Raw genomic sequence first — 121,896 nt, 5'->3', positions numbered from 1 at the left:
ACACGGCATCAAAGTCCAAGCTGTGCGCTCTCCCCTTTACAGGAGAATGCTTGTTTGGTAAAGTTAGTCTGTATTGGAGAGATTGGCAGATAAAAAGAAGAGCTTGCTAAGAAACGGCAAATAAAAAAAATTTCAGACTTCAGCAAAGTAAAGACTTCTCCACCAAGCAGGAACAAAAGTAGGGGTGGCAGTATAAAAAAGGAAGGGAAGATTCTTGTTCAACCCCTCTCGATCCAAGAAAAGCCCCAGTGACTCGGGCTGCCAGGTGGGGAGGACAGGGGGGTGTAACTGGGTTCCTTCCTCTCTGTGTCAGTCTGTAGCCGGAAACAACTTTATCTTGGACCTCCTATTCTCAGGTTACAGGATAGAGTTGGACGGCAGACACCAGGACACATTTTTCACAACTTCTCTTCCAAAAGATACGATCAAAGCATCGGCGATGCTATCACTGAGGTGGTAAGCGGGGTCCCACAAGACTCCTGGGACCAACCTTGTTTAATTTATTCATAAACGGCATTGAGGACGGGATCAGTAGTTCGATATCAGTTTTTGCAGATGACACAAAATTGGGCAGGGTAATACCTGCTTAGCATGAAGCAGATATCCTACAGAATGATCTGGACAAAATAACAGAGTGGGCAACGACATGGCAAATGAGGTTTAATGTGGAGAAGTGTAAGGTTTTGCACTTGGGGACTAAAAATATAAAAGCACAATAAACGTTAGGGGGGATCCCTTGGGGGAATCAAAAATGGAGAAAGATCTGGGAGTCTTGGTAGATGATAGACTAGGCAATAGCATGCAATGTCAAGCGGCAGCTGCCAAAGCCAGCAGAATATTAGCATGCATAAAGAAAGGGATGTATTCCAGAGATAAAACTATAATCTTTCCACTTTATAAAACTCTGGTCCGACCACATCTGGAGTATTCTGTCCAGTTCTGGTCGCCAGTCCTCAGGAGGGATGTGTTGGAGCTGGAGAGAGTCCAGAGAAGGGCAACTAAACTAATTAGGGGATTGGAGGACCTTAATTATAAAGAGCGTCTACAATCGCTTAATTAAGGCTGCTGAAGACATATTGATTACGAAACGCGTACGGCGTGTTGCGTCACTTCCGGTTCCTGTACATCAAGAACGAGGCTTGGACCGCATCGCGCTCCACACTCGTATCCGTGCCTGTTTATTTGCTTCTGATTGTGAGTACCTCTCTGTTACATACTAAATAAACCATCTAGACGTTATTACGCTATGTGCCTTGTCTATCTATCATCCCTTGGTATACGGCTATGAGCTATATCTGGCGGACCTCTCGGACCATCCCCGGCCTATAGGAGAGTAGTAGGACCCACTAGTACCCCAGGGATACCTCCAGTTAGGACCTCCGAGACCACTTCCGGGACCTATCGATCCAGGAGGAGGGGAGACACTGAGACCCTTGATCTTTACACACCCGCCTTATACCCCTGTGTGGGGTGGGTGCTTCTGGTGAGTGAGTTTTTTTACCAGAAAGGATCACGCAGCACCCTACCACACGGCACGGGGTCACTCTTTTGAATTTAAGTGATTGTCACATGGGCCTCAGCTCTTTGGCAGACTATCAGGGCCCGATCCTGTAACAACAGAGGAGATGAAGAGCCCTGCACAGGGAGTGTCAGCCATTGGTGGTTGATTGCTATGCTGACCAGGGGAGGGCTGAGGGAAGGGTTTCTAACCTGCAATTCATGCATGTGTTAAAGAAACATTCTTTATACATACTGGGATGCATAAAAAAGGGGATTCACTCCAGAAATAAAGAGATTATTCTCCCGCTCTACAAGACTCTGGTTTGGCCACATCTGGAGTATGCTGTCCAGTTCTGGGCACCAGTCCTCAGGAAGGATGTGCTGGAACTGGAAAGATTCCAGAGAAGGGCAACAAAAATAATTAGGGGAATGGAGGACATCGGCTATGAGGAAAGACTATAAGCACTGAACTTATTCTCTCTGGAGAAGAGACGATTAAGGGGGATATGATATCAATGTACAAATACTGTACTGGCGACCTTAGCATAAGGAACAAACTATTCAGAGAAAGGGAATACAATAAGACACGTGGCCACTCCCTAAAACTAGAGGAAAGGCGGTTTAACCTTAAAGTACGTAGGGGGTTCTTCACTGTCAGAGCAGTAAGGATGTGGAATTCTCTTCCGCAAACAGTCATATCAGCAGGGAGCATCGATAGTTTAAAAAAAATATTAGATGGGCACCTTAAAGACCACAACGTACAGGGGTATACAATGTACGGTTAACCGCAAACACACACATCGTAGGTTGAACTGGATGGACTGATGTCTTTTTTCAACCTCACTAACTATAACTATATATGAATTTTTGTATATAATAGTCTTGAGGGTGTCTCGTAACCTTAATACCCAGGTAAGTAAAGCTATCCACCCAGCAAAGCGGGAGGTCCCCAGCCGCAGCAAGTTGGGCATCCTTATCCAATGACAAGATTGAAGACTTCCTCCAGTTAACCCGGAGGCCAGAGAACTTGCCAAAATCGTCCAAGATAGACAGGGCCACTCGTAGAGAGGGACCCGGGTCCTCGAGAAACAATAACATGTCGTCTGCGTACAACGCAAAGCATTCTCTAATGGAACCCACTCTGATCGATCCCACGGCTGGGAAGCGGCTCAGTGCTATAGCAATAGGCTCGAGTGTAAGGGCAAGCAGGAATGGAGAAAGGGGGCATCCCTGCCTCGTTCCCTGTCCCACCTGTAAGTAAGGAGACGTGAGGTAGCCGAGCCGGATAGCAGTTCTAGGGCCCGTGTAGAGGAGCCGGATCCAAGTTCTAAAGTTGGGTCCAAAACCCATGAGATCCAATGTCCTGAGCATGAAGGCCCAATCGACCAAATCAAAGGCCTTTTCAATACCTATGGAAACCACCACCCCCCGGGGAGTTGAAGGTGAGTGAACAACCGCCTAATGTTGGTATCAACCGACTTGCCAGGCATAAAGCCCGTCTGATCCAGGTCAATCAAAGAATGAATGACCCCAGCCAGCCTATTAGCTAGGACCTTCGTAAAAATTTTGAGGTCCATATTTAAAAGGGCGATAGGACGATAAGAGGAGCAATCCAGAGGGTCCTTACCAGGCTTCGGCAATAGTACCATATAAGCGTCTAACATGGAAGGGGGAAGTTCCTCGCTCTCGAGACAGTGCTGCAATAGAGAACTTATTCTGGGCGCTAACTGTTCAGAGTATTGTTTATAAAAATCCGCTGGAAAGCCATCCGGGCCAGAAGCTTTGTGTGGTGGGAACGCCGCAATGGCTTTTTCCACCTCCAAAGTCATAATCGAGTCATCTAAGAGGGCGCTATCCCCATCTGTCAGGGTCGGAAGGGTGACACTCCCCGGCAGCCCATCCGTAGCCAAGGAGTCTCCACCCGACAGCGGAGCATACAAATTCTCAAAATAATTGTGAAACGTCTCTAGAATGTCACGAGGGTCAGTCTTTATAGCTCCCTCAACATTTCTGATAAGTGGGATATTAACTGGGGTCCTCTGGTCAGCCACTAACATCGCCAGCAACTTACCATTTTTGTCACCCTGCGCAAACACCGATTCCCGCATGTTTTTGGCCTCAGTGTGGGCAAGATCAGAGACATGCAGGGAGAGAAGGCGTCTCGCCTCCAGCAACGCAACGTAGCTGGTGTCAGACGGTGAATCCGCATCTTCCCTCACCCGCATCCTTTCCGCCTCCTGCAGCGACTGGACCTCACTGTTCTGATCCTTTCTAGCTGTCTTAATGGCTGAAATACCATTCTCCCCTCGTCACGGCCTTGAATGCCTCCAAAACCACTAGCTGTTCCGCAGAATCCACATTCTCCTCCCAATATGACTGGATCGACTCACCCAGGTGAGAGGCGACCTGATCCAGTTGGAGCCAGCCTGCAGCTATGCGCCAACCCCGCACCCCAGCCCCCAATTGGAGGTTCACTGTCAAGAGTAGCGGGTTGCGATCAGACACCCCTCCGCTCAAGTACTCCGAGCCAATCAAGAGGGACTGCAGACGTGTATTTCCAAACGCCAAATCAATCCGGGCAGATGAGTGGTGAGTGGTGGAAAGGTGAGAGTATTCCCTCAACGAAGGATGCTTCCATCTCCAGAGTTGAAACACACCGTGGAAGCCTAGGTCAGTAAATCCACGGAGGCAGGTCAGTTGTGGTTGGAAGTATCCAGGGTACTATCTAATATGGCATTAAAATCACCCATAAACAGCATTGGAAGATGAGCATAGGCAGCTAACTTATCATCCAAATCATATAGTAATTGTATCCCAAAAGGAGGAGGCACCTACACGCTACCAACAGCATTGTAACAGAATAGATATCTAAAAGCACTGCCACATATCTGCCCCCCAGATCAGAGATCACCCTTTGAATAGTACAGGGGATGGATTTACTAATTAGAATGGAGACCCCCCTGGCATATGTGGAATAGGTGGCATGAAATGCCCTCTGGATCCACGGTCTCCTAAGAGCAAGAATCATGTTACCATCCAGGTGAGTCTCCTGCAGGAGGAGGATATGTTGCTTAATTATCTTCAGATACTGAAAGACACTGGCCCGCTTAAACTTATTATTCAAACCCCACACATTCCATGAAAGGAATCTAATATTGTCAGCCATAAGAATTAATAAAAAATTGATGGATGAACCAAGAGAGGGCCTGGAGCAAAACAGAAGTCAGTTTGTACCCAGGAAAAAAATAAAAAATCCTCATGGTAACCTCTAAGCGTCCAGGAGCAAAAGAGTTCAGGTGCTGGTGCAACATTCCCAATGCCATTATACCATAGTTACATAGTTACATAGTAGGTGAGGTTGAATAAAGACAATAGTCCATCTAGTTCAACCTGTGTAGGTATGTGTGGCTGTAATCATCTCCCATACCCCTGAATGTTCTGATCCTTGAGATGTAAGTCTAAAGCCCCGTACACACGTACCGATGGTCGGCTTACAAATGTTCCTCTTTTCTCCCCGGGATGTCGGTGTCTGCTGAAAAGTGCAAAGACAGCACAAGGACAGCACAAGAATTTTGTCCGCCGACTGCAGAAGTGATGTCATGTAATGGTTAACTTTCCCTGTGTTTTCTATTTTCTGAGCATGCCCAGTCTTGCAAATCTGCGGTCTGTCGGCCGAATTGTGTACTGACAGGCGAACAATCGTCCGTTCTGGTGTCGGCATACAAATATTTTCATGTTTGCACGAAAGACTTTTGTCCGCGGATTGTGCGCAGACATCTGTCGGAGGCACCATACTAACACGCGTACAATCGGCAGATCCTTCGTCCACCGACGTTTGTATGCCAACGATCGGTACGTGTGTACGGGCCTTCAGAGTCTTTTGAAAGCCACCATACTACCCGCAGAAACCACCTCTTGTGGTAGAGAATTCCACAATCTTGTTGCCCTAACAGTAAAGAACCCCCCGCGTTGCCTGAGGTTAAAACGCTTCTCCTCTAATCGCATTGTATGCCCTCGAGTCCTCATGCAATCCCTTCGAATGAACAGCTTTTTTTCTAAGCTGGGATCCCCATTAAGATATTTATAGATTGCTATCATGTCCCCCCTCAGACGTCTCTTCTCCAGGGAGAATAAATCGAGCGATTGTAGACGCTCTTCATAGTCAAGGTCCTCCAATCCCCTAATTAGTTTAGTTGCCCTTCTCTGGACTCTCTCCAGCTCCAACACATCCCTCCTGAGGACTGGCGACCAGAACTGGACGGAATACTCCAGATGCGGTCGGACCAGAGTTTTATAAAGTGGAAGGATTATAGTCTTATCTCTGGAATGCATCCCTTTCTTTATGCATGCTAATATTCTGTTGGCTTTGGAAGCTGCCGCTTGACATTGCATGCTGTTTCCTAATCTATCATCAACCAAGACTCCCAGATCCTTCTCCATTTTTGATTCCCCCAAGGGCTACCAGAAACCAAAAAAACAGAAAAAGAAAAAGGAAAAAGAAAAACAACAGAAAAAATAGTCTGGTATGCGGCTTGAATCCCAAACTTCCCAAAAAAATGAAACGTGCGACGGTTCTCCAGCGTGAACAACAGTCCGGCAGGTAAGATGACAGTTACCGTCCCTTATGGAGACTCTGAAACTGCCGGAGTAACAGGTGAGTGTAACAGGCCAAACATACTCTTCGCCCCATAGTTTCCAGGCACAAGGGGGTTCAAAACGTAGGACCCCCTATCCAGGCAACATGGCATAATCCCCAAACAGCAAACATCCGGAAGGAAAACACTCAGGAGCTATACAGCGACATCAGGACGAAGAGGGTCAGGAACAACAGGGTCATAGACACGGACAAAACCAAGGAAGTTAGAACCGCAAAACCAAGCCATGAGCAGTAGAGGGCTCAGCGCAGACCATCCAGCCACTCCGACACCTCCTGCGGGGAATCAAAGAATTTGACTGAGCCACCGTGTTGCACCCTGAGCCTGCTGGGGTACTGCATACTGTAAGTGATTTCTTTGGCGCGCAGGCGCTTTCTGACTTCAGTAAAGGAACACCGTCTTCTCTGTGTTTCCGCAGAGAAATAAGGGAATAACATGATAAGTGCATTTTCAAAGTGAAGCTCAGGGTGTTTCCACGCCTCCGACAAAAGCATATCACAGTCCCTATAATTGAGGAATTTGACCAGGAATGGGCGGGGAGGGGGGCTCCTGGTGGTCTGGCCCCAGCCGGGACCCTATGAGCTTGTTCAACCACATAGGTGGGGGGTAAATCCTCCAGGGAAAGCAGCTGCTTGAAGAACTGCTCTGCAAAGGGAGCAGCCCTCTTCCCCTCCACCCCTTCAGGGAGCACCACCACTCTTACATTATTCCTCCATTGTCGGTCTCCTGCATCGTCAGTGCAGTGTTGCAGCGATTTCACTATGCCCTGTAATTCTGACAGCTGTGCTGTATGGGTGTGAGAGCAGTCCTCCACCTCTGAGATCAGGTCCTCTGCAGCAGTAAGGTGCCCCCGGAACTTATTAAGATCATGGCGGATAAGTGTACACTCTGACGCCAAATGATCTATCTGGACCATGAGCGCCGACTTCCATCCATCAATGCCCTCCAGAATCAGGGTGGTGATCGCCCGCTGGTCAGCGTCCGGGGCCTGGACAGAGTGCTGAGAGGCTCCGGGAAGCCGCAAGTCTACAGGCCTCTGATCCTCCATGCCCGCACATGCGCCGCAGCTCCTCTGTGGAGACGTCGGCGCCAAGATGGCGGAGGCGGAGCCCGGGCCTTTTGTGGAGCAGGTGTGTCGCTGGTCTTGGGGCGGCTTCAGCTGCGATTTAGGGGTCGAGAATGGCATCCCTGGATTGCCAGAAGTTTCCCCCACAGGATGGAGTGAAAGAGCGGCCCACACGTACACCTAAGACGGAGTTAGAAACAGGATATCCAGAGAGCTCCGGGCAGCCACATCTAGCCTCGATCACATCCGGCCACGCCCCAAGGGGTGGTATACTTGATGGCATGTGAGTGCGGTTCATTCCACGTGGGGAAGACCAAACAAGAGCTCCATGCCCATGTCAGTCAACATCTGACAAGCATGAGGATTGGCAAGCTCTATCTGCCTCTTGGCAGACATGTTGCCAGGACCCATGGTTACGTCATGCCGAAAGTCAACTTCACGGTATTGGACCGCATTCACATTCCATCAAGAGGGCACGACTGGAACAAGGTACTGCTCCAGCAGGAGGCCCGCTGGATCAGGGCCCTCAATGCAACCTTCTCTCCAGGCCTCAATGAAATGGAAAGTTTCAGGCCATTTTTACAAGGTTTTATTTCAGGGAAAACTGTTTAACCGTGTATTCACCTATACATACTGTATATCTCCTGTTTCTGTTTCTCCCATATTTTTCGATAGCTCCCTATAATGTATCAACCGGCACCCCGACCGGGTACCTCCGTTGAAGGATGATCCTAGTGCTTCCCGAGGGCTCCAAGCACTCAACCAGACACCATAAACACCTCAGACCCCACGAACTGCCACAGCTTGGTTAGGGTCTCGCCGTCTCCTACCCACCCTGGACCTACGACAAGGCTCCAGGTTCCAGTGGTTGAACCTTTCTTTTCCCAGAGAGTGAAGCAGGAACAAGCTCTTACACAAGCTCTTACAAGAGCTTAGTGATTATCCAAGGGAGTATGAAGGACATAGCAATCCCTTGTAGCATATTCCCCCAATGAGAGACAGGACTCTAGATTGAGGGTGAAGTATATCTCTTTATTGAACAAGAAACAGACTTTTATACAGTTTTCCCCGTTCCTGTTCTGTCACATTAGGAAAGCTATTGGAATGCATGAGCCGTAATCTGTTCTCGTCCGAATGTCACTTCCGGTTGCAGAATCTGATAGGTAGCGGTATTCACCGGTCAGTGGCGGCTGGTGCTCAAAATTTTTTTTGGGGGGGGGGGGGGGGCGCAAACAGAAAAATGTAATAGGCTTTGCTTCGCGGCAAAAACCCGCAGTAAAACCGAGGTCACACAAGTGTGAAAGGGGCCTTCAGTAATCAAGGTACAGTGTGCCCCCATCAATGCAGAGTGACCAGTGCCCCCATCAATGTAGAGTGACCATGGTGTGCCCCCTTCAATGTAGAGTGACCACAGCATGCCCCCATCAATGTAGAGTGACCACAGCGTGCCCCCTTCAATGTAGAGTGACCAAAGCGTGCCCCCTTCAATGTAGAGTGACCAAAGCGTGCCCCCTTCAATGTAGAGTGACCACAGCGTGCCCCCTTCAATGTAGAGTGACCACAGTGTGCCCCCATCAATGTAAAGTGATCACAGCATGCCCTCTTCAATGTAGAGTGACCACGGTGTGCCCCCTTCAATGTAGAGTGACCACAGCATGCCCCCTTCAATGTAGAGTGACCACGGTGTGCCCCCTTCAATGTAGAGTGACCACAGCATGCCCCCTTCAATATAAAGTGACCACGGTATGCCCCCTTCAATGTAGAGTGACCACAGCATGTCCCCATCAATGTAGAATGACCACGGTGTGCCCCCTTCAATGTAGAGTGACCACAGTATGCCCCCTTCAATGTAAAGTGACCACAGCATGCCCCCATCAATGTAGAGTGACCACGGTGTGCCCCCTTCAATGTAAAGTGACCATGGTATGCCCCCTTCAATGTAGAGTGACCACAGCATGCCCCCATCAATGTAGAGTGACCACGGTGTGCCCCCTTCAATGTAAAGTGACCATGGTATGCCCCCTTCAATGTAGAGTGACCACAGCATGCCCCCTTCAATGTAGAGTGGCCACAGCGTGCCCCCATCAATGTAGAGTGACCACGGTGTGCCCCCATCAATGTAGAGTGACCACAGCGTGCCTCCTTCAATGTAGAGTGACCACAGTGTGCCCCCATCAATGTAGAGTGACCACAGCATGCCCCCTTCAATGTAGAGTGACCACGGTGTGCCCCCTTCAATGTAGAGTGACCACGGTGTGCCCCCATCAATGTAGAGTGACCGCAGCATGCCCCCTTCAATGTAGAGTGACCGCAGCATGCCCCCTTCAATGTAGAGTGACCACGGTGTGCCCCCTTCAATGTAGAGTGACCACGGTGTGCCCCCATCAATGTAGAGTGACCGCAGCGTGCCCCCTTCAATGTAGAGTGACCACAGCGTGCCCCCTTCAATGTAGAGTGACCGCAGCGTGCCCCCTTCAATGTAGAGTGACCGCAGCGTGCCCCCTTCAATGTAGAGTGACCACGGTGTGCCCCCTTCAATGTAGAGTGACCACAGCATGCCCCCTTCAATGTAGAGTGACCACGGTGTGCCCCCATCAATGTAGAGTGACCACAGCGTGCCCCCTTCAATAGAGAGTGGCCACGGTGTGCCCCCTTCAATGTAGAGGGACCACAGCGTGCCCCCATCAATGTAGAGTGACCACAGCATACCCCCTTCAATGTAGAGTGACCACGGTGTGCCCCCTTCAATGTAGAGTGACCACAGCATGCCCCCTTCAATGTAGAGTGACCATGGTGTGCCCCCTTCAATGTAGAGTGACCACAGCATGCCCCTTTCAATGTAGAGTGATCACGGTGTGCCCCCCCACCACCGCCGGACTCGAGTCCGCAGTCCCGCACAGTGACAGGAGAGAGAGGAGCGAGGCACTGAGTCTGAGGCAGCGGCTGCTTGAATCGCTTACCTCCTCACGATGACCGGACCAACTTTGCTGCTCTCTGCTGCTGACGGCGGGACTAGGGATACTCAGGACCAGCGGCGGCTCTCGGCTTCAGTTCCAGCGGCTTCTTCTGCTCCCGCAGCGGGCGGCTTCTTCTGAGGTGACCGGCGGCGCGTCTCCTTCCGCTCCTGCCTCCTCCTCGGCCAATGGCAATGGGTTTGCCTTGCGGCCAATCAGGAAGCGCGTATCGGACGCGCTTCCTGAGTGGCCAGGAGGAGGATTGGTGTGACAATAGCGAATTTTCATTCGCTATTGTCACACAATGGGTGGAGTTGGGACGCACTGCTCTGCGCCCCCCGGCTCCACCCTTTGCATCTCCCTATTAGAGCCTCTGGCTCTAATCAGGTGATGAAAAAAAAAAATCCCATTGTACTCCATGCGTCCGGTGCCCCTGCATGTAGATTAGGGCGCCGGACGCATGGATTGGGGGGTGGCGCCCCTGCGCCCTCAACACACCAGCCGCCACTGACTCCGGTGTACTAAAATTTTCCTTGACTCATGAAAATTCTGGACCTCGTCACTTCCGGTACGGCCACGTAATACAACAGCTGATGCCGACCTCCCAGTGCACATGCCCAGATAGGGTCCAGGAAAATTTTAAGAGCGGAGAGCTGACTGAGAGGCGGAGAGCTGACTGAGAGAAGGTGGAACGGTGGTGCGGCAGCCGCGTCATACAACAGCTGATGCCTGCGCATGCCCAGATCGGGTTGAGGAAAATTTTAAGAACGGAGAGCTGAGAGGAGGTGGGATGGAGGTGTGCCCATGTCATTAATGCAGGGCTTCTAGCCATTAAAAGCGGCTCCTCATGATCAAATATATGTATATATTAATATTAAATACTACGTATACTAAATAATAATAAAAAATAATAAACAAATAAATAATAATAAATAAAAATTAAATTAAATACTAAACAGAAATATTAAATATTAGGATTAAAATAAAAAAATAGATAGATAAATAGATAAAACTATATATATATATATATATATATATATATAAAATACTAAATATAAATATTAAATACCAAATATTAAATAATAGGATAAAAAAATGATATATATATATATATATATATATATATATATATATATATGTATGTATATATGTGAGTGTGTAGTATATATATATATATATATATATATATATATATATATGTGAGTGTGTATATATATATATATATATATATATATATATATATATATGTGTGTGTGTGTGTGTGTATATGTATGTATGTATATGAGTGAGTATATATATATATATTTATTAATCTGTGTCATTGATACCGGGCTTCTAGCCATTAAAAGCGGCTCCTTCTAAACAAATATATGTACAGTAAAACCTTGGTTTGAGAGTAACTTGGTTTGAGAGCGCTTTGCAAGACAAGCACATTTTTAAAATAAATTTTGACTTGATATACAAGCGATGTCTTGATATACAAGCAGCGTCATGTATAAAAAAGAAGAGAGGCGCCTCTAAAGTGTAGCAATATGGTTACATTTAATGAAGGTTCAATATTTAGCAACTCACATGGTTGATGATTAAAACAGGCACATCTAAGTATGCAGGCATCTGGGGTAAAGCTGTCCACATAGACCATCCTCTGCACAGCCATCTTCATCATCCCTTCCCCGCTGCACTCCACGAGTGATTCAAAGCCTCACTTTCAGATCACTCTACTACAGGCTATTCTTCCCGGTCACGATTGCAGACTGACAGTGGTGAGAGTCAGTGGTTCAGAAGATGGTCTATGTGGACAGCTTTACCCCGGATGCCTGCATACTTAGATGTGCCTATTTTAATCATCAACCATGTGAGTTGCTAAATGTTGAACCTTCATTAAATGTAACCATATTGCTACACTTAGAGGCGCCTCTCATCTCTCATTCTGTAGCTCTGCTAGATTTTTCTTCTAATCCCCTTGGGAAGGCTGCATATTGTGGATGGACATTTTATGGTTACACAACCTATCACATTGCTATAATCTTTGTATATAGACTATAAACTGAAGGACTTGTGGAACAAATCATCTGAGTTTCCATTATTTCTTATGGGGAAATTCGCTTTGATATAAGAGTGCTTTGGATTACAAGCATGTTTCCGGAACGAATTATGCTCGCAATCCAAGGTTTTACTGTATATATTATTATTAAATACTAAGTATGCTAAATAATAACAATAAATAATAATAAAAAACAATTATAATAATAAATGCCAAATATAATCAAATACTAAATAAAAATATTATATATATATATATTAAATATATATAAATGTAAATATTAAATACCAAATATTAAATATTAGGATTACAATTTTATATATATATATGTGTGTGTGTGTGTGTATATATATATATATATATATAATATTTATTAGTACAAATCTGTGTCATTAATGCAGGGCTTCTAGCCATTAAAAGCGGCTACTTCTAAACAAATATATTGTATATATTATTATTAAATACTAAGTATACTAAATAATAATCTATAATAAAAAATAAATACTAAATATAATTAAATACTAAATATAGATATTAAATACCAAATATGAAATATTAGGATTAAAAAAAACTATATATATATATATATATATATATATATATATATTTATTAATATAAATGGAAGAATTAAGAAAATATATATACATTTATATTTGATCAGGAGAACAGCCCTCCATTGATATAACTGAGTGAGAGGAGTGGCAGCTCTCTCCTGACGTGCCTGCATGATGGGGGACACATGACAGGGACAGGGGATATAGGCTGCGTAGTGGCGGACACAGGCTGCATGATGGCAGGGACAGGGGACACAGGCTGCGTGATGACAGGGACAGGGGACACAGGCTGCACAATGACAGGGGACACAGGCTGCATGATGGGGGACACAGGCTGGGTAATGGCAGGGACAGGGGACACAGGCTGCACGATGGCAGGGACAGGGGACACAGGCTTCATGACGACAGGGGAAATAGACTGCGTGATGGGGGACACAGGCTGCATGAGGGCAGGGACAGGGGACACAGGCTGCGTGATGGGGGACACAGGCTGCATGATGGCAGGGACAGGGGACACAGGTTAATGGCAGGGACAGGGGACACAGGCTGCGTGATGGGGGACACAGGCTGCATGATGGCAGGGATAAGGGCATATAGGGTAATGGCAGGGACAGGGGACACAGGCTGCACAATGGCAGGGACAGGGGACACAGGCTGCGTGACGACAGGGGACACAGGCTGCATGACGGCAGGGACAGGGGACACAGGCTGCATGATGGCAGGGATAAGGGGATACAGTCTGCGTGACGACAGGGGACACAGGCTGCATGATGGGGGACACAGGCTGCATGATGGCAGGGACAGGGGACACAGGCTGTGTCATGAGGGGCACAGGCTGCGTGATGGCAGGGACAGGGGACACAGGCTGCATGATGGGGGACACAGGCTGCATGACGGCAGGAACAGGGGACACGGGCTGCACGACGAAAGGGGACGCAGGCTGGATGATGATGATGGGGGGGGGGGGGGCAGTGGGACACAGGCTTCCCCTACATGACTGACTCCTCTGTGTGCTCTTCTATATGACTGTCAACAACCGTACAATCAGGGGCCTCTCTTGTAGCCACGACTCCCTCGCTTTGTTGTGTCTTCGTAAGTTGTGAACTTGGTGCTTGTCTCCCTGTATCCAGATAGGAGATTGCCAGCATAGCGCACAGGTGGAGCCTGGGATTCACTTCTCTTCATTTTTCATTGCCTCTGACATCCAGTCTCATGTATGTGGAGATGTTCTGATGGATGATCTGCACTTATGTTGCTGCTCTCACTTTACTAATAATGTAGATTGTTAGACACAAGCAGCCAGGCACAGAAATCATCACTTTTATTCACATTCCTCTCCTCTGCCATCGCTGTCTTCCTCCAAGGACCGTGCCACGCACATATACTGCGGCAGGGCTGCCCTTAAGCTTTAAATCACATACCTGTACGTGATTTATTTCTTCAGCTCTGGGAAGTGAGCGCACTGCTGGAGTCCCGCTCCCACAGTGATTGGACACATCAGGAGCCAATAAGCTGGTCCGGCGGACCTGATGTACACTAGTAACCTGGCGATCGTTTCGAGACAGGCAGTGTCCTCTGTCCCTGCCATTACGCAGTCTCTGTCCCCCATCATGCAGCCTGTGTCCCCTGTCCCTGCCATTATGCAGCCTGTGTCCCCCATCATCCAGCCTGTGTCCCCTGCTGTCAGTTGCAGATCCGAAGAGCAACATTTACGCCCGAAATGCGTTGGCTTTAACATGTCCTGCTACCAATAAAACAACGATCTTTTGATCTAAGTGGCATTCTTATTGCTGATTTTGGGCGCTCCTTTAATGGACTACCACTAGAAACTTATAAAATGACCACAAGGCCGTATCTTAAAGTGGAGTTCCACCCTAAAATGTAACTTCTGTCCATCTTCTTGCTCCGGGTCACCTGAAAAACAAATGGATAATCGCAATTTTTTTTTTTTTTACTTACCTTGTTTTAGAAGATAATATACTTACCTTACTTCCTCTTCCTCCCTTGGCAGCCACGGCGAGTCGTCACTTCCTGGCTTGCAATGATTCCTGGGAGCTGAACGTCATCGCTCCCAGGAATCAATGCGCCTGCACCGGCCCCGACGTCATTTCCGGTGCAGGCGCCGTCATACCTTGCTAAACAGCTTCTGGGCATGCCCAGAAGCTGTGCAGGGATGACGCTGCAGCCCCGGAAGTGACGGCGGGGCCGGTGCAGTGCATCGTGGGACCGAAGAGGACTAGCATAAGGAACAAACTATTCAAAGAGAGGAGATACAATAAGACACGTGGCCATTCACTAAAACTAGAGGAAAGGCGGTTTAACCTTAAAATGCGTAAGGGGTTCTTCACTGTAAGAGCGGTAAGGATGTGGAATTCTCTTCCACAAGCAGTCGTATCAGCTGGGAGCATTGATAGTTTCAAAAAACTATTAGATGGGCACCTTGGAGACCACAACATACAGGGGTACACAATGTACGGTTAAAAGCAAACACACACACACATCATAGGTTGAACTGGATGGACTGATGTCTTTTTTCAACCTCACTAACTATGTAACTATGGAGGAGGACGCAGAAGAGGATCGCGCTGGCTTCAAGCTGCCCACACCTGAGATGGCAGCGCTGGAGAATACATTTTCAAGGTAAGTATTTCTTCTTGCAGGTAAGTGCAACCCAGGACAGTTCAGAGGCTATCCATTGTGGAATGCACTAGCCCTGACTGTCCCGGGGGTATTTTTATATATTTTGTTTGGTTTTAGGTGGAACTCCGCTTTAAGGTAGCAGCCCAGACCCCTTAACAAGGGTCCACTGCCTTTTTTCATCCAGTCGGGCCAGATTGATTGGGAGTTAATTTCCCCAAGTGGCCCTCTCTCACCTACCACCCACCCACAGACCCTCTATTGAGCAGGTCAGTCCAGCGCAGCTTTTCAAAAAAACTATTATGCAGCCTGTGTCCCCTGTCCCTGCCATCATACAGCCTGTGTCCCCTGTCCCTGCCATCATACAGCCTGTGTCCCCTGTCCCTGCCATCATACAGCCTGTGTCCCCTGTCCCTGCCATCATGTGTCCTCCATCACGCAGCCTGTATCCCCCGTCGTTCATGCAACCTGTGTCCAGTGGTGGGATTCAGCCGGTTCTCACCGGTTCCACCGAACCTGTTACTAACATTTTACAAGTTCGTGGAACCGGTGGAAGCCAAGAGCAGCGGCAGAGACGGCTCTTTAAATAGGCAGTTGCTAATTAAAGAGCCGTCTCTAAGGGTGGACAGCAAAGCTTCCTGCTCACCTCCGCGCTGGCTGCTCCTTGTCTTGAGTTCCCCCCCTCCCCCTTCCTGCTTCACTAAGCACAGTCTCCTCTCCTCCCCAGCCAGAGTCCCGACCTCACTCCCCCTCTCCCTCCCCCCCAGTCGGCTCCCGCGCAATTCAAGTGAATGAACTGAAGCACACAGCCAGGTGCACTAAGAGAGCCGGAGGACACAGCAGGGATGTCTGCAAGGCTAGCCCCCCTCCTCCCCCCTGTCATACACAGGTCACCCTCGGAGCTGATTGCCCATCCATGCTGCTGCTGGAAGAAGCCCAGGTCGGTGACTGTGGATGAGTGTCCTGCAGCTTTGTAAAGGTGAGTGAGATGACCCCATCCCCCACACACCATCCCATACCCCACACTATCTCCCCTGGGGACAGGGACCCCTTCTCCCCTTGGAGTCAGGGACCCCTTCTCCCCTTGGAGTCAGGGACCCCTTCTCCCCTTGGAGTCAGGGACCCCTTCTCCCCTGGAGACAGGGACCCCTTCTCCCCTTGGAGTCAGGGACCCCTTCTCCCCTGGAGTCAGGGACCCCTTCTCCCCTTGGAGTCAGGGACCCCTTCTCCCCATGTCTACTAACTACGGGAAAGATTTATGTCTTTTTTTTTTTTTTTTACTAGTAATGGCGGCGATCTGCGATTTTTTTTTTTTTTAGCGGGACTGCGACATTTTCGGCGGACAGATCGGACCCCTTTACTGAAAGTCGGAACTGGTTACTAAAATTTTTGAATCCCACCACTGCCTGTGTCCCCCATATTGCAGGCACATCACGAGAGAACTGCCACTCCTCTCATTCAGTTATATCAATGGAGTCCTGTTCTCCTGATAAAATATATATATATATATATATATATTATATCATTTTAATTCTTCCATTCACATTAATATATATATATATATATATATATATATATATATATAAAACATAATATTATTATTGTTATTAATAATATTATATATAATTTTTAATCCTAACACTTTATATTTAGTATTTAATATTATATATATATATATATATATATATTTTTTTTTTTTTTAATAATTTATTATATTTACTATTTATTATTATTATTTAGTATACTTAGTATTTCATATTAATATATACATATATTTGATCAGAAGGAGCCGCTGTTCTAAAATTGCCCTCCTCCAGGCACCTCCTCCTCCTGGAATTAGTTTCAGTTTCGTTTCTTCTATTTAGTCTCTCCAGTTCTGTCACTGTACTCTCCATACCAGCTTCCTCCTGTGGCTGTTACCTGCGTCCAGTCTTCTTACAATGTCACAAACTCCGAAGGAGGTGGATTCTATCAAGAGCAGTCTGAGTTGCAGCATCTGCCTTGAAATATTCACTAGCCCTTTAAGTCTTCCTTGTGGGCACACCTTCTGCCAGGCATGTATCCATGGGCACTGGGACTCTCTGAATCCTGTACCTGATACTTTTAGCTGCCCTGATTGCAGAGGAAACTTTCCCCAGAGGCCAGAACCCCAGAAAAATGTTAGCCTACAAAAGGTGGTGGACGATTGGAAAGTACTGGAGAAGAAGAGGATTCTGGTGGCACCAGCACTCGCAGAAAGTGGACCTAAGGGAGCTAGGACCGTGTGCCAGGACCACAATCAAGAATTGACTTTATATTGCTGCACAGAGAAACGGTGCATATGCTGCAAGTGCATGCTGAAAAGCTGCCGGAATCATAACCTGGAGGATATAGAAGAGCAAAGTGAGAAAGAGAGGGTGAGAGAAAATGATTACTACAAACACTTCAGTTCAACATTTTTTTTGTTTGTTTTCAATAGATGGTGGAAAAGCTGTCTGTACTGAGGAGGGGGGGGGGGGGGTCTGTACTGAGGAGGGGGGGGGGCTGTACTGAGGAGGGGAGAGGGAGCTGTACTGAGGAGGGGGGGGGGGCTGTACTGAGGAGGGGGAGGGCTGTACTGAGGAGGGGGAGAGCTGTACTGAGGAGGGGGGGGGGCTGTACTGAGGAGGGGGGGGTGCTGTACTGAGGAGGGGGGGGGGGGCTGTACTGAGGAGGGGGAGAGCTGTACTGAGGAGGGAGAGAGCTAAACTGAGGAGGGAGAGAGCTGTACTGAGGAGGGGGAGAGATGTACTGAGGAGGGGGGGGGGCTGTACTGAGGAGGGGGAGAGATGTACTGAGGAGGGGAAGAGCTGTACTGAGGAGGGAGAGAGCTGTACTGAGGAGGGGGAGAGATGTACTGAGGAGGGGGGGGCTGTACTGAGGAGGGGGAGAGATGTACTGAGGAGGGGAAGAGCTGTACTGAGGAGGGGGAGAGCTGTACTGAGGAGGGGGGGGTGCTGTACTGAGGAGGGGGGGGGCTGTACTGAGGAGGGGGAGAGCTGTACTGAGGAGGGGGGGGGCTGTACTGAGGAGGGGGAGGGCTGTACTGAGGAGGGGGGGGGGCTGTACTGAGGAGGGGGAGAGATGTACTGAGGAGGGGGAGAACTGTACTGAGGAGGGGGAGAGATGTACTGAGGAGGGGGGGGGGGCTGTACTGAGGAGGGGGAGGGCTGTACTGAGGAGGGGGGGTGCTGTACTGAGGAGGGGGGGGCTGTACTGAGGAGGGGGAGAGCTGTACTGAGGAGGGGGGGGCTGTACTGAGGAGGGGGAGGGCTGTACTGAGGAGGGGGGAGCTGTACTGAGGAGGGGGGGGGGCTGTACTGAGAAGGGGGAGGGCTGTACTGAGGAGGGGGGGGTGCTGTACTGAGGAGGAGGAGAGCTGTACTGAGGAGGGGGAGAGCTGTACTGAGGAGGGGAGAGGGAGCTGTACTGAGGAGGGGGAGAGCTGTACTGAGGAGGGAGAGAGCTGTACTGAGGAGGGAGAGAGCTGTACTGAGGAGAGGGAGAGCTGTACTGAGGAGGGGGGGAGCTGTATTGAGGAGGGGGAGAGCTGTACTGAGGAGGGGGAGAGCTGTACTGAGGAGGGGAAGAGCTGTACTGAGGAGGGGGAGAGCTGTACTTAGGAGGGGAGAGGGAGCTGTACTGAGGAGGGGGAGAGCTGTACTGAGGAGGGAGAGAGCTGTACTGAGGAGGGGGAGAGCTGTACTGAGGAGGGGGAGAGATGTACTGAGGAGGGAGAGAGCTGTACTGAGGAGGGGGAGAGATGTACTGAGGAGGGGGGGGGGCTGTACTGAGGAGGGGGAGAGATGTACTGAGGAGGGGAAGAGCTGTACTGAGGAGGGGGAGAGCTGTACTGAGGAGGGGGAGAGCTGTACTGAGGAGGGGAAGAGCTGTACTGAGGAGGGGGAGAGCTGTACTGAGGAGGGGGAGAGCTGTACTGAGGAGGGGAGAGGGAGCTGTACTGAGGAGGGGGAGAGCTGTACTGAGGAGGGGAGAGGGAGCTGTACTGAGGAGGGGGAGAGCTGTACTGAGGAGGGGGAGAGATGTACTGAGGAGGGAGAGAGCTGTACTGAGGAGGGGGAGAGATGTACTGAGGAGGGGGGGGAGCTGTACTGAGGAGGGGGAGAGATGTACTGAGGAGGGGAAGAGCTGTACTGAGGAGGGGGAGAGCTGTACTGAGGAGGGGGAGAGCTGTACTGAGGAGGGGGAGAGCTGTACTGAGGAGGGGGAGAGCTGTACTTAGGAGGGGAGAGGGAGCTGTACTGAGGAGGGGGAGAGCTGTACTGAGGAGGGAGAGAGCTGTACTTAGGAAGGGGAGAGCTTTACTGAGGAGGGAGAGAGCTGTACTGAGGAGGGGGGAGCTGTACTGAGGAGGGGGGAGCTGTACTGAGGAGGAGGAGAGCTGTACTGAGGAGGGGGAGAGCTGTACTGAGGAGGGGAGAGGGAGCTGTACTGAGGAGGGGGAGAGCTGTACTGAGGAGGGGGAGAGATGTACTGAGGAGGGAGAGAGCTGTACTGAGGAGGGGGAGAGATGTACTGAGGAGGGGGGGCTGTACTGAGGAGGGGGAGAGATGTACTGAGGAGGGGGAGAGCTGTACTGAGGAGGGGGAGAGATGTACTGAGGAGGGAGAGAGCTGTACTGAGGAGGGGGAGAGATGTACTGAGGAGGGGGGGGCTGTACTGAGGAGGGGGAGAGATGTACTGAGGAGGGGGAGAGCTGTACTGAGGAGGGAGAGAGCTGTACTGAGGAGGGGGGAGCTGTACTGAGGAGGGGGGGTTGTACTGGGGGGGGGAGAGCTGTACTGAGGAGGGGGAGAGCTGTACTGTGGAGGGGGAGAGCTGTACTTAGGAAGGGGAGAGCTGTACTTAGGAAGGGGAGAGCTTTACTGAGGAGGGAGAGAGCTGTACTGAGGAGGGGGGAGCTGTACTGAGGAGGAGGAGAGCTGTACTGAGGAGGGGGGAGCTGTACTGAGGAGGAGGAGAGCTGTACTTAGGAAGGGGAGAGCTTTACTGAGGAGGGAGAGAGCTGTACTGAGGGGGAGCTGTACTGAGGAGGGGGGAGCTGTACTGAGGAGGAGGAGAGCTGTACTGAGGAGGGGGGGTTGTACTGAGGGGGGGGAGAGCTGTACTGAGGAGGGGGAGAGCTGTACTGTGGAGGGGGAGAGCTGTACTGTGGAGGGGGAGAGCTGTACTTAGGAAGGGGAGAGCTTTACTGAGGAGGGAGAGAGCTGTACTGAGGAGGGGGGAACTGTACTGAGGAGGAGGAGAGCTGTACTGAGGAGGGGGGTTGTACTGAGGAGGGGGGGAGCTGTACTGAGAAGGGAGAGAGCTGTACTGAGGAGGAGGAGAGCTGTACTGAGGAGGAGGAGAGCTGTACTAAGGAGGGGAGGGGGAGCTGTACTGAGGAGGGGGGGGGGCTGTACTGAGGAGGAGGAGAGCTGTACTGAGGAGGAGGAGAGCTGTACTGAGGAGGGGGAGAGGTGTACTGAGGAGGGGGAGCTGTACTGAGCGGGGGGAGAGCTGTACTGAGCAGGGGGAGAGCTGTACCGAGAAGGGGGAGAGCTGTACCGAGAAGGGGGAGAGCTGTACTGAGGAGGGGGAGCTGTACTGAGGGGGGAGAGCTGTACTGAGGAGGGGGAGCTATACTGATTGGGGGGGGGCTGTACTGAGGAGGGGGAGAGCTGTACTGAGGGGGAGCTGTACTGAGGAGGGGGAGAGCTGAACTGAGGAGGGAGAGCTATACTGATGGGGGGGCTGTACTGAGCAGGGGGAGAGCTCTACTGAGGAGGGGGGGCTGTACTGAGGAGGGGGGAGCTGTACTGAGGAGGGGGGAGCTGTACTGAGGAGGGGGGGAGCTGTACTGAGGAGAGGGGGAGATGTACTGAGGAGGGAAAGAGCTGTACTGAGGAGGGAGAGCTATACTGATTGGGGGGGGGGGAGCTGTATTGAGGGGGGGAGAGCTGTACTGAGGGGGAGCTGTACTGAGGAGGGGGAGCTGTACTGAGCGGGGAAGAGCTGTACTGAGCAGGGGGAGAGCTGTACTGAGGAGGGGGGAGCTGTACTGAGGAGGAGGAGAGCTGTACTGAGGAGGGGGAGAGCTGTACTGAGGAGGGGAGAGGGAGCTGTACTGAGGAGGGGGAGAGCTGTACTGAGGAGGGGGAGAGATGTACTGAGGAGGGAGAGAGCTGTACTGAGGAGGGGGAGAGATGTACTGAGGAGGGGGGGGCTGTACTGAGGAGGGGGAGAGATGTACTGAGGAGGGGGAGAGCTGTACTGAGGAGGGGGAGAGATGTACTGAGGAGGGAGAGAGCTGTACTGAGGAGGGGGAGAGATGTACTGAGGAGGGGGGGCTGTACTGAGGAGGGGGAAAGATGTACTGAGGAGGGGGAGAGCTGTACTGAGGAGGGAGAGAGCTGTACTGAGGAGGGGGGAGCTGTACTGAGGAGGGGGGGTTGTACTGGGGGGGGGAGAGCTGTACTGAGGAGGGGGAGAGCTGTACTGTGGAGGGGGAGAGCTGTACTTAGGAAGGGGAGAGCTGTACTTAGGAAGGGGAGAGCTTTACTGAGGAGGGAGAGAGCTGTACTGAGGAGGGGGGAGCTGTACTGAGGAGGAGGAGAGCTGTACTGAGGAGGGGGGAGCTGTACTGAGGAGGAGGAGAGCTGTACTTAGGAAGGGGAGAGCTTTACTGAGGAGGGAGAGAGCTGTACTGAGGGGGAGCTGTACTGAGGAGGGGGGAGCTGTACTGAGGAGGAGGAGAGCTGTACTGAGGAGGGGGGGTTGTACTGAGGGGGGGGAGAGCTGTACTGAGGAGGGGGAGAGCTGTACTGTGGAGGGGGAGAGCTGTACTGTGGAGGGGGAGAGCTGTACTTAGGAAGGGGAGAGCTTTACTGAGGAGGGAGAGAGCTGTACTGAGGAGGGGGGAACTGTACTGAGGAGGAGGAGAGCTGTACTGAGGAGGGGGGTTGTACTGAGGAGGGGGGGGAGCTGTACTGAGAAGGGAGAGAGCTGTACTGAGGAGGAGGAGAGCTGTACTGAGGAGGAGGAGAGCTGTACTAAGGAGGGGAGGGGGAGCTGTACTGAGGAGGGGGGGGGGGGGCTGTACTGAGGAGGAGGAGAGCTGTACTGAGGAGGAGGAGAGCTGTACTGAGGAGGGGGAGAGGTGTACTGAGGAGGGGGAGCTGTACTGAGCGGGGGGAGAGCTGTACTGAGCAGGGGGAGAGCTGTACCGAGAGAGATGTACTGAGGAGGGGGGGCTGTACTGAGGAGGGGGAGAGATGTACTGAGGAGGGGGAGAGCTGTACTGAGGAGGGAGAGAGCTGTACTGAGGAGGGGGGAGCTGTACTGAGGAGGGGGGGTTGTACTGGGGGGGGGGAGAGCTGTACTGAGGAGGGGGAGAGCTGTACTGTGGAGGGGGAGAGCTGTACTTAGGAAGGGGAGAGCTGTACTTAGGAAGGGGAGAGCTTTACTGAGGAGGGAGAGAGCTGTACTGAGGAGGGGGGAGCTGTACTGAGGAGGAGGAGAGCTGTACTGAGGAGGGGGGAGCTGTACTGAGGAGGAGGAGAGCTGTACTTAGGAAGGGGAGAGCTTTACTGAGGAGGGAGAGAGCTGTACTGAGGGGGAGCTGTACTGAGGAGGGGGGAGCTGTACTGAGGAGGAGGAGAGCTGTACTGAGGAGGGGGGGTTGTACTGAGGGGGGGGAGAGCTGTACTGAGGAGGGGGAGAGCTGTACTGTGGAGGGGGAGAGCTGTACTGTGGAGGGGGAGAGCTGTACTTAGGAAGGGGAGAGCTTTACTGAGGAGGGAGAGAGCTGTACTGAGGAGGGGGGAACTGTACTGAGGAGGAGGAGAGCTGTACTGAGGAGGGGGGTTGTACTGAGGAGGGGGGGGAGCTGTACTGAGAAGGGAGAGAGCTGTACTGAGGAGGAGGAGAGCTGTACTGAGGAGGAGGAGAGCTGTACTAAGGAGGGGAGGGGGAGCTGAACTGAGGAGGGGGGGGGGCTGTACTGAGGAGGAGGAGAGCTGTACTGAGGAGGAGGAGAGCTGTACTGAGGAGGGGGAGAGGTGTACTGAGGAGGGGGAGCTGTACTGAGCGGGGGGAGAGCTGTACTGAGCAGGGGGAGAGCTGTACCGAGAAGGGGGAGAGCTGTACCGAGAAGGGGGAGAGCTGTACTGAGGAGGGGGAGCTGTACTGAGGGGGGAGAGCTGTACTGAGGAGGGGGAGCTATACTGATTGGGGGGGGGCTGTACTGAGGAGGGGGAGAGCTGTACTGAGGGGGAGCTGTACTGAGGAGGGGGAGAGCTGAACTGAGGAGGGAGAGCTATACTGATGGGGGGGGGCTGTACTGAGCAGGGAAAGAGCTCTACTGAGGAGGGGGGGCTGTACTGAGGAGGGGGGAGCTGTACTGAGGAGGGGGGAGCTGTACTGAGGAGAGGGGGAGATGTACTGAGGAGGGAAAGAGCTGTACTGAGGAGGGAGAGCTATACTGATTGGGGGGGGGGGGAGCTGTATTGAGGGGGGGAGAGCTGTACTGAGGGGGAGCTGTACTGAGGAGGGGGAGCTGTACTGAGCGGGGAAGAGCTGTACTGAGCAGGGGGAGAGCTGTACTGAGGAGGGGGAGAGCTGTACTGAGGAAGGGGAGAGCTGTACTGAGGAGGGGGAGAGCTGTACTGAGGGGGAGCTGTACTGAGGAGGGGAGGGGGAGCTATAGTGAGGGGGGAGAGCTGTACTGAGGAGGGGGAGATGTACTGAGGAGGGGGAGAGCTGAACTTTGGAGGGACAGCTATACTGATGGGGGGGAGCTGTACTGAGGAGGGGGAGAGCTGTACTGAGGAGGGGGTGCTGTACTGAGGAGGGGGGAGCTGTACTGAGGAGGGGGGAGCTGTACTGAGGAGGGGGAGCTGTACTGAGGAGGGGGAGCTGTACTGAGGAGGGGGGGAGCTATACTGAGGAGAGGGGGAGATGTACTGAGGAGGGAGAGAGCTGTACTGAGGAGGGAGAGCTATACTGATTGGGGGGGGGGGCTTTACCGAAGAGGGGGAGAGCTGTATTGAGGAGGGGGAGAACTGTATTGAGGAGGGGGAGAGCTGTACTGAGAAGGGGGAGAGCTGTACTAAGGAGGGGGAGCTGTACTGAGGAGGGGGGGAGCTGTACTGAGGAGGGGGAGCTGTACTGAGGTGGGGGAGCTGTATTGAGGAGGGGGAGAGCTGTATTGAGGAGGGGGAGCTGTACTGAGGAGGGGGAGCTGTACTGAGGAGGGGGAGATGTACTGAGGGGGACAGCTGTACTGAGGAGGGGGGGAGGGGGGGCTGTACTGAGGAGGGGGAGAGCTGTACTGAGGAGGGGGAGCTGTACTAAGGAGGGGGAGCTGTATTGAGGAGGGGGAGAGCTGTTCTGAGGAGGGGGAGCTGTACTGAGGAGGGGGAGCTGTACTGAGGGGGACAGCTGTACTGAGGAGGGGGGAGCTGTACTGAGGAGGGGGGAGCTGTACTGAGGAGGGCGGAGCTGTACTGAGGAGGGGGGAGCTGTACTGAGGAGGGGGAGAGCTGTACTGTGGAGGGGGAGCTGTACTGAGCGGGGGAAGAGCTGTACTGAGCAGGGGGAGAGCTGTACTGAGGAGAGGGAGAGCTGTACTGAGGAGGGGAGGGGGAGCTGTAGTGAGGGGGGAGAGCTGTACTGAGGAGGGGGAGATGTACTGAGGAGGGGAGAGCTGTACTGAGGAGGGGAGCTATACTGATTGGGGGGGGGGGCTGTACTGAGGAGGGGGAGACCTGTACTGAGGAGGGGGAGAGCTGTACTGAGGGGGAGCTGTACTGAGGAGGGGAGAGCTGTACTGAGGAGGGAGAGCTATACTGTTTGGGGGGGGGGGGCTTTACCGAAGAGGGGGAGAGCTGTATTGAGGAGGGGGAGAGCTGTATTGAGGAGGGGGAGAACTGTATTGAGGAGGGGAGAGCTGTACTGAGAAGGGGGAGAGCTGTACTGAGGAGGGGGAGAGCTGTACTGAGGAGGGGGAGAGCTGTACTGAGGAGGGGGAGAGCTGTTCTGAGGAGGGAGAGCTGTACTGAGGAGGGGGAGCTGTACTGAGGAGGGGGAGCTGTACTGAGGAGGGGGAGAGCTGTACTGAGGAGGGGGAGCTGTACTGAGGAGGGGGAGAGCTGTATTGAGGAGGGGGAGCTGTACTGAGGGGGACAGCTGTACTGAGGAGGGGGGAGCTGTACTGAGGAGGGGGAGAGCTGTACTGAGGAGGGGGAGATGTACTGTGGAGGGGGAGCTGTACTGAGCGGGGGAAGAGCTGTACTGAGCAGGGGGAGAGCTGTACTGAGGAGAGGGAGAGCTGTACTGAGGAGGGGAGGGGGAGCTGTAGTGAGGGGGGAGAGCTGTACTGAGGAGGGGGAGATGTACTGATTGGGGAGGGGGCTGTACTGAGGAGGGGGAGACCTGTACTGAGGGGGAGCTGTACTGAGGAGGGGAGAGCTGAACTGAGGAGGGAGAGCTATACTGATGGGGGGGGGGGGCTGTACTTAGGAGGGGGAGAGCTGTACTTAGGAGGGGGAGCTGTACTGAGGAGGGAGAGCTGTTTTGAGGAGGGGGAGCTGTACTGAGGGGTAGAGCCGTACTGAGGAGGGAGAGAGCTATACTGATTGGGGGGGGGGGGCTTTACCGAGGAGGGGGAGAACTGTATTGAGAAGGTGGAGAACTGTATTGAAGAGGGGGAGAGCTGTACTGAGGAGGGAGAGCTATACTGAGGAGGGAGAGCTATACTGATGGGGGGGGGGGGGCTGTACTGAGGAGGGAGAGCTATACTGATGGGGGGGGGGCTGTACTGAGGAGGGGGAGAGCTGTACTGAGGAGTGAGAGCTGTTCTGAGGAAGGGGACCTTTTCTGAGGAGGGGAGGGAGAGCTGTACTGGGGAGAGATATCTGTACTGAATAGGGGGAGCTGTACTAGGAGGGGGAACTGTACTGAGGAGGGGTAATTGTACTAAGGAGGGGGAGCTGTACTGAGGAGGGGGAGCTGTACTGAGAAAGGGGAGCTGTACTGAGAAAGGGGAGCGGTGCTGAGGAAGGGGAGCTGTACTGAGGAAGCGGAGCTGTACTGAGGGGGGGGGGGGGAGCTTTACTGATTAGGGGACATGATTGCGATTTACAAATACCTCAACGGTGATTCGAGCATAGAAAAAAAATGATTCAGTTGCAAGGAATGCATGACACGAGGTCATACAATGCGTTTAGAGGAGAAGAGATTTAACCTCAGGCTACGCAGGGTGTTCTTCACTGTAAGGGCTACAAGACTGTGGAATTCCCTGCCACAAATGCTAGTGCTAGTAACTTCGGGAAGTATGGCTACCTTTAAAAGACTCTTGGAAGTACATCACAGGGATCAAAACATTCAGGGGTATGAGAAATGAATACGTCCACACACCTACACAGGTTGAGCTTGATGGACTATTGTCTTTATTCAACCTCACCTACTATGTAACTATGTAGCTGTACTGAGAAGGGGGAAATGTACTGAGGAGGCTTGGAGATGCACTGAGGAGGAGGGATGGGCTTTACTGAGGGAGGGGGGAGCTGTACTTGGGAGGGATATCTGTACTGAATAGGGGGGGCTGTACTGATGGGGGAGAGCTTTACTGAGGAGGGAGAGCTGTTCTGTCGGGGGAGCTATACTGATGTGGAGAGCTGTACTGAGGAGAGAGAGCTGTACTAAGGAGGGGGAGCTGTACTGAGGAGGGGGAGCTGTACTGATGAGCTGTACTGAATAGAGGGGGGGTACTGTACTGAGGAGGGGGGTGCTGTATTGAGGAGGGGGGGCTGTACTGAGGAGGGGGGGGTCTGTACAGATGGGGGAGAGCTGTACTGAATAGGGGGAGTTGTACTGAGGAGGGAGCGCTGTACTGAGAGGGGGAGGTGTAGTGATGGGGAAGAAAGTATTGAGGTGAAGGGGGGGGATAGCTAAACAGAGTGGGGAGAACTATACTGAGGGGGGAGAGATGTACTGAGAAAAAAAATCCTGAACATTAACATGCCCTGGCAGCCCTGTTAGTAACATATTCATAACTATCATAGGTACATGTATCACAGACATGTAATGATGATAATACAATCAGCCTATGACGTTAATACTCTTACATTTCTCTGATACATGTATATTACTACCTATGATAGTTATAATTATGTTATCAACAGGGAATGTTTATCTTCTAGAAAATGACACTACCCACTGCTGCGCCTCTGAAGAAGGACTCTACAGTATAGGTCTGAAATATTTTAGGTGTTCACGCAAAATGTATGGCAGCCAGCCTGATGGCATATCACGGATGGCTGCACTTGTACCATACTTCTGCAGTATAATGGGTATTCCTTTTTAACTGTATTTTTCCTTATGGATATAATGTTTGTATGTTTTTCTATACATTTATATGAATAAATAAAAGGAGTCTGTCTTCATAGTCCAGGAGGGGTTTGGTGCATTTTTTTGCACACAATTTTTGTTTTGGAAAATTATTAATGGCTTTCAAATTTTTTAAAAACAAATATCTAAAAAATGTGGCATGCATTTATATTCAGCCCTCTTTACTGATACCCCTAAAATCTAGTGGCCTTCAGAAGTCACCTAATTGGTAAACAGAGTCATGTTCAATCCTTCACCTGAAAATGTAAAGAGTATGGCAAACCTACCAAGACATGGCCTTCCACTGGCAGGCCGGGCAAGGAGAGCATTTATCAGAGAAGCAGCCATGAGGCCCATAGTAACTCTGGAGGAGCTGCAGAGATCCACAGCTCAGGTGGGAGAATCTGTCCATAAGACAACAATTAGTCGTGCACTCCACAAATCTGGCCTTTATAGAAGAGTGGTAAGAAGAAAGCCATTGTTGAAAGAAAGCCATAAGAAGTCCTGTTTGCAGTTTGTAAAAAAAGCCATGTGGGGGACACCACCTAAAACATATAGCAGAAGGCGCTCTGGTCAGATGAGAGCAAAATTGAACTTTTTGGCCTAAAAGCAAAACACCATGTGTGGTGAAAAACTAACACTGCACATCACCCTGAACACACCATCCAAATTGTGAAACATGGTGGTGGCAGCATCGTGTTGTTGTGCTTTTCTTCAACAGGGACAGGGAAGCTGCTCAGAGTTGATGGGAAAATGGATGAAGCCAAATACAGGGCAAGAAAACCTGTTAGAGTGTGCAAAAGACTTGAGACTGGGGCGGAGGTTCACCTTCCAGCAGGACAACAACCCTAAACATACAGCCAGAGCTATAATAGAATGGTTTAGATCAAAGCATATTCATGTGTTAGAATGGCCCAGTCAAAGTCCAGGTCTAAATCCAATTGAGAATCTTTGACAAGACTTAAAAAATTGCTATTTAGAGATGCTCTCCATCCAATCTGACAGAGCTGGGCAGCAAATTCACTCTCTGTGCGAAGATGGTAGAGACCTACCCAAAAAGATTTGCAGCTTTAGTTGCAGTGAAAGGTGGTTCTACAAATTATTGACTTAGGGGGGCTGAATACAAATGCACGCCACACTTTTCACATATTTATTTGTAAAAAAAATTTGAATTATGATTTTCCTTTCACTTCACAATTATGTGCCACTTTGTGTTGGTCTATCACATAAAATCCAAATAAAATATATTTATGATTTTGGTTGTAACATGACAAAATATGGAACATTTCAAGGGGTATGAATACTTTTTCAAGACATTGTTTGTAAAAGGTAAAATTTTATTTTGTTCAGTTTTAGATAGAATAGGGAAAGAACAGAACCTCTGTCAAGTTGTAATGCTGTCTGCGTCACTCGAGCAGCACAAGGAAGAGACCAGTGCTTTATGCAGCAATTGCAGATTCCTGCTAGTGTGGAAACTAGTTCCAAGCAAACATTGTGTATGAGCATGGCTGTTCACATATAATCGTTCATATCAGCAGTCCCGAAGCGGTCCTGTTTGGGCAGTCTCACATGAGACAGTTGCAGAAAAAGATTCTGACAAAATGGAACAGGGATCCTCCCTGTGAAGGCACATTCTACTAGAGCACTGAGTGCCTCTTGGGCTTTTCGTCATCAGGCCTCTGTGGTACAAGTTTGTAAGGCAGCGACTTGGTGGATTTGTTGACATCTTCGGATGCCTCTTTTGGGCGCAAGGTTTAGCAGGCTGCCATTTCATAAGATAATGTTTTTTTGTTATTCTCTTAGGGGTCTTTTACCTGGGTGAGCTCCTGTTGTTTGGTTGAGCTCCATGTTGCCCGGTTGGCTAGGTTTAGCCCCTTGGAGTTGACGTTGCTGTCTGGTTGCGTTTTTCCCACCCCTCATGTCTATACTGCTTTGGGATGTCCCACTCAGCTCATGGAGATGAAGCTGCGTCTGACGATGGACGATAGAGAAAATAAGATTTTTGTAAGATCTTAACGTAAAATCTTTTTCTCTGATGTCCATCGACAGATGCAGCACCCGCCCCTCTGTATGGGGATGGTTTCTTTGTTTTCACTGCTTGCAACTAAACTGATGTGCTGGCCTGTGGCAGTGGGAGTTATGCCTGGAGGGGCAGCCCCGTGGGCGTGTACATGTTAAAACTTTTGTACTAACGTACTGCCTAGACTACTCTTGCAGGTGGCAGCATAACCCACTCAGATCATGGAGATGAGGATGCATCTGCCAATGGACATTAGAGAAAAAGATTTTACGGTAAGATCTTACAAAAAATCTTATTTTCTCTTACGTCCTCTTAAAGACGCAGCCGATCAGTAAGCCTTCACGAGTGGGTAATGGCGCCCTCAGCAGGAATAAGCTAGGCAGTAAAGGATTAGCAAAAAACTTTTACACTGAGACACACCTCTAGGGGGCCGTCCCTCAGACATTACCCAGACACGCTTAATACTGTTCTCCAAATTTCTTGCTGCCTAGCATCAGGAGTAGGTCTTGGTCTTCCCAGCTGGGACCTATGTCTCAGTTTTTTTTGTCTTTTTCTTTGAAAAAAGTTTTTTTCCTTTTATTTCTTTTGTTACTCACTATCGCTAGTTAGTCAGGGGGATCCCTGGAGGACTACAAGCGACAGCAGAGCTGGGCCTCGCACTGGATAATATAGATCCTTACAGTGTCCCAGGCTGCCAACGAGCGTCGCAGGTCATGGGTACGCCCAGGCCTCGCAACGACAGTGCCCCTGAGGGTGGGGACGAGTCTGCGTAGAGCCACATCTTCACTGGGATGTCTCAACTTCGGAACACCTGTATGTTGCTAGCATCCCTTCCTGGCTGACGACACCCCCACCCAGGGTGAGAGGTGTTCCGTATCGGCGAGGAGCCCACAGTCCATGGTATGGTGAGTTACGCAACCCCCCCCCCCCCCCGTCCCTGGGACTGTTGTCTGTGGGGGTGTTATGTAGGTCCACTCGGAGGGGAAGGCAGAAAAAATGCGGTCTCTGTAGTGTCCCCCTCCCTGGCCGTTTTGGAGGCCCCTACCTCCCTGCCCCCGCTGGGGGCGCTATGCGGTGCATACTGCCTGAATAGGGGGGGTGAGGGGGCTTGTTACATGTCTGGGGGTGCCTCTGAGGTGTCCCCACGGTGGCCAGTTTCCTGGGTTTACGCTGACTTGACGCCGTTCGTTCGGCCACCATTTTGGGTGAGGGCAGGCTTTCTGGCCTCACTGTGTGGGCAGCAGCCATTTTATGACCTTTTGGCGCCAGTTCGGGCGCCATCTTTGTTTTTGGTGGCGGCTATTTTGCGAGTGCTTTCTCCCATTCACTTTTCATAGGCATTCATTATACTGTGGCTCAGGGCATGGATCGGCCTCTAGTGCGTGAGGTCACTTCCTTTTTTTCCTCGCTCCTTCTTTACAGCAGCGTGTGTGAGGTGGTAATGTAACTGTGACACTGTGGGGCTGATTTTTGGGCATTTTCCTATAAACACTGTACTTGTACACTGTACTGTTGTTTAGCAGTTTTAAAGGGATCTCCACCGGTGGTGCAGTTTTGCGGTGTGGACCGCGGGAACCGCCGTTTTAAAGGGCCAGTGTCTCAAACATTTTTTTTATGCTAAAAGGAGTCCCAGGATAACAAGTTCCTCGCAGACTTGGTTGTGGCTTCAGGAACTCCTGAATCCTCCTCCATGGCCTCTTTGTCCGCTGCACTTGCGACCTTGGCGTCCAAGGTTGATCTGCTGATGTCTGAATGCACTGCTCAAAAATGGCCGATGCCCTGTCAGTCTTCTGACTCAGAGCCAGAAATGGTTGCCACGGACAACGTCCCCCCTGAGGGGTCCAAGTCCTCTCATTCGGATAGGGAGCAGGAGATGTCCTCCGCCACTGCGGCGCGGGAACGCGCTGCAGGGGATGCACTTATTAGCTCCGTCAAGGAGACTTTAAATCTTGATGATGAGCCCACCCAGTCAGGTAAGCGGGTGTCCTTCGGGTCCTAAAAAAAAAAAACAGAAGTCGGGTCAGGTTTTCCCCTGCCCCGAGGAGTTTCACAAAATCATGAACGATCAATGGCGTCGCATCAAACATATGCTGGCGGTGCCTAAGCGGTTTCAATGCCGTTATCCCCTTCAGATCCGGTCGACAATCGCTGGACGGTGTATCCAAAGGTGGACCACACTGTTTCTCGGTTGAATAAATCCACGTTAATGCCCGTAGAGGACTCCCTGGTGTTTAGGGTTCCAGCGGATAGGCGCGTGGAGACGCTTTCCTACCACATATATTTGGTGGTGGGCTCCCTGCTCAAACCTGTGTTCGCTTCGGTGATGGTTTCTCAAGCGGTCACGGAATGGTCCAAGATGCTTAGGCGCACCTTAGTGGTGGAGTTGGCCTCTCCGACTGCCCTTGACCTGGTGGATCAGATGGCCCAGACCGCGATGTACCTATGTGATGTGGCTGTAGACGAGGCCCCTTTGGTTGCAAGGTTATTTGCGGTTGGGGTAGCTATCCGCCGCATTATTTGGCTAAAATGCTGGTCAGCTGACCACGCTTCCAAGAAGACTGTGTCTGATGCCCCTTATGTGGGTAATCGTCTTTTTGGGGATACCTTAGATGAGTTGATCAAAGGTCTTACGGGGGGGGTAAGAGTACCCTTTTGCCCAAAGCCTCTAAAGGAAAATCCCCCCGCACTAGGCGGGGTCCTTCTTTCAAAGCTCATCGTGGGTCTTTTTGTGCCACAGGGGCACAGGAAAAAGGTAAACCCCTCAAGGCCTCAGGTGGTCACAAGAAGCCATGGTCCGTGAAGCCCTAAGGCCGGTCAGTCCAGGCGGCGGCCCAGTCTTCCTCCACCTGAAGGGACACCCTCCCCCGTTTCGGGGGTGGGAGGACGTCTGTGTTACTTTCAGGAATTCGGGATAGGTGGGTTCACGAGCTGATTCGTTCAGGGTACAAGATCGAGTTTTGATCTCGCCCCGCAGACAGGTTCTTTCCATCAAATCTTCATCTGACTCCCGATCGTTTAAACAATCTCAAAAGGGTGGTGCAAGATCTTCTCGTCCATGGAGTCATTGTGCCAGTCCCTCAGTGGGACAAGTTTTACAGGTTCTATTCCAACCTGTTCATGGTGCCCAGAAAAGAGGGCAAAGTGCGTCCGATTCTGGACCTAAAGTCACTGAACCGCTTTGTGCGGGTACAGAAGTTCCGGATGGAATCCATTAGGTCGGTGGTGGCATTGTTGAGTCCAGGGGACTTTCTGGCCTCCATCGACTTAAAGGATGCATATCTGCACATCCCTATCTATGAAGATTATCTCCGCTTCGCAGTGGCAGAGGAGCATTTTCAGTTTGTGGCGTTACCCTTTGGTCTTGCTTTGTCTCCCAGGGTATTCACCAAGGTTTTGGCTCCGGTGCTGGCTTTGCTGCGCATGAAGGGGATTGCGGTCCTCGGCTATCTGGACGATCTCCTGTTAAGGGCGAAGTCGTGTGCCACTCTGACGAGCGATCTGACAGTCACGGTTCAGACGCTCCAGGAGTTTGGGTGGACCATCAGAAGTCGGCACTGACCCCGTCAGTTCGCCTCAGTTACCCGGGGATGGTCCTGGACTTCGCTCAAGCAAAGGCTTTTCTCCGGGAGGAGAAGCTTCAGACTCTGCAGGGCGAGGTCAGGTCTCTCAGGGACAACGATCTCCCCTCTCTGCGGGCCTGCATGCGGTCTCTGGGTCTGATGGTTTTGGCCTTCTAAGCCATCCCGTTCGCTTAGTTTCACACGAGAACTCTGCAAGCGAAGATTCTTGCCAGGTGGGACAGACAACCTCAGTCTTTGGACAGGGGAATATCTTTGAGCCACCTTAGAAGGACGGACCTTTCGTGGTGGCTCCTGTCACCAGCTCTGACACATGGAAAATTGTTTCGGCCTCTACTGTGGACAGTGATCACCACGGATGCCAGCTTGTCGGGCTGGGGTTTGAGTTCTGGACACGCTTTGTGCCCAGGGGACGTGGTCGGCAGATTAATCATCCTTGCCAATAAATGTCTTGGAGCTCCGAGCAATCAAGCTCTGCTTGTTCCATGGGACGACTCGGCTACAAGGTCACCCGAAACGTGTTCAAACAGACAGCGCCCGGGCGCCCAAGGAAGTGGCCGAAATACTGTCTTGGGCCGAGACGCACATTCCAGCGATCTCAGCGGTTCACATTCTGGGAGTGGAGAACTGGCAGGCAGACTATCTGAGTCACCAGGCCTTGGACCAGGGGGAATGGTCCCTGCATCTGGAGGTGTTTCGCCTCCTGTGTGCCCGGTGGGGGACGCCAGATGTAGATCTGTTCGTGTCCCATCTCAACAAAAAGGTGGGAAGGTTCGTGGCCAGAACCCGCGATCCTCTGACGGACGCATTGGTGGTGCCCTGGCACCACTATCGGCTGATTTATGCTTTCCCTCTGATTCAACTGCTGTCCAGGTTCCTCCGCAGGTTGGCGTTGGAACGGGTGCAGGTAATTCTGGTGGCCCCAGACTGGCCTCGTCGGTCTTGGTACGCAGTCCTCGTGCAGATGGTCGTCGAGCTTCCCTGGCGGCTTCCGCTGAGAGACGATCTTCTGTCTCAAGGGCCGATCTTCCATCCTGCTTTACAGTCTCTGGCTTTAATGGCATGGCTGTTGAAAGCCAAGTTTTGAGAGACAAGGGTCTCTCGGATGCTGTCATTCCTACCTTACTGAAGGCTCGGAAAGCTACCTCCAGGAAGATTTACTATCGTACCTGGAGGACATATATTGCCTGGTGTGAGTTGCAAGGGTTCCATCCACCCTCCTTTTTAGTGGCGAGGGTTTTGGCCTCCCTACAGGAAGGTGTGGACCACGATCATAGGTCAGTTGTCGGTCTTAGCCGTTTTCTTCCAGCGTCCCTTGGTGACTAATTCCTTGATTCGCACCTTTTATTCAAGGGGTGCGTCATCTGGCTCCCCCGAGGAAGGCTCTTTTGCCTCAGTGGGACCTGAACCTGGTTTTGTCTGTTTTACAATGGCTTCCCTTTGAGAACATCAGAGAAATAGCTCTTCCGCTGTTATCCCAGAAAGTTGTTTTCTGGTGGCTATCGCCTCTGCGCCCCAGAGTGTCTGAATTGGCGGCTCTGTCTTGTTGTTCATCTTATCTGGTTGTTCATAGGGATAAAGTGGTCCTACGACCCATTCTGTCATTTCTCCCCAAGGCGGTATCTGCCTTCCACCTCAACAAAGATATTGTTTTGCCTTCGCTTTGTGCAAAGCCCAAGCATCCCAATGAGTTTGCCTTGCATTCTTTGGATGTGGTCCGGGCGGTCAGGGTTTACCTAGCTGCCACTGATTTTTTTAGGAAGTCTGATTCCCTGTTTGTCCTTCCCGAGGGACCTCGGAAGGGTTTGGCTGCGTCTGCTGCAACCATTTCTAAGTGGATCAGACAGACTATTGTTCAGGCCTATTCAATCAAGGGTCAGGTGCCTCCTTTCCCTGTGAGGGCACATTCTACTAGAGCTGTCAGTGCCTCTTGGGCTTTTCGCCATCAGGCTTCTGTGGCTCAGGTGTGCAAAGTGGCGACCTAGTCGTCTGTGCACACTTTCACAAAATTCTACAAACTTGATGTGATGGCATCCTCGGATGCTTCCTTTGGCCGCAAGTTTTTGAGCGCAGCGGTTGTTTGAAGAGACGTGTTTTTATGTCTCTTTCTGGGGTGTTTTTTTTGTTTTCTGGGTTAGCTCATGTTGAGCTTCTGTTTGCCCTGTTGGCTCAGTTTTTTCTCTGGTCTGGTTGACACGTTGCCTTTTACTGTAGGTTGTGTCTTCCCACCCCTCACACCTGCACTGCTTTGGGACGTCCAACTTGCGAAGGCTTACTGAACGGCTGCGACTGTCAGAGGACGTAATAGAAAATAGAGTTTTTGTAAGAACTTACCGTAAAACTCTTTTCTCTGAGTCCTCTAACATTCGCAGCCCCCGTCCCACTGAATTTCTTTTTGGGGTTGATGCCTTCCGTTACTGCTTGCTACGAAACTGGAGAACAGTACTAAGCATGTCTAGGGAAATATCTGAGGGACGGCCCCCTAGAGGTGTGTCTCAGTGTAAAAGTTTTTTGCTAATCCTTTTACTGCCTAGTTTACTCCTGCAGAGGGCGCCATTACACACTCGTGAAGGCTTACTGAACAGCTTGCGACTGTCAGAGGACTCAGAAAAAAGAGTTTTACGGTAAGTTCTTACAAAAACTCTATTTTTACCACATGTCAGGGCCGGCTTTAACATTGGACCCTGGGCAAACATTTTCTTGGGCCCCCCATGCAATTTCGCTCTCCACCTTCTCTGAGACAACAATAAACAGCAGCTAGACTCAAAATCAGTTTACTTAATCAGATCAGGCAGCAATTGCAATTGGTTTCCAGAGGTTACAGTGTATCATTACTGCTCACTGACTTGACTGCTAGAGGTTAAAGCACACACTTTGGCTCACTGTTTATTTGCTCGAGGTTACAGCACGTGACTACTGCTTGTTGATTGGTTTCTAGAGATTACTGTACAATAACACTGCTCACTGATTGGTTGCTAGAGGTTACTGAACATTCTTACCACTCACAAATTGGTTACTAGAGGTTACTGCATATTATTACTGCTCACTGATAGGTTGCTAGAGGTTACTGCACATCCTTACCGATCAATAATTGGTTGCAAGAGGTTAGTGCACATCATTACTGACCACTGATTGGTTTCTTGGTGCACACCATGGACTGGGGAGGTGAGGGGACCCATCAATAGATAGAAAACTCCTAGGGATAATAGGACTCCTGGGATCAGTGGCATTGCTAGGGAAAGGGGGTGATCAGTGACAATGCTGAGGGGTAGATGGGATCAGTGGCAGTGGTGGAGGGATGGGATTAGTCAGGAGGCAGTACACTGTGGCAAATTCTGAATCATGTAGAGCAAAGCAGGAAATCTTTGGCAAGTATATAGTGGGGGATTCTACACTGACCACCAATGTGAGGGGAGATTCTACATTGACCACCAATGTGAGGGGCAATTTGCAGTGACCACAATGCAATGGGTGATTTTACGCCCCCACATAGGAGCATTTTTACCAACCACCAGTGTAAGGGGGAATATACAATGACCTCCATGTGAGCGGGAGTTTACACTGACAACCACTGTTGAAGAGATTTGTATTGACCACCAATGTAAGGGCAATTCTGCACTTACCACCATGTAAAGGGAAATGTACACTGATCACCAATGTAATGAAGAAGTTACACTGACAACCAAAGTAAGGGGGACATTTACACTGACCACTAGTGTGAATGAAAGGATTTTTCACCAAGCCCAATGTAATGAGAAGATTTACACTGACCACCAATGTAACAATGAGACATTTAGACTGCATTCACATTTCTTGTGTCAGGAAAACATGCAAAATTGCTTTCCTGACACCCCAGAAATGTGCTGCCCTTCATCTGGTACACAGCTGTGGCATTAATTGTTAATGACACCTTCACGCATCTGCTGAGATGTGCGTATTCACATCCACCAAAATTCAGGGTGCTGTGCCAGCCATGATGTTTTGAAAAAAGGTTCCCCCTCCAATTTGCTTACCTTTGCAGAACAGGCTGATGGTAAGCTTAATGACCTCAGTTGTAGGCAGGACTTTCAAGCCTTTATGGTGGATTTGACCTCAGGGTGTCATGATATACATATGAATGCTGCCTCTATTTACATATCAATGCAGCTGGTCCGTGGCTATTTACATATTAATGCCAGACAATTTACATATCATTGCAGGTTAACAAAGGGTCTGCAGGTGAGTCATCTATACATGGCAATAGGGCAGAGCTGGGCAGCTATGGGACTAAAACTTTAAGGGAATTTAAACAGGGATAGTTGGCAAGTATGAGACAGCTGCTTTGGGCCCCACAACAATGATGGGGCCCAGGGCAGCTGCCCCTTTTGTCCTGCCTTAAAGACGGCCCTGCCACATGTCAATGCAAAGTATAAGTCTGAATAGAGCTCTATGGATCTACACAACATGATTTGACATTTATTTTTCTCTCGTGTTACAGAGGAATCTCTTAAATGATTTAATATCCAATGGTCGCCAGAAAGAGAACATAGAAAAAGAGATTGAGGACTGGAATAGTAAAAGTGAGAATGTTAAGGTATGGAATGAGTAAGTAATGTTATCCAGGCTGATGCTTCATTGTTTGAATCTGAATGGATATCTAAACCCAAGAAAATGTAACATATTACAGCCTACCAGTACCTATACATTTTCTGCAAGTACAGAAGAATACCTGTTGATCCTGGCAGAAATCTTGAATCCTGGAAATTCCCTGTGTACAGTGAGACCCTAAACAATGTAATCTGCTTTTCCAGCTAAAGTTCTGTGAACTACAAAGGACAGGGCCATGCTTAATATTGGTTGGACCTTGGGCAAACATTTTCTTGACCACACCCCTGCCCCCCAATCTCACCCACAGTAGGAAGTTTCTAATGGCGCAGTCTGTAGCGGTAGTAAGGAGTAGTAGCCACAAGGCTTTCTCAACTATATAAAAAAATGGCAACCACCCCAACCTATAACTACGCTTTGCAGCAAAGTGCACACAGGGGCAGCACACATCGCAAACAAACAAGATTTTCCAGCACACTTGCCAGCCAGCCTCGAAAACAACCACGTTAACCAACAGTTTACGTTAAAAATAGAGAATTTTTTTTTGCACACCTGAATATATGCTAAAATATATATAAATTTGAATATATATAATAAAGTGACCTTGCTAGATTAGCAAAAATGTTTGTAAATAAAGGGACATGCTAAAAACTTAACAAAATCAAAATCAGTCCATAAAAATCATCCAAAATTAATAGTGAGTCCATAAAGTGACAATTGCCTTTAAGAGTTCCATATCCATTGACAATAAAACTTTATAGAGGTGATTGGTGGTGTCCACTCGTGCTCTCCCTTTTCCACCTCACTCACCAGAGCTTCTTCCCTATTTAGGGGCAAGCCAGCATTCACAGCACTGTGTGGCTGTACACAATCTCCAGAATAATTCCACTCCTCCAGCTAGTTTGTATGCTTCCAGATCCCTCACATGCAGAGACATAAATCAAGCAAGCCCCATAGTGTAAATCCATATGTAAACATTAGATAAAATATGCCAAATTTGCACTTACATTTACAGCAGAAACCATGAGCATTTAAAATCACAAAGTTCCGGGACGCCTATACGTTCCATTGACCCAAAATCGGAAGTGATGCACTCACTCTGCAAGCTCCGCCCTACACATTTCGTTACACTGACGTCATCAGTGTGACGAAATGCGTAGGGCGGAGCTTGCAGCTTCAGTGCGTTACTTCCAGGTCCGTGGAACGCATTGGCGTCCCGGAACTTCCTGGTTTTAAATGCTCATGGTTTCTGTTGTAAATGTAAGAGCAAATTTGGTATATTTTAATTAGGGTTCACATACAGATTTACACTATGGGGCTTGCTTGATTTATGTCTCTGCATGTGAGGGATCTGGAAGCATACAAACTAGCTGGAGGAGTAAAATAAATCTGGAGATGGATATGGAACTCTTAAAGGCACATATCACTTTATGGACTCCCTATTCATTTTGGATGATTTTTATGGACTGATTTTGATTTTGTTAGGTTTCTTAGCATGTCACGTAATTAACGAAAATATTTGATAATATACCGAAGTCACTTTATTATATTTATTCAAATTTATATATATTTTAGCATATATTCACGTATGTATTTGGCAATTAATTTGGGTTACACACAGTCCCCATTAAGGCACACATTCAACAAGCAGCGCCACACCTATTTCTTCACATAACAAACCTTACAGACTCCACCAACCGTGGTAGTTTGTGATAGTGGCAGCAGCTTGAACACATTTTAAGGAATTTTCCCATAGCGCGGGACATTTCTTTCTATTGCTCTTTTTTTTTTTTTGCACACATTTGCAAATATATGCGTAAGCTGCAGTGCTCATATCAAGGGACCTCTGTGTATACTGTGGTTATAACTCTAAATTTCCAGAGTCATGTTTGTTTGGGATGTGCATTGCCCTTCTATGTGCACTTTGCTGCAAAAGCCAGTTATAGGTTGGGGTGGAGTTGGATGCAGGGATGCACTGGATGCCTTCACTGCCATTCTGCTTTTGCTGGGCGTCACGTGTCCCAGTGCCTTTAAGAAGGAGTGGGCTCCCTGCAGGCACACCTGCATAGCACAGCCGGCTGCAAACACAGTAAACTAGCTAAGAGGGCAGGTAGATGAGTCAAGGGGGAAAAAAGGATTGGTTGCCGGGGCTACACTGGGAAAACTATTTGCAGGCTCAAAAGGGCACCTGCTTTGGGCCCCACAACAATGACTGGGCTTGGGGCATCTGCTCCTTTTGCCCTGCATTAAAGATGGCCCTGAAACAGGACAGTGTGTTGCAGGATCATCAGGTGAAAACAAAGGGAAAAAAAGCCTAAAAAGAAAACTAATTCAGACACCATATCTAAGGTCTGCAATATATTACATTTTTAATTTCTAGATTTTAGCTATGCTTCACCAGACCATTCATTTTAACAACAATCTTCCTATAAGATTATACAGTATGTGAATGTAATGCATTTTATGTTATATACAGTACCTGTAAATAGGGTGCAGAGAATAGGTGCAGGTACTCACATCTCCCGTCAACACTTTCCTCTCCCCCGTTCCTCATGGAAAAGAGTAAAGAGGTGCACACAGCTCGCCATGCCAAATGGTGGGTGTGGTCAGGGCTCAGAAGTGCGTATGGCGCAAGGTTCAGGAATGCGTAACGCACAGGGTTCAAGAGTGCATATCTCTCAGGGGTGGATAACACAGGCAAGCGTATAATCAAAAAGTACCCCCCCCCCTCCCTCCCTAGTACAGGTCCCCCACAGTACAGAGCCTCCCTACAGTACAGGATCCCCCACACAGTACAGATTTATAGCTTAAAAGGCCCTATCTGTAAACGCCTACCTCATGTAGCCTACCTCAAAAGGTCTGAGACTGCCACAGTGTGCTGACATCTTTCTTTCATGTGATATCAGCAGACCCTTTCACTTCTTTCTTAGCAGCTACAAAAAAAGTTATATATAGGGGAGGAGCTGTACAAGCACAGACAGTATTTAGACATTTTCAGATTCTCAGAAAAGGAGAGGGCAGGAGGCAGAGGGGACTGTAACTGTTGTTTTGGCTAATTCACTGCTTCACTTTTTCCTAGGATCCTATTTGGGATTATAAATATAATAAGTGATCGACACCTTTTATTTATGTCAAAATCAGACCTTGTTGTATCGCTTTCATTAAAAGAATATTAATAATGAATAACCACTGTGCTAAATAAAATAAAAGTAAAATCCAAATGTATTACAGAAGAGAAGCTAGTCATTAATAACATCAAATAAAATGAACTGCAAAGTGAGTAATACAACAAAAAGAATGATGTTACAATGGAAATACAAACACTGTCAGTATATTAGGACAAATCGCAGGACAGAAAAAGTTACAGAAAACAGAAATAAATGTAGCATCCTCTTAGGTGTGCTAGTGAGAGAGTATAGTTTGAGCTCTGTCTGCTTACCAGTATATAGAAAAGAGAAAATAGCCCTGGTACTTTAAATGAGGTAAACACAAGTGGCCACTAAATGTAAAATCAATGTAGTTTTTTTTTTCTTTTTAAATACATTTTTATTGAAAGAAAAATTTAGCAAAATACAATCCTAAGTACCACAAGACAGTTCCCCAATGAAGGGGGGCATGTAACACAATGTAAAGCGGAGAAGGTAGGCTCTACTTAACTTTTTGGAAGGATGGATGACAATCAACTAGTGCTGATGGGGTGGGGGGAAGGGGCCCTAACTGGACTCGCAATCCCTACACCCAATGGGCAAGAAAAACAAAGTAACACATAGGTAACCAACAGTGGAGACATACCAGATTCTGTATTTAATCCCATCACATTGCAGATGTTACATGAAGAATGAGTAGGGGGGGGACACAAGTTGGAGTAGAGAGAAAAATCAAGAGAGGGACCGAAGAAAAGGAGGTGGGAAAGGTAGGTCATGGTAAAATGAATGTAGTTAACTTTATTGAAAATAAAAAATTTGTCATACATGAATACATATGCCAAATCAGTCAATCATAAAATACATGATAATATACATGCTTGTAAGTAGCAGTTGTAAATATATATAATGAAAATGGAAGCACCTTGTAACTCTACACGTTTCGTGAGAACACTGCTCACTTCTTCAGGAGTGGATGCTCATAGACATGTCTAAATAGTACATATAATATCATTGTCAAATTTAAAGGTATGCATCATAATGCCTAATGAGGTATAAGAACTTATGAAGGACCCTATGCTAGGCATCCATACTTACAAGTAGGTTGAGCCAAGATGGACAAAGCAGCACTATTATCCAGTGGCGGTAGTGGGGGATATGATCTGGGAGCTGGAGGTGTGGGACCAAGAACACCCCAATGGGGAACAGGTGGGGGACAGGTGAAACAAGTGTGTGTTGAGAAATGTCCCTTGATATCCATATACGCTACTGAAACGAATGTATACAAGTATAAATAGTGTGAAGAGTAAAGATAGAAAACTGCATCACATAATAATGATGGCAGAAAAAGGAAGTATCAGTAGAATAACAAACATGGCACAGCAAAGACATAAATATAGGGACAAAGGAAAAAGAAAAAAAGGGGGTGACCAAAAGGTAGAACAAGATACCGAGGGATAAAGGAATGAAAGAAAACAGTGAAACCATGTGAAAAAAATGAGATGAAACAGTAAGAGTGCACGGGGATGGGAACACTTCGATGGAATCAGTAAAGTAATAGTGGAGTGCATAAAAGTATCGCAGAGTGAGTATATACCCACCTTGGTGATGTAAAAAAGAAAAATGTAAAAGAAAAAATCATGTAAGGTGTCCTCCATTTGGATCGAGTGATCTGTGAAATTCTGAACCCTGTCAAATATCCTCCCATATGTAGCCCAAATGGGGTGTAAAATTAGTCCCACCCCTAACGCCATGCCAGGTGGCTCAAGAGAGCGTGCAAACGCGGAACCAGCGTTTGCCACCTCTTGGGGGTGAAAGGCGCTGGAGCGCTGGCATCCACAAGCCATTGATGGATGACGTGCTGCGAAATAGACAGAATGACGTCGCAGGACGTGAACATCATGTGTCAGGAGCAGAAGACATGGCGCCGATGTGTATGTGGCCCCGCCAGTCAGTGGAAAGGAGGGGACAGCAGGGGAGGAGGAACCTCATCCAAAAACACATCGCAGCTCCCGGAGCATACCAAAAAACCACCACCAGAGGAAGTGCCGATCACCAAATGGGCTCCAGCCAATAAGTGGTGAACAAGCTATGTCAAAAGCATGTTGCAATGTAGTAAGGTATTATTTCAATAACCAGCAATAAATGTAGTTGAAGATAAGGCCAAGGCAGTGTCAGGCTATAGTGGGCAAGTAGGTGTCTTCCACCTGGGTTTGATACAAAAATAGAGTAAAAAAAAAAAGGTCCGGTACTGCCAGTAATACACCTCCATCCCTGAATACACATATACAGAAAAAAAGATGGTTCACATGGTTTCACTGTTTTCATTTCTTTATCCTTTGGTATTTTGTTATACCTTTTGGTCACCCCCTTTTTTTCTTTTTCCTTTGTCCCTATATTTAGGTCTCTGCTTTACCATGTTTGTTATTCTACTGATACTTCCTTTTTCTGCCATCATTATTATGTGATGCAGTTTTCTATCTTCACTCTTCACACTATTTATACTATACTTATAATATATTTATATTATACTTTATACATTTGTTTCAGTAGCGTATATGGATATCAAGGGATGTTTCTCAACACACACTTATTTCACCTGTTCCCTATTAGGGTGTTCTTGGTCCCACACCTCCAGCTCCCGGATCATACCTCTCACTACCGCCACCGGACAATAGTGCTGCTTTGTCCACATTGGCTCAAGCTACTTGTAAGTATGGATCCCTAACATAGGGTCCTTCATGAGTTCTTATACCTCATTAGGCATTATGATGCATACCTTTAAATTTGATAATGATATTATATGTACTCTTTAGACATGTCCATGAGCATCCACTCTTAAAGAAGTGAGAAATGTTCTCACGAAACGTTACAAGATGTTTCCATTTTCATTATATATATTATTTACAACTGCTACTTACAAACATGTATAAAGTATTCAAATACATAAAGTATCAAGTATTTTATGATTGACTGATTTGGCATATGTATATGTGTATTCATGTATGACTAGGCTTGTGACGGTATCAGATTTTCATGCTGCGATTAATTGATTAAGGTTTTGCCACGGTATACGGTATTATCACGGTATTCTATTATTAAATTTAAATTATTAAATTTCCACCTCACTTCAATTTCATTGCTGAATTTAGGGGCTTTGGTTCACTTATGCACATTATTATATAGTCAGTCAGTACAGACTCTGTGAACCAGGCCTAAAATAGGTCATCAAGCAGTGTCTGGCCTAACTGGTGATAACTGGTTCTGGCGCTCGGCTCCGATCCGATGGCCTGGTCATTAAGAGGGCAAATCCTTGTGGTCAAGAAGCGGTTAAACCTGAAGGAGGTGTTGTTTATAAATTACTTTACTATTGCTTTAGGCCTGGTTCACATGTATGCGGGTTGGTGGTTCACATTTGCACAGGCATAGCAGCCCATTGATTTGAATGGGCTGCTATGCCCTCATTTTCCGCAGAAAAAAGGTGCATGCAGCATTTTTTTAAAATTCAGTGGCCTTGAAATCCATCCTGCTTTTGCACCATGCGACTAACCTGCAGTTCCTGCTCTGGCAAGCTTTCTGCATTTTTTGTATACGTGGGCACGGCATTTAAAAATAAACAGTTTGCGTGTGCAGCAACGGCAGGTAAGTCGCATGGTGCAAAAGAAGGATGGATTTCATGGCCACTGCATTTTTTTAAATTCTGCATGCACCTTTTTTCAGCTGAAAACGCAGGCATAGCAGCTCAAGCCCATTCACATCAATGGGCTGCTATGCCTGTGCAAATGTGGGCCCCCAACCCGCATACATGTGAACCAGGCCTAAAGCAATAGTAAAGTCATTAATTGGTTAAACCTGCAGGAGGACCGGTGTTTTTATCTATTAATGACTTTACTATTGCTTTAGGCCTGGTTCACATGTATGCGGGTTGGGGGCCCACATTTGCACAGGCATAGCAGCCCATTGATGTGAATGGGCTTGAGCTGCTATGCCTGCGTTTTCAGCTGAAAAAAGGTGCATGCAGAATTTAAAAAAATGCAGTGGCCATGAAATCCATCCTTCTTTTGCACCATGCGACTTACCTGCCGTTGCTGCACACGCAAACTGTTTATTTTTAAATGCCGTGCCCACGTATACAAAAAATGCAGAAAGCTTGCCAGAGCAGGAACTGCAGGTTAGTCGCATGGTGCAAAAGCAGGATGGATTTCAAGGCCACTGAATTTAAAAAAAATGCTGCATGCACCTTTTTTCTGCGGAAAATGAGGGCATAGCAGCCCGTTCAAATCAATGGGCTGCTATGCCTGTGCAAATGTGGGCCGCCAACCCGCATACATGTGAACCGCCAACCCGCATACATGTGAACCACCAACCCGCATACATGTGAACCAGGCCTAAAGCAATAGTAAAGTCATTAATAGATAAAAACACCGGTCCTCCTGCAGGTTTAACCACTTCTGGATCGCAAGGATTTGCCCCTTTAAAGACCAGGCCATCGGATCAGAGCGCCAGGACCAGTCATCACCAGGTAGGCCAGACACTGCTTGATGGCTATATAATAATGTAATGTGGGCTGCTAGGCGTGTGTGTGTGTATATATATATTTATTAGAGCTGCACGATTCTGGCCAAAATGAGAATCACGATTTTTTAGCTTGGAATAAAGATCACGATTCTCTCACGATTCTCTGTGTAACAAAAAAAAAAAAAAATTGGGATAACTTTACTGTTACGTTTTTTTTTTTTTTTTTATTCATTAAAGTCTAATCATTGCGTTTGAAAGACTGCTGCGCAAATACAGTGTGACATAAAATATTACAACAATCGCCATTTTATTCTGTAGGGTCTCTGCTAAAAAAATATATAAAATGTTTGGGGGTTCTAAGTACTTTTCTAGCAAAAAAAAAACTGATTTTAACTTGCAAGCAGCAAGTGTCAGAAAAAGATCCAGTCTTTAAGAGGTTAAACTTCCTTTCTCCCTGGCAGAGGGAAGGAAAAGATACAAATGTAATCATTTTTGTTTATAGTTAGGAGACTTAATGCTGAAAGGTGTTAGCTGAGTGAGTGAATGAGTCATCCAGCTCACTGAAATGTATCAATTCACAAGTCAGGCAGACTTGACAGAGAAACTCGGTATTTTAAAAATGCCACAATAACAATACCGTGGCTATGCAATACCGCGATATATCGAATTACCGAAAACCGGCATATGTCTATGTATGACAATTTTTTTTATTTTCAATAAAATTACCTACATTCATTTTACATTTAGTGGCCACTTGTGTTCACCTCATTTAAAGTCCCAGGGCTATTTTCTCTTTTCTGTATATGTGTATGCAGGGATGGAAGTGTATCACTGGCAGTACCGGCCTTTTTATTCTATTTTTGTCTGCTTACCAGAGGAGCTGCAGGTAAATCTACGTTGCTCTCTGCCTACCAGGGAGCAGGATCTGTTAGTGAGGTCTGCTCGTTGTGCTCAGTATGCGATTCTTGTAGTCTAAAGAGTGTTTCACACTGGTCCAATGGGGAGGCATGTTGGACAGTGGGAGGAAACCTGACGAATGGGTGCATAGGCTTTTGATACAGTCCTGATTGACAGAGGGCAGGTCGCCTTGGTGCATTCTGGGAAAAGCCAGGAGCACGTGCTGCAGGGTTTTTGGCTGAGCAGCGGAGTCCCGGAGGGAGGGGTGGCTGCCTCCTCCTTTGTAGTGGTGCCATGTGGTTGCAGGAGGTCGTCCCGAGGGCCAGAGCAGCGGTTGAGAGGAGCTGAGCCCAGATGTCCAGGGAAGCTGACTAAGGGGGGAGACACTGGAGACCCTGGAACTGCAGTATCGTGAGTACAGGGACATTTGTCAAGGGGCCTGGCCTGAGGGAGGCCACCCCTGCTTGTAAGACAGTCAGTGGACAGGTGTCAGTGGAGGAAGAGAGAGGATACTAGGGAGAGTGTCCTGAAGATAACTAGTTGTTCACCCAGTCATCTTAAAGAAAAGAGACTTAATTCACATTCATCCAAGGTGGCAGAATGAATTAACAGCCTGGCTGTTCCAAACCTAATATACAGCAGAGAAGATAGGAGTCCTCAATCACTGTGAAAAGTTAATGTTGGAGTATCCCACTATTTTCTTCTCCTATCCCCATTCTACAATAAACAACAAAAACAACCAAACACCCCTGGATTGATTATTGGAATGTGAGCCAAGGAGAATTAAGGTCTTATTCCTAATTATTAGCCATGTGCTGGTAACCAGGGAGAACCCACAGAGTGAATAGCAAGCAGTCCTTACGGGGGCAGTGCTACATTTAGAGGCCTAGTCCAGGATGTACCCCTGGGTTACAGCAACAGTTGCAACGGCCGAGTAGTCACACCAAGTAATGACATGTCTTTCCAAGTAACGTGCTGGAATTTCAGTGAAGAAACTAATGCCTGCTTTACAGTGATCAGTGAAAGTGTGTTGATAAGTCATGATTGCAGCAGTGGTTGCTATGGGCAACGAACGGACATCTACTAAAGAAACAGTATGTTTTCCCAAGTAAAGTACTGGAGAGTTAATGGAGAAAACAGTAACCCGGGATGCAGGGATCGGTGCGTCGGGGGTCGTGTCTGTACATGTACTGTGGAGGAAAGTGTTGGCCGTGCAGTTATTGACAGCGGGACAATTTTCACTGGCAGTATGGGAGATCGGTTGGCTTGTGAAGGGAGTAGTGCAACTGAGGCCTAGGTACAGATGGAAGAGGCAGAGGTGTGTGTGTCGGTGAACACAGTCTGCAACGCAGTGCCATTCGTGCTGGCTGAGCAGAGTTATAGCAGCAGCGAAGGGGTTACTGCACTGTGTGGGAAAGCGCGCACAAAAGATCTGCCTTACTGGAGGAGCCACCGCCAGAGAGTCAGCTAGTTTGGAGTCATGGGCGGAGTTTCCATCCGCAAGCTGTCAATCCGAGTGGAGAAAGAGACATCACTTCCGCCGTCGGGTTTAGCTGAGGAGCAGACACGTGTGTGGAGAAGCAAGATGGCGGATGCTGGAGTGCAGGGGCTATCCCACGTGTTGGCAGAGTACCTGGAGAGCAAGTGGAATCACCAGATGCGATCCTGTGGGATACAGGAATGCGATTAGTGCCCATCGGAAGACTGGCGTTGTGCAGCGGAGGGGACAAGGAGCATCTCGGGCTGGTATGTAGCCAATGCTTGAACGTGTCAATGCAGCTGCGGGCATGTAGTCAGTGTGGGCATTGCCGTGACATGCTAATGCAGGCGGTGCGAAGTGATTGTCGGCCCAGAAGATTGAGTGTGAGCTGGTAGACAGGAGTCATGCGGGAGTTGCTGGAGCCTACTATGGGGATCCCTGTGGTCAGAGGAAGAGGAGTGTTGAGAGCACTGCTGGGACCGGGACCAACGGTGAAGACCTACACCACCGTATGCCAGGCCAGAGAGACCAGCATCTCGGAGGTTAGATGCACCAAGATTATGCAGGCCGGGTCACAGCCAGAAGAAGGGCCAGCAATCCCTGCAAAGGCAGAAACCATTACTCTCAAAATGGCAGAGGGGAATCAATGGGCTCCAGAGAGGAAGCCCTCTAGTGTGTCCAGTGAGGAAGAGGCTGGATCCATTGATATAGGGTCCCCCATTTCCAATGTCGGTTTGGATCCTTGGAAGAGGGTATCGATGTGTGGAAATTTGAAGAGGAGACTGAATGGGACTGGGGAACAGAGAAGAGAAGCAGCTCTGCGAGTCCCAGTTCACTTGATGAGACTGAGGGGTCTGTGGTGTGTATGCAATGTGCCAGTAATTTGGGGTTCTGTGAAACCTTTGCCACAAGGGTCCCAGATCTATCCCCACCTCACACCTACACCCGGCTCGGGATCAGAATGAGGCCTACGCCAGTCTTATAAAAAGAGGGGAGACCCTATACGCCTCACCAGGGAGAGGAGACAGACTAAAGCTTCCCAGGTTCTCTAGATGTCAACGCCTAATACAGAAGAAGGTGGCACTGGAATATGGGTATGACTACCCCTACGCTCCTCCGGAGATTATAGAGATCGAGGCCAAGAGAGAGGGATGGTGCGATGAGGCGGTTTGGGATTTCCTGTACACTCCCAAGCCATATCGCAATCGGAAAAAGCCTGAGTTGTGGGATACTCTTATCTGTGAAGGCTAATTGGAACCTAGGGCGGTCCATTCATATTGATCGGGTGGAAGTTCATTGCCCAAATACAACAGGCCAGGCTTGGGCTGTTAAGAGTTCAGGACTCTGCGGGGAAGACTGTGCGGATACCTCATCCTGATTACTACTGTTGAAGATGCAGAGTTCCCACCCCTGCTGGAGAGTCATTGTGTTATAGGGCTGGTTAGCCTGGATGTTCATTGAAAAGGGGCTAGAGAGCCCAAAAAAAAAGTTCACTAGAAGAAAAGTTGTTGTTAGGACCGGAAGCCCTATTTCCAAATCCCCTTCCTCTTCTATCATTGCAAGAAGAATTGGGGATCAGCAGAACAACTATCATTGTACAGTTTCTCATGTGGAGGAGGGCCGACCCTCTAACCCATAAAGACTTCCTGTCCAGAGAACTTAAGTTGGCACTTAGTTTTGTGCCCCAGTTGCTACAAGAAGCCATATCCACTGGATTGTCAGTCAAGATTCTTTGGGCCAATGGGCCAGGATCACTAGTTGCTTAAAAGGACACTTTGTGAAAAGTTTTGGCCAATGGGCCAGGATGGTTGAAGTACAGAAGAAGAGGAAGCTTTACAAAGATACTTTGCTCAAAGGACACTTTGTGAAGATCCTGTCAGGCCAGTGGGCCGGGTGAAAGAACTTTGTGTGAGTTGCTACCTTGGGAAAGGAGGTAGAGGCTCATTGTCTCTTCTGAGGAGGGGGTGTTAGAGTGAAAGACCCATCAAACAGATTTGCAAAACTCACAAGTTGGACAAGTTGCTCAGGCTCCAGCAAAATAGCTTGTCACAGAAGATGTGCTGCCTCGGTGTTACAGAAGGAGAGGACACTGAGAACACCAGTCGTGTGGACTCTGCATTTCTTCATTCTGAACTTACGGGTCTGACTATAATAGGAGAGAGAGTCAGTGCCCTAGGAGATTAGGATATTAGGGAGACTTTTCTCCCTTAATATCAACACTCCCTTCCTCTGCCTTGCTGCACTGTCTTTCTTTTTGTTTCAGTGCTTTACAGAAAGTCTCTCTGTGATTCACTCAGGGTTTTAACTGGGGTGTCAAATTTGGCAGCAAGTTGTGGCTTTCCCTTTTTTATCTGCTAAAAGATGATCATTCATATCAGTTTTTGAGTATTTTTGCTAATAAGGAACGGGCGATTGCATTAGGTCCTAATCCTGACAATTCCTCATCTTTCTCTGTTCGTCACTGTCACCACTCTGGGGATTTGGCTCTAGTAGCTGCTCCTGCTTGTCTCTACTCCTCAGGGTCATTTGTTTTGTTTTTTTTTCCCCTAACTCCCACAGTAGTATTCACATCATCTGCCCTATTCATGGATTCTACCATCCATGCACTCCAAGCATCTCTTTCATTTGAGCGTATCAGCTTTCTGTGGTGACTTTACCACAGGGCCTCCCAGGCTTTAGGCTTAAAAGTACCTCTTTTAGAATACTTCTTCCCAGTCCAGCGATCCCAATCTTGAATATATTTCACAACCCAAGGTCCATATTTATCTATCATCTCTTCCTTTCGGGGGCCAAGTGGTAGGGTTCACCACGGTTAGACGTCCTCCTTGAAGCGATTTTATTACCCATCTTTACGGATACTGGACCCCGAAAAAATTTCCCAACCTTAAGTGGTTCTCCCCCAGAGGTAACTAATCTCTGGCCAATGATTGGGTTGACAGGTACCTCCCCTGTCATCGTCGCTGCTTTTTTACTACTTGTCAGAACAGTATTTTCCCTATCCCGATATTGTCCTTCAAATTTGCCTGGAGATTTCCCAAACTTTCTGCGAGTTCAAATCCATCCCCCCGTGGACTTTTCTGAAGTATTCTAAAAAAAAAAAACAATAAAACTTAAAGTAGGACTATTACTTCTGTTAGCTCAAGAAAGATTAGCACAAAGTTGGATAATCCGAAATCTTTCAGTGCTTGCAGTACAGAAGGCAGTTAATTGAGGCACAACTATTTGCAATATGATTTGTAGTAGTTACAATATAGCCAGTGTTCACAGGTCTAATTACAAAGTTTACAATTCCCAGTTAGTAGATTACAAAAAAGACAGATCCATACACATCAACATCATTCAGTGTGACTTAAGCCCACAGATGCATTTTAATCACAAAGATTGGGAAGCGTTTTAACCTAATCTCATTCGAGGGTCAACTGAAACTGCTTTTTGGCAGAAAAGCACAGATCCTAATTTTTTACTGCCTCCAAGAGTCCAATCAGAGCCCATATCATTCACTCTGACACCCTCCTGCAATAAGGCACAACTGAGCAGTTAGGATGTTTTCTCTTTCACTCTCAGTACAATTTTTTTTTATTTATACTGTTTATATCAGTCTCATCAAAGTATTAGTACAGACAAAAGGTAAAAGAAAAAGAATGAAAGTTCTAAGAAGCGTGCTAATCTGGGTATTCAGACAGGGGAGACAGAGGTGAAGACAAAAAAAGACATAAATAACCCTTACCATTTTTGGAGTTAGTGCCGATTCACGTTAGTGCGATCACAGAGATTGCATGTAATTCGGAGCGCACTGCTACTAAATTACATGCGATCTCTGTGCTGTGCAAATTTCAGCCATACAGTTTGTATGGCTGAATTCGCACCGCAATCGCACTAAACACGCACATGACCCTTTTTTTTATCCGCAGTAGAATCGGATCGCATGGTGGTTCATACTAGTGCGATCCGATTCTGTGCGAACTTGCAGATCGCACTGCGATATGCGATCTCAACTGGGGGTGACGTTAACTTTTAATTGACACCCCCTGCGTATCGCATATGGCAGTGTGAACTGCCAGGGGTGCGGATGCGATGCGGGAACACGCTGCATATTCGCAGCGTTCCCGCATCGCAGAAGTGTGAACCGGGACCTAGAATTGTCTGGTTCAGCTCTGCCTTCCACACAAGAAGTCACAATCACCCAAACGTTGAAACTCCGCACCATCTGTTTTGTTTAATTTACAACCTCACTTATTTCTTTGATCCGATCTGGAATTATAAATATAATAGGTGATCGACACTTTTTATTTATGTCAAAATCAGGCCTTGTTGTATCTCTTTCATTAAAAGAGTATTAATAATGAATAACCACTGTGCTAAATAAAATAAAAATAAAATCCAAATGTATAACAGAAGAGAAGCTAGTCACCAATAACATCAAATAAAATGAACTACAAAGTAAGTGAGTAATACAACAAAAAAGAATGATGGCACAATGGAAATACAAACGCTATCAGTATATTAGGACAAATCGCAGGACAGAAAGTTACAGAAAAGAAAAACAAAAGAAATAAATGTGATACGTTATGCAGACCTCCTGGTCGTCTGAGGTCTGGGCTCAAAGAGAATCAATGCAGAGCTAGGACTTGCTTTTATGTCCCTTCTCTACCCAACACCCTTAAAGTCAAATAAAGAATAAATAAAAAACACACCCTTAAAGGAATGTTTGGTCAGTAACTTAACAATGCTGGTCAGTTAGAGGTCCTCCTCACAGCCCCCCAAAGTGATTCCCTCCAGGCAAGGGATTTGCAGTAACATTACATTGTTTATAGATTACATCTTTATACCAAGCAGCATCGTGGACAAAAGAAAAAACAGACCTTCCCAGATACTAACTCTAGATAAAATACAAGAGCTGCTTTAAGATGTCAGCTGTTCTAAGAATGGCCAGGCAGTTTTCTGACATATTTTTTTAAGCCATGCTGTATGTCAATTTATTATCAATGATTATCAATAAAGGTAAAAAACGGGGGGCCTCACATTTCCACATCACTGTGCTTACTGGAGGGGTTAAAGTGATTGGAAAGACAGAAGGTTTTTTATCTTGATGGGTTCTATGCATTAAGATAAAAAGCCTTCTGTGTGCAGCAGCTACCCTCAGCCCCCCTAATACTTATCTGAGCTCCCTCTAGATCCAGCGATGTTGTAGGATTGTCTCGGCTGCCCGGGACTCCCCTCCTCATTGGCTGAGACAGCAGTGCGACGCCATTGGCTCCAACTGCTGTCAATAAAAGTCAGTCAGCTACTGAGGACAGAAAGGGGGTGGGGCCGGGTCACAGTTCCGTGTCTGAAAGGACACAGGGAGCTGTGGCTCAACTCGGGTGCCCCTATAGTAAGCTGCTTGCTGTGGTGGCACTCAACAGGAGGGAGGAGCTAGGAGCACCAAAGAGGAACCTGAAGAGAAGAAGATCTGGGCTGCACTGTGTAAATCCACTGCACAGTGCAGGTAAGTATAGCATGTTCATTTTTTTTACCTACAAAAAAAGAGACTTTACAATCGCTTTCAATTTCTCAGCTATTTCAATGGCACATACTGTGGGTACATTTTATTTACTTGATTTTTCTATGCTTTTACCTGCATTTTTTTCAGTTGGTGACAGGGTCTCTTTAAGTTTTGTCAGCGACAAACATTTAGATCACCGAGATTCTAAATTCCAATCATACTGGTTTTAGGACTTCCATACTACCCTGGTGTCCAAAGTGATGACCAAGTTTGACCAAGTGCGGAAAACATTGGAGGAATGTCAGACACTGGTTGTTGAGTCTGCAAGGTGTGAAGAGAAAGCAGCATTGGCCCAGGTTTCTGATCATCTTCATTTTCTACAGCAACATCTTCTGGACCTAAACAAGTATCATACAGCGGCAGAGCAGCTGCTGGATACCAGGACTAGTGATTCCGAATTTCTAGAGGTAACACTATGATGGAAAGCGCCCACTTCTATTTTACTACAAAGGCAAACACACTCTAGCCTGCCAGCAATCATGTTTCCTTGATATGATCTGAAATGAAATATAACAAAGCGGGGGGGGGGGGGGGGGGGCACAGTTTTCAGAGGTGCCTTCACACGCGGTGTGTTTTTACACTGAAAAATGATGTAACAATCCTCTGTTTTTAAAGAGGAACTTAAGTTTAAACAGATTTAAAAGTCGGCAGCTTGCACTTTAGCCTACAGTGAGTGTGTTGTATTGGTCCCCACACTTTGCTCACTGATTTCTTCAGCTGACCTCCATGTTACTACTGGACACAGTAATGAGGTGGAGGACAGCAGGAGGAACCCACCACCGAGTGCAGTGAGCACTGTGGTGTGGGCTGCATGAGAGTTATTATTATTATACAGGATTTATATATACCACCAACAGTTTGCGCAAACCTTTACAATATAAAGGGAGGCAATACAATAACACCATAATTGAATACAAGGTTCTTTTGCAGGTAGACCACCTTTTTGGTAATTTTTTTGACAGAGGATGCTTTTTAACTACACTTGTCACAAGAGAAATAGGGAAACTGCCATAATCGTGAAAGAATCTGGCAGGCTGGTTGTACCCAAGCTGATCAATCAACTTGGTACATTCAGCCTGCCCATTAACAGTTCGATTCAGCAGGAACCGGATAAAATTCGAACTGTGTATGGACAGCCTAATAAGGAGTGCAGAAAGAATAGGGAGAGGGGGCAGAAAGGTGTTTTGGCACAACTTGGACCAGGGCTGATAAAGGGTGTTAGATGTGGTGGTTATGAAGAAAGAAGAAGGGTATAGAGGAAGGAAGGGGAAAAGGATAGGCCAAAGGTATGTGTATGGGGCTCTGGAAAGGAAAAAAAAATAACAAGTCATCTTTAAAAGGGGTGGAATTAAATCTGTTACCATAAATATTACTGGGCATGAATTTAGTTAAATCTTGTACAGGGTTAGCAGCAATGCAGCAAGTTTGGAGTAATATTTTTTGTTGGTTAACTTAAAGCGTATCTAAATGCAAAAACAAAAACTGATGTTATTGCAGCTTACTGGTCATAAAATGTGGGTGTTGCATTAGTTTTCTATATTCACACTTTTTCCCCCTATTTTAACCTGTATTGCTGCCATTAGCTCAACAACAGTACTATGTTGTCACTCTAGGAAATACAGTAGGTATATTAGAAATACATAAGACTGTTCAGACTATATAACAGCCCCCTCGCTTCTCCATGTGTCGTGGATAAGTTAGTGGTGTCACTCACAAGTTTTTAGGGCTCCCTAACACAGGTTCCCATACAGTGTGAATGAGCACCTTGTTTATGTGCAGAGTGCAGACAGCCTCTCTCTATGGGGCACAGCAACTTGTCCTACTGTGACAGGCATGCAGGGGCGGATGGGTGGACCTGAATGCACACTGTCATACCTGAAAAGATAAGTATGGCCATACTCAGAGAAAAGGTGCAGGAACTCATCCTCCTCCCCTAGGTCACGCCTGTCTCTGCCCCTTCTCACCCCTAGACCCGCCCCCTAGGACTGCCCCTTGTCTCTACCCTTACACACCTCCTAGCACCATCCCCTTTAGAGAACAAGGAACCAAGTATAATTTGGAAGGCTATACAAGTAATTTGTATGGAATTTGTTAATAAAAAGCAATGTAGTAAAATGTACAAATCATTAGAAATATCCAGCAATTACCAAAATGATCTCAGAGGCACTTCCAGATGATTTCAACAGGCCCATATGCAGCAAAGAGACAGCCCCATATCCAGCAAAAGACACTTCCCATATTCAGCAAAGAGACATCCAAAATATCCTGCAAGAGACTGCCCCATATCCTGCAAGAGACTGCCCCATATCCTGCAAGACACATCTCCAATATCCAACAAGAGACATCCCATATCCTAAAAGAGACAGCCCCATATCCTGCAATAGACATCCCAAATATCTAGTGCGAGTCAGCCCCATATTCTGCAAGAGACAGCCCATATCCAGCAAGAGACATCCCTTATCCAGCAGGAGACATCCCTTATCCACCAAGAGACATCCCATATCCTGCAAGAGACATCCTATAGCCTGCAAGAGACAGCCCATATCCTGGAAAGAGACATCCAGGCAGCCCCCATATCCAAGCAGCAACAAAAAGGAGCAGGCGATCCGGTCTGCAGAGAGAGGCGAAATGCAGATGATATCACTTTACACTCCACCCTGTAAGGGCTGCAGCCGGCCCTTCAGACACGGTGTTGGCTTATGCAGCTGCCAGCTTATTCCAAGGCCGGCGACCTAGTAAAATAAACTATATGAAAAAAAAGTTCTCCCCCATAGCCTCTGTGAGAGGTCCCGGAACGCTGTACCGGCGCGTCCACCAGAAAAAAGGACCTGACTGGCCAAAGCTTTTTAGCCAATCTTCTCTTCTGAGCCACAGGAGTGCACTTATTTCTGCACTCCTGTGACTTCGATTCAGCCTACAGGTGCGGTCCACTGTTGTTGCTATTAGAAGACCAGTTTTGAGGAAGGTTAACGGCTGATGCTGGAGCAAGTACATACATGTAGACAGGAAGCAGGTAAAAAGTGCAGGAGAAGATTAGCAGCAGAGAGATGCCAAAAAGTCTGGAAAAAGTAAAAAAAAAAAAAAACATGTGTTTATGATACACATTGCTTTAGCAAACTCTCATCTATTTAATGTTTAGATCTCCATTAAGTCATCCTTTTGCTGTCGCAGGGTCTTCCACTCCTTGCCCCAGTTGGATGTGGTCCAGTACCACCAAATGTTCAGCTCTGTGGAACAGCACAGATGGATGCAATCACTAAGGTTCTACCCGAAGTCACAAGACTACTTCAAGAGGAGCTGCCCAATGCATTACACCCACTGGCTGCACAAACAGGAGCTAGAGGTAAGTGTAAACGTATGATCGTGTATCAAGTACCTTGATATAGCATGAGTTCCCTGATAAATTAAGATTAGAGGTGAGCCTTGGCATTCTCCAAGCTCATCTCTAGCCAATCTCCAAATGGGTACTCTTTTTTTTTTTAACGCAAGGAGCTGAGTTCTGGTCATTTCTGTCCTGCACCTGTGTAAACAAAGGGGCAGGAATGACCCGGTCATGCAACTCATTGGAGTAAAAAGTGAGATGAGTTTGGAGGACACCAAATATCTAATTATGTTATATGCACTCTACTATGTTGGATGTAACACATTTCTCTCTTTTACAGAGATCTCCATAAAATCTTCCAGTTTTGGAATAACAGGTACATGTCGTCCAATACAGCCCTTAGGATCATTTCCTAGTAAACTGAAGACAGAACTAGTAACAGATCCCACAACCATGAGCACCTTCAGAAACAAACTTTTTCAAGGTATACTGTCTCATCATAGACTTAGATTGGAATTATCCAGTAAGAAAACAGAAAATTGTATCAAACACTTTTTGTAATTTTCCTTTCCTGAGGCCAATCCATAGCAGCATACATTTTATAACTCTGTCCCTATCTTGACCCACAGGAGCAGTTTAAATCTATTAAAGGAAGTAAAGAGCCACATTCTCTGTAAAAATAACTAGATCAAAAGGGAGGGTCCATATGCTGCCATGGATTGATGTCAGGAGATAAAAATTGTAGTAAGTATTTAAAACACATTTTCTCTTACTTCCTCTGACAGTCGCCGCCCGATGGTATTAGCCTTCATTAATGGGTAATGGTGCCCTCTGCAGGAGCAAGGCTAGGCAGATTATTAATTATTAGGTTAATACAAAAAACTTTTTATACCTTGGCATGCCACTAGGGGGCCATCCCTCAGCCATTATCCTGAACCTGATTTCATATTACCTCAGTTTTATGCTGCCTAGCTTAGGAGCAGTTTAGGTCTTCCTGGCCGGGACCTACAGTCTCGGTTTTCTTTATATTTTTTTCTCAAATTATGTGTTTTTCTTTGCACAATAGATTTTTATTTCTCTCACTATCACTAGTTAGTCAGGTATTCTTTTCCTGGAGGACTACAAGTGACTGCAGAACTGGGCCTCGTACTGGGTAATATAGATCCTTATGGAGTCCCAGCCTGCCAACGAGCATCGCAGGTTACTGGTACGCCCAGGCCTCGCAATGACAGTGCCCCTTTGCTGCGCCTTTTCTGAGGGTGTCTCAACCTGGAACGCCCGTGTGTTGCCAGCATCCCTCCTTCGCTGACGGCACCCCCACTTAGGGTGGGAGGTCTCCCATATCAGGACTAGACCCTTCCTGGACTAGTGAGTACTGATACCCCCTTGTCCCTGGGGACTTTTGGGGGGTTTGTGGGCCTACTCTTAGGGGATAGCAGGGCTGGTGGTCTCTGTGGGAACCCCTCTTCTGGCCGGCTCTGGGTTATTTCCCTCCCTCCCTGTCCCTGCTGAGGGCGCTGTATGGGGTACTTGTAGTACTTGGGGGGGTGCTCCATAGCTCTTAGGGTGTCCCTGAGGTAGCCAGAATGCATGTATGCGCTTTTTTGGCGCCATTTAGAGAGGCCACCATGTTTAATGTGGGCAGATCACTGGGCTCTGTGTAAGGGGAGCAGCCATTTTATGATACTGCAAAAAAAACAATCCCGATCGTGCGCCATCTTGGATGTGGGCACATGCCTATTAAGGGCAAGCGGCCATTTTCACTGTGTCCTTTTACATAGAGTTTCCATAGGCACCTTTTGTCTGGGCTCAAGGGCTGGGCCTCTAGAGGCATGAGGTCACTTCCTCTTTCTTCACACATCTCCTCAGAGAACAGCGCTGGTGGCAAGTACTGACAGGCTGGGGAATTTTTGCACATCCTTCTGCAAAAACGATTTTTAATTGTGGCTAGTGTGTTTTCTGAAGGGGCTCTTTCAGTTAGTGCAGATTGCGGGGGGGTCTGCGGGAACCGCCAATTTAAAGGGCCAGCGTCCCTTTTAATTTCTATGGCAAATACTCCATGGCAAGGACTTCCAGGACAACAAATTTCCTGCAGACCTGGTGGGGGCTTCGGGTTCACCTGAAACCTCTTCCATGGCCTCTATATCTGCTGTTCTTTCGACTTTGGCGTCCAAGGTGGATCTGCTGATGTCGGAACGCTCCTCCAAAAAATGGCCTGTGCCCTCCCAGTCCTCAGATTCTGAGCCCGAATTGGTTGCCGTGGACAATGGCCCTCCTGAGGGGTCCCGGTCCTCTGCTTCTGAGGGGGTAGCTCAGGATCGCGCTGCGGTGGATGCCCTCATTAGCGCCATTAAAGGAACTCTCAATCTTGACGATGAGCCACCTCCGTCAAGTAAGCGGTCCGCTTTAGGATTCCGAAGACCCCAGAAGTCAGGTCAGATTTTTCCCTGCCCTGAGGAATTTCACGAGATTGTGAATGACCAGTGGCGGCGCATTAAACATATGCTGGTGGTGCCTAGGCGTTTTTCCCACCGCTATCCCCTTTTGGAGGCCGTGGACAAACGTTGGACGGTGTCCCCTAAAGTGGATCACACTGTGTCTAGGCTGAATAAGTCCACCTTGATGCCAGTGGGGGATTCCCCGTTGTTCAGGGATCCAGCTGATAGGGGCGTGGAGGTGCTTTCCCGCCACATTTACCTGGTGGCGGGTCCCCTGCTTACACCTGTGTTTGCCTCGGTGATGGCCTCTCAGGCACTCACAGCATGGTCCAAGGTGCTTCAGAGCACCCTGGGGGCGGAGTCGGCCTCTCTGACTCCCCTTGACACAGTGGATCAGATCACCCATTCTGGGATGTACCTGTGGGACGCGGCCTTGGACGAGGCTCTGTTAGTCGCCCGGTTGTCTGCGGTCGGGGTCGCGATCCGCCGCATTACCTAGTTAAAAAGCTGGTCCACTGATCACGCTTCCAAACAGATGGTGTCTGATGTTCCCTATGTGGGGTGTCGTCTTTTTGGGGATACTCCGGATGAGTTGATTAAGGGGCTCACGGGAGGTAAGAGTACTCTGTTGCCCCAGGTCACTGAGGGTAAGTCCTCCTGCACGCGATGGGGGCCTTCCTTGAAACTCAGCGTAGTTGCTTTCGTGCCTTCAGGGCGCAGGATAAGGGTAAACCCTTTCCGGTGGCTACAAAAAGCCGTGGTCAGGTACGTCTGAGGCCGGTCAGTCTGGATCGGCGGCCCAGTCCACCTCTTCCTGAAGGGACGCCCTTACCCGTTGTCGGGGTGGGGGGGACGCCTGCATTGCTTTCAGGAACCCTGGTTGTCCAGCATTCAGGACAGTTAGGTTCAGGAGTTGGTTCGTTTAGGGTACAAGATCGAGTTTCGATCTCGCGCCGCAGGCGGGTTCTTCCCGTCCAATCTCCAGCTGACTCCCGGTTGTCTCAGGGATCTCATGGGGATGGTGCACGATCTGCTTGCCCATGGAGTCATTGTACCTGTTCCTTTCACGGGACAGGTTTCGTGTTTTTTTTACTCCAACCTGTTCACGGTGCCCAAAAAAGAGGGCAAGGTGCGTCTGATTCTGGACCTAAAGTCTCTGAACCGCTTTGTACAGCTACAGAACTTCAGGATGGAATACATCCGGTCCGTGGTGACGTCATTGAGGCCCGGGGACTTCCTGGCCTCCATCGACTTGAAGGATGCGTCTTTGCACATCCCTATTTACGAGGGTCATCAGAGGTATCTCCGCTTTGCGGTGGCTGGGGGGCACTACCAGTTTGTGGCGTTGCCTTTTCGGTCTCGCTTCGGCTCCCAGGGTTTTCACCAAAGTGTTGGCTACTGTTCTATCTTTGTTGCATTTAAAGGCCATTGCGGTCCTCGGTTACTTGGATGACTTTTTGTTTAGGTCGAGCTCCTGTGTGACTTTGGCGAGTGATCTGGCTGTGACGGTTCAAACGCTCCAGGAGTTCAGGTGGACCATCAATTTTCAGAAGTCGGCACTGACTCCTTCAACTCGTCTTCAGTACCTGGGGATGGTCCAGGACTCTGCTCAGGCTTGAGTATTTCTTCTGAAGGAAAAACTCGGGACCATGTGGGACGAGATCAGGACCCTCAGGGGCAGTGATCTCTCCTCTTTGCGGTCTCTGGGTCTGATGATTTCGGCTTTCGAAGCCGTCCCGTTTGCTCAATTTCACACCAGGACTCTGCAAGCGGAGCTCCTGGCCAGGTGGGACAGAACGCCTCAGTCCTTGGTTTTGTCTGAGTCGTCCAGTACGGTCAGATCTCTTGTGGTGGCTCCGGTCGCCGTCCTTGATGCAGGGCCAGACCTTCCGGCCTCTGCTGTGGACGATACTCACCATGGATGCCAGCCTGTTGGGCTGGGGGGGAGTTCTGGGCGCGCTTTGTGCCCAGGGGACGTGGTCAGCGGTGGAGACTCCATTGCCGATAAACGTCTTGGAGCTCAAGCTTTGTCTGTTCCATTGGTCGTCTCAGCTTAAAGTGTGTCTGATACATGTACAGACGGACAACGCCACGGCTGTGGCTTATCTCGATCACCAAGAGTCCCTGGGGCGGCCAGGGAAGTGGCTGAGATCCTGTCTTGGACCGAATCGCCCGTTCCGGCGATCTCGGCTGTTCACATTCCGAGTGTGGAAAACTGGCAGGCGGACTATCTGAGTCGCCAGACTTTGGACCAGGGGGGATGGTCCCTGCATCCGGAGGTGATTTCGCCTCCTGTATGCCTGGTGGGGGACTCCGGATGTGGATCTGTTCCTGTCCTGTCCTAACTACAAGAAGGATAGGTTAGTGGCCAGAACTCGCGATCCTCTGGCGGATGCCACGGATGCGTTGGTGGTGCCTTGGCACCAGTATCTGCTGCTGTATGCCTTTCCTCCGATTCAACTGTTGTCCAGGTTCCTTCCGCAGGTTGGCGTCAGAAGGGATGTCAGTCATTCTGGTGGCCCGGCCTGGCCACGGCGGTCCTGGTACGCGGATGTCATTTAGATGGTCGTCGAGCCTCCCTGGCGGCTTCCGCTATGAGACGATCTTTTGTCTCCAGGGCCGATCTTCCATCCTGCTTTGCAGTCTCTGGCCTTAACGGCATGGCTGTTAAAAGCCAGGTCTTGAGGGATAGAGGTCTTTCACAGGCGGTCATCCCTACCTTGTTAAAGGCTTGTAAAGCTACCTTTAGGAAGCTTAATCATCGCACCTGGAAAGCGCATATCGCCTGGTGCGAATCGCATGGGTTTCATCCTCGCTCCTTCTCGGTGGCAAAGGTTTTGGCCTTCCAGCTGGAAGGCGTGGATCAGCGTTTGGTACCATGGTCAGGAGTCAGTTGTCGGCCTTGGTCGTCTTTTTTTCAAAGTCCCTTGGCGTTGCATTCTTTGATTCACACCTTCATTCAAGGGGTGTGGCATCTGGCTTCCACGAGAAGGGGCTCCCTTGCCTCCCTGGGATCTATATTTGGTTTTGTCTGCATTACAACGACTTTCCTTTGAGAACATCAGAGAGATTCCTCTGTCTGTGTTGTCCCAGAAAGTTGCTTTTCTGGTGGCCATCATGTCAACTCGGGAGTGTCTGAATTGGCGGCTTTGTCCTGCCGTTCTCCTTCTCTGGTGCTTCATAGAGCTTAAGTGGTTCTGCGACCCAATCGGTCTTTTCTTCCCTAGGTGATTGTTCCACCTCAATGGGGATATTGTGTTACCTTCGCTCTGTACGCAGCCCAAGTATCCCAGGGAACTTGCCTTGCATTCCTTGGATGTGGTCTGGGCGGTCGGAGTTTACCTGTCTGCCACAGAATCTGTTCGGCAATCTGATTCCCTATTTGTTCTTCCTGAGGGACCTTGGAAGGGATCGGCCGCCTCTGCGGCAACCATTTCTACATGGATCAGACAGACGATTGTTCAGGCCTCTTCTGTTAAGGGTCAGGTTCCTCCTTTCCCGGTAAGTGCCCATTCTACCCGAGCCGTGAGCACCTCTTGGGTTTTTCGCCATCAGGCTTCTGTGGATCAGGTGTGCAAGGCGGCGACTTGTTCGTCCGTGCACACTTTCACAAATTCTACAACATTGATGTTTTGGCATCCTTGGATGCTTCCTTTGGCCGCAAAGTTTTGAGTGTGGCAGTTAAATGAGGGGACATCATTTTTCTGTCCTTTCTTCTTGGGGTATTTTTTGTGGGCTCAGGTTGTTGCTGGCCCAACTGTTTGCGTTACCTTCTGGGTTGGTTGCGTTTTTTTCCCACTCCTCATACCTGCACTGCTTTGGGATGTCCCATTAGTGAAGGCTAATACCATTGGGCAGTGACTGTCAGAGGACGTAAGAGAAAATAGAATTTTTGTAAGAACTTACCGTAAAATTCTTTTTTTTGCGCAACTGGTTAATAAATCTACGTATGTTTTCAGGAAAAAATACATCACAATTAATTTTAGTACATATGAACACAGTATAACCCCTAATCTTTTTTTGTAGAAAATAAAAGATGAGCTTGTGTGTGAGTGAATAAATACCAGATTTGTCAGGTTTCAAAACTATGTGCACCTACAGAAAAATGACGGTACCCATATTATTTATTCACTGCTCACTTTTTATTTTTTCATTGAGCTCTGTTGTTTTCCTCAAAAGCCACATATATTACATACGTAGTTACATAGTTAGTGAGGTTGAAAAAAGACACTATTCCATTCAGTTCAACCTATGATGTGTGTGTTTGCTGTTAACTGTACATTGTATATCCTTTGTATGTTGTGGTCTTTAAGGTGCCCATCTAATCTAGTTTTTTTAAACTATCGATGCTCCCTGCTGATACCACTGCTTGTGGAAGAGAATTCCACATCCTAAATGCTCTGACAGTAAAGAACCCTTTACACAGTTTAAGGTTAAACCACTTTTCTTCTAGTTTTAGTGAGTGGCCCCGTGTCTTATTAAATTTCCTTTCTCTGAAACATTTTTTTCCCTATGCTAGGGTCACCAGTACGGTATTTGTACATTGATATCATATCCCATCTCAAGTGTCTTTTCCAGAGAGAATAAGTTTTAATGCTCGTAGTCTTTCCTCATAGCTGATGTCCTCCATTCCCCTAATTATCTTTGTTGCCATTCTCTGGACTCTCTCTAGTTCCAGCACATCCTTTCTGAGGACCGGTGCCCAGAACTGGACAGCATACTCCAGATGCGGCCGGACCAGAGTCTTGTAGAGTGGGAGAATAATCGTTTTATCTCTGGGGTGAATCCCCTTTTTTATACATGCCACTATTCTGTTGGCTTTGCTTGCAGCAGCTAAGCCTATTGTCTGCTAGGACCCCCTAGGTCCTTTTCTATCTTTGATTCACCCAGAGATTCAACCCCTAGCGAGTAACTTGCGTTCATATTTCTGACACTCAAGTGCATTACCTTACATTTTTCAACATTAAACCTCATCTGCCCTGTAGTTGCCCACCCCAATTATTATGTTCAGATCTGCTTGTAAGGTTACCACGTCCTGTATAGAAGATATTGGCCTGCTGAGCTTAGTATTGTCCACAAATACTGAGATTGTGGCAGTTATCCCATCCTCTACGTAGTTTATGAATAAATTAAACAGGATTGGTCCCAGGACAGATTCTTGGGGGACCCCACTTTCCACACCCGACCAATCTGAGTACTCCCCATTTATCACCACCCTCTGGACTCGTCCGTGGACCCAGTTTTCAATGTAGGTACTCACCCTATGGTCCATACCTACGTAACTTAGTTTGTACAGTAAGCCTTTGTGGGGAACTGTATCAAATGCCTTTGCATTTGTCCTGATACACCATATCCACAGGCCTTCCTTTATCTAGATGGCAGCTCACTTCTTCATAGAAGGTCAATAGATTGGTCTGGCAAGAACAATTCTTCATGAATCCATGCTGAATACTACTAATGATATAGTTTTCACTACTAAAGTCTTGTATATGATCCCTTATCATCTCCAATATCTTGCAGACTACTGATGTTAGGCTAACCGGCCTATAGTTTCCCGGGATATATCTTTTAAATATTGGTACCACTTGGGATTCTTTTCCAATCAGCTGGCACCATTCCCATTATATATGGACAAGTGAAATCACTTCCATTTTCTGTCAAAATCACTTGCTGTTTAACTAGCCTTTTTCAGAGCAGATAGGCAAATTCATTAGCACTAAAATAACCATAGTAACACACCTATCCTGTAATGTAATTTTTTTTGCAGCTTTCATGCAATAAAGATGCCGACGTACAGTTAGTCATTAGAGGAAGAACATAAAAATATATATAAACTATTGCCTGATGTTTGTTTGTCAACTAGGCATCACAGCTTTATAAACTTGTTGAACTTCAAAGCCATCGGCATTAAAAAGGAGTTGGTCCACTCTTTGCTGCTGTAACAGTTTTCACTCTTCGGGGAAGACTTTCCTCATGATTTTGTATGTCTCTGTAAAAAATGGCACCAATGCAGGCTAAAGTGCATTTGTGGTGTAAGGTACCGGATGTTGGATGAGAAAACCTGCTTTGCAACTAGCGTTCAAATTCACCTCAAAGATGTTCAATAGGGTTAAAGAGTTAGTTCAACTTTAATGACATTTGCAAACAATCCTCTATGCATAAGCCTTCCTGAATACATTAATGTGCAGTCCTCTGTTTTGTAAAATAGTGCTTACTTTTCAAACTGCTTTTCTATTTGGCTCCCCTCTCCATCCTACCTAAGATGCGCAGGCCCCAGTACCTCATGAAAAAGCACTCAGCTTTGTTCCATAGATAATTTTTTCCTGAGGAAGGGGGGGGTCAGCTGAATGACAGGCTGAAAAGATCCAGGGCAGGTATCAGCATGTATCTGCACATTCAGTGGTTACCTGCTGTTTGGGATAGATGGTTGCCTCTAAATGCAATCCACCTGCATCGAGGGTAAGACATTTGTCCCTGACTGCGGGCGACCACTGGATGTGCAGATGCAGCAGCAGAGAGCCCTGACTTCCTTCAGGCTCTTATTCAGTTGTACAGGCTGAGACAGTGATTGGAACACCATTGATCCTGGCCACAGGTATTCACAGTATACTTGCCACACCATTGCCATTTAATACAAATAAATGAGGCTGGATAATAGCCAACTTTACTGTGCAATCTTAGCTGGTGCAGAGGGCTCCATGTTGTGGCAGGCAGTGCATTTCCAACTTTTTTCACTTTTTAAAACTGTGTTCCATAAGGAATGTTTGTAATGGTTTTTAAGAGATAAAAAAAAAGCTGTGAGTGCATTGCCTGCCATAAGATGGTGCCCCTTCCACCTACTCAGGTTGGATACTAAAAATGGATAATAGCGAACCTAAAGTCGGCCATAAACGGTTCAAATCTCAGCAGGTACCGTACGTCAAACATTACAAAGTTAGCATGGTTGAAAAAAAGACACTAGTCCATCCAGTTCAACCTACAGAGAAAATAAAAAAAAAAAAAACAAAAACACTCACAAATCAAAAACCTCCATGTACACAATTCTATACCCACAGTTGATCCAGAGGAAGGAAAAAAAAACTAATAAAGCATGATCTACTTTGCTCCAGTGGGGGGAAATAATTCCACCCTGATCCCTCAAGAGAGGATATTCCCTGGATCAACTTTACCTATAAATATTAGTATCCAGTTATATTTTGTGCCTTTAGGAAAGAATCCAGGCCTTTTTTAAAACCATCTACTGAGCTGGTCAGAACCACATCTGGAGGGAGTCCATTCCACATTTTCACAGCTCTTACTGTGAAGAGACCTTTCCATATTTGAAGGTTATGTCTCTTTTTCTCCAGACATATAATGTACATTACGTAAAACGTAATTGTGACCCATTCAACTGAATGGGATTGCACTGCAGCTGTGTGCAATGCACGTGGTTGCTGCATAGTGGTGTGGGTGTTTTATGAGTTAAAATACACGGTGAGTAAAGGACATAATAGCTTCTCCCCACATCACTCACATCACATCACATCACAAGTGTAAACAAGTCCTTACTGTGCAACCTGAGTAAGTGTAAAGTGCGAACATTTAATAAATTCCTCATGACACAGTTAAAAGATGTGAGTGCACTGCCTGCCACTTTGATGCCCTTTGCCCCTACTCATATTGCACAGTAAGCCTGGGCTGCTGCTGCCTATGTGAATAAGGGAGTCCTGGACAAACGTGTGAGCAGTGGTAGAGAGAGGAAAGCCCTACCAGTCTGTGAAAGTGGACGAGCAGTGAGCAGGCTCAGCATCATATGTCTGTGTGACTGCGTGTTTCCAGACTCCTGGCAAGGTTTGCAGAGCAAAGAAAGGCAACAAACAAGTGCTTCTGGGGTTTGGGCATGATTTAAGAGACAGGAAGGTCATATGATTACATGCAGTAGCTGCAGACTGACAATCTATGTGTTCACTCCTGCAGCTGCACTCTGTGTCGCTCTGTTGCTCAGTGGCAGGCAGTGGTGACCTGTCCATTGGGGGCGTAAATTAGGTGGCCGGAAGCATGGATAGGGGCCGGATGCATGGGCCCCTATCCATGTGTCCGTCCCCCTAATCTACATGCAGGGCGCCAGACGCATGGATTCCAATGGGGGTTTTTTTTTTTGAAGCACGTGATTAGATCCAGGGGCTCTTATAGGCTTCAAAAAAGGTTGGACTCGGGGCGCAGAGCACTGCGCCCTGAGCCCACCCAGTTGTGTGACAATAGAGAATGAATATTCGCTATTGTCACACGGATCCTCCTCCTGGCCAATCATGAAGCGGGTCCTGAGACCCGTTTCCTGATTTGCCGAAAGGAGAAGCCATGCCATTGGCCAAGGAGGAGGGGGGAGACGCAGGAGACTGAGGGGGAAGGCTGCCTGCCTGCCCTCCACATGTCAAGGGTGAGTGAGCCGGCAACCGGGGGGGGGGGGTATGGTGTGGTCCGTCCCCCCCGGACCATGGAGCACAAGCCACCACTGGTGGCAAGCACTGGGCCTGGATGTTTTGGGAGGGTTTAAAGCCCCCTCTCTTCCTTATCTACACTTCTGTACCCTACTCATGCATTCGCAATCCATTCTCTTTCACTCTTGCAGAATGCTGAGCTCAGCTGCTGTGAGAGAAAGCATTAACCACTTTAGCCCCGGATGATTTGGCTGCTCAATGACCAGGCCCTATTTTGCGATTCTGCACTGCGTGAATTTAACGGACAATTGCGCGGTAGTGCGACGCTGTACCCAAATGAAATTTACGTAATTTTTTTCACACAAACAGAGCTTTCTTTTTGTGGTATTTGATCACCTGTGCGATTTTTATTTTTTGCGCTATAAACAAAAAAAGAGCGACAATTTTGAAAAAATAACAATATTTGAGAATTTCATATAAAAAAATGTGAATATCAAAGTTTTTTAGCATTTTAGGCTAATTTGTGTTCTGCTACATATTTTTGGTAAAAAAAAATCGCAATAAGCGTATTTTGATTGGTTTGCGCAAAAGTTATTGCGTTTACTAACTACGGGGAAGATTTATGTCATTTTTATTGTTTTTTTTTTTAACTAGTAATGACGGCGATCTGCATTTTTTTTTTTTTGCGAGACTGCGACATTGCGGCGGACAGATCGGACCCCTGACTGACATTTTTGACACTTTTGGGGGTACCAGTGACATTACTACAGTAATCAGGGCTATAAATATGCACTGTTACTGTAAAAATGACACTGGCAGGGAAGGGGTTAACTTTACTAGTGATCAAGGGGTTAAGTGTGTCCCTAGGGGCCTGATTCTGTCAGGGGGCGTGGCTAGTGAAGTAACCACAGAGACATGCGATCCTATATAGCAGGATCGCATAGCCTCTGTGCTTACTAAGATCGGGATTGGCCGGCGGCCTGTGCGTCGCGAATTCAGCCATACAGATTTCATGGCTGAATTTGCATTGCATTCGGACACAACTCGCACAGGACCCTTTTTTGGGGTCCACACCATATGTGATCCAATTCATGTCCAAACTGACAGATCGCATTGTGATATGCAAACTGATCTGGGGGTGTCGTTAACTTTGTATTGACACCCCCAGCGATTCGCATAGAGCAGTGTGAACTGCCTGCGAGTTAAATGCGATGCGGGAACCTACAGTGGATTTGCAGGGTTCCTGCATCGCATATATGTGAACCGGCACTTAGTCACAATTACAAAGTAACCCAGGGGATTCCTACAGCTGTAATATCACAGAGCTTTCTGACTCATGAAAATCAGCTGCCACTTTTCCCTTGCTGACTTTTAGAACTGATGGGTGATCCAATCTTTTTTTTTTTTTAACAAACAGTTTGCTTTATTGAAAAGTACTGACACAATACACAACAGAATGCAACCTGTGTAACAAGAACATGAAATTTTTATACACGGTATACAGTACAATAACAGAAACATACAACGTGGTTCCAATGATTGTCCGGCAGCGGTTATCCCCAGGGCTAGTATAGAAGAACTCCACGGGGGGAGGTACACAGCAGGAGTTACACCAGGTATAGATCTCCCCACTCCCTGCACCTCACAACCCTAACAGAAGGCAGTAACATAGCCCCGCACAGAGGAGGCAGCAATAGGGAAGAGAAGGAAAAGGGTGGGGGGGCACACATCAACAGAGCAGCATAAGTTTCAACAGTATCCAGGGCCGCCATACCTTCTCACATTTCCAGGGACACCCCCGACTAATATAGGTAAATTTATACAGTGGCAATGCAGCATTAACCATACCCTCCCAGGTCGAGACAGAAGGTGGGGCAGAAGAGGACCACTTACAGATTATAGCCTTCTTAGCATAGTACAAGAGGGTTGACACCAGTATGTTCGTATGGTGGGGTCTCTGGGCAACATCATGTATTTCCAGCAGCGCCAGAGCCGGGGAATGCCGGGGGAAAACACAGGTCCAATCTCGTGTTAAGGGTGTCAAAGAACGAGGACCAGTATGTCCTGGAAATGCAACACAGGGCATTTCCAGGACATACTGTATGTATGTAAGTCCCCAACTGAGAGTGGCATCTGGGGCAGTGGGCTTCCCTATCAGGATACATAGATCTGAGTCTTACCAGGGTGAAGTAAACGTGGTGTAAAAATTTGGTTTGAATAATCTTATCCCAGGAAGAAATTACTAATTTCGGGCCATCCTCCAATTAATCCTCCCAAACCAGGGAGGGGATATCCCCCCCTCCATTGATCCCACAGCTTCTGGAATCTAGGCGACTCCCTACCCACTAGGACCCCGTAGAGCCCCGACAAGGGTTTTTTAGATCCACTTGCGACAACAACTCTTTTACAAGGTCTAATTGCAAAATAGGCTGACTAGGGAATTGGGCTTTCACAGCATGTCTCAATTGTAGGTACCTGAAGTACATCCACCCCGGAAGCTTAAACCGTTTAGCCAGCTGAGTATAACTAAGTAACAGGCCTGAGGGGACAATGTCCCCAAGAGGCTTAACACCATACCGCGCCCAAACGTGTGGGTCAGGGACTGTCCGCAAGTGCAACAGATTGGGATTACCCCACAGCGGCTGCACGGTGGACAAACTATCCGCTCTATGAAATCTATGCCTGGCCGCCTTCCAAACTCTCAGGGTAGTTCAAGTCGGGGTCAGGACATGAGGATAGGCCTCCTCCCCCATACGCAATGTTCTGGAGGTCAGGCAGGGAGCCCAGGTAGGCAGCCTCCACACACACACCGCGGCGTTAGAATGATCGCCCGCAAACCACCAATAAACTGAGACAATAATCGCTGCCCAATAGTACACTCGAAAGTTAGGTAGGGAAAGTCCCACAACCAGCACCGGGAGATGCAGCGTGGATTTTGCCAGTCTCGGCACAGCCCCATTCCAGAGGAAGGAACTGATGACACGGTCTGCCTCCTGGAAGAAGGATGAGGGTATCCACGTTGGCCAATTTCAGAATAGATAAGTGAATTTGGGCAGGAGCATCATCTTCAGGATGCTAATCCTACGTAAAAGGTTAAGAGGGAGTCCAACCTGCAGTTTACGTTTGTCTTTAAGCAGAGTCAACAGCGGTGAGAGCGGTAGGGTAGTCAAACATCCCTCAAGACCTGTACCCCCTAAATACCGAAACTGAGTGACCCATCGCAGTGTAGAAGGGCCTGACAGGGAAGACGCACCATTATCCAGAGGGAATAAGAGAGATTTGGACCAATTCATTTTAATCCCCGAGAAGGATCCAAACTCATCAAAAATACCCAGGGCTGCTATGAGTGAAAGACCTGCATCATTTAGATAAAGAAGGGCATCATCAGCATACAGGGACAGCTTCTCCTCCAACCCCCCCCCCCCACGCGTAAGCCCCGAACCCGGGGGGGAGTCTCTAAAAAGAAATCTCCAATGGCTCCAAAGCCAGGAGATTTCAAAAGCCAAAAGCGAAAAGGGTGGGAGAGAGGGGGCAACCCTGACGGGTACCCCTGTACAGTCTGAAAGAATCAGAGAACCAGGAGTTTGTCCTTACCCTAGCCCGGGAAGCACGGTATAAGAGTTGTACTAGGCGTATAAACTTGGGGCCAAATCCGAATCGACAGAGAGTTTCCCACACGTATTTCCACTCCAGGAAGTCAAACGCCTTTTCGGCATCAAGGGGGGGGGGGGGGGGTGATCCAATCTTACTTTGATAATTCACACTTTAGCGATCTTTTGCTGTTCATTAATTTGTGCATTATAAAAGTAGGCCATTTATTAGGTATGTTCTTCCAAGCAGTACAACAGACCAGATAATTGCACGTAACGCTTTAACGCAACACAGTGCAGCATTCAACACTCTATTTGAATTGTGGTATGCATTAGTCCATTGTGCGTGAGCAGAGGTGCCATTAAAAATTGATTTTTAATTCATACTTACCTGTAAAATCCATTTCTTGAAGTACACCACTGGACACAGAGCCATAAATCATAGCATATGGGTTATATAACCACCTATAGGTGAAGGACACTGGCAACCAATTAGAATTGATGACCCCTTATATAACCCCTCCCACATAGGAAGTATCTCAGTTTTGTAGCAAGCAATAAAAGACCCCATAGAAGAGTGGAGGGACCTCTGTGTCCCTTGATGTACTTCAAGAAATGGATTTTAGAGGTAAGTATGAATTAAAAATAAATTTTTCTTTTTGTACATCACGGGACACAGAGCCATAAATCATAACATATGGGACATCCCAAAGCAATGCATCGAGGGGGACACCATAAAATACCACCATCTAACCCTTAACAGAAGGATTACACCGCTGCCTGCAGCACACTGCAGCCAAAAGCAGACTCCTCCTGGGTCCCAACATCCACTCTATAGAAACGAGTGAACGTATGCACCGACAACCAGGTTGCGGCTTTGCAAATCTGAGCCATAGAGGCTTGATGGCGAAGTGCCCGAGAGGCATCTACTTCTCTGGTAGAATGTGCGTTTACAGGAAAAGGTGAAACCTTTCCTACTAAACCATACGCCTGGATAGTAACCTGGCGAATCCAACAACAAATCGTAGATTTAGATGTTGCCAGTCCCTTTCTGGGGCCTTCTGGCAGTACAAACAAGCTCTCGGTCTTACGAATCTGAGCTGTTTCCTGTAAATAAATCTTAAGTGCATGCATTACAAAAGAACCAGGGGAACCTGCCCCAGAGGTTCAAAAGGCTGTTTTTGCAAAACTGCCAACATCAAATTTAAGTCCCAAGGACACAATGGTGGCTTTACCGGTGGAAGCAAACTGAAAATTCCCCGGATGAAGGTCTGAACCAACGAATGGGAAGCAATCAGTTTCTGGAAAAAAAAGATAAAGCTGAAATCTGCCCTTTAATCGTGCTCAGGGCTAAATTTATATCTACCCCTGCTTGTAGGAAGGATAGAACTCTCCCGATAATATATGTGCGGGGATGCTATTTCCTGGCTTCACACCAGACAATGTAGGATTTCCAGACCCTGTAATAAATATTTCTAGAGACTGGCTTCCTGGCGTTTATCAGTGTATGAACTGCTGGGCCAGACACACCTGCTCTTCCAAGATTAAGGTTTCAGTTGCCAAGCTGTCAAATTTAGAGACTGTATAGCAGGGTGGAATATCGGACCTTAAGAGAGCAAGTCCGGACGCAGTGGAAGGACCCAGGGCCTTGTCACTGCCAACCTCTGGATTTGTGTACCAAATCCTCCTCGGCCAAGCCGGAGCTACCAGAATTACTGGTTTCCCCTCCAGCTGGATCCTGCGCAACAAACGCGATATCAGCTGTACCGGAGGAAAGGCATAGATCAGGGAATACTCCTCCCAAGGAGTCACCAAAGCATCCACTCTGACTGCAAGTGGATCCCTGGTCCTGGACACAAACCTCTCCAATTTGTTGTTGAACCTGGATGCCAACAGATCTATGTCTGGGACCCCCCCCCAGCGTAGGCAGATCAATTGAAAAATCTCAGGATGTAAAGACTATTCCCCTGGAAACATCTGTTGACGGCTCAAGAAATCTGCCGGCCAGTTCTCTTTTCCTGGAATGAACACTGCTGTCAGGCATGGCACAAACTTCTCTGCCCAGGACAGGATAATATCCACCTCTTTCTGGGCTGATTGACTCCTTGTGCCTCCTTAATGGTTGACGTGGCATTGTCAGATTTCACCCTGACAGGGTGACCCCGAAGATTGGGGATCCATAATTTCAGCGCCCGACTGACTGCACGAATTTCCAAAATGTTGATGGGGAGACGACTCTCTACCTAAGACCATTTCCCCTGGACAGTGGCTTCCTCCAGAACCGCTACCCAGCCGGAGAGACTGGCATCTGTAGTCACTACCTTCCAGGTAGCTGGAAAAAAGGATTTCCCCTTCTCCAGATTTCTAGTCAACAACCACCAATTCAGACTCTGTCGTACCCTTCGTAGCAGAGATATGGACCGGTCCAAGGACTATATTTTTCCATTCCACGCAGACAGAATGTTGTTCTGCAAGGGTCTGGCATGGAATTGAACATAGGGAATTGCCTCGATTGTGGACATCATCTTCCCCAGTAACATCATGCAAAGACATATAGATGGATATCTCAGTCTTACTATAGACCGAACCTGACCCCTCAGGTCAGAGACCCTACTTGCTGACAAGAATATTTTGCCTGCATTGTATCGACAAGAAGCCCCAGGTATTCCAGACGCTAGACTGGCTGTAATGCTGACTTTGTTTCAGTAGTTCAGTATTCAACCCAGATGTTCCAAAAAATGTACCGTCTGAACAATATTTTGGCTTAGAACCTATTAGTAATAGATCGTCCAGATATCCTATTACAGATATCCCTCGGGACCTTAGAGCAGCCAATACTGGAACTAGGATCTTTGTGAACAGTCTTGAAGCTGTGGCCAACCCAAAGGGTAGGGCCACAAACTGGAAATTATGGTTTCCAATCGCAAAACGAAGGAACCTTTGATGGCTCTGAAATATAGGCAAATGAAGATTCCACCCATGGCCTTGAGAACTGCAGGAGCCTTCACCTCACACAGGCGAGTGGGGGCGCCCCTTCACTGAGAGGGCTTAGAGGAAGACTTGGCTGATCAGGGCTTTTTCTGACATTGCCCCAAAGGCTTGGGACCGGATGCAGACGGTTGAGGCCGCCGCCACTGCATGGAATTGAAAGCACTGATATTATGAGTGCTGGGGATCTTAAAGGAAGGATGCCTGCTCTTCCTCTTTACAGGTAGCAACGTACTCTTCCCCCCCAAGATTATTTGGATATATTTATTCAGATCATCACCAAAAAGGCGTTCTCCCTGAACGGGGAAACTTGCCAGTAATTTATTACATGATAATTCCACAGACCAGCTCTTTAACTAAAGTATTCTGCGCAAATGCACGGTCATCAGAGCAAACTGTGATATTTGCTTTAAGGAGTCCATAAGAGCATCAACTGCGAAACACAAAGTGCGAGGTAGATCTGACCGATCTTCCACAGAATCTCCTTGAGAAGGAACTGTCTTGGCTACTCGCTTTATGCGGTCTTTCAAAGACTGACACACTCCTATGGCTGCTACTGCTGGTTGTACTGCAGAACCTGCAACCGCAAAGGAGGCTTTCAATAAAGATTCCAACTTTTTATCCGCTGGATCTTTAAAAACCTGGGCATTATCCACAGGACAGGTTAAATTCTTGTTAACCGAAGGAATGGCTGCATCCACAGTGGGAATTTTCCATCTCTTAGAAAACTTATCCTCCATAGGATATAACAATGAAAACATTTTAGGAGGCACAAACATCCTATCCGGATGATCCCAGTCATTATAAACTTCGGGCTCCAAAAATGGATGCATGGGAAAAGACAGAGGACTCTGAGGAGAGCGCAATGAGCCTAGGGAGGAGAAAGAGGTTTCAGTTGTCTCTAAGGGCGGGAGTTTAAACTCAGCCCAGACCATCTCAGCAAGAAACTGGATAAACAATCTCTGGGATTGAGAGGCTAATAGAGATTCCTCTGACTCTGACACCCCGGAAGTGGAAATTTCAGCTTGACCTTCTATAGGGTCACCCTCAGCTACATCTTCCACATCCTCTGCCCAATCCTGAACTGATTCAGGGGGCGGCTCAGGAGAGTGGGATCTAACCCGCTTTTTTTCCTCCATGTGGTGCTGCAATCATGTTAGCAATCCTACCCTCTAGGCGGGCTAATGCCGATGCCAAATCGTCCTTGGTAACATAGGCTGTAGCAGAAGTACACGGAGTAGCTACTATGCCTGACAACCGTAATGGCTCAGACTGGCTAATTGCCTCTGGCTTATCAGTAGACACAGTGGAAGCACGACTAGGACCTTCAGGGCCTGACGGTGGCATCATAGTGCCCTTTCCAACTGTGCTCCCTCCAGCCCTCTTTCGGGCAGACATTGCTTTATAGCAAGACAAACTTGAGGTACTACCTTTAAAGTATACTCAAGGTCTGTGCCAAGCTTATACAGCCTAATGCACACAACACTGATTACCTAAGATACAGGACCTATTAGTGCCAGTAACATACACCCACAGTGACTCAAGCAACCCAGCTGCTGTTGCTCTGTGTCCCTTTCAGCCTATGACCAAAGTTAGTGTGTTGGAAACAGTTCCTTGCAGAACGTGCCCTTTTATGCATGTGCAACGTGGTGTGTGGCGTCCGCGTGCACGCCAAATCGCGTTAAAACACGCCTACCACGCGGCGTACGCCTGTACTTAAATGCGGAGTTTCCCGCATGTTCGAATAGGCGTACGCCATAGACACGCGATCCAGCAGAGGCAAAAATGCGGACGCTTATTTGCTACGGCGAACACAACAAACAAATGGGGGTGAGAGCAGTTTAGGCTGAATCTTGTTTGTCATAGCTGATACTTTTCAGGTGATCAGCTCAGGGAAAGAAACATTGTAACAATATGCTTTAAACATACAGTATCTCACAAAAGTGAGAAAACCCCCACATTTTGTAAATATTTTATTATATCTTTTCATGTGACAACACTGAAGAAATTACACTTTGCTACAATGTAAAGTAGTGCGTGTACAGCTTGTATAACAGTGTACATTTGCTGTCCCCTCAAAATAACAACACCCAGCCATTAATGTCTAAACCGCTAGCAACAAAAGTGAAAATGTCCATACTGGGCCCATTTAGCCATTTACCCTCCCTGGTTTCATGTGACTCGTTATTATTACAAGGTCTCAGGTGTGAATGGGAAACAGGTGTGTTAAATTTGGTGTTATTGCTCTCACTCTCGCATCCTGGTCACTAGATGTTCAACATGGCACCTTACATAGTTACATAGTTACATAGTAGGTGAGGTTGAATAAAGACAATAGTCCATCCAGTTCAACCTGTGTAGGTGTGTGTGGCTGTAATCATCTCACATACCCCTGAATGTTCTGATCCTTGAGATGTAAGTCTAAGAGTCTTTTGAAAGCCACCATACTACCCGCAGAAACCACCTCTTGTGGTAGAGAATTCCACAATCTTGTAGCCCTAACAGTAAAGAACCCCCCACGTTGCCTGAGGTTAAAACGCTTCTCCTCTAATCGCATTGTATGCCCTCGAGTCCTCATGCAATCCCTTCGAATGAACAGCTTTTTTTCTAAGCTGGGATCCCCATTAAGATATTTATAAATTGCTATCATGTCCCCCCTCAGACGTCTCTTCTCCAGGGAGAATAAATCGAGCGATTGTAGACGCTCTTCATAGTCAAGGTCCTCCAATCCCCTAATTAGTTTAGTTGCCCTTCTCTGGACTCTCTCCAGCTCCAACACATCCCTCCTGAGGACTGGCGACCAGAACTGGACAGAATACTCCAGATGCGGTCGGACCAGAGTTTTATAAAGTGGAAGGATTATAGTCTTATCTCTGGAATACATCCCTTTCTTTATGCATGCCAATATTCTGCTGGCTTTGGCAGCTGCCGCTTGACATTGCATGCTGTTGCCTAATCTATCATCAACCAAGACTCCCAGATCCTTCTCCATTTTTGATTCCCCCAAGGGTTCCCCTCCTAACGTGTATTGTGCTTTTATGTTTTTAGTCCCCAAGTGCAAAACCTTACACTTCTCCACGTTAAACCTCATTTGCCATGTCGTTGCCCACTCTGTAATTTTGTCCAGGTCATTCTGTAGGATATCTGCTTCATGCTGTGCAGTTATTGCTCTGGCCAATTTTGTGTCATCTGCAAAAACTGATATCGAACTACTGATCCCGACCTCAATGTTGTTTATGAATAAATTGAACAAGGTTGGTCCCAGGACTGAGCCCTGGGGCACCCCGCTTACTACCTCAGACCAGTCTGAGTATGCGCTGTTTATTACCACTCCTTGGACACGCCCTTTAAGCCAATTCCGTATCCAAGAGCAAACCCTGCTGTTGATACCTGCAGATCTTATTTTATAAATTAAGCGCTTGTGGGGAACTGTATCAAACGCCTTAGCGAAATCCAAGTACACCACATCCACTGGTCTCCCCCTATCTAGCTCACAGCTCACCTCCTCGTAAAATGTTAATAGATTGGTTTGACAAGAACGCCCATTTGTAAACCCGTGCTGATTACTGCTGATGATGTTGTTGTCTTTAGCAAACTCTACGATATAGTCCCTTATCATCCCCTCCAGAAGTTTACATACTATTGATGTCAAACTGACAGGCCTATAATTTCCCGGGATATGCCTCTGGCCCTTTTTGAATATCGGAATCACGTTAGCTTTCTTCCAATCCCCTGGTACATCTCCTGTCCTAATACTGTCAGCAAAGATCAGGAACAGTGGTCTGGATATAACCTTACTGAGTTCCTTGAGTACTCTCGGATGTACGCCATCCGGGCCTGGTGATTTGTTTGTGTCGAGTTTATCCAGCCTTTCCCTGATTTCACCCTCTGTTAGCCATAGTGGCAAGTCCTGTGTATTACTACTAACCAAACAGTCATGGTCAGTGTACCCCTCCGTTTCCTGTGTAAAGACTGACGAGAAAAAAGCATTCAGCACGGTTGCTTTTTCAGTGTCCTCTGTAACCATCCTCCCATCATTGTTAATTATGTGTGCAATATGCTCTGCCCTAGTTTTTTTTGCTGTTGATATATTTAAAGAATTTCTTTGGGTTTTTTTTACTATCCTCCGCTATTTGTCTCTCAAAGTTGATTTTAGCCATGGCAAAGAACTCTCTGAGGTTTTGAAAAACATAATTGTTGCTCTACATTAAGATAGCCTAGGATATAAGAAAATTGCAAATACCCTGATACTGAGCTGCAGCATGGAGGCCAAGACCACACAGTGGGTTAACAGGACTGGTTCCACTCAGAAAAGGCCTCGCCATGGTCGACCAAAGCAGTTGAGTGCACGTGGTCAGTCTCACATCCAGAGGTTGTCTTTGGGAAATAGACGTATGAGTGCTGCCAGCATTGCTTCAGAGGTTGAAGGGGTGGGGGGTCAGCCTGTCAGTGCTTAGACCTTACACTGCATCAAATTGGTCTGCATTGCTGTCATCCCAGAAGGAAGCCTCTTTTAAAGATGATACACAAGAAAGCCCGAACAAAGTTTGCTGAAGACAAGCAGACTAAGGACATGGATTACTGGAACCATGTCCTGTGGTCTGATGAGACCAAGATAAACTTATTTGGTTTAGATGGTATCAAGCATGTGTGGCGGCAACCAGGTGAGGAGTACAAAGACAAGTGTGTCTTGCCTACAGTTAAGCATGGTGGTGGGAGTGTCATGGTCTGGGGCTGCATGAGTGCTGCCGCCACTGTGAGACTACAGTTAATTGAGGGAACAATAAATGCCAACATATACTGTGACATACTGAAACAGAGCATGATCCCTTCCCTTCGAAAACTGGGCCTAAGGGCAGTATTCCAACATGATAACGACCCCAAACACACCTCCAAGATGACCACCGCCTTGCTAAAGATGCTGAGGGTAAAGGTGATGGACTGACCAAGCACGTCGCCAGACCTAAACCCTATTGAGCATCTGTGGGGCATCCTCAAATGGAAGGTGGAGGAACACAAGGTCTCCAACATCCACCAGCTTTGTGATGTCATCATGGAGGAGTGGAAGAGGACTCCAGTGGCAACCTGTGTAGCTCTGGTGAACTCCATGCCCAAGAGGGTTAAGGCAATGCTGGAAAATAATGGTGGCCACACAACATATTGACACTTTTGGCCAAATTTAGACATTTTTACTTAGGGGTGTACTCACTTTTGTTGCCAGCGGTTTAGACATTAATGACTGTGTGTTGAGTTATTTTAAGGGGACAGCACATTTACAAGCAGAAATACATTTGCAATTTTTAACTTTTTAAGGTCTTTGTTTGTTGTGTAAATATTTAAAATGGACTCCCCAGGCCGCAGGAAACTGCTCTAAGCAAGAATCCAATCTTCACAGTGAGCATGATCTTAGAGACCTTCAAGGACTGGGTCCCCTATATAAGAGGGGCCAATGCCTTGGACCTGTAGAGTACCCTGCACGAAGCACCTTTGGGGTTTGGTATTCCAAGGGTCTGGATCCCAGGGTCCAGCGCCTAAAAAGGGCAGCGTTACAGACAAAACCTTATATCTGCTTCTTGAGGCTTGGGTACCATCCTTTTAGTCCATTGACTGTTTTAGATGTATCAGATAGCCAACCCCTTAGATCCAGCGATCTTTGTTTGGGGTATGATAGCATAATCTTCTTTCTTCTTTTTTGAAACCTAACAAACATGTGGAGCACCTCTCCACAGCATTCTTCACCTTTTAGACACTGGCGAAAAAACTGAGGTACTTCCTTTGTGGGAGGGGTTATATAGGGGATCGTCAATTCTGATTGGTTGCCAGTGTCCTTCACCTATAGGTGGCTATATAACCCTTATATTATGATTTATGGCTCTGTGTCCCGTGATATATGAAAATAAATTGTCCTAAGGTGTGAATAGGGTGCAGTAATGACAAAGCAACTTGACCAGAGATTATGATTTAACCTAATATTTTTATTAATCTAATGGATAACTGCTTGCTTCAATCTACAGATTACAGAAACCTGATGTTTGACCCAGAGACAGCCAACAAACACATTATAATATCAGATCAGAATTGTAAAGCCACACATAAGACATGTTCAAGGGGTAATACTGTTCCTGAATCCCCCAAGAGATTTCAAAGCTGGCAGGTGATGTGCACGGAAGGATTCTCGGAGGGAAGCCATTACTGGGAGGTGGAGATATCAACCTTCTTTGTGCAGATAGGGGTAGCCTACAATTCCTTAAAACGTATTAAAGAAATGGAAAACCAAATTGGAAGAAACAGCTGTTCATGGAGTTTGGAGTTACGGAGCATGGGCCACTCTGCTTGGCATGGTAACAAAGAAGTTCAGCTGAAGCTACCAATGTACAGAAGGATTGGTGTTCATTTAGACTGTGCGGCTGGCAGCATTACCTTCTATGGCATCAAGGATGGGGGTCTGGAAAATCTTCATATGTTCCACTGTGTTTTCTTTGAAAGATTGTACCCTGTATTTTGGATTGGAGAAGACGTCAGTATCAAACTGCACCATGTGTAAAATAATCTAGGGGAGGACGGGGCAGTGTAAATAAAAAAATCTAGTTATGCCGTATAAAAACATACTTGAAAAAGAACCACCTGTGCACAGTGTTGGGGCTGTTTTATACCTCTGTATGGTCAGTGTTTAAAGCATGTATTAGGTGTTTAGAGCCCAACCTGATGCCTCTCACATGACAGGTAAAAAAGTAAAAAGGTGCAGACAAATTGGGGGCGGGCATGCCCCGTTAAATTTTTATATGTTTTGAAAAAAGGTTTAGAGGGGTAGCAAAGGTGTCATAATGGGCCCAAAAGTCCACCCTCTTGTATTTTGATATCCTTTTTGTGAACAGGTTGCCAAAACTGAATATTTCAGAGGTCTTGTCTTACCAGAGGTTTGTACAGGGCCATAATATATTCTTTCTCTGGAATCTATACCTCTTTTACAAGGAAAGTATTTTGCTTGCTTTAGAAACTGCAACAATGTCATTTATAAATATATTAAAAAGTAAGGGTCCCAACACTGAACCTTGGGATACATCACTATTAACCTTAAACCTTTCTAAGTATGAATCATTAATCACTACTCTCTGAATTCAGTCTTATATCCAGTTTTCTATCTATTTACAAATTGATCTTTCCAAGCCTGTAGACTTTACCTTACACATTAGCCTTGTGTGGGGAACTGTGTTAAACACTTTTGCAAAATCCAAGTATACAATATATATAGCAATTCCTGTGTCTAAGGTTTTGCTTACCTCCCCATAAAAAGAACTCAGATTTGTTTGACAACTTCTGTCTTTCATGAATCCATGCGGTTTATTGCTTAAATATTTATCTGGCAAAACTCACCTATGTGGTCTTTTATTAAATTCTCCAGTATCTTCCTAATGATAGAAGTTAAACTAACAGGTCTATAGTTACTTCGTTAAGACTTTGACCCCTTTCTAAATATAGGCACCGCATTGGCCCTACATCAATCCACTGGTACTATGCCAGTCATTAAAGAGTCCCTAAAAATTAGAAACAATGGCTTTGAAATGACAGAGCTCAATTCTTTTAGGACATAGGGGTGTATGCCCTCTGGTCCAGGTGCTTTATTCACCTTTATTCTGTCTAAATTTTTTCTGGACCGTATCAAATTTGAGCCACAGTGGTTTATTTGGAGCTATGTCAATATCATCCCCATTATGGACTTGAGCTTCCCCATGCTCCTTTGTATACACAGAGCTTAAGAAGGTATTTCATAAATTTGCCTTCTCTTTCTCCCCAGTCACCCACTCCAGGTTATTGTGCAAAGGACCTACATGCTCTCAGATGTGACCTTTCTACTATTAATAAATTTGAATAATTTTTTGGGTGTTTGTCATACTCTCTTTTGCAATCTGTTGTTTGTTTTGAGTTTTTGCAGCCTTGATTTCCTTTTTACATATTCTGTTATGATCTTTGTAATGTTTCCTTTACTGGTATATTTTTTAAAAGCTGGTTTCTTATTATTTGGCTTATCAAGGACCGTTAAGACTGCACACACATCGAGATCCGTTCGTGTGGTATATTGTATCCATCACAAGTGCATAGTGATCACGGATCCATGTATTTTAATATATAGGTTTGTTATTGTGCTATGTTATTTCTGTCTTTTTAACAATATTGCAATAAAGTTGTATATGTTTTTTATATAGTGGTGTTGTGACTGCATCCTTCCAACCATACACATGCCGATATAGTCCCGCTTTTCTGGACCTCCCTGGTCTTTGGTTTTCTGGTTTCTTGTTACTTATAGCTTTTTTACCTTTGGCCATGAGCCACATTTATTTTTAGCCTTTTAATCTTATTGCCCATATAGTCATTTTGAAGAATTCTTATTTCTCTTCTGTGTTCATCAATGCCAATATTTCCCCCAGTCTCAAGCCCCGTACACACGATCAGATTATCGAACAATCTGTCGTCCGTTTTTTGTGGCATGCTAGTCTGATGTGGAAAGTGAAGAGGTTATTTTCATACGAATTTTCCCGTACGACAAAATTCTACTTCAGAAGTGATGTCATGTGTTGGATTGTTTTGTACTGTATGTGTTCTTTCATCTCTGAGCATGCCTAGTCTTGCTCTTAAGATTTTTTTCCGTCAAACTGTACTAATGAGACGAAAATCGGACGTTGTGCCGACGGATGATAAAAATTTTACAGCATGCAGATCAGGATTTTTTCGGCCGAAATGTCTGAGTTGGCTGTCGAAAGCACCATACTAACAATCCGAAAATCGGCAGATCGCTGATGGCATATTTTATGTTAAGGGGCACGCTAATGGGCATATTTTATGTTGAGCGCAACGCTGATTTACACGTTTTGTTTTGCCCATCAGCGTGCCCCCTAACATAAAATGTGCCCATCAGCGTGCCCCCTAACATAAAATGTGCCCATCAGAGTGCCCCGAACATAAAAATGTGCCCATCAGCGTGCCCCCTAACATAAAATGTGCCCATCAGCGTGCCCCCTAACATAAAATATGCCCATCAGAGTGCCCCCGAACATAAAAATGTGCCCATCAGCGTGCCCCTTATTTTATGTTAAGGGTCACGCTGATGGGCAAATTTTATGCTAAGGGGCATGCTGATGGGCACATTTTATGTTAGGGGGCACGCTGATGGGCACATTTTATGTTAGGGGGCACGCTGATGGGCACATTTTACACATTTTATGTTAGGGGGCACGCTGATGGGCACATTTTACACATTTTATGTTAGGGGGCACTCTAATGGGCATATTTTATGTTAAGAGCAACGCTGATGGACACGTGTTTGTTTTGCCCATCTTTCTGAGTCATACCACAGACTTCAGATTCGGACCTCGGCCCAAAGAAAATTTTGGCGACCAGACCTCCTTGAATTTTAATTCATTACCCCTGCTTTATGGAGGGATCGGGGGTCTAAAAGACCCTAGACTCCTCCACTGCACTTCCATGTATTCAAAACGCCGAAAACTGCATTTTTGAATACATTCACTGTCTGTCTAAAAACTGGCTCTAATTATTTATGTAAGCTTTTTTTTTTCCATAATAATTCCTTATTTAGAAAATGTTGCCATTTTACAACAGAAAGGAAACTGATAATTGGGTCCTGTGGAAATCTTTATCGACTGAACAGGAATCATTACACCCCCATATTAAAGGCACACTAAATGAACAAAGTGAAGTCCATTTTTAGCCCCCACCCTGCATCAGCCATGATTACTTTAAATTCTTGCAGTTAGCCTAGGTTCACACTGAGGCCGTTTTGAAATTGCGCGAGTTCATCTGAACTTGCACAATTTCAAGCCGGCATTTCAGTCCGACTTTGGGGGCGATTTTACAGACATCTGTATGGGTTCCTGCTCAGATGTCTGTGGAAATCACCCTCCCAAATCGCCAAAAGTAGTACAGAAACTACTTTTGGGAATCGGTACGGTGCCACAAAGTTAGTGTCGCACCGATTCGGATGGTGCCATTGCCAGCAACTGGCTGCGATTTGACATGTAAAATCGCATGTCAAATTGGACCAATGTGAACACGGGCTAAATAATGTAGTAAAGAGGTATATTACTGCCCTAATTTAGTCCCAGTCACCACCTTATAATCACATTACAATCAATGAGTTGTTACTGGGATGACAGAAGCTCAACTCCAGGCAGATATAAAAGACACATATAAATGCAGCTCTGTATTTCTCAATATATACCGTATTAATAAATGTATTATATAAATGCAAGAAGAGTAAGTACCTGAATGTGATTTGTCAGCCTCTTGTAAACATCCTGATAGAGCAGGGGTCTCCAAAGTTTCTAAGCAAAGGGCCAGATTACCGTCCTTCAGGTTTTAGGGGGTCCAGACTGTGGCCAGGGAGGAGTAGAAAATGCCCCACCATTGGTTTCAATAGAAGGAATAGTACCCCTTTGTTGATATTAATGAGAATATTTGTGCCCCAATGATGGTGTCAGTAGGGGGAATGGTGCTCCATCATTGGTGTCAATTGGTGGAATGGTGCTCCAAGGGCCAGATAAAGGCAAGCAAAGGGCCACAGTTTGGAGACCACTGTGATAGAGGATTAGTGGAAAGAGCACAGTGACAGAGATGGGCTGAATGAGAGAAATAATTTGGATTTGCTCATCTGTGATAATCAGCAGTGCTGGCTTTTGTATGCAGGGGCTGTTTAGCTGAGAATTTTCCATCTAGCTCCTTCAAAAAAAGTCCATTGTAAAGTACATTCTTTGTTAAGCCAAGTGGTGCCGACAGAGCCACCTACAGAACAAATTTTTTGATTGATTCACCGGGAATCAGCCAAAATTTAAACCGTGTAGGGCTACTTTTTTGCTTCTCTCTTCATTGTCCAGTCACAGTCTGTGGGAGGGGAAATTCCTTTAAAGGCCCCTTTCACACTTGTGCGACTTGTCAGGCGATTTGGGACTGCAAAATCGCATGACAAGTCAATCTCCATTATTTCCAATGAGTGCCATTCATATCTGTGGGACTTGAAGTCGCACCGACTCCAAAGTAGTCCCTGCACTATTTTGGCACAATTTTGGTGTGTTTTGAGGCCAAAGACATTCAAGCCCAGTCAAACTCGCATCAAAATCGTGTCAAAATTGCGGCAACAACGTCGCAGCAAAATCGCGGTAAAATCGTGCAACTTTGAAGTCGCAAAAGTGTGAAAGGGGACTAAATGTTATTGTGGTAGAGCTTTGTAAATCTCAGATCTGATGTACGGAAATGCAATTCCTACAGCAGGTAAAACCATTAGCATATATGTATTTTACGATATCTACAGTAGCTGTTTGCCTGGAGTTCAGCTTTAATCTTCACGCTTTTGCATGCCTAAATTTTTTATTTATTTTTTGCATGTTGCATTAAGCATACCCAATTATACTTCCACTGGCTACAAAACATATCTGGCAATTTTTGTTCTGTCTGTATGCGTGCAGGGGTTCCAATGAATGACAATAAACAGCAACATGAGCATTGGCTTATAAGCCCTTGTTTTGTACAAAAACACATGCAAAAAAAGTGTAGTATGAATGCACTGGGAGAGCAACTCTGCCATCTTGTTTTTAAGCTTTGCCAGTTGTGGATTAGTAATGACAATTCCCAGTAAATGAAACCAATAGTGTAGCAGACCCCTTAAGGTACACTACTGTGCAAAGGTTTTAAGGCAGGTATGAAAAAATTCAGAAACTTAAGAATGCTTTTCAGAAATAGAAGTGCTAATAGTTTTATTTTTTTATCAATTAACAAAATGGAAAGTATATGAACAGAAGAGAAATCCAAATCAAATCAATATATGGTGTGACCACCCTTTGCCCTCAAAACAGCATCCGTTCTTTACGTTACACTTGCACACAGTTTTTTGTAGGAACGTGGCAGGTAGGTTGTTCCAAACATCTCGGAGATTTAACCACAGATCTTCTGTGAATGTTGGCTGCCTCAAATCCTTCTGTCTCTTTATGTAATCCCTGACAGACTCTGATGTTGAGATCAGGGCTCTATGGGGGCCAAACCATCACTTCCATGACCCTTGTTCTTTTTTACGCTAAAGATATTATATGGCCTGTGACATGAAACAGTATTCCACAACCTCACCTAAGCAGCAGCATTTGGCTGTTCCTCATACAGTTTTATGTCTCCTACACAGCTGTTTCTGATTCAGTTAATGACTGTGTTTCAATCTATATTGATGTAGCCAGGAGCTGGCTAAATAAAGGCCCATACACACGATAAGAAAATCTGAAGGGAAAATTTGTCCGACGACCGATCTGCCGATTTTCGGATTGTTAGTATGGTGCTTTCGACAGCCAACTCCGACTTTTCGGCTGACAAAATCCTGATGTGCAGGCTATAAAATTTTTGTTGTCCGTAATACAACATCTGATTTTCGTCTCATTAGTACAAATTTCGACAGAAAAAAATCTTAAGAGTAAGACTAGGCATGCTCAGAGAGAAAGAACACATACAAAGCAACCCAACACATGACATCACTTCTGAAGTAGAATTCTGTCGTACGGGAAAATTCGTATGAAAATAACCTCTTCACTTTCCACATCAGACTAGCATGCCACAAAAAACGGACGACAGATCGTTCGGTAATCTTATTGTGTGTACGGGGCTTTACCTGTAATGGCAAGAAACACTAAGCAGCATCGCCACAGGAAGATTTTTATTCCCCAATGCACAGCACAGACTCTGGTGAGGCTTCCTGAATGCAGAGCAGGTAAAGACTAGTGATCGACTGCCGATATTTTGGCCATCGCATATCGGTATCGGCCGATATTGGCTGATATTTTTGTACATTTAAAATTTTGCAAAATAAACACAAATTTCAACACAAATCTGTTCCTGAACATGCAAAACTTTATTAACATTTTTAACATTAAGGGCTCGTTCTTTACACCTTAACTGCATGAAAACTGATAGGTAAACTTCAATTGCAGGGACATTTAGTTTCACATCATTCTGATTGTGCATTAATGCATAAAAAACTGCTGCAGTAGTGCACTCACTCCCTGCAATAACTTTAAATCACTACTGCAGTGCAGTTCGTGCAAAACTGCTAGAAAAAAAAGCTAGACAACAGCTAGACAGTGGATTGGATTGGAGTCAGGGGACTACCGCAGCAGTAGGGCACTCACTGCAACTACTACAGTCAGTGCAATACTGCTAGTAAAAAAGCTAGGCGACAGCTACACAGTGGATTGGACTGGAGTCAGTGGACTACCGCTGCAGTAGGGCACTCACTGCAACTACTGCAGTCAGTCCAAAACTGCTAGAAAAAAAGCTAGGCAACAGCTACACAGTGGATTGGACTGGAGTTAGTGGACTACCTCTACAGTAGGGCACTCACTGCAATAATTTTAAATCACTACTGCAGTGACTGCAGTAGTGATTTAAAATTATTGCAGCAGTGGGTGGCGCACTACTGCAGCATTAGTCCACTGACTCCAATCCATTGTCTAGCTTTTTTTCGAGCACTTTTGCACTGACTGAATCGCAGCACAGTCAGTGCAAAACTGCTAGAAAAAAAGCTAGACAAAAGCTAGAAGTGGATTGGAGTGGACTCAGTGGACTGGACAGACACTAATACTACACTTCAATACTCCCAGTTAAGTAGAAAAATATAATGCAGAAAGCATAACATTTCAGCATGTTCACCAGTTAAACGGCTTCTTTTCTTTTCATAAATTGCTGCCACTTCACTAAAAACACGCTCACTTGGTACTGAGGAAGGAGGAGCAGAAAGGTATCTTCTAGCATGAGAAGCAAGTTTTTTGTAGCATGCCTCATTTTCTTTCCACCACTGAAGAGGATCACCACTTTTTCTGTCAATTACTAGTTCCTTCAAATAGAGATGAAGTTCATCATCCAGGCTCATTATTGCAGATTGAGAAGAATCCTCTGCATGAGGCCCCAATATAACACTTAACATGTCATCTATTTCACCACGATGAAGTTTCTCTTCTTCTGTCTGTTGTCTTTTTGGAAATTTTTCTCCTTTAGCATCCTGCTCTTCCACATTAGAAACCTGCTCTTCTTGACTTTTCTTTTCGGCAGGAACGTCCTGCACCTCCTGTTGAATATCTTCTGTCGGCCATTGTTTTGCCTTGGCCAATACATCATCAGAAGAGAAAGGATGGTTCTTGTATCGAGGATCCAAAAGACATGCAAGCACAACATTTTTATTCTCTTCATGCTTCTCAAAATGTTTGGTGAGACTGTCCCTCATGGCCTGCCTACATGTCTTAGTGCCACGTGTGTTGGGTCCTTCCCGTTGAAGAAGCATCTTCAGCACTCTCACACATGGGATGACAGATGACACAGATGAGTCGTAATGACTCACCTCTAGTGTCACTTCCTCTATGGGGAGGAGGGTCTCAATTACATTGGCTACAATGTCCCACTGATTAGCAGTAGGACAAGAATATCCTCCAAGTCCATATTCACCGTAATATATGGTAAGAGCTCGCTTCTGCTCCAGCATCCTTTGCAGCATGTGTAGTGTTGAGTTCCATCGTGTTGGAACAGCCTGTATCATGTTGTTTTTGGGTAGGCCAAGGTTTTCCTGAATGCACCTCAGTCGCTGCTTGGCAAGGATTGAATGGTGTAAATGGCCTGCGCACTTCTTCAGCATGCTAATTATGTCAAGCAAAGCTTTCTGGTTTGACAGACCTTCATTTACCACAAGTTGGAGGGTGTGTGCCATGCAACTGAGGTTTGACACTTCAGCAAGTCTCATTCCTTTCACCATGTTCACTCCACTGTCTCGAAGCACAAGCATCACTCAGTTTTTGGTGATTCCTCATTCTTTTAGCATGCCTAGAAACATTTCTTTTATGTACTCCCCAGTGTGGGATCCTTGCATCACTTTTGTATTCAACACCTGTAAGAGACGTTCAGCTGGACCCAAACAGGCGTTTGTGTGCATGCCCAGGCAGACAGGAAGAAATGTGCGTATGCGCATGCGCGAACGCGACGTGCGCACGTATTTGGCGCCAAACGGCCTATTTAAACTGAGCAGTGACAGGAGCATATTGCTGAAAGGTCTTTCAGCTTGTTCCTGTTTACCTGTGCCCTGACCTGCTTCTGGATTACCCATACCGACCCGGCTTGCCTCTGACTCTCCACTGGATTCCTGCCTGCCTACCTGTGACCCCGGCCTGTGTTTGACCCTGCTCCTGTCTTTATACCTCACTGCCAGACTGTGTACCGACTTCGGCTTGTATCCTGACTCCTCTTCCGTCTCACGTTCCTGTACCCGTGCTGCCCGGCTGTTGACGACTCCTTGGCTTGTGTTCCGGCTTCGCTCCTGCCTTCTCATCCAGCATCACCAAGTTCCAGTTCCAGGTGTTCATCTGGTGATCCACAGCCATCAGTCTCCTGTCAAGGCACCACCTGCTATACCAGCCCTCGTGCCACTCTGTGTCCTACACCGCCTGTCATCTCTACCAGGGGTGTTGGACAGGAGGTGCAAGAGAAGCCCTCTCTACAGCTTGGTCTCCACCAGGTACGTGATAACACCACATGCCTTCTTGTCCATCCGCTGTCAATGTAGTGGCATGTAAGACTCATTAATGATTCTGTTTGTCCTGACCAGCAGTCACTCGTGAATGAGAGTGAGTTGCCAGCATTCTTTGGATGCAGCATAGCCTTTACTTTCTCAACGACCTTTTGGTTAATCTTTCCCAGCATTTCAGTTCGATAAACCTTGTCACTTTTCAGTGTGTACCTTGGCTCAACTATGGACATCAACCGCTTGAATCCAGAGTCAGACACCATTGTAAATGGCTGGTTATCAGTGACCATCATCTCTGTGATTACTCTGTCCAGCAGTTGGGATCTTCCGTCCGATTTTAGCCACCTGTTTTTTTTCTGAAACATATTGGTTATTGGTGCCTGGGATAGTGATGTTTCACCTTGTGATTCATTTTGTTTTTTCTGTCCTGCATGAAACAGTTCAACATGATGAACTCTAACATGGGCACAAACATTTGAGGTATTAAGGTTTTTGCAGTTATTGATCCCCATGCTTACATTGTTTTTGCACGTGTTGCACAGTGCTGCTGATTTTCCTGGAGATGGAGATGTCAGCTACACCTGATCTCTAGTTGCAGCCTGGAGGCCACTACCATTGCATCCAGTCCAGATCCAGCTGGACTGTAGCGCGGTGCGGCACGAGGTCGAGAGCTGTCCCTTGAGCTACATTCTGCGGAGGGCCTGCCGCGGAGTTTCCACGCCAGCTTTAGGAAATTAAAGACCCCCGGGTTTGGTGATTGGGCACTTGCCCATCTTAATATAACAAAGGACACTGCATGCAGATACCATTGTCTAACTAAGCTTTTAAGAGAACCTTTACCACACTGTTCACCCTGCTTGTCAGAATACCTCAAGCATACTTTAAACCACACTGATTGTCTGGACACCACAAGCACACTTTAAAGGGCTAGCTGAAGACGCAAGACTTTTCTTCTAAAAGACTACAGCATTTCCCCTCCACAAGGGACAAGCGCTACTGGTGCCATAAGGGCCCACACTTCAACTCAGGACTCCACCTACTAAAGAGCAGGGCTATGGACTTGAGGGTTATATTATTTAATTGGAATCTAGAGCTCTTGTGCTGTTGGGACTGTGGTGTCAGGGTACAGAAGGGAGTGGTCTGACAGCAGTCTGGTCATTCCTCTGCCGTTCCTTGGCCTGTATCTATAGGTCTTAATCTGAATCTGTTGGTTATGCATATGTTTTTACAGTATTTCAATTGGTTATCATTTTGATTGTCTCCACTATTAGGGTTATTTGCCGTAGTAAATTCCCTGTAAATAACAAGTTTAAATTGCTGAATTTCCTTGCTATTAATCTTTCAGTAAATAACATTCAACTGATTTATTTTGACTGTGTGTGTTCTTAAGTATCCTTGTCACAACAATAATATTGGAACCCAGAGTGTCGGAAAATTTGCAAGATCAGGGCAACCAGTAGGGTACGGATTCTTTAGACAGCTCTCACGGGGATAGCGCTACATATAAAATTGATGATCATTGCCACCTGCTTGGTATAAATGGTTATTCATATACCTGACTTTAATCCTACAAAATCCATAAATCTTGGTATGAATCTATTGTTGGTTTGAAGCCAAATGGTAGTCACACAAAATATTGATTTGATTTAGGATTTTTCTTCTGTTTACTCACTTTGCTTTTTGTAAATTGATAAAAGTAAACAATTAAAATATATATATTTTTTAAAGCATTCTTACTTAACAGCATTTCTTCATAACTGCCTAAAACTTTTTGTATGGTACTGTATATCTAAAGCCAAACCAGTTTTTACCTTTTGGATAGTGTGGATAGAGATTTTTATTGATGCTTGTCCCTCTGCTATGGAAAGAGTCACCTTCCTTATCTGTTCTTGTGACCACTCTCACTGGGATCTAAGTGAAGAAACAAACTAAATTTTGAATTGTTACCAGAACAGATACAGAGGGAAAATCTTTCACTTTGGAAACATTTCGACTTGCAGTTATGTCTACAAGACAGAAAGTGAAGGGAAATCTTTAAAATAGGACATAGATGCCCAAAACAAAAAAAAAAAAAAACAAAAAAAAAACAAAAACACTTTTTTTTCTTATAAGCGTTTACATACCCTCTGTTCTCAGCTGCATGAGGAGTTTAGAAAGTTGGGGGAGGAGAAACAGCACACTGGTCTTTTCAGTGAATGGCTGTGCAGGGGGGCATGTCAGCACAAGTCTATTTATTGGAGGAGAGCAGGCTGAGTTTGCAGCACAGCTGTGATGATACTGTGTGCTCATGCCTAGTGTGGTCAGTTTTTAATATTCATACATATTTTTTAACTGTATTTGCACTATGACAAACAAAATTCTCATCCCATCTTTATAATGTATACCGTTATATTACCAACATGTAGATTGTTTTTAATTTGCCTCTAAAATATGATGTTGTTTCCTAAAAGTATAACATAAGAAAATTAAAACGTTAAAGGAAAACCAATTTTTTTTATTTAGGCAATCAATAAGAAACAGTCCTGTCAGTTTTTCCAGCAGAGATGGACATAAACTCACAAAAATATTTACAAATATAACAAAGAATTCCATAGGAGTAACATGGGTAATATTAAAAATAGAGAGAAAAAAATAAAATAGCCATCGACCACTGCAACATTATTTTTCATATTAATATTCAATAAAAATACATATTATAAATTAGCTATAACCTTGAAAGAAATTAAATTAACAATGTGTATGCAAGATGTTTATTCCAGGTTTGGGACTTCCCAAAGGACTAAAATGTGCTGGGAATCAGTTGCTGCATTCACATTTTGCTACATACAAAGTTTGGGTTGAAATAAAGGTACAAGTAATACAAAATAAAACATATTTGGCTTGTAAATTGCAAAAAAATCAGTTACATGAAGTAAGTGCAAGTTAAAGTAAATCCATCATCTAACTCAGTGATTAGAAACATGCAGCCCTGAAGCTGATAAAGCAAAACTCCACTCATTTTTCTTTTTGGGTTACTAAAGTTAGGATTTAATCCTCTTGCCAGAGTCCCCATTCCCAGAAGATCAGATTCCTATCTTCTGCAGCTGTACAACTATTACAGGCACAGCTCCCAGTGTAAATTGTTGGGTTCAATTCTCCATGCATTCCTATTTAACTCAATGTCAGTTTGAACCTAGCCTAACTCAACCTAGAATGCAAAAAGAAAAAAAGAAAAATATGTAATTGGAAGCTAACATGCAATTTTTTATCAACTCTAGCTTTTTTGCTTCAATTAGAATCTCGCACATTTGAAGATGGGGACTGAGCAAGCCAATATCTGCCAAGTGCATCGTGCCAAATCACGAGTCAAACTCCGCGCAATCACTAAGAATTAGAGAAAAAGTGTGTCACAATGAGTTCACTTTTCTCCCAGGTCCAGTACTCTTTCTGCTTTTTGGCAGAACACAGAAGGCTTAACACTGGCTCTCACAAATATAAACAGGACAAGTAAGGGAACAAAAACCTAAGATAATTGTAAATTGAACACTTGCCTTACTGAGGACACAGCTCTGTTTTAAATCATTAACACAGAGAATAGTGTCACCTGCAGGAGCAGGACACAGGTTCATCTACAAAAGATACCCCAGTTATCAACCTAGCATCTAGGAGTAGGGACTTTTACTTTAAGCAATTTGCTGGCTGACAGACGAAATAATAAAGATCTGGTAGTCTACCAATTTTCCAGCCAATGCTCCCCACTCTCTCCTCCCCCTTTACTCTCATGTCTGCAGGTCAGGTGGTGGAGTCATGTATTTTTAATATGGTGTGTGAAGGAGCCAGGGTTCCCCAAGTGGGAAATGTATGAGCGTGCTTCCAAGGGGAGGGAGTCATGATCAAGCAGTCAGTTTAGGTCTGCCCTGTCTGGTGTGCCCAGTAGGTGCAAGAGCTGCGACTGGCCACTGGTTTCAGGCTGCAACAGTCCCACGTGTTCATTAACATTCCGGCTCTGGAGGCACCGGGGTGGATTTTAAATTCAAGTCAAAATCAAGTTCTTTCTGGTCTTCTAATTCTGCCTGAAATACCTGGGATTGACCTTGGATACAAACCAAGCCACGGTGTTTCGTCGTAAAAATGAAAGAAATTACAACTTCATGCGTGCAGTTGGTCATCCAACTGCGCAATTCATGCAAGTTTTGGGTCTCATGATCGTGACAATTGAAAAGCAAAATCACACCAGCTGGGTTCCAGCATGAGATCAAGTCACAGAGAAACAAGTCTTCTCTGCTTCTGGACGAAAATTTTTAGATCAGGGAGAGGAAGATCTCAATCTTTTGACATGGCTACTATGCTGAACGAGGTCTAAGGTATCCTGGTGATTCCAGTCCCTATAAAGTGGCCAAAAAAGTCATGGTACATAGTTTTTGTTTGGTAGTGGATGCACCATGGTGCCTACTTTTTGAAGAAGACCCATTGTTGCAGGGGCCTGTTTAACACCCTGCTTTAAGCCACTGGCTTTAGCAGCTTGCATATTAAAAGCCAAATGCTAAGAAAGACGGGTATTAGGTAAGGTCATCTACACCATGCTAAAAAATTTAACACTGCGTAAAGTTTATTATCGTACACGGAAGACTTTTTTTTACACAGTATGAGTCCCTAAATTTCACCTCTCACTATTGCCCCTTTTTTTTGCTTTTCTTAAGCAAGGGGGAAAGCAGCAGATGGCCTTAAGAACTATTAGGGTCATGTGTCAGCATTGGTGGCTCTATTGCAACATTTTCTGGTGTTGCTGCTGCCTATCCACACCTTTATTCAGGGTGTTATGAATGTCACCCCTTTAGGGAGGCCACCTTAGTCATCATGGGATCTTAACCTGGAATTGTCAGTGTTAAAAAAAAAAAAAAAACTTTTAAAAGTATTAAGGAGATTATGCTGCTAACATTCTGTCATAAAATGCCATTACATTACAGCATAGTCTTGGAGCTTATGGTATTGTCTTTAAATCCTCCATTTTTGATCCCTCTTAAAGTAAAACCAGTCTTGTTTTGTTTTTTTTTGTCATTAAAAATAACAAACGTTATACTTACCTGCTCTGGGTAGTGGTTTTGTACAGAGCAGCCCAGATCCTCCTCTTCTTGGGTCCCTCTAGGGTGCTCCTGGCCCCTCCTTCCTGTTGAGTGCCCCCACAGCAAGCAGCTTGCTATGGGGGCACCCGAGCCGCAGCTTCCTGTGTATATTCAAATATGGAGCCAAAGCTCCACCCCTTTCTCTCCTCATTGGCTCGCTGACTTTGATTGACAGCAGTTGGAGGTAATGGCGCCACGCTACTGTCTCAGCCAATAAGGGAGGGGAGACCCAGACAGCCGAGTCTCTCGTACAACATCGCTGGATCGAGATGGGCTTAGTTAAGTATTAGAGGGGCTGGGGGGCTGATGCATACAGAAGGCTTTTTATCTTAATGCAAAGAATGCATTAAGATAAAAAACATTCTGCCTTTACAACCACTTTAAGGATAAGGTTGTTCTGCGTCTGAGACCCTAATTTCTTCCTAAGTTAGCATTGTCTTTCCACTTAAAAAACAACACTGAACACTGCCATTCCATCCTATGGAAACTGCCTTACAATCCTTAAATGCAGACGGTGAGATTGGCTAAGATTACCTTTTTGTGGGTAAGAGAGAGCCCAAATAAGGGCCTTACAGCATGGACTGACACTATCCTAATGTATTTGTCATAGTATCAAAGTGTGAGTCACAGTAATTTGGGAGAGACCAGCCCTATATACATATGTATGAAAAAGAGGAAGAAAATATATTCTTACCTCACAAAAGATGGTAACTTTAAATGGTAACTCCCAAATAAAATATAATAGCACCACAAATACCTATTTAAAATGTACAGAAATATATTTATTAGACATCCACAATCAGCGCCAAAAAAGAGGGTATGGGCCCATATAAACATTACACATACAATAACATCAATAGTGTATAACGGATATAAATAGAAAATATGCCAACATATTTTGCGGTGTGAAAATTCCGCTTTTGTTGTCCGCACATACTTCATAAATGTCTGATATATACATGTAAAAAGAAAAGACATAAACATATACGAATATATCATACATAAAATGCATATGTGTATATATATATATATATATATATATATATATAAGGAAAACTGAAGTGATAGCAATATATTAAACCATTGAATAGATACATCAAGAAAAAAAAACGCACATCTAAAAAATAAAATACACCTACCATAAATAAAGAAAAAAAAACACAAAAAGGGGAAGAAAAGACCAAAATTGTTGTCAGACGTGTTCCAATCAGGGGGAGACCAAAGAGTGTATACATCAAGGGCCACGAATTCCCAGATATTATTGCTTATCCAAGAGTGCGTTGAAATTTCCAAATATAAGGCATGGAGTTTATCATACCACACTATAAAAATATAAAATAAAGGTGTGGGGAGGACAAACAGTAAACTCTGTTAGAAGGGGTATGTAGATCCAATATTATCTGAGGAGATCCAAAAGTAGGATCAATCCATTCAAAAAGTAAAAGCAAACTGTAATGTCTTACCATCACCACAGGTGAAACAACATGTCCTCCACCCGATATATAATTAGACCACCAAATTCAAAGAGAAATATGTGGGTCAGTGGCGCCGTGCCTGGGTCTCCCGAGACCCCACCAGATCGACAACAGATTTTCCCATACAGGAACCACCCCTTTTGTAAGACCAAACCGGGAGCAGTCCTGAAACGGGATTAGTGGGGGCTCTCTCGTTTGGCCCTAAGCCCCAATAGTTGTGCTTACCTGCATAGATATCCCAAACACAGCCCTAAAGAAGCAGAATATTCACACCGCAAAACATGTTGGCATTTTTTGTATCTACAGTATATCCATTATACACTATTGATGTCATTGTATGTTTAACGTTTATATGGGCCATATCCCGTTTCTTTTATGGCCCCCTTTGTAGTAAGTTTATGTATATGATTATGGATGTCTAATAAATTATATTTCTGTACATTTTAAAAAATGTATTTGTGATGCTATTATATTTTATTTGGGAGTTACCTTTTAAAGGCCCATCTTTTGTGGGGTAAGAATATCTTTTCTTCCCCTTTTTCATACATATTGAAACTATCCTACTCTGGGTCCAGAATGCTACTTTCAAAGTACATGCTACTAAACACTGAGAACTGATTGTGGTTACAGTGCATTCTACAAAAGCAGTAAGTGCATCCTGAGCTTTCCACTATAAAGCATTGATTTCTCATGTTTGCAGACAGTTCATATATTCACTGCATTTTACAAGGTGCCGGTTCTGCCTGTAAAGTTTTGCAGAAGAGTTATGCTAGCCATACACGTATAGATTTTTGGACGGGAATATTCTTTGAACATTCTTTGAACATTCTTTGAATAGACAAATGTCGTTTGAAAATTGTCTTTTGCTTTTAACATTTAATTTTAAAATGAATGTAATTTCTGAACGATTACCACATACACTGCCCGAAAATTCGTTGATCGAGAAAAGTTTTCCCTTCTGCCCCTACGAATTTTCCCGTTGCTGCAGTCGAAAAAGGACATCGATTTAACCCCACTAACGATTAGAAAATCAAACGAATTTTCTTGAAACTAAAATTTCCGGACGAAAATCTATACGTGTATGGCCAGCATTAGTCAAGTTTTCCTTTTTTGCCTACCTCTTGGGATGTCCCAGTGGTAATGATCTAAAGCAGAGCTATATCCTCCAATGACTTAAAGTGGTTGTAAACCCTTACATATACCCAGTGAAGTGGATATCCCTCAAGTTGAAACCAATCCTCCTACAGTGAGTGGAAGTGAGTGCATATCCATTCGGGGCACCTCAAGCACGAGTGGAACAGAGCACTGAAATTTGTTAAAGGAGCACAACAATTAGAAGGATTACCGAGGGACTTCTCATTATTGTTTAACAAATGTTTTTTTCAGTTATGGACTGGATAAGGATGCATTGCTAGTTTTTGCGAAATTGTATGCTAATAGAGATAGTTTTTTTTATTTGGCACAGATGTATTGACTACTTAGTATTGAGTGTGGTGTTTTTCTTTATCACAATCCTCCTACGTAGGTTGTATACGTTTATCTTTAGTCTTCTCATCTCTACATCCATTCAAAGTGCACAATTTATAACCTTGTCTGAGAGTTCTGAAAAAAGGGAGCGAGGAGCTGAAGTTACACTCTGTAGAACTCAGTGAGGAGAGCTCTCAGAGCTGATTAGAGGGAAAGGGACGTCCCCATTCTCCACATAGTTCACAGGAACAGAGCTAGGGCTGTCAATCTGCTGGAAGTCCCTCCCTTGCCACCATTGTTCTCTTGGGTTAAGGAAACATTGTCAGAACTAAAGTATGATGATAACAGAGGAACAAAGCAGCAGACAGAAATGATACCTATTGCTCTTAACTGGGACAAGTACATACTATAGAGGGATATGCTTTGTTCATATTTCATGGCTGAGGTTTACAACCACTTTAATTACTTGCCAACCGCCGCAAGTACATATACTGCGGCGGTCAGCCCCCCCTGGACAAAGCGACGTATGGGTACGTTACTCGCCCGTGAGCCAATAGGGGGCGAGCGCGCTCCCGCCCCCGCTCGTTCACTGCCATACCAGCGCGAGTGACCGGCGGCTCCGATGTCCCGCTGGAGAGGGAGAAAGGCAGGCGGCTAATGTAAACAAAGCCGCCTGTCAATCTCCCTGGTATAACCGCAGAGATCATACGATCCTGCTATGTAGGATCGTATGTCTCTGTGGTTACATCAAAAGCCACACCCCTTTACAGTTAGAAGCACACCCCTAGGGACACACTTAACCCCTGGATGTCTAATAAAGTTAACCCCTTCCCTGCAAGTGTCATTTTTACAGTAACAGTGCATATGTATAGCACTGATTACTGTAGTAATGTCACTGGTACCCTCAAAAGTGTCAAAAATGTCAGTCAAGGGTCCGATCTGTCCGCCGCAATGTCGCAGTCCCACAAAGAAAAAATCACCACTATTACTAGTTAAAAAAAATAAAAATAAAAAGGACATAAATCTTTCCCTTAGTTAGTAAACGCAATAACTTTTGCGCAAACCAATCAAAATATGCTTATTGCGTTTTTTTTCCACCAAAAATATGTAGCAGAAAACAAATTGGCCTAAAATGTTAAAAAATTTAGATTTTTTTACATTTTTGGGGGGGGGGGGGGGAATTTCATATAAAAAAAATGTAAAAAATATTATTTTTCCAAAATTGTCGCTCTTTTTTTGTTTATAGCGCAAAAAGTAAAAATCGCACAGGTGATCAAATACCACCAAAAGAAAACGGAAAATTCCTATCATACTTACCGTAATTTTCCTTTCCTGATAGTCTCCCTCCATGGCAGCCTACGTGTGGGTTAACCCCGCCTCCGCTCCAAGGGTATAGGACCCCCCTCCCATAAATTTCAGGTACAGCAGGTGTTCCATATCTTAGCCGAATCCAAGACGAGAGGGTGGGTACTCCGGCTGCCATGGAGACTATCAGGAAAGAAAAATTACGGTAAGTATGATAGGAATTTTCCGTTTTCCTGTCAGTCTCCATGGCAGCCTACGTGTGGGAAATAACTAGCTCACGCCACACGGGTGGGAATGCTTTAGCAAAGAAAATTTAATTCATGCTATTTGCAGACAAAACAGTCAAACCAAAATTAACTGAGGACAGAGAAGCAGGCTCTACACAATAGTGGGTCATAAAAATATTGACTGATGACCACGAAGCCGCTCTGCAAATCACATCTGGAGCCACGTGCCGCGAGGCCGCCCAGGAAGTAGAGATACTCCTTGTAGAGTGCGCCGTCACCGCCTCCGGAGGAGCCAGCCCCTCAGCTCTATAGGCCTGCTGGATAGCAGCCACTATCCATGATGCGATAGTCCTGGATGAAGCAGATTTACCTCTGTTCTTTCCCCAGAACAGGACAAAGAGGTTGTCAGACTGCCTGAATGATGCAGTTGCTTGAAGATAGACTTTCAAGGATTCTCCCACATCCAACGGATGAGGATTGGACTCATTAGATGACCGGAAGGTAGGCAGGACGATCTCCTGATTCTGGTGAAACACCGAGGTGACTTTCGGATTTGAATCCAGCCTGGGTATTAGAACTACCCGATCCGGGAAGAAAGTCAAAAATGGTTCTCTACATCCGAGAGAGCTTAATTCAGAGACCCTTTTAGCCGAAGTAATGGCTACCAGGAAAACAGTTCGGATGGTCAGATCTTTGATAGAAGAAGAGGAATCTATGCCCGATTTTGAGAGGGCATTAAGGACAAGGGGTAGATCCCATTTCGGAAACCTAGGTCTTCTTTGAGGATTGAGCCTGACTGCTCCTTTGAAGAATTGTTGAACCAGTGGGTGTTGGGCCCACATGACCCCAGAGAAGGCAGACAAAGCCGAAACTTGGACTCTAAGAGTCGCCACTGAAAGGGGCATATCTAGACCAGCCTGGAGAAAACTTAGTATTTCTTGAATCCCAGGGACTGAGGAGGACCTACCTTCTGGATATGCAGACTTCATGAATCTTGCCCAGATTCTACAGTATACTCTATTAGTACTTGGTCGTCTAGCATTCATCAAAGTGGAAATGGCTGTAGATGGGCAGCCGAGCGATTCCAACCTTTCCCTCTCAAGAACCAGACCGTCAACCGGAGAATTGCAGGACAGGTGTGCACTAATGTTCCCTGAAGAAGCAGGTCTGGTCTGAGGGGAAGAGGGACCGGTTGTAGGAGCAGCGGAAACCATGGCCTGTTCGGCCAGAAAGGCGCCACCATCACTCCACATCTTCCGCTTGAAGTCTCTGCAGAAATTTGAGAATGATGGGTACTGGAGGAAAGGCGTAAGCCCTGCTGAACTCCCACCTGTCGGTTAGCGCATCTGTCCCGTAGGCTTGAGGGCATTTGCCTCTCGTGACATACTTCTCCAACTTGTGGTTGCAAGGAGAGGCGAACAGATCGACTTCGGGAGATACTCCCAACGACAGGATCCATTTGAACGGCTCCACATGGAGAGACCACTCGTTGTGGTTCAACTGGACCCTGGACAGAAAATCTGCTTGAACATTCTGTGAACCTGGAATGTAGACTGCCGAGATATTTACTAGGTGAGTCTGGGCCCAGGACATGATTGGGTCTAACTCTCGTAGCAGAGAGAGACTCCGTGTCCCACCTTGTCTCTTCACATAAGACACTGCCGTGGTGTTGTCCATCCGAATTAATACAGATTTCCCCTTTAGCAGGTGTTGGAAGGATCGAAGACCCTGGTAGACTGCTCGAAGCTCCAGTATATTGGAGACTGGTGTGTGTCTCTGAAAAGACCACCTTCCCTGTGTCATCTCTGTCAGACAATGAGCCCCCCAACCTGAGTTGCTGGCGTCTGTTGTGATTATAGTCCATGAGACTGGAATCAGAGAATGACAATTGAGCAGATTCCTGCATTGCAGCCACCAAAGAAGACTGTGTCTCATGCTGGAGGAGATATGAATGTACTGATCTTTCTCTTCTGTGTTCCATTGTTGTAGGAACCCTTTCTGGAAGGGTCTCATATGCCAAAGAGCCCATTTGACCATTGGAGCCGTGGACACCATGGTGCCAAGGATTTTGAGACACTGAGAGGCTTTCAGCCGAGGAGAAGAAAAAGCCAGAAGGATTCTCTCCCTCACTACCGGTATCTTCTCTAATGGGAGAGAGATTGAATTCTCGACGGTGTTGAATTGCGCCCCAAGATAGACTAGGCGCTGAGTGGGCTCCAGCTGACTTTTTTGTAGGTTTAGCAGCCATCCAAACTCTCTGAGAGTCGATATGACCTGATCTCTGTGTGTCAATAACTGATCTTTCTCTTGAGACAGCAGCAGAAGATCGTCTAAGTAATGATGTAGACGTATACCTTTCAATCTTATGAAGGCCACTACAGCCAGAAGAACTTTGGTGAATACTCTGGGCGAGGTAGACAGGCCGAAGGGTAGGCAAATGAATTGTAGATGCCGATTCTGAACACAGAAGCGGAGATATTTGTGGAAGTCGGTTGCCACAGGTACATGAAAGTACGCATCTTTCAAATCTATTGAGGCGAGCCAATCTCCTGGCAGTACTGCCTTCTGAATAGTTGAGAGTGTTTCCATCTTGAATTTTTCGTTCTTTATGAACTTGTTCAGATATGTGAGATCTATAACAGGCCTCCAGGCCCCGTTCTTCTTCTGGACCAAGAAGAGGGGTGAGTAAACCCCTTGGAATTTTTCTTGTTCTGGAACTGGAGCTACCGCTCCTTGAGCCTCCAAAGCGTCTACATAGGCGAGCAAGACTTCTCTTCTCTCTTTTAGACAGGGCAAGTGAGTTGAGATGAATCTTGGAACTGGATCTGCCAGAAATGACCATCTGTGGCCTGTAGAGACCGTCCTTATGGTCCAAAAGTCCGTGATTGAGGCCGTCCAGACATGCTGAAAATGGAGGAGACATGCCCCCACCTGACATGCCTGAACGGGCCCAATCTCAAAAAGATTTAGTGGAATCTTGTCCAGCAGGCGCTGGATTTTTCGATGACCTCCGAGTAGAGGATTGACCGCCTCTCCAGTTTCTTCGGAAATCTCTATTAGGTTTGTAAGAGCGTGCATCTCTCGATCTCTCCGTGTATTGCCTCCTAGGTTGAGGCTTCTTCTGACCGAACAATCGTCTGTCCTGCGGGAGGAAGCCTGACTTTCCGCCAGTAGCCTTAGCAATAGCACTGTCTAGCTTATTCCCAAAAAGTACCCTCAAAAGGGATCTTGCATCATGCTTGTTTGGAGGCTGGATCCGCAAGCCACGGGCGAAGCCACAGAGCCCTTTTTGCTGTCACTGAGGATAACATCGATCTGGACAGAAGGCGCAGGACATCGATAGATGCTTCTCCTAAAAAAACTGAAGCCAACTTGAGTTTATGAATAGGGGAGCTTTCCACAGCTTCTTCTGAGAGGCTTCCAAGTTTAGACTCAATATCAGATACCCAGATTTCCATGGCTTTAGACATCGTGGCTAAAGCCATAACGGGTTTGCAGGCCGCCCCGGCCGTCACATAGATCCTCTTCAGGTCCAGATCTTTTTTTCTATCCAATGGGTCTTTGAAGGAGACCGCGTCATCTAGGGGTAAAGTGACATGCTTTGCTAATCTTGTAACTGCCGCATCCACAAGAGGGGCAGATTCCAGACGGGCGACATCTTCAGGCTTAAAGGGATATAATTTCCTAAGTTTGGAGGATAAAGAAGACTTACTATCCCCTTTACTCCACTCTTCAGTGATCACCTCCTGTAATTCAGAGAGGGAAGGAAAGTTGACACGCTCCTTACCAAGGTGCTTGAAGAACTTCCGCTGTTTTTTCTGAGGAGACACAGGATCCTCCCATCTTAGAGTTTCATTAAAGCGGAGTTCCAGCCATTTACTCACCTGTCCAACGGTCCAGTGATGCGGCCGCCGGAAGCCTCGATCCTCTCCCTCGGCGCCGGCATCACTGCTGTGGGCACCCGGCTGTTACAGTTTGCGGCTTCACAGCCGGGTACCCACTGCGCATGCGCGAGTCGCGCTGCGCGCCGTGATTGGCCGGCAATCTTCTGGGACCTCTGACGTGTCCCAGAAGATTGCAGGGAGGGAGGGGGAGAGGAGAACTTCCGCTCAGGGCGCCGAGGCGCTCCGAGCGGAAGTGGGAGCGGGTACCTGTCAAAACTAGGTACCTGCTCCCCCCCCAAAAAATGACATGCCAAATGTGGCATGTCGGGGGGGTCAGGACTCCCAAAAGCGGAAGTTCCACTTTTGGGTGGAACTCCGCTTTAATGGCTCTGATCAGGGCTGAAACTGAAAGCCGCCTACAGCCCCTTCTTCTTCTAAATCACTGTCGGATGATTTTGCAGAAGTAATGCTTGGTTGAGAGGGGCCTTGATCTTCCTGCACCTCCGCTGGAGAACTAGATGTAGTGGGACCAGGTGGTGGAACTGTACCCCATTCTTTCAGGGACTGTTGTACTACTTTCTTCACTAGAGATTCCAATCTTTGGTCTTCATGCACCCTCTCACCGGCTGCTTGAGCAAAACATGGCTCACATAGGGACTTGTCCTCCGGGACATACGCCCCACAACCCCAACAGGCTCTCTGGTATGTGCGGTGACTCTGGTGTTGTTTGTGGTGTCTGGGGGAGGAATTAGAGCGTCTCCCTTGCTGCCTACTCCCTGATGGAGATTCATGGCGCTTTGATCTGGAGGATGAACTCCCACGAGGTCTGACAGGGTCTCTTTCTTGTGATAAATCAGGCCTGGAAGAGCTGATGGAGAAAGAGAAAAAAAATCGGGGAGACACTGGATTTAGCCATGGAATAGGGACCAACAAGCCCTCCCCGCCCCCCCCTTAAAAACGCCAGCACCCACCTGTTGTGAGAGGGCTGGCCACAGGAGGGCGGTGACGCAGGATCCATACTTCAGGCCAAACAACCAGACTGGTAAAGAAAGGTAATATACATAGACGCCATGTCAGTGATACATTGTGAGGTAGCAACCAATCGCCCCCCCCCCTTACCCCCTCTGCAGTCAAAACATCCATTGCACATACCTGTAGCAAGGAATCCAGAGACACTGGGAAGCTGCCCCAACGCCCACAGTACATTCCCAAAGTACAGGGGAACCGTCAGCTGTTTAAATCTCCCACCGGAATGACGTCAGTGGTGATGCGGTCACGAACGATAGTGCGCATGCGCGAACCAAGCCTCGGCTTCGTTCGTAACGTACTGCGCATGTGCGGGACCACAAAGCGTCTACCGATTGGACGCCAGAAGCAGAGGGGGAGGAGGAAGGGTTTGCTGGAACGCAGGAAGCTTTCCAGCGCCATTGGGGCCGAACGAACTTAGCAAAGCGAAAGAAAAGAGAGACAAACAAGATGCACATAAATGACAAATACCGCTGCCATGAAGGTATGCAATACGAATCTTCAGACCCATGTCAGGAAACGCCGGCCAAGCTTCAGTCAACCGCAGAGAGCAGGGGATTTTAAATGTCACTCACCTGCCCGTGGCTGGGCCCTGGACATGCAGACACCATCCAAGGTATCCAAAGGTAAGCCGGACGATAGTAAGACATCAGTAATGTAGGTCCTTGGAGGAGGACAAAAAATGAACACCTGCTGTACCTGAGAGCTGAAATTTATGGGAGGGGGGTCCTATACCCTTGGAGCGGAGGCGGGGTTAACCCACACGTAGGCTGCCATGGAGACTGACAGGAAAGCTCTATTTGTGGGAAAAAAGGACGTCAATTTCATTTGGGTAGAACGTCGCACGACCGCGCAATTGTCCGTTAAAGTCACGCAGTCGCAAAATGGGGCCTTGGTCTTTGAGCAGCCAAATCCTCTGGGGCTTAAGTGGTTAAACATTTGTTTTTTTTTTTTTTTTAGTAAATCAATTTGTTTTACAGCATGGAATGTTTTTCCCACCAGCACAGACTGTCCTTGCACTGTCTTTTTGCTATGTTTGTTTAGTTGAACCTCCTACACCTGTATTACTATATAGTCAGTGGTACCAATCTAAAACAGAGCTGTGTCCGCAAATAAATGCCGAGAAAATTATATTACCATGAGTACAAAACAAATCCTGTTTTTTATTTCTTTTTAATAAGACATGGTTACTAAACATCTCCATCATACCATTTTTTTGGTAAGCTGGTACTGATAAAGATCTTATGGCATTTGTTTTGTGAATATTAAAAACAGCATATTGGGGGTTATAATAAAATATAAATTTGTTTTTATAAAGAGAATAAATGGTTTAATATCTAGTGTGCCATTTGTTTTTGGGATTTTCTTTTGAGAAGTTGGAGAGGAGATAAACTGCAAATTACTTTTTATCCCATTTTTTTTAACTCACCCTATGATAAGGCTTACCTAAAGGGAATTGTAACTATCTCCTAAATTTACACCGTTTAGGAGATACTTACTTTGCATGCAGCCAGTGACATCACTGGCGCATGCGCTCTGAAGGAACGGCCGCTCGTGCCGTTCCTTCAGAACCCTGTGCTGTGAACGTCAGGAGTGACGTCATTGCGGCTCCAGCCAATCAGGTGGCCGGATGCCGCAAACCCGGAAGAAGGGCGACCGAACATGTCATTCGTTCTAAGGTAAGTATTTCATAATGAGCTAGTATGTGATGCATACTAGCTTATTACGCGTTTGTCTTTTTGGTGTTTTTATTTTATTTTTTAATTTTCTGATGTTTACAACCTCTTTAAAGGACACTTGTATTGCGAAATAGGTAGGCTGCCACTGCTGAACTCCTAAAATGTCAGTTGCCTGTATGTCTTTGCTTTCAGTGCTTTAGGTCCCTTTCACACGAACAGTTAGAATTCAGCTTTTAGCTGCGGAAAGAGGAACTTATTTACCGCATCTAAATGCAGACAATGCATCAGTATGGTCCCATTCACACACTGCGTTTAGCAACGTTTTGATAACATACAGCTTTGTGCATTTACGAAAAATAATGTGAAAGCGTCCAGGAGCGATGTACCACAGCTATCTGTATATAAACGCAGTTAATCGCAGTACAAAGAAAAAATAAGTAATAAGTAAATAAGTAAATAAGTAAAATAAGTAACAGTTGCTATACAAAAGGCAAGAATTTACTAACGCAGGTAAACACAAGTAATTGCATTAATCGCAATGTACAAATGTGAGTAATCATTGTGCCAGGAGTGTTGGAATTTCAAAATAACAAAACATGCTTTTACCAACGGCAGAACAACTGTCCGTGTGAAAGGGGCCTTAAAGAAATGACCTAGAAAGGCATGCAGATAAGCAGTCAATTTCTAAAGGATTCAATGTAGAATCTACACTGCAAATGTTTGCTGGACATTTGTTTGAATTTTATGGCAGTCATTTAAAGAGAGGATTAATCCTATGGAAAGGAGGCAGGTAGGCTAAATCTTGTTTGACTTTAAAATTCTTTGTTATTGGAATCTCCTATGTAGATGCTGATGAGGCAGGTAGGCTAAATCTTGTTTGACTTTAAAATTCTTTGTTATTGGAATCTCCCATGTAGATGCTGATGAGCAAATCTTGTTTGACTTTAAATTTGACAGGCAAAAAATCTTGTTTACGCTGTTCAAAAAGGAATTCACTTACTATTTCTAGAGGATTCACCCCTCATTTTCAAACAAGATTTACTCAGTAGATGAATACTACATGATGAGTGTCCCAAAAACATTCACTGTGCAAATCCCACAACAATTTAAATTTAAATAGACCCCCACGTGAATTTTAAACTACAATGTACTGATCTGTGCACTTTTTTCAGATAAAACACTAAAAGATATCAGATTAACATGACAGTCAACACAGTTGAGTACTGTCCACAATACTTTTTTATTTGCACTGATAGGAACTCAACTGGGTTGTCTCAAAAGTGCTAAGGGTTCCTTTACACTTGAGGTTGGGGGTGGGGGAACCCCGTGGTTGAGCCATGCTTTTACCATCCTCCAACTGCTACCCCCTTTACAGCAGCCAGGGCAGTAAAGCTTTTCACCCGTAACAGGAATAATACCCTCTGTTGCTTTTAGCGGCTGTAGCACCCAATGCACACAACCAATTCAAGTGAATAGATGCAATTGCAGCATTTAGTTCAGGATTTGAGGGGTTAAAAAAGGGGGAGAGTAGGTGATACAACTGTCAAATGCTCTCTGAAGAGCATCTGAACGAGCCCTAATACACCTACAACCACATTAAAGTGTTTCTAACGCCTTACTTTTTTTAAGGTAACAAACATATTATACTCTTTTTTTCCGAGGGCCCTTTTAATTATGTGCTGAGCGGTCACCCATGCAGGCACATTCCTGAGCTAGGCTGTGTGCGTCCATAGACAAACACAGCAAGGCTCAACCCTGTCTGCTGCTCTTTCCCCACAGGATTTGACTGAATGCTGCAGGAGCCAATAGCTCCCGCTGCTCTCAGTGAGTCCTGTGAGGAGAGGTAGAGAGAGCTGTGCTGCTGCAGATGGAAACAGCTCTGGATCGGAGTAAGACTCAGGTAGTGAGACGTTTTTACCTTAATACAGATAAGAAATGTCTTGATGTTAGAGCTACTTTGAAGTGATTGCAAATACTTTTTTATTTAGTTAAAATAAAAAAGAAGGTACTTAGCCGCTCTGTGCAATGGTATTGCACACATTGACCCTTACCTCAAGCCCCTTACTGGCACTGTCCTCTCCTGCCTGTGGGGCACAAGTGTGGGCGTACTTTCGAGCCAGGCTGTGCTTGTCAATAAAAGACACATCAAGCAAAGCTTGGCCACGCCCCCTGCTCCCTCCTCAGAGGATCTGATTGACAGCAGCAGGAAACAATGGCTGTAAGACTAGGAAGGGGGAGAGAAGAGCTGCAGCCAGGCACAATGCTGGATCAAGAGTGTTTGGGGTGCTTGTAAAAGTGTCTAAAGCATTTACAAGTTGTTAGGCGCATTTACAGGCATCAAGAGCTTGGGCATTAATTAACTTCATTGGCCAGAATAAAAATTTTTCTGGCTATTGAAATAAATAAACGCTCAAATGCTAAATGCACCGAGTGTTTAGCAGCGTCAAGCATTTTTTCTGCCAAACTCTGCTGCTCCTGGATACACTGGCAGTGTTTTTTATTCCTGTCTATAAAAGCTCCAGCCACTAAATGCTGATAAAAGCCAATGGGGTTTATTTACTAAAGGCAAATCCACTGTGCACTACTAGTGCACTGCAAGTGCACTTGGAAGTGAAGTACTGTAGATCTGAGGGGGAAACTCTGCAGATTTCTATCTTCCAATCATGTGCAAGCAAAAATGCTGTTTTTTATTTTCCTTGCATGTTCCCCTGCGATCTACAGTGACTGTACTTCTAAGTGCACTTGCGGTGCACATGTAGTGCAAAGTGGATTTACGACTCTTGATGTAATCCCCCGTGGATTTCGAGGTGTGTTTAGGATCATTATCCATTTGTAGAAGCCATCCTCTCTTTAACTTCAGCTTTTTCACACATGGTATCAAGTTACCATCCAAAATTTGCTGAAATTTTATTGAATCCATTTTTCCTTCTACTCGTGAGATGTTCCCTGTGCCACTGGCTGCAATACAACCCGAAAGCATGATTGATCCACCCCCATGCTTAACAGTTGGACAGAGGTTCTTTTCACTAAATTCTGTGCCCCTTCTTCTCCAAACTTACCTTTGCTCATTCGGCCAAAAAGTTCAATTTTAACCTCATCGGTCCACAGAACTTGTTTCCAAAATGCATCAGGCTTGTCTATATGTTCATTTGCAAAGTTCAAACTCTGATTTTTGTGGTGAGGACGTAGAAGAGGTTTTCTTCTGATGACTCTTCCACGAAGACCATATTTGTACAAGTATCTCGTTATAGTGGAATAGTGTACCACAACTCCAGTGTCTGCCAGATCTTTCTGGAGGGATCGTGCAGTCAAACGTGGGTTTTGAATTGTTTTTCTCACAATCCTGCGAGCTGTTCTGTCTGATATTTTTCTTGGTCTTCCAGATCTTGCTTTAACTTCCACTGTTCCTGATGACTGCCATTTCTTAATTACATTTCGAACAGAGGATATTGACATCTGAAAACGCTTTGCTATCTTCTTATAGCCTTCTCCAGCTTTGTGAGCTTCAACTATTTTCAGTTTCAGTTTTCTAGACAACTGCTTAGAAGATCCCATGGTGCTGATTGTTGGGGCAAGGTCAGATGAGTCTGGGCATTTAAAACCTTTGAGATTGGCATCACCTGGTCTTCCCAGACGATGATTGAGAACAATCCAGGACACTGGCAGGTCTCAGCCTTGCAAAGGGAGCAGTGCATGCTATAAATTCTGCGGGGTGCCCAAACTTTTGCAGACGCCATTTTTTTGTTTTCTGTAATTTTGAAAGTGTCAATGATGGAAATAAAATCTAACTTTTGTTGACATATTATAATAATGTCTAATCTGTAATTTGATGCCTTTTGGATATTTTTCCATCTTTCCTTGGCTTCTTTATGCACATTAATACAAATTTTTACCTGGGGTGCCCAAACTTTCGATCCCCACTGTAGATTCATGAGCGGTGGGTATACTGCATGAAGACAGAACAGTCTGCAAAATAAAAAAAAGAGGGGCCAAAATCCTCTAGTGGCTAAACCACCATTACCTCCTGTACATCTCAAAGCGCTATTTCACACTAGCTGGGTACTATTCTATTTTGAATGACAACTGAATGCTTCTTGAATTTAAAGTTGGATTCTAGTCAAATATATTTAAAATAGATCATATAGTTACATATTCTTAAAACAAAAAAAAAAGACTGAAATGCATTTTAAATACAGCTTGAGAATATGTCAGAATTTTTCCCTTTAACATTCTGAACAATAGCCTCAGCCTGGTAGAGCCAGCACCAGCAAGGAAAGTGGAGCTTTACTGCACTACATGCTGCTTGCAAGATAACACTGATCATGCACTGGGGGGGGCTAGCATAGGGATGATTTTTATCAATATACTGCTCCTTTATTATCCAATCACATATTGGGGGTGGAGACCTGACTAAGGAAGCAGAACATTTGCAGCCTTCTTTACAATGATTACCCATTAGAAGGATGAGTGCAATCACCATGATTTTGGACAGGTAGGGATTTGTTATAATTGAGACCCTGGGATTTTGCCTAAAATTCTGCTTTAATATTGGGGCCTGAAATCTGAAGGATTTAATTATTTGTCAAGCAAGCTGTAGGAATGTCTGGAAGACAACAGAAGTAGTCGTACAACACAGATGTGTTCTTCTGTTTGTTACCAGTCAAACACTGGGAGCTCTTGCTGTAAATACAAACTGATTTTCAATATATGAAGCCTGGTCAATCTAACCTGCCACAATGTTTGCGCACTTTCATTTGCACATGCCATTACTTTCAATTTTCTTTATATCTTCATATGTATAATGATTAAACTGATATTACCCAGGTTTCTGCTCTCATTGTGGAGTAGCTAGCAGAAGATCCACTCAGTGGTGTTGGCCCTTTATGGAGATTTACAAGATAAAATACTGTATATGGTGGGGATATAGACTAGTGCTTACTAGTCTATCTAGAGTGAAAAGAACAGTGCATTCCCAAAGCACACAATGAGCACTTCCTAATGGCCTTGATTCAGTCATTTTTTACACTGTAGCTGTGTCATGCAATGCCCTATAGATACAATTTTTGTAGGATACCAAAGCTGTTGCAGGGAGCTTCCCCTTGATGCCATTTTAAAAGGGCTAAATCCATTCTGGTATTCTTAGTAGGAATATTTGAACTCAAAGAAAAACTTTGGAGATTAAAGAATTGTTTATCTAATCTAGGAAAGTGTCCCCTACATATAAAGGATAAAATATTTGCCACTATCATGGAAGATAGTAAAGGCAGGTGATTTTTTCCAGTGACTTTTTAAGGAAAATGCAATCTCGCTGGGGCATCCGGTGGGCCTCCAGCCCTGTGTTTCTCTCTCCCTTTTGGATTCTCTCCGGCTGATATACCATTTCCCCTAATGGTTTTCAGGGATTTTTGAACTATCCTCCATTGTTTTTCTCCTGAAGAAGTGGATTACAATCTAAGAAACGCGTTAAGCTAGGCCATAGAATAAATCTGACGAGTTAACCTGTAGAGGTTGGAATGACCTTTTATTTTAAGAAATTGATTTAGTATGTTAAAACAACTATGGCCAATGAAGGTAATCCTAAATCTATCTTTTTAATTACATTTTCAACCTTATGATTTTTTTGTATAAAGTTAATTTGATTTTTAACTCGATTTAATCTGTTTGCGTTGGGCTTTAAAAATGATGCTAATAAAACAGACACGTGTTCTTCATACTTGTTTAAGATGTGAAATGGTTTGCAGCTAACATAAATCAGGTTTCAATCAGCAGATGCAGGAGCTGCAGCACAACTAATACAAAAAACCAAGCAAAAGACTGTTTATATTTTGTACAGCATAATCAATAAATCACTGGACAGGCGGGACAAACATACAAACAGTAATATTTGTTCCTTGTCACATTCCCTTGATAAAAGGTTAGAAATTCTAGTGCTCACCTTATGCATTTAAATGTGGAACTATGGACAATGGAATTAATACAGCACTTTTCGTTTTCCAAACTAACAGTTTTATGGCCTGTTGATTCTACCAGTAAAATTCACTGGTTTTCCATTTCCTGTAACAGGTCAAGCTGTTCAGCAAAAGTGGCAGTTGGAGGGGTTGCTAAGCGATATAATACTGGTGGAGGTGCCTAAAATGGTTAGCTTTTATTCATATACCTTAAACTTCTTTTCCTGAAAAAAAAAAATTAAACTGTTGCTGTAACTAGCTGCAGTTGGACTTTAATTTGCTTGTCTCCACTATTTAACTCCCTTAGCGGTATCCCCGAGCGTGACTCAGTGTGGATTTTTTATGCTAAGATCGGTATCCCCGAGTCACGCTCGGGGTAGATGTGAAGAGCGTGCATCGGTGTTCCTTACCTTCTCCTGGCGATCCAGCGATGATCTCCCATTGCTGTGATCGCCAGCCGAGATCCCCGCCGCTCGTCCGTCGGTCTGATGACTTCCTGGTTCTGTTCCCTGCAGCAGCAATGGTGCATGGGAGCGGAACTGGGAGGGAAATTCAAATGTTGCACAAAACACAAACACATAACATTTATATTATATATATACACTATATATATATATATATATACACACACACACACATATATATATATATATATATATATATACATATATATATATATAATATATAACGCATGAATTATAATCTAATCAATAATATAATTTTATTGTATAATATATATATATATATATATTATATTATATAATAAAATTATATTATTGATTAGATTATAATTCATGTGTTTGTGTTTCAAATTTATCACATCTGGGATGTCTACTAGAGTCTTGTTTTGGTCAGGTTTAAGTCAGTAATTACTAAGAATTGTAGGCCTATAATACATAACGCCAAATTTCCATGCAAAAAATTGTACCGCTTTTGGTACATAATTCCTGACATAATCATACCGCCAGGGAGGTTAATGCAGATTTAACACTTTCTTAAAACTGTTAATGTTACTAGTGTACTTATGTAATCTCCTAACTGAACTGTCAAGCCATTAAAGGGCTGGTGTCATATCTGAATACATGTGCAGCACCATGACAACTGCAAATCAAACAGAGGCTAAGATGGCAGCTTCCCTGGCTGTAAAGGATATAAGGGTTTAGTTCCACTTTGAAGCTGGCCTTGAACCAAAATAAACAAAGGCCTGCTTGTTTATTCACAACCCATCCCACCAAACAAACTTATTGCTGGAAAAATACAATAGGTTAATATAGATTTTTACCCCCAAATTCCCCCTTTGTTGCCTAAGCAAGGGTGACGTTATCATTTTTCTGGCAAGATCCTGTTAGATGTCAGGTGCCCCAAACTTCATAAAATGATGCTACTGCATTGTACTAGATTGTCTTCTTGTGCGATTTGGGGTAGTTGGCATGGATCTCACTGAAGGAATGGTGAATTCACCTCTGAAGAACAGAAGCTGGGTAACGGTAAGTGTATTTACTAAAGTTCTGGATAGAAAAGGGAGGTTTACAAAAAAAAAAAAAACAGGCAGTTTACTTTTTGCTGTCTGTGTTTTATTAGGGAGATCTCCTTTTATGTCCTGTCCTAGAAATACAACAGGAATTGAGGAGATCTCTATAAACAATTCCCTTCTTAGGTAGTTGTTGGAATTTCCCCAGTGGGGACACAGACAACAATAAAAACTTGACAGAGGTTCTATACCTATACTCTTATTAAAAACTGACAAATGTTTTAGCTATACAAGCATTGTATATAAAATTCCTTGCATTTTTGGTTTATTTGTTCTTTAAAAATAATTTCACTTGGCTACTTAAGCCTCAAACAAACTACTGTTGCACAGAAATACATGAAGTGTTTTTCTACCATGGCTATATCTAATGCTTCAATTACTCATGTATGTGCAGATTAGCAACTAATCATCATTTGAAAGTTTGTGCTTTGTTTATCTGAGGTTACCTAATCTTAGAATGTCCTTTCTAGGAAGAATACAGTTGTAAACAATATAAACAACCCATGTACTACTTAGTAAAACTGTGAAAAACTTGAAGGACCGAACTTTGAGGATAAAGGTGTGAATTGTGAACTAAACAAAGACCAGGAAAATGGTAGCATTGTAGTGGGGACATTGAAGGTTCAGCATATAGAGTTCCGTGGCTGCACAGAGCTATCCAAAACCAATGCCTGCCTACGTTGGTGCATTTTTTAACCAAGAAGTTCAAATCCAGGTTATCTACCTATTTCCCCTCTCTGAAATCTTTGTTACTGTAAGTAAAGGCAGTATATTAATCAATGTTGTAATAAGCATACATTACCTATTTAGTTCCCCCAATCCTGTATAGGCTTTTGTTGGTTAATGAGAATCTTCCAAATTTTGCTTGTTGCAAAAGGGATAAGCTACAGAAACAAGCAAAATATGAGCATTTCCCAATACGCCAAATTGATACTCCAAAAGGCAGTGCAGTCATATCAAAAAGCATAATTTATGCTTTTTCCACTTGGCAAATGTCTATTTATACATTAAAGCACCCCTACCTGGGAAGATATTGTTGTAGTATTATACAGTAAACTTTGTGATAATCGGGCTACATTCTGCATGTAAACAATCCTATCAGAACACTGAAAGCAGTTGTAAAGGCATTTTTTTTCTAGAACAACAAGCATGTTATACTTTTCTGCTCTGTACAATGATTTTGCACAGAGTGACTCTGAACTGCCTCTCCTAGTGACCCCCTCTGGTACTCTTGGTTCCTCATCTTCTTTGTGTGCCCCCATAGCAAGTCGTTTAATATTGGGGCACACCTGTGGGTTTGATCCTGAGCTAGACTGTGTGAGTCTATTGACATACACAGCGTGGCTCAGCCCCACCCACTGCTCACGAGAATTTATTGACAGTAGCCAATTGCTCCAGCTGCTGCTTCTGTGAGCAGAGAAAGCCGCTGCAGACAGGCACAGCGCTTGATCAAGATAGAACTCAAAGTAAGAATACAGAGGGGGGGGGGGGGGGGTGATACACAAACTGAAAATTTTTATAAAGTTTTTGTCTTTAGAACCACTTGAAGCCTCTACAGCAGGGAGTGTTGATATTTTTAGTCAATCTTTAATTCATCTTGGGTGAAAAAGCAGAAATGAAAATAAGTAATCTGGTAAACTGGAGTTTGAGCATTATTTTCTAAATAATAAGCATCTCAAGTTAAAGGGTAAAATAAATTTAAAAAAAGGGTCACTTAACTATCACCTTCCCCAGCAGTACATTCCTGTGCTTCTTTTTTGTTTGCTCCAGCACTGCTCTATATGCCCCCACAAAGACAGGGGGAGGAAAGCACTGTGTAAGCTCCAAATCAACTTGCTGGAGCTCATACGGAGCATTAGACTTCTTCCTGGGCCCATGTGGCAGTACTAGGTCAATCACAAGGCACTTCATGCTGTCACGTGGCAGAGTGCACCCAAACCTGGTGGGGGGAGAGGTTATGTGACCCTTTTATTTTGCTCAGATTGGAGAGGAAGAACCATTTAGGTAATGAATGCCATTTTTAAAATGTTGACATTTCCACTGCCTTGACTTAAATTAACAAAGTATCCTGAGAAAAAAAGTGGAGTTATGCTTTAATAACGGTTATTGTACAAAACATCATGTGTTGATTATAAACAGCAATGAAATTGAAATTTCCTGCTTTATGAAAATAATGACTTATTTTAACTTACAGGTAAGCTGTTACAATCCAGGTTAAGACCACCTGTGATTAGCCAGCTTGTGCAACTCCCAGCATGCTTCTCCAGCCAGAGAGTACATAAATCTGTCACAAACATCAAACACAATTCTTTTTTAATACAGTCATTGAGGCGCATTATGCGACTTCGGGAAGGTGCAATGTTTGGGGCTACTGAATGCTTCTGTACACATTGGTATAAATGTTTATGTACAAATATGCCAAGCCCCATGAAATGGATCAAAAAACTCCCATTTACCCCAAAAGATAAATATGGACAAATATCTACATCTTGTAATAAAAAAAGTCACAACGTTGCTACATTTCTTACTATGTGTATAAAGTGAAATTTCACAGAAGCATAGCTGGGGTACAATGAACAACAAACAAATAAAATAAAGTGTGAAGTGTATACATACTGTATATGTATAAAAAATAAAATAAAAATACATGTCTCATGTATGCAGAGGAAAACAAGGACAGTACAAAAAAGACATAAACTTGCCAGCGCTCATCCTTCAAGTGGACTGATACTTTGTATCACAAGGTGCTTCAAGTTCTGCCGAGCTATCGGAGAACAGAATAGGCATAGGGCCAAGTGCAGAAACTTCTACTACCAAATGGGCAAAACAAGAGGAGGAGAGAAGATGGCTCATATTGCCATGTTGGTAAAAAAAAAAAAAAATGGGGCACATAAATTCAAAAGACATGGACACATATCCAGAAGGCTAATTGTACAAACATTTCTCGCTACCCATATTGATTAGCCACAAATATTACATTTTGGGAATTTAAAAAAATAAAACTAGCATAGAAACCAATCAGGCCTCCCTTTCAAATATAATAAGGATTTGGGTTGCTCTAGGCAACAGTTCACATCAGGTCCAATTTTTTTTAAATCTCCCTTAGTGATTTCTAATGTTGAAACAATGAAAGCTGGAAGCTGATCAGTTGCTATGAGCAACAATTTTCTTTAAAACACTTGTACATGAAAACCCACAATGCTCAGTATACAAACACTAGCTACTTTACATGGAATCCGCTCTCCTACAGACCATACAGCATTGCTTAATATGTTTGTGTTGGGTAACCTCCTACTTTCTAGATATTCCCTTTACTGATGTCTCTGGGAACATCCTCTCCTCTGCTCCAGACCCCTTTGGTTAGGTAGAGAATGTTCAGATGTGGTGGATTCTGGGGGTTTGGTTCATCCTTTGTCATGATTTGTGGGTGTCTTCTCACCACCCCTCTGAAAAACAAGAGACAGGAGCATGCAACACAGATTAGGTTGGAATTTTTTCTTAAAAAATAAAGTTTTGATTTTACTATAGATGTAGTGTATATTCAGGAATAAAATGTTTACCACCTCCTAACTCACTGCAGCACTGTTTGCCATTTATTGTCAATGGTGGTCTCTAGACATACTGGGCTCAATTCACAAAACTTTATTTACCACTAAAAGATCAGCAGTAAAATAGAAATTTTGCAATTCACTAAAGAATGCTACTACCACATGCGCTATTTCTTTTATTAAGGTAATGCAGTATTTTAGTAATGAAAACTTGCTGTATATTAATGCCAGCACCCACTGGTGTCCTTACACAACCAATGAATAGATGATTTTTAAGGAGTCGGCACACACTGTGTCCTTAAAAGTCATGACTCATCTGCAGGAAAAGCCGGCATTAAAAAAAAAAAAAAAGTGTGGGTTCCTCTGGAATGAATTTGAGGGGGGAACTACATGCGAAAAAAAAAAAAAAAAATTGATGTGAGGACCACCTCCAAAATCCAAAGCAGATCCTTATCAGAGCGTGCAGCTCATTGTGACATCATCCTTCCGGGCATGCCGGGTCGATGATGTCACAAGGGAATGGGGTTACCCAGTGATGTCACCAGGTGACCGCGCCTCTTACTTGATTTAGTGATGGGTGGGAAGCAGAGCTGTCAGTCAGCAGAAGCCAAGCATCAGGTGCAGAGTTTTTTTTTTTTGTGTGTGGGTCGCCGGCTGGTGTCCACGTGGTTAATGCTGGATTTACTTTGGGGGACATTTGTTTTTTTTTTTTCCTTTTTAAATAAAGAGCTTGTCAAAAACAGGCTCCTCGTTTTTATTTAATTTGGCCATTTTTTAATGAATTAGTAGGGGGTACACCCCATCTTGTACACCACCCCTATGTTGAGAACATGTGGCCTGGTATGGTTTAAACAGGTTATACCTACCTGCTCTGTGCAGTGGTTTTGCACAGAGCAGCCCAGATCCTACTCTTCTTGGGTCCCTCTTCGGTTCTCTTGGCCCCTCCCTCCTGTTAAGTGCCCCCACAGCACGCAGCTTGCTATGGGGGCACCCGAGCCGAGCCACAGCTCCCTGTGTCTATTCAGATATGGAGCCGTGGCTTGGCCCCACTCCCTTTCTCTCCCCATTGGCTGGCTGGCTTTGATTGACAGCAGCGGAAGCCAATGGCACCGCGCTGCTGTCTCAGCCATTGAGGAGGGGAGTTCCCGGGAAGCTGAGACACTCCTGCAACATCGCTGGATCTAGATGGACCTCAGGTAAGTACTAGGGGTGCTATGGGGGGCTGTTGCACACAGAAGGTTTTTTATCTTAATGCATAGAATGCATTAAGATAAAAATGTATTTTTGTAAGAACTTACCGTAAAATTATTTTCTCTGAGTCCTCTGACAGACGCAGCCCTTCCAAGTTTCATCACAATTGGGTAATGGCACCCTCTGCAGGAGCAGGCTAGGCAGTGAAACTTCATTAAAAAAAAACTTTCACTAGATACACCTTTAGATGCTGTCCCTTAGACATTACCCCCAGACACATAGAGCTTACTAATTAGTTTCATAGCAAGCAGTACAGGAAGACAACCAACCCGAAAATAGAGGGGCGGGGACTGCGTCTGTCAGAGGACTCAGAGAAAAGAATTTTACAGTATAAGAATAAAAAGATTTTCTCCTCTGGGTGGGATTTTTTAGGCAAAAGAAATAGAAAAATATATATAAAAATTCCTTAATTTTATTCAATAGTACACATATTAATCACAACATGATAAAAACTTTTGTAAGAATTTTACGGTAACTTCTTACAAAAATTCTATTTTCTTTAACGTCCTCTGACAGACGCAGCCCTTCCAAGTTTCATCACAATTAGGATGTCCCAAATATCAACAAGGCCAGAAAAAAACGTAGCCAACAGGGCAACAGAAGCTCAACCAACAGGAGCTAACCCCAGAACAAAAATTCACCCCAAGAAGAGAAAAGCATGTCTTCAACAAACCGCAGCTTGTAAAACTTTGCGGCCAAAGGAAGCATCCGAGGATGCCATCACGTCAATCTTGTAGAATTTTGTAAAAGTGTGCACAGGCGACCAGGTTGCCGCTTTGCACACCTGAGCCACAGAAGCCTGATGGCGAAAAGCCCAAGCGGCACTCATAGCTCTAGTAGAATGTGCCCTCACAGGGAAAGGAGGCACCTGACCCTTTAGTGAATAGGCCTGAACAATAGTCTGTCTGATCCATTTGGAAATGGTTGCAGCCAAACACTTCCGAGGTCCCTCAGGAAGGACAAACAGGGAATCAGACTTCCGAAATGAATCCTTGGCCAATAGGTAAACCCTGATCGCCCGAACCACATCTAATGAATGCAAATTCATTGGGATGTTTGGGTTTCACACAAAGCAAAGGCAAAATGATATTTTCATTGAGGTGGAAGGCAGACACCACCTTAGGGAGAAAAGACTGGTTGGGTCGCAGAACAACCTTATCCCTATCAACGACTATATAAGGCGAATGGCAGGACAGAGCCGCCAGAAAGGCAACCTTCTGGGACAACAAAGGCAGAGAGATGTCTCTGATATTTTCAAAGGGAGGTCCTTGCAAAGCGGACAAAACCATATTCAAATCCCACGGAGGCAAAGGAGCCCCCTGCGGAGGAGCAAGATGACGCACCGCTTGAATAAAGGTGCGAATCAGGGGGAATTAGTTGCCAAGGGACGCTTGAAAAAAATGGCCAAGGCCGACACCTGACCTTTAATCGTGCCCAACGCCAAACGCTGTTCCACACCTTTCTGCAAGAAAGCCAACACCCTCGCCACCGAAAAGGAGTGGGGATGCAACCCTTGTGACTCACACCAGGCAATGTACGCCTTCCAGGTACGATGATAAATCTTCCTGGAGGTAGCCTTCCGAGCTCTCAGCTAGGTAGAAATTACAGCCTCGGAGAGACCTCTGTCTCTCAACACCTGGCCTTTGGCCCTTGAGACAGCAGATCTTCTCTCAGAGGTAGCCGCCAGGGAGGCTCGACGACCAGCTTTACAAGGTATACCAAGACCGACGAGGCCAGTCCGGGTCCACCAGAATCACCTGCCCCTGTTCCAACGCCAACCTGCGGAGGAACCTGGACAACAGTTGAATCGGGGGAAAGGCATAGATCAGCTGATACCGGTGCCAGGGCACCACCAACGTGTCCGTACCGGCTGCCAGAGGATCTTGAGCCCTGGCCATGAACCTTTCCACCTTTTTTTTTTCAAATATAATTTTTATTTACTTTTTTAAAAAATAAACAGCAACCAAAAACACAGAAAGGCATACTTTGGAACAGCAGTTACATACATGCCAAAACAAATTATCAGGATACCAACAACATTCCATTGATCAACAGATAACAAAAAGCAAAAGGGAGTACAGGTCATCCCGGCACCTTCTTGTACCTCTACCGGAGGGTCTCACAAAGTTAAATACCTTCCTAAAACATCATCTGTCTCGACTTATAATTAAATAAATTCTCACATTACCCTTCCCTTCCAGATTGCCCTTTTTGTTAACTAAAGACGAACCAAAAAACAAACAACAACAAACACACTCACACAAGAGAAAAAAAAAAAAAAGAAGAAGGGGAATTTTCTCTCTCCTCCCCCCCCCCCCTCCCCCCATCTCCGACATAGTAGGCTACTTCACCATCTAAGTACGCAGCCAAGATGTACCCTCATCAGACAGAATATAAGTATTCCAGGATTCCCAGGTCTCACAATATAATTCTCGCTTGCCTTGTGATGTTAACACCAAATCCTCCATCTTATTAATGGCCTCTACCCTCCGTATCCACTCTTTTACCGTCGGGGGGCAAGGACTTTTCCACAATACCGGAATGCAGGCCTTTGCTGCATTCACTAAGTGTCTTACCACCGATTTCACGTATCTCTACACGGGTATGTCTGAAAGGTGGAGCAAAAAAAAAGCTGGATCCTCTTGAATAGAGTATTCCGTGAATTTTTGAACAATAGCTCTAATTTCAGACCAATATACTGAGAGTTTGGGGCATGACCAAAAAATGTGAAGCAGCGTTGCATCTTCCCCCCCACAGCGCCAACAATTCGCCGATGTATTTGGAAAGATCCTATGAAGTCTATGGGGTGTATAATACCACCTGCACATTAACTTAAAATTAGTCTCTTGAATTTTGGTGCAAATAGACGATTTAAAGGAAAGCAAGATAATATTTTGTGTTTGCCGTGGTGTAAAAGTACGATGTAAATCAGATGCCCATTTAGTCAAACACGTCGGGGGAGAGTCATCCATCGGAGTCGTTAATAAACTATAAAGTAAAGAAAGCGTATGTGACAAGACCCCCTCTTTCAGACAGTACTCTTCAAATTTCGTCAAACTTCTTGCGAAATCTACTGGATTCGGCAATGTATGTAAAAAATGATGAAGTTGTAAGGCTGACCAGAAAGTCAGTCTAAAATGTCCATCCATGTTTGTTAAATTCTCCAGTGTCGGCCATCTATCCGACACCAGAAACTGGGCCGCCCGGGTGTGTCCAGAAGCTCCCAATGCAACTAGATCTGGTGAGACTAGGCCCGGTGTAAACCGTGGGTTTCCAATTACTGGCATTAATGGAGAACATGGCGGGGAAAGAGAATGCCGTGTCATGACCTGATTGCATATTCGCAGTGTTGTACCCATAAGAGGATGCAAACGTAGCTGCGAAGGCAGGTCTGAGTAACACCACAGTGCACCCTTCAAGGGAATATTCGTCTGTGCTTGCTCTATGTTAGTCCATAGCTTAGATGCCTGGTGTCGACACCAGTCAACCACTCTGCTAAGATGAACTGCTTGAAAATACTTCTGTATATCCGGTAAAGCTAAACCGCCAAATGCTCTTGGT

General features: G+C 45.8%; 2 protein-coding genes across 2 annotated transcripts in view; one reads left to right on the top strand and one right to left on the bottom strand.

Annotated features, from left to right (window-relative positions):
* The first annotated feature begins 17,295 nt into the window (after nt 1–17,295).
* On the top strand, nt 17,296–80,976 carry TRIM65 (tripartite motif containing 65). Its single transcript, XM_082271327.1, has 6 exons — nt 17,296–17,807; nt 37,895–37,990; nt 53,755–53,991; nt 56,756–56,927; nt 57,247–57,390; nt 80,354–80,976. Exons 1-6 carry the CDS (start codon nt 17,352–17,354, stop codon nt 80,881–80,883), a joined length of 1,635 nt encoding a protein of 544 aa, XP_082127453.1. The 5' UTR covers nt 17,296–17,351; the 3' UTR covers nt 80,884–80,976.
* A 35,656-nt stretch (nt 80,977–116,632) lies between these two features.
* MLLT6 (MLLT6, PHD finger containing) overlaps nt 116,633–121,896 on the bottom strand; it is a 320,203-nt gene continuing 314,939 nt past the window's right edge. Inside the window, exon 20 of the mRNA XM_082272078.1 lies at nt 116,633–116,982. Coding sequence (XP_082128204.1) covers nt 116,941–116,982 — 42 coding nt within the window. The 3' untranslated portion in view covers nt 116,633–116,940. The remainder of the gene's footprint in view (nt 116,983–121,896) is intronic.

This window comes from Pelophylax lessonae (assembly GCF_965119305.1).
Source record: "Pelophylax lessonae genome assembly, chromosome: 11".
NCBI lineage: Eukaryota > Metazoa > Chordata > Amphibia > Anura > Ranidae > Pelophylax > Pelophylax lessonae.
The sequence above is the reverse complement of the archived record's forward strand: the minus strand, read 5'-3'. Positions and strand labels throughout refer to the sequence as shown.

Excerpts from the sequence above, each read along its gene's own strand:
- TRIM65 (XM_082271327.1), top strand. The coding sequence starts at position 17,352 with ATGTCACAAACTCCGAAGGAGGTGGATTCTATCAAGAGCAGTCTGAGT. Across the intron at positions 17,808-37,894 it reads AGCAAAGTGAGAAAGAGAGG|AGGAATCTCTTAAATGATTT; the intron begins GTGAGAGAAAAT and ends CTCGTGTTACAG. Across the intron at positions 53,992-56,755 it reads GTGATTCCGAATTTCTAGAG|GGTCTTCCACTCCTTGCCCC; the intron begins GTAACACTATGA and ends TTGCTGTCGCAG.